The 138,911-nt window shown below is 37.4% G+C and overlaps 2 protein-coding genes across 2 annotated transcripts; one reads left to right on the top strand and one right to left on the bottom strand.

Moving 5' to 3' along the window:
• Nucleotides 1–3,930: 3,930 nt before the first annotated feature.
• Nucleotides 3,931–43,310, bottom strand: LOC136849461 (GTPase activating protein homolog 4-like). Its single transcript, XM_067122811.1, has 3 exons — nt 43,265–43,310; nt 42,099–42,467; nt 3,931–4,130 (listed from the first exon to the last, which is right to left on the bottom strand). Exons 1-3 carry the CDS (start codon nt 43,308–43,310, stop codon nt 3,931–3,933), a joined length of 615 nt encoding a protein of 204 aa, XP_066978912.1.
• Nucleotides 43,311–69,190: 25,880 nt separating this feature from the next.
• Nucleotides 69,191–132,975, top strand: LOC136849460 (axoneme-associated protein mst101(2)-like). Its single transcript, XM_067122810.1, has 10 exons — nt 69,191–73,367; nt 78,778–78,821; nt 92,298–92,390; nt 94,588–94,714; nt 95,175–95,380; nt 102,085–102,264; nt 105,560–105,595; nt 124,882–125,076; nt 129,723–129,758; nt 131,561–132,975. The coding sequence occupies exons 1-10, from the start codon at nt 69,191–69,193 to the stop codon at nt 131,615–131,617; spliced, it is 5,151 nt and encodes a 1,716-aa protein (XP_066978911.1). The 3' UTR covers nt 131,618–132,975.
• The last annotated feature ends 5,936 nt before the right edge of the window (nt 132,976–138,911 follow it).

Genomic DNA, 138,911 nt, shown 5'->3' with positions numbered 1-138,911 from the left:
AGCACAGTGCCGCCCGCTCGATTTCCTTCCTTGCTGACGGGGTTCGAGTCTTTTGGGGGAAGGGTCAGTTGAACTTTGGGAGGAGGGGTTCCATGGGAACAAGGAAGAAGACGTTTTCAAGCACTGATCATCTGGCAAGCACAATCTGATATTGAGCTTTTTTCTTTTGCTTCTTCTTCCCAAGCAATAAATTAACTGTCATGTCTGATGTGCGTAGAGTTTGGGAGGAAAAAAATTAAAATCTTGAATGTCTTGAGTGAGTGGACGCTTTAATAATCTGGTGGTGGTGAGGGATTGCGTGCGTGCGTGCGCGCGTGTGTAAGTGATGACTCGTTTTTGGGAAGGGGGATATATTTGGAAGGGGAAGGGGAGCATTATGCTCCTTCGCTCCTGCAACACTACTACTACTGCTGCCCCCCCCTCCCCTCCCCCCCTCCCCCCTCTCTCTCTCTCTCTCTCTCTCTCTCTCTCTCTCTCTCTCTCTCTCTCTCTCTCACCGCTAACGGCTTCCATGCTTTAGAAACCGCTAGATAGACCCCCTTTGAGCAGCCGTTATCCATTGCAGGTTGCCAATGCAATGACGATTTTTTCCTCTCGTGACGTTCTTCTTTTGTTTTTATAATTTAAAAAGCGTTCGTTCTTTTATCATGTCACGGTGCCTATGAAGGAGGAACTGTCTTTCTCTCTATGGCTCTCTCACTCCCTGTCTCTCTCTCCTCTCTCTCTCTCGCTCTCTTTTTCTCTCTCTCCCTCTCTCTCTCTCTTTCTGTCATGCCGGTGGCAATGGGAAACCACTTCAGCCTATCCTGTGGTGTTGCCACTTGCCTTTTTGTCATGTTTCTCATCGCGCTCCGCGCCTCGTTTGTTTCTCCCTTGTTGAGTTTACCCCGAAGGCGGCCACTCGACGTCTCCTCTCTCTGCCGTGGCGAAAAAGCCCCTGCTCGAATGGGGAGTGGACGGAAATGAACGGCGAAATGAGGCGAATTGGTGTTGGACGGCAGCGATTATTTGGGTGTCGGCAACGATGGGCGCCCTCCCGCATTCCTGCTGCAGAGGGACGGGTGCCTCCGCCGCGAACGAAACACCCACTGCCCACCCACACATACAAACACACTCACACATCCCCTCCTCTCTTGTCACGGAAATCCCACCTTTTTTTTTTTCTTCCTCGGGCCGTTTTTGGAAACCCACACCCCACCCATGAATAATTCACCCCCACAGTCGTCGTGTGCACCCATTAACCCATAATCCCATGTGAATAGAGATTAAGAGGCTGGCACCCAGACTTCGCTACATAAAAAAGAAAAAAAAAAGCAAGAAGGGGAAGGAGACGGGCGGAGATTCAACAGCAGTGACCCAGCAGTGCTAGACGCATCGGTAGCTACTTAAGAGTGTGCTGGGTGTTGGTCAATTCAGTGTGTGTTGTGGATTGTGAGGGTGTGGTCGGTGCCGCTCCCGAGAACAGTGGTGAGAGTGCTTTAGGAATCCCCTCCCCTTCTCCTTAGTATACTGTTAACTTCTCCATTTTTTCATATATTGCAATTTTTACCCAAGACTTTATAAGAACTGACTGGGTTCAAGAGTTACATTTTTTCCAAAAAAAATTTTTATTCAATCAGTTGATACCAAATCCCTCTTTATTTTTGTCACGGAGCAGGTAAAAATAATTTTTGACCTTCAGAAGAGGTAGGAGGACTTTTATGTCGAAAGGAACCATTGTCATCATTTTGAAATCTTTTTCGAATTTTCTTAAGGATCTCTCTCTCTCTCTCTCTCTCTCTCTCTCTCTCTCTCTCTCTCTCTCTCTCTCTCTCTCTCTCTCTCTCTCTCTACTTTGTCATGGAGTTGCAGCTCCATGACAATATGAATAATGATTTATTATGAGTTTTCGCAGTATGATGAGAGATCGATTCGTTTCTGCAGTACTGGGAAATCTCAGTAGTTTGAACGATTTTATTTGTGTCAGGGTATTTTCAGGATTATATCCGTGTGGTGTGTACGTGTGTGTGTGTGTTTGTACGTATATGTGTGTGTATGTTAGTTTGTGTTAAATATTTGTAGAAAGGTCTGGTATGCTGGAGTTTGATCCGCATTCAACTGTTATCACCATTTTGTTAAATAATTTTCTGTTGAAATGTCTAGTGTACTTGTCTTGATCAAAGACCCTTATCATCATTACCATCCATTTCCATTCTTTATTTTCAAAACTTCCTCATTTCAGACAGTTTTATCAATCGGATAGCCTGTTACTGCAATGAATTCATTCCTTGTATGGTATTTTCTTTTTCATAAAAGATTTTGAAAACTACTGCAGTGAATTAATTTCTTACTTTGTATTATATTTTTATAAAAGCTATTGGAGACTTGACAGCCATGGCATTTGTACATAAAATACCCGACGGTTCTCCAGGGGGCAGACAACGTCCAGTCTATGAATTTTCGTACGTTTTTTAGATGACCTTTCGAGAGTTGCCCTGCCTGAGGGGGGAGGGGGGGAGAGGGGGCGTTAAATCAGCCGGTCGCGACACGATTGGTAGAACTCCAGTGGAACATTCTGGAATCGTGCCATTGATCATGATGTCTTCTTGTTCACTTTAGATTCCCTCTCTCTCTCTCTCTCTCTCTCTCTCTCTCTCTCTCTCTCTCTCTCTCTCTCTCTCTCTCTCTCGTGAAGCTTTCGTAAATTCCTGATACGTGGACTTTGATGTGATGGGGGCGGTACTTAGTAATACTTTGGTGCAGTGCGGGAACGAGGAATAAGGCAAAGATTATTTAGGGGTTGCGTTCTGTTGAAGTGAGGTCTCGCCTTAGAAGTTGTTTTGAATCTTGTGTGAAGATAATTATGATCTCGAATAAACAGAAGATTCGCATAGAAGCATTTTTTACTATCTTCTTCTTCTTCTTCTTCCGCGTGAAATACTTGAACGTACTTCAAGTGAAACGTTTCTCTATAAACATGTTTGCGTGTATACTCTTGGTTATATGCATATGTGTTTGTGTGGGATCGTACATGTAGAATCTTCAGTACTCTAGGACATACATCAAGTGACTGTCATCGTGTAGGCAGTTACAATTAACACCCCTTTCAGTTACTCATTTTTTAATATAAGAGCTAATACTTTAACACCCTCTCTCTCTCTTTCTCTCTCTCACACACACTTTTCTGGACGTCATTCTGTGGTCAGGATTGAGGAATCTGCCGTAATTCCTCTCTCTCTCTCTCTCCATCTTTTGTTCTCTCTGAGGAATCTGGACGTCATCTTTCTCTTCTCTCTCTCTCTCTCTCTCTCTCTCTCTCTCTCTCTCTCTCTCTCTCTCTCTCTCATTCTTCAATTGATCAATCCTCCATATACTGAGCCGGTTGCTAATCTTGAACCCGCAGTTATCGCCGCTACAAGCCGATTCGCTCGACTCCCATTTTTTGGTGGTTTAACATTTACGAATATTTCCTTTTCTTTCTTTTCCTCCTGAATGCAAGGTTTTTTCTTCTTTTATTCGCCAGTCGAATGAGAACGTTTCTCTCTCTCTCTCTCTCTCTCTCTCTCTCTCTCTCTCTCTCTCTCTCTCTCTCTCTCTCTCCCCCGCTTCATGCATAGGCGATATATGCCGGTGAATGGAAGGAAAATAAAAGCGCCTGGCCTTCTAATAGGTGTTCCTGGCTGGAGAAAACAGAGAATTGCAGCTGGCATAATAGCTGAGGAAGGAGCTGATTTTGTCTCTGTCTTTTCTCTGTTATGTTATATATATATATATATATATATATATATATATATATATATATATATATATATATATATATATATATATATATATATATATATATATATATATATTAGATGGAATTTTTAGGAAATGCATCCACCCTCGACCGAAAGCCTCACCGTGCAAGACAGCATTCAGACGAAGAAAGGGGAATTATTTCTTATTCATTCACGAAACCGAATCAATTCTGAAGTTGCCGTCGTCGCCCCGCAATCGATAAAGTGGGAATGAATCATCGAAACTACCGCTGGCTCTGTTCGCCCCTTCTCTGCCGCATTCCTCTTTGTACGGCACGTTGCCGACGTCTTCTTCTTCTTCTTCTTCTTCTTCTTCTTCTTCTTCTTCTTCTTCTTCTTCTTCTTCTTCTCCTTTTTCAAGAATTTCACAGTTTTAGCTTCTTTGATAAACTTGTTTAAATTTTTTTTTTTATTTTGGTAGGGTGGTTTGCCAGTGGTCGCTTTTCTTATTGCTTCTTAGGAAAGGGAAATGATTGAAGTTTTTTTTACTGGTTCAGTGTTGTGTGCTGTTATGGTGATGAAGTAGAATCTACAATTATTTTAGTTTCTGGAAGCAATTTTTATTATTGCTATTAGTATTATACTTACTTAAAACACATATTTATTCCTAAGGTACCGGCCGCAAATTTTAATGGTTATTTGAATTCGTCTCATCTAAAAACAAGCAATATGAAATTCATTTGTGTGTTGTTGGGGAATGTGGTCGAATTGAAGGAGAAAAGTCTGCTCCACCCTCCCCTCCCTACCCCCCACTATCCTCCCCCATCCTCCCCTCATTTTCTGCAGTGACCCCTACATTAAAAGAGTGCGCTTTGCTTCTGTCTTTTGTCGCGGTGTAACGCACCCAACACGGCGCCTCGTAGTGCTTTTGTTTTATTTTTTCCTCAGAGGAATCTTATTTTGTAATGAAGAGATTTCCCTTCCTCACTTCAGACTGCGATACGAGGGGGGGAAAAGGATTTACTCGTATCCAAGGTTGTATCCCTAGGTAGTCGTATGGTAAGGAGGCGCAGAGGTATTCGTTTTCTGTCTGGAATCCCTGTTATAGTAGGATGTGCTCTTTGGTGCATATTCTGTATCCCGTTTATTGTGTATATTCGTATTTGTATGGGCTGGTTGTTTGCTTCGCCATTTTGGAGACCTGGTTTTTTTTTTTTTTTACCCCGAAGAACTGAGATGTATAAGTTGTCGTTGAATTCGCTGGAATTCAGCATATTTTTTTATATAAATCGTGAGCGTTTTTATTTTGTAATTTTTTTTTTTACACTTTTTCAGTACTATTTGGCGACAAGATCTGCCGAATTTTATCATTTTTTTTTTTTTTTTTTTCAGGATTACTCTCTACACAACTAATTCTTCATACTGAGACTGAAAACACACAGTCTTGTTCTTTCTCTCTCTAAAGTAAAACAGCAGCCTGTGTATAATTATTGCCTCTTTCGAGTCTGAAAGTTACTCTTCAGTTTTACCCGTTTTTTCTCTCTCTTTGGAGCGATGGGACACAAAGGTTGATGAATTGCAGCTAAGTTTCCCTGGAAATAGGAATTGCCCGAAGTATATTACAAAGGAGAAACGTGTTTCATGCGTTTCACAAAGGAGAAACGTGTTTCATGCGTTTTTATTGCATCTGTTTTTCATGTGTTCTTTTAATAAAGCTGCTTTGAATTTTTCGATTTTTTTTTTTTTTTTGTGAGTTCTTCCTATGCGCTTTCATGATGCAGCTTCTTGTATAATGATCTTTTTCAGAGACTTTTTCCTGTATTCTCATGTATTTTTCGTGAGACTTCTCTTGTTAGGGTATTCTGATATGCGCATTCTTTTTGCAACTTTATTCCTGTGTGGTCCCTGAGCAACTTGTTCTAAAGCGTTCTAATTTTTGCAACTTTCCCCATGCCTTGACTTCATTACATTCTTCTACTTTTAATTCCTCAATTATGAAATTTTCGCTCGACATCAATGTAATTTAGATTTGAGCATGTCTGATATATTTGTAGGCTAGTATTAAAATTTTCTCTTTATCTTTGAAAAGCCTCCTGGAGTTTTCAGGTGGACATCTCATCCCAAGACTGCTGCCTAGCTGTGTGTGTTAAGTAGTTCTAAGATTATTTCCGCTTGTTTGAAGATGAAGTAAGTGTTTGATTAATACATTATAGTTCATGTTTCATATTCCTTTTAAACTAACTAAAGAAAATGTGAGTGCTTTATTGTTTTGGTATTTTTCCAAAGACCATGAAAATGCCTCTAGTATTTTGGACTTTGAAAATATTGCGAAGACTTTATTTTTGAAATCTTTTTGAAAGTGAAAATACTGCGAAGACATTCTTGTTTTTGAAATCTTTTTGAAAGAAAATAATAATCCCTGATTTATTTTGATCTTTAAGAAGGAACTAATGCCTCTTATTTTAGACTTCACGAGATTGCGATGGCTTTTTTTCCCATTTTGGAATTCTTCAAGGAAAGTTTACGACACACCCAGTCTAGAAACAACGACCTCGTGTTTTAGGAATCAATAAGAAAGTGATTCCATTCCGATGAAGACCGCATAAAGAGAACGCGCAAAGTTAGTGCCCAAATTTCCCTCGCCCTTAATTCGTCTGAATTCCTGAAATACCAACCTAACCTCCCCCCCCCCAACCCTCCCCCTTTCGCCAATCATTCTGAATGCCCCAAATAACACTTCCCCTTCCTCCCCCCCACTCCCCAGTTCAGTGGAATCCCTAAAACGACAACAATTCCACATCATCGGGCTTAAACTTCACGAATCGAAGGCAGTTTCCAAGCAACAGAGACGGATTCTTCTTCCTTTTTAGTGTATAATAAACCGATCCGCGTTTATCAGCATACATTTGGGACCCCCGGCTCATATTTTATTCAGAGGATTTTTTTGTGCCAGCTTTCTTTCTTCTTTTCTTTAGTATTTTCGTGTTTTTGTCTTGCATTTTTCCCATTAAAACTTTTCGGGCTTTCTTGGGCAGTTGTGTGCAGTTATTATCACGCTGTGCCTTTGTGAGTTTGTGGTTGAGTGTGTGTTCAACATTTTTTTATCTTCTTTTCATAGGCTTTTCCTATGATTATTATCAAGTTCCTCTATATTTCTCTTCACTGCAAATGCTTTTCTATTATAACTCTGAAGTTCCGTCATACTTATTCCCGTCTCGCCTATTCTTTAATTCTTAGTAACTCAGTATATGTGCCACAAAGAACATGAAACGACAGGTCCATTTTGGGAATTAACGTCCGTTATAAACTTTAAATAAGATCTGGTTGCCAACGGCACGTTACGGTCGTTCGTCGGTCCGCATAGTGGTCGTTCTTTTAGGCTTTATTTTGGGGGGTTTCCTGATAAAGTTCGGTTACACGTTTTTATTACATTCCGTTCCGCACTGATGATGGAGAAAGGCTTTGTTCATAACAGTGGGAGTACTCGATACTTTTTATATATTTATTCTTTATATTTATTTTTTGATAACTTTTGGTTATTATAACATCTTTAGTGGATAAGGTAAAAGCTACTGAGGTCAGTTGTCACGTGATAGTTCAGTTGCTGCGAAGCTTATGCGAATTTGATCATTTCTAACATTTTTAAATGAAGGCTTTGGAAACTTATCATATGATTATTTTTTCTTGTGAAGATCCCTCTAAACAAGCTTGGTCCTGTAAGAGTAGTGGGAATTAAGGGAAACAAATGAAATAAAAAAAATGTCACTTTCTGAAAGTGAATTTTGTGAGGGACTGACCAAAATCGGCTTGACTTTGCAAATAGGTATTCATTATTTCCACGTCATACGGATTTCAGTTTGCGATAGTTTTGAGAAGAGCACATTGGTAATTAAAATTATTCAGTTGTTTTACATATTAAATAATGTAGTTAAGTTGTTTAATGAGTAAAAGTCGAGAAATCGGATTATTACATAAATTTTAAGCTCACACTGTTGCTTTCATAGGCCTGATGCGACCTAAGTCTTCACGGTAGACACCTAAGGCCTTTTGTAAGTTTCATCAACACTTTGATACAGGAGCGTTTACCTTTTATTTATTCTCTCCCTCCCCCCCTCTTTTATCCGGTCAGGCTAAAGGAACATGGAGAGGAAGTTTTGAACTATATCTATTGAAGAAAGATGCTTGATTGGACTTCGAGATATGATTTCACTCAGTATCTGTTATTTATTTATATATTTATTTATTCATTTACATATTTGTTTTATTAACACCCTTCAAGCAAAGATCTCTAGTGACTGACGACCTCCAATGGTGGTTCTGATTTTGATTATCTTTTATCGAAGAAAACAAAGTTTTTCTTAATGCGGACATGACAGTAGTGTATATTTTGGGGGTTTAAAACACAATCTATATAATATATTTGCCAATACAGTGGCTTACACCTTCGAATGTCCCTTACTAAAGGTTAAAATTCCATAGAATGTCTTCTAGTAGAAAGCGAAGGATTTTTTTTTTTCTTGTTCATTTTTTAAAATTGAAATTCCTTTTAAATCACGACGTCTAACCAAAAAGAAAAATGAAAACAAAAACGCCATCATCATCATCATGTACAGAAAGGGGCGTCCTTCAGGAGAGGGGCTGTGAGTGGAGAGAGATAAGGATTGTTTGTCAACTCTCGACTCGGTTGAAGTAAATAGGACGAATTCACTTTCCCCGTCGAGGAAAGTTTTGAGGCACTTTCGCTGTCTCCGAGTCCCGTAGAAAATGATGCGAGAAAATGACGTTAGTCACGTTGATGGTATAACCCATCTACTTTATTTTAGATAGAGAAAGACGAATTTATACTCTGTATTTTTGCTATAAGGAATATTACTTCTTGAAATGTAAGACCTCTATTCGGTAAAACAATAAAGCGTTTTGAGAAAATTACGTTATTTAACTTGTTTGTATATCTGCTTTATTTTAGTTAAGGAAAGACGACCTTATCATCTATACTAATGTAAAACTTCCTTTCAATAAAACAATCAATTGAAAGAACTGTAAAAGCGGACGCGACGAATGATCAAATTGTCAAACTGGAAGAAAACGAACGATTTCAGATCCTTTATCGCCTCCAAATCTTACTTATCACCATGATTGATAGTTCCGGCCTTGGGCTCTTCTTCTTCTTCTTCTTTTACTCCTTTTTTTAAGGTCATAAGAGAAATGAAATATAAGAATGGGCGAAGGAGGAGGAGAAGAGAATCTCTCCGGTGAATGGAATCCCACTCCCTCGGTGTCCTTTTCCGGAGGAGAGCCTCTCTTTTCATCATTTCTAATCGAGAGACCGAGGATTCGACTGGAATCGTGGGGTTAACGATCTCCCATTGTGTACGCCGAAGGACTTCTCGGAATGGCTCCCGATACCTCCTCCCCCTCCTCCTCCTCCTATCTCTCTGTCCAGTGACCTCCCACCTTTCGGTTAATTCCGTGTCGGGGAGCTGCCTCGTAATTACGATTCCGTCCTACGTAATGTTGTTATTGCTCATATGGTTGTTCTTATTCGTCATATTTATTTTCTTATCTCTTCTAATAGCTATGAAATCGGTGTCCTGTCGGAGATGTGCTTCGTAATTATGATTCCGTCCTATGTAATGTTGCTATTGCTCTTATTATTCTTATTCATCATATCTGTTCTCTTATTTCCTTGCATAAGTTTGAAATTACTGTCATTTCGACCCCTTTCTGCTCCCTAATGACAAAAGAGGTTGACTGGTCCATGAAAAAAAACTAAATAAAAATCTTTGAAACGTCTGTATCAATATCAATGGTGTCGAGTCCTCAGTAGTCAAGATGTGGACATGGGGCTGATTTTTCCGTAGAGTAGGTGTCGGCACACCAGTAATGTTTGTCGAGGTATCATTGTTGCTGTAATGAGTCTGAAAAGCTCTGTAGTTATGGTTCTATTTACCACAAGTATTAATCATTTTACGTTCAGAAAAATTGTCTGCATTTTTCCAATATTTACAGAATATTTAGTCACATTTGTATGGCCCTCTCTTAATTTCCCGGGTTAGCTGACAGCCAGCCCCACGCCAGTATTGGGAACATTCCGTTTACGTATGGGAATATGGATACACCCGAATATTCGCCTAGAATTTACTTTGAAAATCATGACAGAAAATCATTGGGGGTCGCAGAGCTGAAATGTTTTGAGTTTGTGAGGCCTGGAGAATAATCCTTTCAGTTTTGAAGATTGCAAAATCTTAAGACAATTGAATTCCTCAAGTTTGATTTGATATGGAGTAGCTGTAATATTTATGAGGTCAGTTTCTTTCAGCAGTATTTTCATTTCGAAAAAAGAAAGGCGAAATTTTGCGTTGTATTAAACTTAATTAGTCGATTGGTTGACTGAGTAAATAATCTAGCTCAGTTAAACTTAAGTAACTGACTGATTGACTAAGTGGGTGATTAGCACATTGTTGCCTAAGATCATATATACCGGCTTTGGGGTCGACACAATTTGTCGTGCCTGATAAGATTTCCACTCTCAAGTTAGAGGCGATTTTTCCTCAAAAGGAAGTATCCTTTCTTTTGTGATCTTAAACACGTTCTAATGAATGGTCATGCGAGGGTGGTTAATATCTTGCAGTTGAATGTTTTAAGATTTTTGCCTGTTTAGATTATATTAATTAATTTCCATTTTTAACGTGAAGATCCTATTGCTAACTAGGAATTTAACCTGTCAGTGTTGTACAGTATTAGGTTCTTATTCGATTAAAAATGCTATTTGTCACAACGCCTTCAATAAGAGAGGTTTTTTGCCAGATTGACAGACAGACTTCATATAGTTTTTATACAGTTACTGTTCAGTTTTTCAAGTATACATAAGATAAAAAAAAATTGAAAGTTCGAAAATTTGTATCATTAAGATTTGATGTAATCTCTCTCTCTCTCTCTCTCTCTCTCTCTCTCTCTCTCTCTCTCTCTCTCTCTCTCTCTCTCTCTCTCTCTCTCGCTCTCTCTCTCTCTCTCTCACGAAACGTGTTCGTGAATTGCTTTTCGAAATTGCTAATCGGATTCTGTCGCTTATTATAATTTCCCCGGGTCATTATATCTTTATTACCACGAACTGTGGTCTTAATTAGGGTCTGGAAAAACAGCGCTCCAACGATTTCTATCTAAAAAGAAATATCCTTTTGTCTTTTATTGCAGAGATTAATTTCGTGGTCCCTGCATAACTGGAGGAGGAGGAGGAGCATGGGGAGGAGGAGGAGGAGGAGGAGGAGAAGGAGGAGGACATCAATTATTGAGTGTTGTTAAAATTATCAAATCTCAAAACTCAAACCGACATTACTTGATTCATTCACATTCTCGTTTTCCCAAATTCTTTTCATTATATTTATATTTTGCAGTGCTCTCCTCTCTGATACTTAGACTTCCAATTCTTTCATAAATGTTCTTGTATTATATTATATTTATATTCTGCAGTGCTCTTCTGCCCAATATATCTATTTCTAGTTCTTTCACAAATGTCATTTCATTCCTGCGATAGCCAAGTTGGAAGCTTTTTCATCTAGACAATTTTATAGATGTAATTCTTCTATTTAAATATTTAGTTTCTTGCTGGGTCGCCAACATTAAGTTACCTAATATATAAACTCCAAATTCAGAGTTTCACTGATTATTACTAGATGATGGTAAGAAAAAAAGAGCAAAAAAGTTTTAACTAGAATTATGAATATACAGATAGGGGCCTTTACAATCTCTCTCTCTCTCTCTCTCTCTCTCTCTCTCTCTCTCTCTCTCTCTCTCTCTCTCTCTCTCTCTCTCTCTCTCTCTCTCATATTCCGCAGAGGAGTGCAAAATGAAGATATCTTTATCCAGCAGCACGTCTAAACAGGGAGATTATGTCCAATATACTAACGTCCGGCCCTCTCTTATAATACCGTCATTTTTGAGGGTAAAGATACATTTAGCTATAATGAGGAAACGCTGTCACAACTACTACTACTAATAATAATAATAATAATAAATATAATATTAATAATAATCAGTAGCTATCATTACTAGTAATAATAATGATAATCATCATCACTATCAGCTATCACTACTACTACTACTACTAATAATAATAATAATAATAATAATAATCAACAGCTATCATTACTTGTAATATAACAATAATAATAATAATAATAATAATAATAATATAATAATAATAATACCAACAGCATCTACAACGGTCATTGTTGCTTTGAGGCGAAGCCAAGCGCTTCCCCCCTAAAAGTCGGCACCTTTCATCTCATTTTGAAAGATTGCTCTTGTTCCCGTCACGTCTTGCTGTTGTTGCTGCTCCCCGGATATTGGAGTCAAAGGGAGAATATTGCAACGGTGGCCGAATTGCTGCTCGGTTGGGTCCCCCTGCCCTTTCTCTCTCTCTCTCTCTCTCTCTCTCTCTCTCTCTCTCTCTCTTGTTCTTCATTGCAGGTGTTACTCATTTTTCTTTTTTTTTTTACTCTTGTTAATCGTTGCAGTTGTCTGTTGACATTATGTATTGCAGTAGATTTTTTTATTGTGAATCATGGTTTTTGCCGATTTGTTTTTTGCTTTTTTTTGTTGTTCATTTCAGTTGTTACTTTGCTGTTATTGCGTAGGACAGTTGTTATTTTTATGCGTTATTTATTGCAGTTGTTATTTTCTTGTCATTGTTGCAGATTCTCCATTCCGCTATTGTTAATTGCAGTTGTTCGTGTTTTGCCATTGTTGCCTATTGCGGTTGTTTATTTTAGTTTTACCAGATAATATTAATGCCCATTTCTGTTTTAGGCATATTCCCTGAAGTTTAGACCTTCCTGCTAATACCCAGCCCAGACGTTATTTCTGATTTGACGGTTCCGGGCAAGATCTGGGCATGGATCGTCAGTCTTAGTGGCACCTGCGTGTAAAACCTACCTAAAGTCAATGGAATCGGCTGACGCATAAAACATTACAGCAACTTATACGTGCATGTGTACAGTATCCCTTTATTTTATTGTTTTCCTTTTTTTTTCTTTCTTCCTTGCGTTTAACGTGCGGTAGTTAAGAAGCGCTATCCACAGGTAATAATAAGTCAGGTCGAGGTCACTGCAGAGGGTCCCACTTTAAGCCAAGGTCGTAGTCAGAGTCATCATCCGCTTGGTAACATAAACCTCGATCCTCGGTTAAATGTAAAGTTTGCGACGCGCAGTTCAAGTGAAAGTGTCAAGGGATTTTACTTGTTCGTGTTCTGTAAAGTTCAATTTTTTCTTTGCTCCAGAATGAACAGGATATATTTTTTCGCTTTTTTTTATGGTTAAATACATCGCTTTCGATGTGAAGAGGGTGTCAGGTCACTTATCATATTAAATCGAAAAAGTTATTGCTTGTGAAAATAGTTGTCGATTTTACCTTGGCAAAATAATTTTACAAAATGACAATTGGTAGGACTTCAAAATTGCAGGATGCTTTCCGGTACAAACAAGTTGCTCCAAAATTGAATGGCCCTAATCTTGAGAGTATATCTGTCAGTACAAAATCCACTATACAAAGGATATTTTGAATTTTGGTGTGAATCACCAAAATAAAAAATATTCATTGTATAGTGGTTTTTGTACTTTTAAAGTAACATCAGAAATGCTTTAAGATCAGTGCCATCCCATTTCAAAGCAACCGTATGGACTGGCAAGCACCATCGTGCTAATTAATGTCAATTTCCTCCTTTTTAAATTTTTTGTGAACGCAAACCCGAGAACTGTTTTTGACTATTTTTAGACCAGCAAGAACCGTATACGGCATCGCCTGTGAAAATCATGGAAGAAGAAGAAGAAGAAGAAGAAGAAGAAGCCGGTTTCTGCTGATAACAAACCGAGGAAAAACAAAGGGGGATGGAAATATTGCCATGACAGCTGAATGGGGGACGATTCTGTGCTTTCACGATAGATAAAGGCTCCTTTCCACGAAAGTGAAAATAGACTGAAGACTCGCCTTGTTCCACCGGTGCCGTTGATGAACCCCTCTCTCTCTCTCTCTCTCTCTCTCTCTCTCTCTCTCTCTCTCTCTCTCTCTCTCTCTCTCTCTCTCTCATTATTCAGGGCTGCTCATCCTGACGTTTCTTAGGCCTCTCCAGATATCCTCTTTTTATCGTTATTATTATTAGCACCAACGCGAGATTAATTCTCTCCCTTCTTCGGGAGAAAAAAATGAGATATTGGACTAACCGGCAACTCGTAATGCGGCAGTAGCTTAGAAACGCCGGCTGGGTTCGTGCGTATATGTGTTCACGTGGATGGATGTATATATGAGTGTGTGTTCGTGTGCGTTTTATATATCCGTGTGCAGTCGTGTGTCACGGAAGTCTTAGGAGGCGGGGAAGGGGGAGGAGGAGGGGATAGGTAGGGGAACGAGATGGACTGGGGTAGGGGAGGGGAAGGGGTTGGGTGGACGTAGACACGCGATAGCCGTTTCGCATTCAAGAAATACAATCGTAAAATGTCCTTTCATGTCACACCCAGAAGGAATTGGAACGCCGCTGCTGCTGCTGTTGGTGGCTCAGGTGGCTGTGATACGAGTCTGTGAAGATTGCACACACATACATATATTTATATATATACATATACATATACTGTATATATTATAAGTATTTATAGACTGTAAAACACTTGTATTTACAGTTCTATAGTCTTATGCACTATCAAATGTATAAAAAAAAATAATTGAACATCTGCTTAAGTTTAAATCCTGTTTCGAAGGATAAAATGCTTCCAGTGGGGCGAAAATGATCCAGGTTATATAAGAAATTGAAAAAAACATTTCCAGTAATATTTTACAAGTAACTCGTTAAATCCAGAAGAGGGATTGATGTTTAAGATACGTATGAGAACTCTCGTGCAAGACTGTCAACACTTTTAAAACACAACAGAATCTTGTATCTTTTTTTTCATAATCTCTTGAAACAGGGATTCTAAGCATTTTCCCGTTAAGTCTCCTATGAAATTAACCTTTTGATTTTAGAAGCACCTCTCTGGTTTAATCACGCTGCCCCTGAATCAGCCAAGGTTCTTCTTGAGTTAACCAAGTTCCCCATGATACCTCTGAATCAGCCAAGGTTCCCCTTGAGTTAACCAAGTACCCCATGATACCCCTGAATCAGCCAAGGTTTCCCTTGAATTAACCAAGTACCCCATGATACCCCTGAGTTAATCAAATACCCACTGAGTTTTATCATCAACTCATGCACCATACCCCGTTAATCTAATGTTAACCGTACAATGTTTACATATTAAGGACATTATAAAATGGTTCTAGAATTTGTTTTTTAACTTGTGAGAATTGTAATAACTCTCTCATGAAGAAAATAACATTATAACCAAATGTGAACATTTTAATAACTCTTGCATGAAGAAAATAACATAATAGTCAAATGTAATCTACAACACGACGTTTGAATGAAACTGTAGTCACTTTCTGATGTAACTATCGAAAACGTTTTTTCTTCTTGATAATTTAATCTCGGAAACGTTTTTTCTTCTTTAGAATGTGATCTCGGGAACGTTTTTTCTTCTTGATAATGTAATCTCGAAAACTTTTTTTTTCTTCTTGATAGTGTAATCTCGAAAACTATTTCCTCTTGATATTGTAATCTCGAAAACGTTTTTTCTTCTTGATAATGTAGTCTCGAAAACTTTTCCCTCTTGATATTGTAATCTCGAAAACGTTTTTTCTCCTTGATAATGTAATCTCGAAAACGTTTTTTCTTCTTGATAATGTGAATGCTCATGTGCTTGCTAGTGTCTTCAGTCGTCACGTGTCTTTTGAGAGGTATTGATTCATTCTCTTAAATCTGTAAGCGGAAGTTGTCATATCATTTTTCGACTATATTCCCAAAGAATTTTGTTGAGTATTACGAAACGCTCTTTTCATGGTTACCTTTAATAAGATCTGAAAATCCGATTGGCCACGCTCAACTGCCCTTTTTGAGAAGCTTGCTGACATTTCGTTATTTTAAAACTTCCTTTTCTTCCAACGCGTCGCTTCCTGGGCTAATGTATATATGTAAAGGATTTTCTCCTTCCTTTGCCACAAGCGTAATTGCTATAAATGTTGACCTAACATTTTACTGTTTTTTTTACTGTTTTACTTCCAACTAATTTTTTTAAGTGGTCATTTTTTTTTACTTCCAACTAATTTTTATGTTGTCTTTTTTTTTTACTTCCAACTAATTTTTTTAAGTGTTCTTTTTTTTTTACTCCCAACTAATTTTTTTTAAGTGGTCTTTTTTTTTTTTACTCCCAACTAATTTTTTAAGTGGTCTTTTTTCTACTTCCAACTAATGTTTTAAGTGGTCTTTTTTTTTTTTTTTTTTTCCAACTAATATTTTTCCCCCCCTCCTCCTCTCTCCTGCCGATTGTAAGACTAAATAAACCTGAAAGGTCGAGTCTCTTACTCAGACTTGCAGCAAACTTCAGAAGCCTGGTGTGAGAGGCATGCAGCTGGTCTTCATAACATCCAGAAACTAAAGAGGAAAAAAATCTATAACTGTTCAACGAAGGGAAAAAATTAAACTTTGAAGTCCGTTTTCAAAGGCCTTTCCAATAAAACGCCGAACATTACTGCAACTTCTAACAGACAGCAGTAGACGTCTGGAATGAGTCACAGTGGGTCACAGTGACTCCCGAAATCCATTCGCTCATGGTCGAGAAGTTTGAGGGTCTGGGCGAGGGCAAAAAAAGACAGAGAAAAAAAAAAGAGACAGACAGATAATACTTTAAAACAGAAGAAAATTGTTATACATATACAGACACTTAAAAAATGGCACAAAGTAGTGTTTATTAATACACAAATTTGAGAGAGAGAGAGAGAGAGAGAGAGAGAGATAATGTTTCAAAACAGCAAAAAATTATGTTAATTTATACATATACAGACACTTGAAAAATGGCACAAAGTAGTGTTTATAAATACAAAAATTTGAGAGAGAGAGAGAGAATACTTTAAAATGGCAGAACATGATGCTGATTTATACGTACATGTTTCTCAAAAAATGGAACAATCCAGTGGTTATAGAAACATGCACAACCGAGAGAGAGAGAGAGAGAGAGAGAGAGAGAGAGAGAGAGAGAGAGAGAGAGAGCCCATCGAACCAGAGCTGAGTAGAGGCAATAAGAGACATCACTCGAGTTCCACCAAACACGAAACACGGCTGTTCCTCAGTTTCTTTGAAGAGTCTCCTAATCGGAAGGGCTACGAGGGTTAGGCTAGGGCCACGGTTGTTATAGGCTAACGCTCCCTTTTCTTTTGTGTAAACGCTGTGTCCTCCACAGTGTGGGGAAAGCACGCAATGCGGCTTCTGCTGTGGTCTTGTGGGTGTGGGTGTGTGTGTGAGGCTTGTGGAAAATTAAGCGTTTTAATTCTTTGTCCCCTTTTGAATAGATATGGTGGGTGCATGATGTTTCCTTTGTTATGATTTTATGCCAGTTTATATTTATTTATAACTGGTTTCATTTTTATTTTAAAGAAAAATAAATGATAAAACAGTTATTAGTATGTTGATGAACCGCGCATATATATACACATATACCGTGTATATATATGTATGTATATGTATATATATATATATATATATATATATATATATATATATATATATATATATATATATATATATATATATATATATGTATATAACAAATATATGTATATATATAAATATATGTATACACATATGTGTGTGTATGTACGTATATTAGCACAATTTTAAGTCTAGAGAAATTTTAGAAACCAGCAGCAAATAAATGTTTTTCAGAACGATAAACTAACGAATGATAATAATGTCCCAGCTATTATTTTGTGGTGAGGTTGCCAACTCCATCCTCCCTCAACCTTCGCTTCGACCCACCAAAGTTGATTACATATCAGGTCAACAGAGACTCGTTGGATTTTTTTAGGGAATGGGCCTAAATCGTTTTCATCCGCTGTGATCCATCCCAGGCCTCCTGCTGTTGAAACCAGACTGGTAACCACTTTACCACGGAAGCATTATTATTATTATTATTATTATTATTATTATTATTATTATTATTATTATTACATTACCGGTTGGTAAATCCCCAACATTTATTGGTATTATTATTGTGAATTTCAAGTTTGCTAATATGGTCTGACTTTTCTTCTTCTTTCGACCTTTTAGTCCCACTGTATAGCAGGGTCGGCCGCTCCAGTCAATTTTCTCCATCTTTTTCTATTCTTGCATCTTCTTCCCCCAGTCCCACCTCACCCATATCCCTCCCCACCACATCCATCCAACTGATCTGCTGACACCCCACACTCCTCCTCCTCCTCCTCCCCATCACTGGCATGTTCTTAGCTCTCTTGATTGGCTCCACTTCCTCTCTTCTTATTACATGGCCATAGTATCTCAAACGAGCTTCCCTAGTCTTCTTTAAATTACATACACCACACATTCTTCCTGTATCTTGACTCTCCCTCCTTTCCAGTAGTGATATTCCAGCAGTCCATCTCACCATCCTCATCTCGGATGGTGAGATGATCTGACATTTATCATTAAAAGCTGATATGACACACAAGAATTTCGAACCGTACAATTTATCGTGTGTGCACACCGCGATATTTTTGTGATAACGTTATTTAAACTTGAGCGTGGCTGAAGTTTTCTGATAAAAAAAAATAAACTAGCGATAGGTCTTGATAAAAAAAAAAAAAGAAGAGACGAGCGAGAGGTCTTGATTAAACTTTCAAAAAGTCAAAATCAAGGAAGAAGAGGGATAAAAAAACTTTCTGGGGGGCTGATGACCTAAATAAGAAAAGATCCAGTTTTATTTCGAGGCAGCTGGAAAAGAAATAAACTTGGGGTGATGACGAAAAGATATTAGAAATAAAAGATAGATAAAAAAAAAATAGTGAGTGTAAATGGAAGGAAGAAAATGATGTATAGATTCAGCAAAAAGATCACAACAACAACAACAACAACAACAATAATAATAATAATAATAATAATAATAATAATAATAATAATAATAATAATAATATCTTGTTAAAAAAGTATGGCTATATCGGGCGAATGTATCTGATATTGAATCCTCTCAATTTTCCTTATGAACCAATATAAGATTAATTCGTTCGATATAGCCACCCTTTTTAACATTCTACTTCCTTCTAATAATAATAATAATAATAATAATAATAATAATAATAACAATAATAATAATAATAATAATAATAATTCGACTCTTTCCGTCGAAGTTTCTTGTAGTGGAAGAATCTGATTTTTGTTATGATTTTATTTGATAAGAAAAACAATCGTAGAGAATCCACTGTGAGTCTTCCTTTTTCTTTAAGTTATCCTGTTTTCATCATTAAGTATTCCGTAGTGGTTTTCAACCAGGAACCACTGTAGCCACGGTACCCATTCCGATTTTCAACCCTCCCATGTAATACCACCGTTGAATACTAAGCTGGCCTCTTTATTCTCATAACCAGTGAAGCACTTGTGTTTGGTCAAATGTTTCACCTTTAAATTAACTTATTTATTTTATGTTTGCGTATTTAATTCTTTTTTCTTACCTTACTGCCTCTGTTTCCTTAGGGGCTGTTATTTTGCATTCTTTGGGGTTAAGCAAGTAAGCAGTAGTTTGTTTAGTGTAGTTGTGGAATCATCTGACTTCCAAATTTTTAAGCGAGGAGCAAGTTCGTAACTGCTTTCTGCAGTTTTCTAGTCTCCGGAATTCGGTTGCATGGGCTTCATTTGTGTCCGAGGTCAAATTGCTCTCTCTCTCTCTCTCTCTCTCTCTCTCTCTCTCTCTCTCTCTCTCTCTCTCTCTCTCTCTCTCTCCAGGCTGGTTTCCCTTTGCAGCCCTCTTGGGTTTATATAGTTTGATGACTATCCACAGGGGCTTTCAGCTGAAGACTTAAAGACAGAGAGAAAATACTTCTTCACCCATCCTTGTCTAGTTAATGGCACTGGATTGTCTAGTGTGAAAGACCACCAATTTATATATATATATATATATATATATATATATATATATATATATATATATATATATATATATATATATATATATAGATATATATATATATATATATATACTGTATATATATGTATATATGGATTTGTTTTAAATGTTTAATATTACTTATTTTAGTTTCGTTTTTGATGTGGAAATTACCCTGTACACGGTATATAATGTGAGGAAGAACCTCCCCTTCCTTTTCTTATTACGGAAACTTTTCCCCTCTAATTCCCCACAGGGGCCCTTCCCTACTCCTCCCTACCCCCTCCTCCTTCTTCCCTCCCCCTCCCCTTTCCTCCTCCCCCTCCCCTCGCAATTTCCTTTCATCAGTGCCTGCGCAAACTTCTCTTTCAAGGAGTCGCTTCCGCGGATCAAATGTAGTTTCCTTTTCTAATCTTTGAATTGCTTCCAAGATTTCATCAATGACATTTCCTTTGGGTTTGCGTCTTGAGAAAGAAGTGGGATACGCTCTCTCTCTCTCTCTCTCTCTCTCTCTCTCTCTCTCTCTCTCTCTCTCTCTCTCTCTCTCTCTCTCTCTCTCTCTTGTTGGTTTGTTGATAAGAAAATAAACAGGTCTCTCTGTTGTTTCTGAGATAGGAATAATTGCTCTCTCTCTCTCTCTCTCTCTCTCTCTCTCTCTCTCTCTCTCTCTCTCTCTCTCTCTCTCTCTCTCTCTCTCTCTCTCTCTCTCTCTCTCGTTCGTGACTAAGGAAAGAAATGGCCTTTCTGTCTCTCTCTAGTTTGTGTCCGAGGTGAAATTGCTCTCTCTCTCTCTCTCTCTCTCTCTCTCTCTCTCTCTCTCTCTCTCTCTCTCTCTCTCTCTGAGTGATGTAAGAGACTCGAAATTTATTTTGCTCGCTTGTGTATGGTTACAGAGCGTAAAAGGTCTTCTATTTTATTGTAATAAAAGCCTCAAAAGGTCTCGCAGAAAAGCGAAAGGAAGGGGAAATTGGGCTTTACTTCAAAGGACTCCCTTCGACGTCGCTCTATCCAGTGTCTTTTGCGCCTATGCCTGAGTTGCTAGGGGGGAGGGGGAGGGGTGTCCCCGGAACGGGACGGGAAACAGCTTGTCCTGTCCTACGCTCTGTGCAAGATTACGTAATCATGCCATCTGGGATGGGAGGCGGGGTGGGGGAGAGATCCGTGGTACCCTTTAAAATTATCGATTACGTCTAACCGCCATGGTGACGCCCGTCCCAGCCATTTCTGCAATTGCTTGTTCACTTTCTGAGGTTTCTTGTTGCAGGAGTACCCGTTAAAGGCGATGTCCGTACATTTGCGCAGCGTGTCTTCGGCAAACGCTTTGAAGGGCCGGGCTGTTTTTCGGCTCGTTCATTTTGATGGAGGGTTATAAAGCTTCCAAGTTGAATGACTAGAACGCCTGTTATGTTGGTCATAGTTCGCTTCTTTGAAATCTGATGTTCAGTTGTTTCTAATAATTGCATAGAAATAGTTTGTTCAAATGACCTTTTAATGCCTGTGGATGACCTTTTCATTTCTCTGGGGTCACCAAGCCATTCTGAGAGCACTACCAGATTCGATATGCGACAAGCAATAAAGACCGAATGAACTCAAGAGCAAGGCACCTGATATTTTTGTCCATAAGATTTTCTATGTCAGAATTGGACCTCTTCTTCATAACATTAACAGAAGACATGAGGGAACTGCATTCTCTTGCGTACCTGGTAGACAGTGTAACTAGATGCTGCTTGAGAAAATAAGTCACCTTTGACACTTTGCTGTTTCATATTGCACTTTTAAGAACGACCGTTTTGTGATTTTTATCTAGTTTCTAGTTGCAGAAGAGCTCGCCTTGTTAAACGCCATAGCGTTTCTTCAAAAGTACGTAGCTCATCTCTCCGAGCCGGGATGATGATGGTAGTTATCCTTTTTCCTTTTGATATTAGAGAGGACGTTGTTAGTTCTAGTGGACTCTTGGTAAAGAAGCTAAGTGCCCTTTTCACATTTTCGTTTGGTTTCCTTATTTGGTTTGTATTGTAGGTCATATTATTATTTTAAAGGATTCTTTATTGTTTTCTAGATATTTAGTATGTATTTATATGTGTATATATATAGTGTGTTTGTGTATGCGTAATTTTATGTATGCTTGTGCGTATATATATATTTTTTAATATCTTACTCATACATATGTGGTTGTGCATTAAGGGATTTTTTCCATCAAACTGATAGACGTTTTAGTAACTAGTCAAGATGTTTGTGTGTGAATATATCTTTGCGAACGTCTTGTTAGTGAATATATGGTTGTTGGCTAAGAGATATTATCTGTCAAATCCAATACACATTTTAGTAAATAATCACATTAATCAAGAACTAGACCCCTTGTATTCCAAAACAACTACGCTGCTTCTATACGGAAAATTCTAGAAGTGTCTGTATTTTGTCGCAGACATGTTGCAAACATGCACCGGCAGCGGTCGCCAGACTCGAAATCTGGGTGCGTTTTTTTTTTTAGCCCTTCTGGCTTTAAATTCGGTCGGATACAACAGGATCAGCTTTTATGGGCCATTTTTATACGGGAGGTATGAGAGAATGTGCCCAGTGTTCATGCTATTTTTTGTGTATCTGTTCATTCCGTAGTTTCTTTGTGGTGTGTTTTGTTTTCAATGTTTTGTGATATTCTTTGGCTGCCGAGTCTTTGCTGTGTGTTTTTATTCGTTTTTCAGTCTGTTGGGTTTTAAGTCGATATGAGATATAGAGAAGATAGAGAGAAAGAGGAAAAAAAAAGATGATAATTGTACATGGAGACAAAGACAGCCTTCATCCTTTCACTTTATTATTTTTTTATTGTCTTTTACTCTCATTTCCCCCTTTCTTACCAACTGAACTTATTCCATGTTCTCATTTATATTACTAAAGGAAACTGCGATAAATTCTCTATTGATCAGGTGCTTTTCCAGTCAAAGGTACTCGAATTAGCAAATCTGCTTAAAATTCGTAGCTTTGCTGAGAGGAATTATAACAAGAGAAATAAATCCTTTCGATGGTTCAAAGTAAAGTTAAACCATCTACTTTATATTCCCTCCGCTGTTAAGTAACAGTGGAAATCTTTTAAACCAATCTTAAGGACGAAATAAGACACCTACCTAGGGCTTTCTTTCATGAAGTTATACTTCCATTTACCTGTCCTCTTTACCTACTTCTTGATAAATGTGCCTTTCGGTCAGAGAACGTGAAAGATCGTAGAATCACACGCGCACCTTGATTGTTCCCTATATTTATGTCATTTTCGTCGGCTCCTACTATTCTTTATTCCTTTGGGTCTCTGTCTTTTCGTGGGAGCTTGCTTAGTAATGGAGGATTTGTCGTGCACTCCAAGGCCAAGAGAAAGAGAAGGTGTCAGCTCACTTCCCCCCAAATCCCCCATGTAGGCGGAGCTTTGTCTACCTCCTTACTGCGTCAGCAGATGAACTGTCGTAATGAGCAGGTACCTCTAAGATACGTCATCGCCTACGTAGTTATCCCAGGTGGGAGGCGACTCCACCCAGTTGGGTAGGCCTTGTCTCTGTTGGCCTTGGTGTACTCTGTAAGATCCTTGACAGTACGAATAATTATGATAAATAACTCAGTGATATTGGCAATAGATGGTTCAGTCGATGAATGGAACCAGAATTTCTGGTGTCTTTGCTCGTAGCTCCTCAACAGGAACATGTATTTACTGAATCGTGTGGGTGGCTCTTTATGTGCAGTAATTACACTCATTAATCACCTTGCATGCAAGAATTAAACTGAATTATAAAGTTTAGGCTGTAAAGCCAAGCAATGGGACACTTTCTGCCGTTCAGTGCTTGAAAATATGTTGGGTAATCTGTACAAGATAAAATCCAAACTGGGCTAAAAAATCACACCATTCATTAACTTTTATAGCTAAAACTGACCTTAGGTGTTACAGTTACTGTAGAGTACTTCATTCATAGACCTTCCTTGCAATGAGGTAGGATTTTTCTGTTGATTAGAAAGAAGAAATCTAGGTAAAATATTTTCCATCGGTAGATCTGCTTGATAGGAGTTATAATCTGAGACCTGCCTCACAGACAGAAATGCATGCATATATATATGTGTGTGCAGAATTGCGTAAATATATCACAGGTACACACTCACATAAACACGCACACACAAACATTATATATATGTGTGTGTATGTATATATATATGGGTGTGTGTTCTTGTATAATGTTTATTTACATAATAACATTTCATAATTATGTTTCCCAGGCTACCTCCAACTAGTCACCGCACCGCTAAAAAAGAAAAAAAACTGTCGAACAAAAACAAGTCTTCAAGTTTTGCCCTGTTTACAAGTGTCGATTAGAGTCGATCAAAGCTCGACGCGGGTCTGAATTCAGCGAGAGAGAATTACGGACGGTGCCCCGAATAAAAATCCGAACGTAATGTCCCTTTAGCGAAATAACCCATTCCGGTATGAAAATGATGGCCCGGCCTGGTCCATAAATTGCCGAAAAGCGTTCATGACCTCCAGTGCCGGGTGGGACGCTTTTGTTTGCAGTGGAAGACAATTGGTTGGCCCACCTTCTCTTTTTGTATTTGCCTTTTGTTTATGCTTTTATTTTGGTGTCTGGTTCTCTCTCTCTCTCTCTCTCTCTCTCTCTCTCTCTCTCTGTGTCAGATGCGACCCAATTTTTGTTCTTATTTTGGTGACCCAATTTTCTGTTCTTATCTCTTCTCTCTGGTTCTCTCTCTCTCTCTCTCTCTCTCTCTCTCTCTCTCTTCAGATGCGACCTTGCCTCTGCTCTTATTTTGGTGTCTGGTTTAATCTCTCTCTCTCTGTCTCTCTCTCTCTACGGTGATGTGGCCTGTGGCGTGCCAGCTAATTGCTGTGCTTCTTACAAGCAAATGAATTACATACTTTCGTTCGTTGTATATTTGTGTATATGAGATAATTTATGAGATAATGTATGAATACACGTTTGCAGGTCAGGTCAGCATCACTTGGCCACCATGGTCATGTTTAGATAGATAGACATACAGATAGACAGGTAGAAAGATAGATAGATAGATATAGTTGCACGTTCCGTTCAGTACCATTACGCCTCAAATGACTGAAGCAGTGTGAATCAGGTACCAGTTAGTTAGTCGACTGTGGAGAGACTGCAACCGTGTTGGAGGTAGTGCATGAGTCAAGGAACATTTCCCCCTAAGGGCTGAGTGAACTGTACCCTTCTGGAGCCACCCCTAAGGGTTATATATATATATATATATATATATATATATATATGTATATATATACTTATGCATATACATATATATATTGGGGCTTACAGCGTTTACATTAAGGCTTCCTGCGTGAAGCCTTGTGCACTGATATGGCATCAATGATAAGCGCAAGCACTAAAAAAAGCGCGTTTATTACACATGCAATCTGGCTTCTAAGCCTTCGACCTTGAGCACGTGAGTGTATTCGATGATACGACGCAATAAATAAATCGGGTGCAGAAGATCAGCTGATTTATTTCGAATAAATTTGTTTCTTTTATTAGATTTTTTTATTAGAGAAGAAGTCATTCAATACTAGATGTCTAGTTGGTTGAAATAAACTTTATTTGATGTTCATCTGAATAGCAACAACAAATTATTATTATTATTATTATTATTATTATTATTATTATTATTATTATTATTATTATTATTATTATTATTATTCAGAAGTGAACCCTATTCAAATGGACCTAACCCACAGGGGTCATTGACTCGAAATTCAAGCTTCCAAAGAATATGGTATTCATTAGAAAACTGAAAAAAATTTGTATTTATTATAACAAAAGCATTTTTCTACACATTACAGTTTTCTTTCATGAATCCTTTTCATCATCTTTATATATTTAACTTCTTATTCTGAAAACATACATGAGCACGCGGCACATACTGAGAATTCCGAATTCCAATAAGGTTTCGACTCTTGCTCTAACCAGGTTACAGAATACATAAGCCTCAGTGTTGGCTGCAGGAACCGTTGGCCAAAACGAGTGAGGGGATATGCCGGCATTAACCAACTTTGCCTTAGATATCGGGTTTTTTTTCCTCTCTCTCTCTCTCTCTCCGCCTCTCCCCTCTCTCTCTCTCCCCTCCTCCGTTATGGCTTCGTTGCGCATAAAATCCGCCTCTGCGGTGTTTATCCAATGGAGCGAGGTTTTCTGCAAGCCAGGTTTTTATTAGCTTGTGTTCTGCTTTTCACATTTTCTTTTTTTTTGTGATAACTTTGTTTCTTTTAGTTGCCCAGACCCGGAGGATGGAAGGAAGAGAAAGTACGTGTTTTTGTTGTATTTTTTTATTTTCTTATTTTTATGAGTAACCTTTTTTCCTTTAATAGCTCAGACCTGGGGAAGGAAGGGAAAGAATGTTATATTCCATTTTTATGCTTCTCCCATGTTGTCCTCATTTCATCTTTCTTTATATCTTGTTCGTTTTTCTTTTTAATTTCCCCAATTTTTTCTTCCCATTTTCTTTCCTCTTTAAATCTTCATTTTTTTTATATTCCCAGTTTTTTCTTCCTACTTTCTCTCCTTTGTCTTAAGTCTTGCTAGCCTTCCTTTGTCCCTCTTCTAATCCTGTTCTGTCTCTTCTCTTCCTCTCCTGTCTCCAACTTTCTCTTCTTATCTTTTCCTACTCAGTCACAATTCTCAATGGCCTCGCCATCCCTTCGCCTGGCATGAATCCTCACCCTCCCCCCCCTCTCTTCCCCTATCTTCCCACTATCCCCCTCTCTTTCCTCTTCCCCCCTTCTCTTTCCTCTTCCCCTCTTCGTTAACTACCGTCCTTGTTCGCCCTCCCCTCATTTAATCGTGATAATTATCCGCAGTAACCCTGAATCTCAGGTTTAAACTCTAATGGAGACTTTGGTTGTATTTTGTGTGAATGTCCCTTCCCCCCCCCGCCCAACCCCACCCCAATCTCCTCCCCTTCTAACATTTCCCCTCTCCCCTCCCATTCCCTAGCTGGGCTCCTCCTCCTCCTCCTCCTCCTCCTCCTCCTCCTCCTCCTCCTCCTCCCCAAAATTCCTCATTTCCCTTGGCCACCGTCATAGTTAAAAGATACAGGTCAATTTAGGTCCATCTAATTAAAAACTAAATTGCTTTTGCACCTTTTCGTGGTGGGTGTCTGCGCATGCGTGTGTGATTGTGATTGTGATAAATTTTTCGGCATAATATTCCTTCTCCGTCACTTTATTTGGAATTCAGAACTGTTGCAGTTACAACACTATATATACATATATATATATATATATATATATATATATATATATATATATATATATATATATATATATATATATATATAAACTAGATATTTATATAATGTATATATATTCTATTATTTAGAGAATTTGATAATGAAAAGTGTTGAGTAAACAAATCCACCGTCATGTATAAAGTTATATAGCTCTCATTTTTACAGATTGCCGCTTCATTTAAAGAGGGATAACGTTTTAATACGAGTGATGCCGTAATATACAAACAATTAAAACAAATCATGTGTATTTGAGGGCGATAAGCATGGCATTTATAAGGCCATTTTGTAATAATCAGTTTTCAGTTGTTTTACGATTAGATATTTGGTCCTGACGTTCCCTGAGTTGGTGACTACAGTGCTCCATTGCGTGAGCGTTGTATGGTAGGACACTTGGGGTTATTTTCCGTGTATGAACGTGAGAAGGGTCGGGGCTTATAGACATGCAATAGACCTTAATAAGGCAGACACATTGGATGGAGATTGGTTATGTTTTGGCTGACGGGCCCCCGTGGTGGTAGGGGTCCATTGCCATGTGTTCTCCTGGTGGAACACTGTAGGGTTATTTTCCGTGTAAGTTCTTTGCAGAGTCCCTCCAGCCCCTAGCTGCAACCCTTTTCATTCCTTTTACTATTCCTCCGTTCATATTTTCTTTCATCCATCTGACTTTCCACCGTCTCCTAACAATTGTTTGAGGTTTTCTTCCCGTTACACCTTTCAAACCTTTACTCTCAGTTTGTCTTTCAGCGGTGAATGACCTCATAGGTCCCAACCCCTGGTCTTTGGCCTGAATCTTATATTCCAGTTACAATCCAAATTTTTTTCATCCATTGGTTTATATCTATATAACAATTGTTTAGGTTTTCTTATATATATATATATCAAACCTTTACTATCAGTTTGTCTTTCATATATATGTGTATATATAAAATAGTGGTAATGACTGCTACTTGATTTTCCTCTACAGCTATTTCACGTCAGAGTTAATATCTTAATGGCAAAACATATATGTATATCCTATAGTATTATGTAGTCCTGAATATACGAATCTAAAATATGCCTGCTTATGAATCCCAACTCCCCAACAAATGGTAAAAGAAAAAAAAAGATTCAAAATTCAAAACAACTCGTTAAAATATCTGGCATTTTAACGACCATAACTTCGTTGTACGTCGGGGGGAATAAACTGCCCTTCACCCCTGACGTCCGCCTCGCTCGAAATTTGCGAATGTTGCAAATGGGCCGGGCATAAATTTGCTGCAAATGATTTTGGCGAAACGGGGCCGCTTCGGGGATCAGGAAGATTAATAATGGAACGTTTACGTCGAGCAGTTATAATATCGGAGATGTTGCCTACTCATATTATCTGGTCGATGGCGGGGAAAAATTCGCGAATTTCGACGTGACGAATGCCAGGCCGCAATTTGTTTGTTTATGGATTCTGGACTGTTGGGTTTTATTTGGTTCTGGACCGGCCTGCTGAAATCCAAGCGGATATACATGTGTGTGTGCATATATATATATATATATATATATATATATATATATATATATATATATATATATATATATATATATATATATATAAATATATATATATATATATATATATATATATATATATATATATATATATATGTATATGTATATATAGATAGATAGATAGATAGATAGATAAAAGACTTCACATTTTTAAGTGCGTCTTTCTTTATTTCAATCATTTATATGTTCGAAAGGAAAGTATAAAATAATGCTTCATTATCTATAGTTTTAGAGGACTGTATTAAAAATTATTTCTTATCCGTTCATCTAATTCTTCATAAACTCCTATATGAAAACAAGACTTTGGAATCGAAAGTTATTGTAATTTGAAAACTGATGTAACGATTTCATATCATACTCGGAAATAATTCAGTCGGCTGTTGATCGAGATAATTCGGTCTTTTAAAAGTGAATTCTTCATGGAATCTACTTTAAAAGTTAATTTTAAAAGTTAAATCAGTCATCCTTATAGCCTGTTGCCACTAGCCCTCAGCACCTAAGGCTTGTTGCTAGTTTCTGCAACGCCTACAAAAGCACCTTCTCCTGTCACCCGGGCTTTGGACCAGCCTGAGTGTATTAAGACGAATTTTAAAGAAGATGCCTGCTGTGGACATGAAGGCAGGCGTGCCTGTATGCAAGCAATCATGTCAGTTTTATGCATCGGGAAATTTTTAAGACGAATTATAGTAAATAAATTTGGAGAAAACATGATGGCAGTTTTGCTTGTTTGCAAGCAATCATGCGAATTTTAAGACAAATTTTAACGAATAAATCTGCAGGAGGCATGAAAGCAGTTATGCCTGTTTGGAAGCAGTCATGTGAATTTAATGTTTATGGATATTTTTCCTGATTTAATTATGAAATTGCCGATCTCGACTGTTTTATTGAAGAGCTGGAACGTCTGATTCCCGAGAGGAAGGCTTCGGAAGAGTGCCCTTGGAAACATTTAGCGAATAACATATTTCCTCCGGTCCCCGTAGGGGGATAGTGCCGTCAGTGCACCTCATGCTGTGTACTGTAGGCATTACTAAAGGTTCTTTGCAGCGTCCCTTCGGCCCCTAGCCGCAACCTCTTTCATTCCTTTTACTGTACCTCCATTCGTGGTATCTTTCTTCCATCTTACTTTCCACCCTCTCCTAACAAATATTTCATGGTGCAACTTGGAGGTTTTTCCTACAGTTACACCTTGCAGACCTACCTACTCTCAGTTTCCTCTCCAGCGCTGGTTGACCTCATAGATCCCAGTGCTTGGCCTTTGGCCTAAACTCTATATTCAATTCAGTTCAACTCCGGTAGCAGGCAGATTTGCGTTGCTGATTTTCTGTTATTGAACCTGGGAGTTTTCATGCGTCTGGTTGTCAGGAAGATTCAAATGCCAAGCGCGCGCGTGAACGCATGTATGTGTGAGAGAGAGAGAGAGAGAGAGAGAGAATAGTATATACTAACTTCAGATATGGAGCTTCTCTATTTACAAATGTGCAGGTTGGTTTTTCTAACGAAAATAACTTCTCTCTCTCTCTCTCTCTCTCTCTCTCTCTCTCTCTCTCTCTCTCTCTCTCTCTCTCTCTCTCTCTCCGTCGATTATAATTTATGTACAACGTATTAAGGTTTCTTAATGAGAATAATTATCCATATCCTTTTGTTGTGATATATTTACAATATTTTAGATGTGTAATCATCTCTCTCTCTCTCTCTCTCTCTCTCTCTCTCTCTCTCTATGTTCATTATGTGAATAGTGTTCTATAGTAAAATTCCATTCTTATTTTCCTACTTTTGATTAAGCCTATTGGATTTTCTTCTTGAAAAAAAAAATAGGACGAGAGGGGAAGAGAGGTATGGTATAAGCATTAAGTCGTGTAATCCATATTAGAGCGAGAAATTTTTTCCATACTGAAGTTCCGTGAGTCACGCAAAGCTCTCTCTCTCTCTCTCTCTCTCTCTCTCTCTCTCTCTCTCTCTCTCTCTCTCTCTCTCTGAGGTAAATCTTCTTTGTCATGCGTTACTCGTTTTCTTACTGTTTTTTTTTTTTTGCGTACAGTTTTATCATTATCCCCAAAGATTCTCTCTCTCTCTCTCTCTCTCTCTCAGATGCGACCTTGCTTCTGCCCTTGTTTTGTTATCTGGTCTCTCTCTCTCTCTCTCTCTCTCTCTCTCTCTCTCTCTCTCTCTCTCTCTCTCTCTCTCAGGTGCGACCTTGCTTCCGCTCTTGTTTTGTTATCTGGGTTCATTTCTCTCTCTCTCTCTCTCTCTCTCTCTCTCTCTCTCTCTCTCTCTCTCTCTCTCTCTCTCTCTCAACTTAAAACACGAAGCACGAGGATGTAGACCATTTCGATACATTCAGCATAGGCTCCAAAAGTCCTCATCACGTGAATCTTAATAAGCCCAGTAACAAGAAAATAATTAACTTATTCGCTGTTCGTTGCATAAAAAGAAGTGAAGAGTCTCTGCTGCTCCGCGTCTGAAGAGTAATTTGCATCTTATTGATTCTATCAATCATTTATCCGGCATGCTACATACCACAAGTTAAATTCCTGGCGAGAACCGCGACGAAGCGCAGTTTATCGAGGGAAAAATGTTAAACTCTTATAATTATTATTCTTTGTTCAATATGGCGGATTTAAGGTTTTCTGTGATTGTTGTGTGTGTGTTTGTGTGTCCGTAACCGCTTGATCTGCCTGTCATTATATTCATCTTAAGGGTGAGAGGGCAAGGTGTTGGTTTTTTTGAGAGAATGGGAGGTGTTTTCGCTCATCTGAGTTTCTACTTACTTGGGCAGTGAATTAGATACCTGGCAGTTACTCGACTTTTGGTGAATGGTGAGTCATACCTAGTTTGAGGAAGAGCATTGTTGAAACGTTAGGGTATCATTATATATGTATACAGTATATATATTATATGCAATATATATATATATATAATATATATATATATATATATATATATATATATATATATATATATATATATATATATGTGTGTGTGTGTGTGTGTGTGTATATATACCTAAGGAATTCCGTCCCGCTCAGGAATCGAAACAGGGACCTTCAACTGATGAGGCAGACGCCTTAAAGTGAATTCATAGAGCGTGCATCTGTTTGTAAAGGTTCGTGACTGGGTGTACATTAATGGAAATTTTCTACAAATATTCCCAAAATAATGAATGCAAGTTCTCGGCTGGCACCAGCCCCTGGCGCCAGTCCGTTGCTCTTCCGAGAAAACTAAATTAGGTTAAACATCGTTTGGAAAAACCATTCTTGCAAGATGTCACGTGTTCAGAAAGTATGCCTGGATCGTCGTGTGTAGATCGTGCTTGTGATAGGGTCAGATGTCTTGTGTAGATATCTTCTGGATGAACATTCCTACGTACCACCAGATTACAATAAAAACAGCAAAATTATTCGCTTTTGTTATATTTTCATTATAATCTGGTTGTATGTAGGACTGTTTACTGTTCATCCAACAAATACCTACACAATGTATTAACGAATTTCTTTGAAATTTTGTCGAGAGTCGGGTTACTGGCCTAGAACGAGTTGATTAGATTCTGAGGTGAATCCTGATCCTGGTGTAGATCCAATTTTGGTTTCTCTGAAATATTTTTCCAGCTTTAGGAAGTCATTCCAAGCCTCAAATCATCTCCTGATCCTGGTGATGATCCGTGATTCGTTTATTTAAAATATTTTTTAGCTCTATGAGTTACACCAAACGCCAGATCATCTCTTTGTTTATCACTTCTTCTTCTGTACTGAACTGTGACCTCAACCTTGTTGGTGCAATACACAGCTAACAAGGAATCAACTTGAGCAGTGAATAACGTTTCTGACAGAATTGATATATGACTCATACTCGAGATATAAATTACATATTAAGGCCATAGTAAAAAATAAATTATACCTTTTTCTAAATAAAATTGTGCCTAAACCACACTTTACTCTTATTAATACTTAACTTTCTAAACGATTCCCTACCATTGTTAGCTAGCTAATTGCCCTCATTCTTCTTCCACCCATCTTACCTATCAGCTAAAAAAAAAATTACATAAACTCCCCGCTTTTACAAACAACCGACAGACCACCTCTTCCCACATTCTCTCAGGAAATCAGCACCGTGCTCTCCAGTCACTGCCAAAGTTTTTGTCCCTCTGATGCCAAGGTTTTGGAATTCACTTCCTTCCTAGGTTTTCCCCGACTCATAATCCTCGTTTCCTTGAGAGGCAGGTCTCTTACTCACTTAATTCCTCATTCCTTTCTCGCACTGTTCCATTGACAAATACATAAACAAAACCGGGATTACTGGAAGCATCGGCCTAGAATTTTTTGAAAATCAGAAGACAGTCTTCGTCAGATAATTACTGAGCGGTTGCCTTGATTACTGACGAACTAATGATCACTGACCAACTCTCCTCATTAATGACTGACATTACAGATCACCCACGCTTTGATCTTTATGAAGTAAATTACCTTACGAAAAATTTCTTATGTAATTCTGCAGTGGTTCACAAACCTACACAATAGACGAATGTCTTGAATAATATTTTTGCAGATTCGGAACGTAGATTGGAGTTGCTCGTTGTCATCGGAGGCAGGGAATGTAGGATAGAGGAAGATTGGTGTCTGCATGCAACCGAGAGATTTCATTGTAATCCCCGAGTCTCGTAGTCTAACATTATCTCTCTCTCTCTCTCTCTCTCTCTCTCTCTCTCTCTCTCTCTCTCTCTCTCTCTCTCTCTCTCTCTCTCTCTCGGGCCAGTCGTTCTTTGTCATGCGTTACTCGCTTTCGTGCTGTTTGTTTTTCATTTAGTGTTATCACTGTCTCCAAAGATTCTCTCTCTCTCTCTCTCTCTCTCTCTCTCTCTCCAGTCTCTCTCTCGTTTTCTTCTGATTTTGTTCATGAGTTACTTGTTTTCTTACTTCTTTTGTTCATACTCTCTCTCTCTCTCTCTCTCTCTCTCTCTCTCTCTCTCTCTCTCTCTCTCTCTCTCTCTCTCTCTCTCTCTCTCTCTGGGGCAAATGGTTTTCCTTGTGCTTTGAGTTGCTTCTTATCTTCATTCGTGAGGCAAATGGTTTCTCTCTCTCTCTCTCTCTCTCTCTCTCTCTCTCTCTCTCTCTCTCTCTCTCTCTCTCTCTCTCTCTCTCTCAGTTCTGCGTCTTGTCTTGCCTGTGGGTGACAGCAATAGCCTTCCGGGAAAACCTGCCAAACTTTTGTTCGTGATTGAATGGAAATGAATCTCCAACTCACGTCAGTCAGTAGGCAGGACATCATATCATGGTTCGTGAATTGCGATTCACGAGTTCCGTTGAATTTGCAATCCTTGCCGTTGGAAAAAATGGAGATAATGTTTTATGTGTTCCGTACATTTATAAACAAGGTTTTTAATTTTTTATTTTTTAGGAAATTGTTTTACTTTTCTCGCAAGTCTGCGAATCAAAGATAAATTCTGTTTCATAATGTTTTGGAGTGGACTTACTTAAAATGTCTTGTATTTCCTCTAACATTTATAAGTAAGGCTTTCATTTTAGGAAAATGTTCTTCCTTTTCCTTGCAGTGTACGAATATAAGCTAAATTATGATTTTATAATGCGTTGGGACCACCCTCTGTTATGGGACAAACACACACGCATTATATATATATATATATATATATATATATATATATATATATATATATATATATATATATATATATATACATACATATACATATACATATATATATATACTTATACATATACATACATACATATAAATACATACACTTCGTTTTTCACTGGTCACAGGGACCTTTTCTATCGAGGAATGTATGTGTTTGTGTTCAGTATCCGGTCGAGAGCTGATAGGTCTCTCTCTCTCTCTCTCTCTCTCTCTCTCTCTCTCTCTCTCTCAGGTCGATGCCTTGTAAGATGTATTTAACCTTATTTTGCCGTTTACGATCAATATGGGTGTTGGCTGTGAATACTAACCTTATTGACTGGTTATGGTGGTCGAGGGAATCATTTTTCGTCTGTACAGTTTCTGTTGACTTCCTGTTTTCCAAAATTGTGTTGTTATTATGTTTTGATTATTCTGCGAACATTTAATGTTGCTTTTTGGAGTTTCAGGCAAAGTGTTTATTTCTTTTAATAATTCTCTCAATATAATAAAATAGACTTCATTATACCAGAATGTATCTGTCACTAGTTAGAAAGATATCGAAGCCGAGGTCTTTCTCCAACCTCATCTGTATTAGGTCCTCTCTCTCTCTCTCTCTCTCTCTCTCTCTCTCTAAATAATAGGATTTATTATATGAGGATTAATGTCAATAGATAGAAAGGTATTCGTGATCTCTCTCTCTCTCTCTCTCTCTCTCTCTCTCTCTCTCTCTCTCTCTCTCTCTCTCTAATCATCTAAATAATAGGATTTATTATATAAGGATTAATGTCAATAGATAGAAAGGTATTGAAACCGTGATCTCTCTCTCTCCCTCTCTCTCTCTCTCTCTCTCTCTCTCTCTCTCTCTCTCTCTCTCTCTCTCTCTCTCTCTCTCTCTCTCTCTCTCTCTCTCTCTCTTAAAAATAATAAATAGGCCTCATTATATTAGAATATATCGGTCACTGAGTAGAAAGACAATTAAAACTAGATCTCTCTCTCTCTCTCTCTCTCTCTCTCTCTCTCTCTCTCTCTCTCTCTCTCTCTCTCTCTCTCTCTCTCTCTCTCTCTCTCTCTCTCTCCCGTGCTTCCAGATTTTATCTCGAACTTTACGAAAATCTAAAACCAAGTTGTGTCTGGAGTTGGGAAAGTTAGCCCAGATATTTTATAGTCACGGTCGTTTGAATGAATCTGTGACCCAGTTTAGCAGAGGATAAAACCTATTGAAAGAAGAAGAGAGAAAAGTTTTCTCTCTCTCTCTCTCTCTCTCTCTCTCTCTCTCTCTCTCTCTCTCTCTCTCTCTCTCTCTCTCTCTCTCTCTCTCTCTCTGAAAAATTTTTTATCTTTTGCTCTCTCTGGAAACACTTCCCCCATCCCTCTCTCTGAAAAACTTTTATCTCTTGCTCTCTCTGGAAACACTCCCCCTTCTCTCTCTCTCTCTCTCTCTCTCTCTCTGGAACTCTCTCTCTCTCTATCTCTGGAAACTCTCTCTCTCTCTCTCTCTCTCTCTCTCTCTCTCTCTCTCTCTCTCTCTCTCTCTCTCTCTCTCTCTCTCTCTCTCCGAAAAACTTTTTATCTCTTGCTGTCTGGAAACACTCCCCTTCTCTCTCTCTCTCTCTCTCTCTCTCTCTCTCTCTCTCTCTCTCTCTCTCTCTCTCTCGGGAACCAGAATGAATTTATCTAGTCGTTCCAGATCTAAACTCCACATACCTACTGGATGCCAAACCAGGTCCCTCTCGCTTTCGTGCCGTATTTAAATGACGGAAGGGCGAATCCATCACGGGATGCCAATAGCAATAACAATATTATTGGGAGGGTTTTCGCCCATTGCTGACGGCCTCTCGTGATGGGGTGATGGACTGGACTTGGGCTGTTGGACTCCTGGGACAGATATCGTGCGGGACGAACGAGAGGGCGACTCGAGATGGCTTTGGCTATGAGAACATTTCTTATGTGTGTGTGTTTATATATTATATATAATATATATATATATATATATATATATATATATATATATGTATGTATGTATGTATGTATGTATCCAGTATATATATATATATATATATATATATATATATATATATATATATATATATATATATATAAGACATTATATACATATATTTACATATACATACATATATTTATATAGATATTTATATAGACACATATATATAAATATATGTATATATATATATATATATATAAGTGGATATAGATAGAGATAGATATATATATAGATATATAGATATATATATATATATAGATAGAGAGAGAGAGGAGAGAGAGAGAGAGAGAAGAATTTCAACAAATTACGAGTATATTGGGATGTGGTCGCTAGTCGTCCTTCTCTTAACTTGACTGCGACCTCCCACAGTCAGTTAATAGCCAGGTAAATAACTGATTGCCTAAGTCTACAGGCGAATGCTGGGGTATGACGTAGCAAGGCTTCAGTGCTTTTCCCATCCTGGGATTTGAACCCGTGCCATTTTTGACCAAGGATTTTCCGATAGATTTGACCCTTTCTTCACAGTTCTTAAATCCTATCGATATCAAATCTGGAAGATCATCAGAGATGTCATAAGTAACTTATGGATAAGAAGAGATATTCTCTTGTATTCAGTATTAAACGAAGCAGTTTTTTAAAATTTCATTTTATCATTATTATTATTGAGAAATTTATACATAAATGTATAGGTTATATCCTTGAAATCGTTCACTCACTTAAAACCATTCATAAATAAGTTGACAAGAAATACCCCTTATCCACTCCATCTTACTCCCTGTCCTTTTTTTATTTCTTTCTATTCCTACTCCTCCAGTCCTCGAGTTCCCCCATCCAGGAGGACGTTACCCGGCGTTGCATTCCCGAGAATGGAAAGGCGATGTCTGGGATATATTTTATGTGGATATTTCAGGATATCACCAACAGAGGCAACAGTCGAGTATGCGACTTCACATTCTTGACGTCACGGCTTCCGGGGTCTCTGTCTCTCTCTCCGTCCCCGTAAAAGTATCAGGAATGATGTCGGGAATTCCAGGGAAATAGGGAAAGCATCAGGAGTGATGTCGGGAATTTCCGGGAAAGTTTCAGGATTGATGTCGGGGATTCCCGGGAAATTGCGAAAGTATCAGGAGTGATGTCGGGGATTCCCGGGAAATTGGGAAAGTATCAGGAATGATGTCGGGGATTCCCGAGAAATTGGGAAGGCATCAGGAGTGATGTCGGGAAATTGGGAAAGTTTCAGGAGTGATGTTAGGAATTTCAGGGAAATCGGGAAAGTGACAACATGATGTTTGGAATCCCAGGGAAATTTGGAAAGTTTCAGGAATGATGTAGAGAATTCCCGTGAAATTGGGAAAGTATCAGGAATGATGTCGGGAATTCCCTGGAAATTGGGAAAATATCAGGAATGATGTCGGGGATTCCCTGAGAAATTGGGAAAATATCAGGAATGATGTCGGAAATTTTCTGGAAATTGGGAAAGTATCAGGGATGATGTCGGGAATTCCCTGGAAATTGGGAAAATATCAGGATTGATGTCGGGAATTCCCTGGAAATCGGGAAAGTATCAGGAATGATGTCGGGCAATTGGGAAAGTTTCAGGAATGATGTCGGGAATTCCCGGAAAATTGGGAAAGTATCAGGAATGTTGTCAGGAATTCCTGGGAAATCGGAAAGGCTCACTTTCTTCAGACTCGAGACCTTTCGGGGGGAAGATTTTGAGTCGTTCGAGGGGCCTTAGTTGATAGATTATCGAATTATCAGTGTTTCATAAATTTCTTTTCAAACAATTTTAAGAAAATTTTAAGATTAATAATAAAAACAGCAATAATCATAAGATTGTCGTAAAATCTGCTGTGACACTTTGAAAGCAAATCCTCCTGCGTTGTTTCATAAATTTCTTTTCAAAAATTTTAAGAGAATTTAAAAAACAATAAAAACATCAGTGGCCGTTAAATTGCCGCATTCCCTAATCTGACACTGAAAGCAAATCCTCTTGCGACCGGTTTCCAAATCCTAGAGGATTTTGAAAACCCAGGAGTGAAACCTTCCTCCTCCTCCTCCTCCTCCTCCTCCTCCTCCTCCTCCTCCTCCTCCTCCTCCCTTTTTCTTTTCTGACAGTTTGAAAGCAAATCTTCATGCGACCGGTTTCCAAATCCCAGAGGATTTTGAAAACCCAGGAGTGAAACCTTCCTCCTCCTCCTCCTCCTCCTCCTCCTCCTCCTCCTCCTCCTCCTCCTCCTCCTCCTCCTTTGTCCTCCTCCTCCTCCTCCTCTTTGTTTTTCATCCGACTGAGATGATGATGCTGAGAAAGCTGAACCAGACACGAGACCACAATGGCGTGAATTTCTCTCGGACTGACGTGTTGTTTTTCGTTGTTTTTTGTGTTCCTCGCTCAGGAAGTTGCTGCGTTGTTTTCACCTCGGTTTGTTTTCTTTGTGCTGGTTTCTCCAGTGCCAGAATCACGCGGATGTTGTTTAGAATGTTTAATAAAAGACGTGTGTCTTTATACACATATGTATATAGATGATGTCTTTATACATATGTATGTATATATATATATATATATCTGTATATATATATGTTATACACACACACACACACACACACACACACACACACACACACACACATATATATATATATATATATATATATATATATATATATATATATATATATATATATATATATATATATGCCTGTGCCTGGAAAGAATTTATCGCATTTTCAGTCACAAAAACTCCCAAGATTAATTTCTATTTTCCTGAACAAAAACTTCCTTCATCTTTCCAGATACGAAAGATTTCATCAATTCCAAAATAAAACATCCAAATTTTCTAGATTTTAAGTCGTTCCTTTCTTCAGGAGTTAAACGTTTCTCCATTTATTCGTCATATGTCGTTCCACCCTCACCAGATTCGGTTTAAAATTCCATCGAGTAATCTTTTATTTCCTTGAGCGATTGCATAAAATATGTATCACTTAAATAAAGACTTGGTGGACTTTTTTTGTCAGTCTTTTCTTAAAGTCTCGGTTTCCCTTGTCGTTATGCAATGATTTTTTTGTTTGTTGTTGTCATTATGTTAATATTACATTTTCTTCTTGTTATTTGTATTCCATTTCCTTCTTGTTATTTATTTACCACCTGATTTATTTTCGAGTGTCATGCACCTCAAGGAAATATTTCGAACCCCGTAGTTTTGTCTTATTATTATTATTATTATTATTATTATTATTATTATTATTATTATTATTATTATTTTTATTATTATTATGCAACCGCCAACATGGACAAACATTTGCTAAATTCAGTGCTTGTATGTAATAATTATGAAAGCAAATCTTATTCAGGAAATGAAAATCTGTACAAAGCGAATGAAAATGTTGTTAATTTTTATTCCTTTATTTTAAGCAGATAAAGAATAAGCAAGTAAAAAATGCGCCGAAGTTTCTTCGGCACAATCGAGTTTTCTGTACAGCCGCTACAGCCTATAATCAAGGCCACCGACAATAGATCTATGTTTCGCTGGTCTTGATATAATGCTGTATGAGCCGCGGCCCATGAATCTTTAACCACGGCCTGTTGGTGGCCTATCCTATATCGTTAACAAAAGCACGATTATGGCTAACTTTAACCTTAAATATAATCAAAACTACTGAGCCTAGAAGGCTGCAATTTGGTATGTTTGATGATTGGAGGGTGGTTGATCAACATACCAGTTTGCAGTCCTCTAACCTCAGTAGTTTTTAAGGTCTGAGAGCGGACAGAAAAGTGCGGACGGACAGACAAAGCCGGCACAACAGTTTTCTTTTACAGAATACTAAAAGTAAGGCTTTCTGTTGAGTAATCACGTAGATAACTACTCTTATGGAAAATCTGCACAAAGCGAATAATAATATCATCATTCACTTACATCCCTTTTTCCTTCTAAGCAGATTAAAAAAAAAAACAAAAATAAGGCTTTCTGTAGACACTGAAACCGACGCATTCAGCTGAAGAATGGTCGAGAGGAGATCAAGATTGATGAGCCTTTTGTTTATTTTCTCTCCCAATCCCGATGTAGATTTATGACTTGGGAGGAAGAGGGATTGGGCAGATTAACGGAAGTGAGATTCTAATGCCCTTTTAGGGAAAAGATTGTCTGGGCGAGATACGGCCAGATGGGTGTTCTTGGGGGAGGAGTTTTGCGTCCTAAATCATTTGTTTTTTTTACAGTATTTTATGTTATTGTTTTATTTCTGTTTATTATTAATTATAGTATTTTATGTTATATTTTCATAAAGTGGTAAAGAATTGTATTTAAATGATTTAGCTTCATGGGGGAGGAGTTTTACTTTCTAAATGATTTTTTTTCCCTCAGTATTTTATGTTATTTGTTAATTATTATTTTTTATGTTATTGTACTTTCATTGAAGTCGTAAAGAATTGTTTTTAAATGATTTAGCTTCATGGGTGAGGAGTTTTACTTTCTAAATTATTTTTTTCCCTCAGTATTTTATGTTATTTGTTAATTATAGTTTTTTATGTTATTGTACTTTCATTGAAGTCGTAAAGAATTGTTTTTAAATGATTTAGCTTCTTGGGGGAGGAGTTTTACTTCCTAAGTGATTTTTTTTCTCACAGTATTGTATGTTATTGTTTTATTCCTGTTAATTATAGTATTTTATGTTGTCCTATTTCCATTAAAGTGGTAAAGAATTGTATTTAAATGGTTTACCTTAAGTTGTTAGTTTTATTAACTTCTCCTGCTACTTCTGAAACTACTACTGCTGAACAGCGCTGCCTTCACCCCCTAGCTGCAACCCCTTCGTTCCTTGTACTGTACCTCCTTTCATATTCTCTTTCTTCTATCTTACTTTCCATCCTCTCCTAACAATTGATTCATAGTGCAACTGCGAGGTTTTCCTCTTGTTACACCTTTCAGACCTTTCACTGTCAATTTCCATTTCAGCGCTGAATGACCTCATAGGTCCCAGTGCTTGGCCTTTGGCTCAGATGTCTCTCAAGTGAACAGCGCTGCTGTAATTTTTTTTTTTCATTAAAGTGGTAACGTATTATGTTTAAGCGATTAACTTCTAGATGTTGTCATTAACTGCTCCTGCTATTCTGGAACTGTTACTGTTAAGCAGTACTGCTTATGCTTATCTCAGATTTATCCTTGATTTTTGGTAGGTCTGATCTCGAGAGCATATCTCTAAGTTGAGATCTTCACATACTGCAAAGGACAGTTACTATTATTTTTTACCTTCCAGTTTTATCATCATATTTTTAATAATAATGTAACCCAATGTGTCTTCAATCATTGCTTTTACCGGTGCAAATTCCTCACAGATAAATAAATATATAAATATATTGCTTCTAACTTTGATGGTAGACATCAGTTTAGATAAGTCAAGAAATAGAATGATTCCTTTGGACTTACTTGGGAGAAGTCACAGTTTAAACTGCCAGTTCTCTTTCCAGGGAATTAAGCATTTCTTGTTAATATGGCAAATTCTTATTTATTCCGTTTTCCGTAGCTTTATATATATATATATATATATATATATATATATATATATATATATATATATATATATACACACACTTTTTTGTTACTACTTTTCCCCGTAACAACAAATAAGTATCCCCATATAAATACATTGTGAACTTCGTGGGAAGAAAAGCTCAGATGTTGTGAGACTTAAATCGTAAACATTTTGAGATTTGCCAGAGATTGCGTCATCGTCTTACGAGAATGTTTTGTTAATTAATTCACAAAATCAGAAACTGCTTTAGTAAGTTTGTTAGATTAAATAGCCCATAATTAATTTGGTTTTAAGGTATGCTAGTGGTACAAGAAGTTAACAAGAAAAAAAAGAAAGGAGAGGGGGAGGAATTTAAGCATGTGGGCAATTCCACTCGATTGGGGGAACCTTGATTGGTCAGGGTAAATGGAATGGAAAAGCTTATTGGAGAGGGGAGGTGGGAAAGAGGTTGGTCTGATTGAGGGAAGGGGGAGGAGGAGGTGGAGGAGAAGGAAAAGAGGTTGAGGGAAGGATGAGGGGAAAGAGGTTGGTTTGCTTGAGGGAAGGTTGAGGAGGAGGAGGAGAAGGAAAAGAAGTTGAGGGAAGGAGGAGGGGAAAGAGGTTGGTCTGATTGAGGGAAGGTTGAGGAGGAGGAGGAGAAGGAAAAGAAGTTGAGGGAAGGAGGAGGGGAAAGAGGTTGGTTTGCTAGAGGGAAGGTTGAGGAGGAGGAGGAGAAGGAAAAGAAGTTGAGGGAAGGAGGAGGGGAAAGAGGTTGGTCTGATTGAGGGAAGGGGGAAGGGAGGGGGAGGTTGTGGAAGAGTAGACGCATTCTTCGCCGGTTGCCGTCGTTCCTCCTTCGTCATCGGAGTGTCTGTCACACGCACACACACACACACACACACAGCAACTCTGTGGTGACATCACCGCCTCATGACTAACACTTTCTGATCAATATCTCACTCTCGCAGCCTCAACAACTTCACTGGGCTGTCTATATTGTTAGCGAAACCGTCGACAGGTACACCAGTCGTGTGTCTATATACATATGTATATATATCTTGGAAGGGACATATTGATTCACTGAGATCCTGCCTTTTTGTTCATGGTGGTAAAGTCATTAGGACATTGAAATTGAGGCTGGTTGATTAAACTGTGAGAGTGAAAGATATATATATATATATATATATATATATATATATATATATATATATATATATATATATATATATATATATATATATATATATATATATCCTATGCACAGTAACATTCTTGAAATTCACAAATATTAAGCCACAGATATTGTTAAATATCCAGTTCACTATACTTCTGATATTAAACAGTATTTGTTATATATATAATATACATACACAAACACACATATATACATTGATATATATATTCAAGTGGTCGTCTTTACGTAGACATGTGTACATTGCCCCCGGTAAATGAATTATGCATGGCATAACTCCACAGAGAGAGTGTGTGTGTGTGTGTGTGTGTGTGTGTGTCTGGCAGCAGTGTGCTTAATATAACAACTCGAGTCACACACATTTCGCCGAGGCTGCACATACCTGATTTGTACAAGCCGCGGCGAAGGGCTGCCTCGAGTGACGTCATCGGTGACATTTTCCCGAGCGAAGTGAAGCTTTGTCCGATACGAACAAGTCTCCTTCGGGTTATTGTGTCCAGAAGTGTTTATGGTTAGGTAGGAGGGTTGGTGAGAGAGAGAGAGAGAGAGAGAGAGAGAAAAGCGTCATCTCCTATGCACAAGGTTTCATACTGACGTTCATTGGATCGAACAGCACTCGGAGAATCGTCTTTTAATTGATTGAGTGGTTATTCAAAATTGGCGTAACAGCTTCCCAGGCTGTCGAAGACGAAATTAAATCATTTGTTAATATATTAAAGCAAATCTCTGTACGATTTGCGCTTAATACTGTTTATGCAATTCTTTAATACCTATCAATTCTCTCTAAGTTTGTTTATAAAGTTCGAAAATTATATGTTAATTGCTTGGGGCAGCGAAGGTTAGGCATTTGTAATTACTCGCTTTCTAAATGCTTTCTAATTGTATCTGTCTCGGCAGAGATCATATACGTGTCTCGTGGACCATTCTGTACCAAAGGAGAGATTCTGTCGATCGTAACCCTTTGCAAATTTGAACAGTATCGAGCTCGGCCCTGCGGAAGTCAGTAACACCCGGATTGCTTAGTCTAGGGACTGCTCTTTTTTGTTGTAGAACTGCCTATCTTTAGATTTCTCCTTTTACTTCCGTGTTCCCTAGCTCATTTTTATTCTGTCCTCTTTGGGGCAGTCTGTTTGCTTACTTTAGGCCTAGGACCCTCTGTTACATTCCTAAATCATTGTCTTGTCTCCTCCGGCCCAGGGCTAGCCTCGAGCATTAGGTTCCCGGCCTAAAAGAAATAGAATGGTAAAACAGTTTTTTCGACCCATTTTTTTTTAAGATAACCCTTTTAATATATTTTTAATGCAGTGTCATATGTAAATTACAAATGACTGCATACGTGACGGACAGGGCAGAATTTAACATATTAATGCTTTCCTTAATGCTTCGTAGCATCATCCAAAAATTATCATATTCAAAGAGTCTCCGTTATGCTGGTGCACGTAAGTAGAACGATCGCCTTCTTAGAACAGAAGGAAAATGCCTGATGAGTGATTTCGAGCGAACAGATACTGTCGTGTACGACGAAGCCTTAGGAAGGAAACCTGACTGCGGCAGGAACCGTTTCTATGGCTTATCTGAGAAGAAATTTCCCTTTGAAGTTGTTCTGCCTTAGCGATGGAACGCCTGACGTGAGTCAGACTGAATGTGAATGACATTTAATGTTTCTTAAACGGTGGGATAAGAGGCGAGGCACTATTCTGAAAATTCTTGATTTTTTAATAATTTTTAAGCCCTCTGTGCTTGGGTATTGTCATGGTGTAGGTCAGTGATATCTCTCTCTCTCTCTCTCTCTCTCTCTCTCTCTCTCTCTCTCTCTCTCTCTCTCTCTCTCTCTCTCTGTAATAAAATAACAGATTTCTCTCTCTCTCTCTCTCTCTGATAAAATAATAGAATTCTCTCTCTCTCTCTCTCTCTCTCTCTCTCTCTCTCTCTGTGTGTGTGTGTGTGTGTATATATGCAGATGTTTCATTTCTGAAATCAGAATGATGTAGATTCGTATTGCACGAGTGAATATATGAACATTTGAAATATTCTAGCGATACTCAAATAATGATTACCCACGGTCAGTTTTGCCTCACGGTGGATATAACCGAGTCGCCTTCGAAATCTCCCTCTGTCATCTGTCAGACGTCAAAATCTCGTTTTAAAAAAGAAATGTCAGGAAGCACAGTTTTACCCACATCGCTCTTCATTTTCTCGTCATTTTCTCTTCATTTCGCGGAAATTCACCTCTCACTTCTCACTGACATCCAACATATAATATCTGTTTCGCTTTTCCTTGACATCCAACGTCGCGACGTCAATTTCAGCTTCATTAACATCCGTAATTTTGACTGCTCTTCATTTTCACATTATCATGGATTTTCAGCTGTTTCGCTTTCATTGGCTATTCCCCTTCACTTTCACTTGGCGCTGTTTCATCATTTTTACTTCTTTTTATAGCTATGGTTTTGGTGTTGTGGAATAAATAGAACGTCCTTGCTGGCACGAGAAATTCCTTGATTAGGAACTAGGTAATTTAGATCCCTCAGGCTAAGTTATTTGATATTGATTGGGATCCCGGGTATAGAAAAGGGCTTATATTTCACGCGAAAGCTCGACGTGATGCGCAGTGGGTGAGGTTGCGTCACACAGCGGAACCTTCTGTAAAATAACAAAGCTCCTGATATATTTCATGACATTTGATTAATAATTTTTATGCCGTTATATATTTTGTAGGTTTAATCCTTGCAGTGATTTTCATGCAATGAATTTTTCCAATTTTTCTCCTGTTTTCTGTCGCCTCAGTAAACAGAATTGGACGGAGTTCTGTGTCTACCCAAGAGAATGTGTTTGTCCTCCGGTTTCTTCAAAATATGTAGAGAAAAAGTAGTGAATTTTAATAGATGTTCCTTTTGGAGCGTCGATTGAAAAGCGGATGAGATTCTGATGAGTTTTATGGGTGTTGGTGGAGGTGCGTCTTGTCAGAATTTGTACTTTATTTTCTTTTCCTTCTACCCTTTTGAAGTAGGATTTTTCCTTCTACCCTTCTGAAGTAGGATCTTTTCAAAGTCTAGGATCTTGTCAGCGAAAGCTTTAGTTAGCTATTTAATTATTTTTTTATTTCTAAATAAGAGAAACTAAACTTGCCAATGTGAATGGTATTAAGAGGGCAACATCTTAGTCCTGGACTATTAGCTATGTATAGAAGGTAATATATAATGAACTAATTTTGTTCCACTATCATCCCTCGGTGGTCAGAGCAACAAGGGAATAATGATTTGACTGAACCCAAACAAATTGGCGTCATTATCCTTTTTTCCTAAAAATTACGCATCCTTCCTTTTCCTAACTATCCATCCTCCTATTCCTGTAATCCCTTCCCTGTTCATTTATGCCCTTTATAAATATCCTTATCCTCGCCACCTTTTTTTTAAATATTGTATATGAATTCATATTCGAAAAAATTATTATTATTATTATTATTATTATTATTATTATTATTATTATTATTATTATTATTATTTTACCCCCCTTACAAGGTATCCTTTCCTGCCTCTACCTTTTTGTTATTATTATTATTATTATTATTATTATTATTATTATTATTTTTACCCGTTCTTATCTTTTCCTCCCTTACCTTATTATTATTATTATTATTATTATTATTATTATTATTATTATTATTATTATTATTATTATTATTATTATTACACCCCCTTCCAAGGTATCCTTTCCTCCCTCTACCTTTTTTTTTTTTTTTAATAAGTATCCTTCCTCCTACCCCTAATGCCCTCAGTGAGAATCCTTCCGTTACTCCTCCATTTCCCTTTCGTCATCTTTGGTGCTGTCCTTGAAGTCCCAGAAGGAATGTGGATATAATTTGATGTAGGCCACATCGATACTCCGAAGGTTCACTTGTCATATGCCAACCTATTATTAAAGTATATCGACTGTCAGAGCAGACGTTCGGTACCTGCTTTGTGTATTTTTACGTTATATGTATGTGTGTATATATATATGTATATATATATATATATATATATATATATATATATATATATATATATATATATATATATATATATATATATATATATATATATATTGTAACATTAGATCTTGTACACAAACAGGTGGCTGCAGAGAAAAATCAGTTGAACAGTCACTGTCACATTCAACTCTTTTTCAGCTGCTGAGTCGTTGAAGAAGTCCCTGTTCAGAAAACTTCGACATCTGAAGGCGATTCATACACTCAGACAGGAGGCTCATCAGCATCACGTCGAATTCTCTACAGATACTGCATCCTTCACCTCTATCTTACACCCATTCTCGTGCTTCCAAGATATTAAGTTCCATTTTTCCAGTGCTTCTTCGTGTTAACTCTCTAGCTTTTTTTATAGGTTTAATCTCTCCTCTCCCTAAAAATGTTCCAAATTATACACTCTTTTTACCAGCCTATCATCTTCGATTCTTTCCACATGGCCAGACCATCTCAAAAAGCTCTGGTCCATCCTTTTGTTTACATTAATCTTTTTACCACTTCTGTGTGTCTCTATATTTCTCAGCTTTTCAATTATTGATCATCTTAAAGTTTTTCATTTCATGCACATTCAACATCCACACTTTGTTTCCGGTTCTCAGGGAGTATCTTATGATGAGGCTGCTAGCTAGCCACGTGGCCTTCTCTACCCAGGCGACGACCCATTACAGCCTGTTAAGAAATAATCCAGGAAACGAGCTCAGTGAACCATAAATCCAGTTGAATTCCTTTCAATGATCAATTGCTTTCACTCTCTTTTGTCGCTCTTGTAATCATCATCGTAGCCTCCAGCGCCACGTGATGCATGAGGACTCTGTGAAATTCAGCCATTCATTTTTGCCCTGTTCTTTAGCTTCCACAAATCTCCACTTGTTTCGAGTCTCTCTTCTCATAGTTCTCATCCAAGTGGGTGTGGGTCTACCAATTTTATTGATCTGCTTTCTTGAATAACAGGATCTTGTAGATATAGGGTCATTGTCATACCATGATTCATGACCGTATTTCATGGGCTTGTGCTGAGTCGTAGTTTGCTCTTGGCCAGGATTTCCTAACTTTTATTGAGTGAAAGTCTAATGTTCTTGACAAAAAATCACGAGGAGCCAAGCCTGGCTTGATGGTGGTGGTCCTCTATTGGAAAAAGTCGTTGTCTGTTGACTAACACTGGTTCTGAACCCAGGGCTTGCGAGCTTTCTGAGGTTCACAAGATTTCACTACTTAATGAAGTCATTACAGATTAAATCGACTGATTATCTTCTTTGTAGTACCATTTCCGTATTAGTACCATATTAGTCTTCGCTTAGGGTATGATAATTCTCTATTAATACTAGATTAATTAGGGGCCAAGTGGAAAGTCTGATGATGAATCCAGGTGTCCCTTGGAAAATGAATAGAGTAGAATATAGAATTTAGGTCGAGAGCCAAACGCTAGGACCCATCAGGTCATTCAGCGCTGAAACGGAAATCAATAGTAAAAAGCTTCACTGTGAATCAATTGTCAGGAGAAGGTGGAAAGTAAGGTGGAAGAAAGAGAATAGGAACGGAGGTACAGTAACAGGAATGGAAGGGGTTGCAGCTAAGGACCGAAGGGACGCTGCAGAGAACCTTTAAGTAACGCCTGCTGTGGGGTTGGGAAGAGAGGGTTGTGGAAAACCCCCTGGGTTAGTGCATAGACTGCGGACTTTGCTCTGTCTCGCCGGCATTCCTGACTGAGTAGGTTGGCCTGAATAGATTCCAGCCCAGTCTACTTTTCTCATTGATTTTATTGGCATTTCATTGTCGTGACAGTCGTGTGCTCCATTTTTGAGTCTCTCTCTCTCTCTCTCTCTCTCTCTCTCTCTCTCTCTCTCTCTCTCTCTCTCTCAGTGGCTTCTCGGGGTTCACTGTGACCTCTTGTCCCTCTTATTAGACTCCTAATGTCTGATGTATGTATGTATGTGTGTTTGGTTGCCAATTGTGCATTTCCTCAGTATTGTTTTGGGGAAAGGTTTATTGTTAGTACTTTATATTAGTGTTAGTTTTTGTATGCTTCTGTTTTGAATGCTTCAGTTATATTAACAACTGGGTTCCTCATCTAATTCCTTTTTTCATTTTTTTTTTATTTGTATATTTCTGTTTCTCTCTCTCTATTGTGTGTATGAGCGTATTCAAAAACTCGGTACTTCTATGTTAATCTTAGTTCCTTTAGCACAAAAATGATCGCTGCAGATCAAAGCGGCCGTTTCTCCTACTGCCGAAGTCGCGTAAATATGGAACATCAACCTTTTTTACGTGAAAGGTGACGTGAATTCTGGAACATCACACTTATTTTACTTGAAAGGAGTCGTAAATTTTGGAACATCAGCCTTTTTTACATAAAAGGAGTCTCGTAAATCTTGAACATCGGCCTTTTTTACATGAAAAGAGTCGTAAATTGTGGAACCTCAGCCTTTTTCAACATGAAAGGAATCGCGTAAATCAGGAACATCGGACTTTTTCACATGAAATGAGTCGTGTAAATTCTGAAACATGTCTTTTTTACTGATGAGAGTCTTAAATTCTGGAACATCAGCCTTTTTTACAGGAAAGAAGTCACGTAAATCTTGAACATCAGCCTCTTTTACATGAAAGGAGTCGTGGAGAGTACTTCTGCAGTGTATTTTCTCAAATGGCCTAATTTTCTCTCTCGGAAGGAGATCCCGGATTTCTCTCGTCTTCGCTTTGCATGAAGGTCGTTCGTATCCTTTGGTCCTTAGTGGCACGAGATGCCTTGACCTAAATTGACCTTTTCTGGTGTTATTTGTATTCTTGTAGCCTTCGGTATGAAGAGGAATATCCACTGAATTCAGTACGGCGTCTGAAACCCAATTCTCCATCTTTATTCATTCTCTTCATTTTGGGTTTCATTTCGGGTATTGGGTTTGTTAAACGAAGGTTTTGGAATGCCAAACCATCCTTCTAGATTCACAGGTGTTTTCCAGAGCATTGGTCTGGTTGCAGTCGACAGGACCTTTCCATCACTGGCTCTAGACTCTAGGCTCTAGAGAGCCCCGACTGTTTGCCTGCCCACTCTTCTACCTATCGATTAACCTCCTTCCCGACCCCGGCTGTGCCCTCCCAGCTCTTGAATTACACCCCCCCACCCCCACCCCTGTCACACCCACCCACCCCCACCGTCACCCTCCTACCTCCACCCCAGTTCTCTCTCTCTCTCTCTCTCTCTCTCGTAAATGTCAGAAGGCTATATCACGTGATATTATTGGATCCCACGTGGTAATCTGTCTCGTACGTAATGGAAAGGTACTGCCAATTTAGGTCACACCGGGGCTACAATTTCTGTAAATTCTGCATATTTTATGATGACGTTGGGCTTATGCAGTTGATGTACGTCCGTTGAAAGCCGGACTATATTCACTAACATACTCTTTGTTTGTTTGTATGTGTCTGTCAGTTATTACGATGTGTGTTAAAGGTATTGGAAGAATTCGATATAACTTTTTTTTTGAAGCAGGTTTTGGGCCAAGGAAGAATTGATTATACCAGAAGCGAAGTCTTATAGAGACGATTTTTTTTTCATTTATTTTTTCCTTCTCTTAGCGGTAGTCGACGCATGCGCTCACTGAAACATTTTCTGGTTCTACTTTTAGTTAATTAATGAAAGGTAGAACCTCTGAGGTAGAGAGTCAAAGTGAACTGTGATGTTGGTGAAGAGACAGAGAAGGTTCTAGGAATAGAATCGTGTAAGTGGGGCAGAATTTGCGCGCATACCACGAGCAGCAACGCTGGACGATTGCTGGCTACCAGGCTTGTAGCAGTGGTATTATTATTATTACTCAGAAGATGAACCCTGTCCATATGGAACAAGCCCACAAAAGGGGGTCCACTGACGTGAAATTCAAACTTCCAAAAAATATGGTGTTCATTCGAAAGAAGTAACAGAAGGTCATGGGAAATACAGAAAGAGAAGATGAATTATTAGGAAAACAAAAAGTCGACAAATGAATAGATAAGTAAATAAAAATGGTAGTCGTAGATCGTAGTGTTTTCGTGGTCTCCTGATTCGAAATTGTGTAAACAAACCACTAAGACCTGCCTAGAGCACTTCTTAGTCTTCCCATTTCCTCAAGCCGGAGTTCTGTGGCTTCTGTGAAAGTCTTGTTGTATCTTAAAGATGTTTATTCTAATGAGCTGCTTTGCATATAGGAGATGAGAGTCGATGATAATTGATATTTTTTATGGATGCGTATGTTTGTTTGTTAAAGTCACTTTATCTTATATTTATTATTTTCTTTGATGCTTGATTTTTTCACCGATAACATTATGTTCCACGGAAGCTATAAGTGAATGCTGCTGACCATTAGAATGTTAAATGTTTGTAATATTAGTAATAATATTAAGTCAGTGATGAGCCAAGTGAAATATTTTTCATTTTCTTTTCTTTCTTAGAGGTGTTCACTGTACCCAATAACATTTACAAGCAGTGTCTTTACTTAAGAGATGTTTAACCTAGAGTGTTCCAGTTTTTATTTCTTGTCCGTGATGTGATTGTTACTGGAAGCAATTTATTCGGTGATTTAAATTCCTTTATTTGGTATTGCAAGGTTCTTCATCTTTTTATATTCTTAGCTGAAGGAGAATTATCAGAAATTGATTTATTCTTAAAGCGTCGTGTAATAACGAATCACTTTCCGATTATTTAATAAGGACAGTTCAGCTTATTATTATTATTATTATTATTATTATTATTATTATTATTATTATTATTATTATTATTATTATTATTATTATTATTATTCAGAGGATGAACCCTATTCATATGGAACAAGCCCACTAAAGGGGTCGTTGACTTGAAATTCAAGCTTCCAAAGAATATGGTGTTCATTCGAAAGAAGTAACATAAGGTAATGGGAAATACAGAAAACAGAAAATGGAGATCAGATATTAGAAAAACAGATAAATTAACAAGTAAATAAATAAATAAAAATGTAAATAAAACATTAAAATTCGAGTTAAAATGTATTAGGGTTGTAATGCGTTTCTTGACAAAAATGGGAGTATCCCTGATAGATGATTTTTCTTAAAGCGAGAAGTAACACATTTTTTTTTTAAGATCTCACCTTTACTATTTCATTTATAGCTCTCTCTCTCTCTCTCTCTCTCTCTCTCTCTCTCTCTCTCTCTCTCTCTCTCTCTCTCTCTCTCTCTATTGGATTCCTCCGTGGGTGACGGGGCTGCGATGCTTGCTCTCCATCCTGTGATTAGAAGGGAGGAAATTTTTTCCGCTCTTTCCAAACTTGATCATCTTGGCTTTCCATCCTCCTCTCTTCCTCCTCCTCCTCTTCCTCCTCCTCCTCCTCCTCCTCCTCCTCCTCTGTCATCTCCCGTCATTTCCGTCATTGCCTTTGGGAAAGACATCGATCTCTTATTGGCTTGGAAAGGTCTAGGTAGGTACGTCCCCTGAGAGGGTATCTAGCCAGGTTTCACCACCCGACACCTAGCCATCCTCACCTTGCCTTAATATCTCTCTCTCTCTCTCTCTCTCTCTCTCTCTCTCTCTCTCTCTCTCTCTCTCTCTCTCTCTCTCTCTCTCTCTCTGTAAAGTAGGTCATTCCTGTTGTTTTCCAATCCCTAATGGAATCAAAGGCTGTCTGACTTTTTTTTCCCCAATCGGCGAACAGGAGAGTTTTCCTACCTGCGTGACAGTTTTGTTTTTCCTGGCTTTTTCTGTGCTTGTAGAAGCGGAATTGTTTCTACCTGCGTGACGTAAGTTTTTTTTTTCCTCTCTGACATTTATACCGGAGAGTTTTGTCCAGCCTGCGTGGCAATTTTTTTTTTTTATTTAGAGTGTGGAAGGAAAGTCATATAGCATAAAGGTGGGATTGGTTGTATTAGTGATTTTAGTAAAGTTAATATATATTTCACCCCGAATTGGTGTAGTGCTATTAGCGCACCTCACGTGGTACACTGTAGGCATTACTTAAGGTTCTTCGCAGCGTCCCTTCTGCCCCTAGCTGCAACCTCTTTCACTCCTTTTACTGTGCTTCCGTTCATATTCTCTTTCTTCCATCTGACTTCCCACCATCTCCAACAATTGTCCATTTCGCTTTCAGCGCTGAATGACCTCATAGGTCCAAGCGCTTGGCCCTTGGCCTAAATTCTGTATTACAATCCAGTCCAATATACAGTCCACTACGGCCAGTGAATGTTTGTACATTAATAAGTGATACTAAATTTCAACAGGGTTATAGAACGGTATCCAAATTATTTATTTGTTGTGAATCAGATACAGTATTTATGTACCTTCATATCCACATTTATTTCGTCTGATTGTGAAACCTTGATCAAAAATGTATTATTATTGTTGTTGTTATTATTATTATTACTATTATTGTGTAATAAAAATCCACAATTATATAGTAAACTATATTACTATGTAAAATAAAAAAAAAAAGTAAAGTGTTAACGTTAAAATGTAAAGCGAGAGAGAGGGTCGTTTTCTTATGAAGAGCTTTATTATTATTATTATTATTATTATTATTATTATTATTATTATTATTATTATTATTATTATTCCTACTTTACTGTTCAGTCATCAATGCCCTCAGAGTGACGTTGCAAAACCCTTAAAAGAATTTTCCAAGTTTCCACCTGATTTGGAAAAAAATAAACATCGTATGTTCTGACAAAGCTGAAAATTAATTTTGGATGGTTTAGGACACATCGTCGGCCGCAAATGATAATTGGAATGAAGCCGTTTAGGGAAAATGGAACGTTACGCTTTATATAATATTTTTGAACGGTTGACAACCGTCGTTTTAGTATGACAGGTGTGCGTTCTCTTTTAGGATGACAGGTGTGTATTCTGTTTTAGGGTGACAGTGTGTGTGTGTGTGTACTCGTAAGAGCTTCAGCTGAAGTTAATTAATTATGAAATTATGATCAAATTTTACATATATTTTTTTGGATATGACGTTTTACTAGCCAACTCCTGGCCACCTTTTCAAAGAATTTGGAATGAAGGGCCTCATGCGGTCATTACTGACACGGAAGAGTTCCGAATGATTTATTGGTATAAGTTTTCTTTCATTTACGACATCTCTGCCGATAATTTAGGTTTAATATTTTTTTCATCTTAGTAAAAGGTCAAAATGGATTTAATGATTTTTTTTTTCATTTGATCAGGCAGTCTGTTTAGAGCGAATATTTGATGTCGTTTTTAGTAAATAGGTTTCTCTGGTAATGTTTTAACAACGTTCATTATGTATTTTTATTTTTTCTCATCGATAGAAAGCAGGAACGAGGGTTTATTTACTTATTAATTATTAGCTTTAAGTGTTTCCTTCATATTTTTGTTGGTCATCCATCATTCGATTAAATATTCTTGCTATAGAATAGAAAAAATATCAGCTCACTTACAAAACATCAATTGTTTCAAATTTCACTTCTCCAGATTTTTTTTGGGATGCTTTTTCCATATTGAACACAAGCATTCTGTATGAAGTAAATGACCCAAAAACAAGGGTTAAAGAAACTGAATGAAGTTTGAGAAACCCTTAAGAACTGGACAGACGTCAAAACTTCATCAAAGATTTGAACCTCTGAAGTCTTCGTCAACAAGTTCACTTGATTGAGGACCCCAAAGTCTTTACACCCCACTGGCTTTGAAAGACCTCCCAGAAGACACGAACATCGCACTGACAAATTGCGGGATGCTGTAGAGCAAGAGCCTGTGCCAGCACTGACTCGAAACTCTCCAAAGACACACACTGCTTAAAGTCCACGTGGGACTTGATGCTTAGTTATCGTGACAACTTCCAAAGTCTTTTGAAGTCCCTCGAAATATGAAGAAAAACTCTAATTCAGAAGACTGTTCGTCAGTGTCGAAAGAACGTAGATATTACTTCATCTTTATGCAGATCTCTCTCTCTCTCTCTCTCTCTCTCTCTCTCTCTCTCTCTCTCTCTCTCTCTCTCTCTCTCTGTGCCTTTCCCAGTTTGTCTTGACCTCCAGAGAAGAGTTGTAATAACGGTCATGCAGTTGTTGTTATTATCTGTTAATATTTTCTCAATTTTCTTCCCTACAGAAAGGAAGGCTTTTACGGCTTATGAATTTTTTTCGTCTATATTGTATGTTTACTCAAAAAGTTTATTATCAAGTGGATACTTCTTTTCTCCGAAGATGTTTATTTTGGGAACTTAATATTTTCCTTATTTACAGAGATTCCTGTGAGTTCAGTGTTCTGTATATTGAAATAATTGACCTGTTTACTTCAAGATTTATGCTATTTTAATTACCGGTAGTCATTTAAAACTTATCGAGATCATGTGAACTAAACAGTATTCAGTGGATGGATCCTTTGAAAATCATCTACTAAGTGAAAGAGGCAATGAAATTGCTTCTTCTTCTTCTTCTTCTCTTCTTCTTCTTCTTCTTCTTCTTCTTCTTCTTCTTCTTCTTCTTCTCGCTTAAATAAGAGCGAGTCCGCCCATCTGTGCATTATGGCGACTTCTTGCAAGAAGAAGAAGACAGACGGTTGCCTGGTTACTCTTTTGTTGACTTATTGGGATGTGTCCCGAAGTGGACCCCTCCCTTCCTTCCTCTCCCTCAACCCTTCCATACCAACCCTCCTCCTATTTTTTTCTCTTCCTGGAAAGATCTCCAGGAAGCCCTCATCCCGCCGTCTCCTCTCCCGAAGAAGGAGGATTCTGTAAAAGGTCTGGAGAAAAGATTCCAGGTCAACTGATTTTTGTTGGGGGTCTCCTGGCAACATGTGGCATCTTCCCATGTTTCTTGGCCGAGTTTTGTGGTGTCCGCTTTGGCGGGGCAGACTGTGTAAACTCGCTCGTGTGTGTGTGTGTATGTATGTATTTGTATGTGTGTGTATGTATGTATATGTATGTATGTATGTATGTATGTATGTATGTATGTATATAAATAAAAATAAATCCTTCGGGCCAGCCTTTTGAGAGCTGGTGTGGTAAAACTATTGATGATGATAATAATAATAATTATTATTATTATTATTATTATTATTGTTGTTGTTGTTGTTGTTATTGTTATTATTATTATTATAATAGTTATATAATAATAATAATAATAATAATAATAATAATAATAATAATGTATGTATGTGGTATTTATGCGTGCGTGTATTTTTACATGGTTACTAATCTATGACAGTCTCATTCGCACCTTAGCCACATAAGCAAGTTTTATAACTGTGCTGTATTCTGCATTTTGAAGACTACTATAACCAACTGTTTTTTTTATTATTGGATATTTGGAAATGTTTGCCGCGTTCTTCGACTCGCTTCGATAACCAGCTATCGGAAATAAGACGCTGCAAGAGGACTGTTTGCTGTGGACTCCAACGGGTCCTTATGGCTGAAGTTTGACGCGACCCGAGGAAATTAAGACAGTTTTCGAAGACTCGGTTACAGCCTTATTGACCGTTCTGTAAATTGCTTACGAAACTTGTACAGTTTGTTCGTTACTCGAGTTTAGTTCGATTTAACGTATTATTGTTTAACTCTGAATGAAATTACAGTTTTGAGTTTGATTTGATTTCGCGTGTTATGGTTTGACGCGAATGCAATTACAGTTTTGAGTCTGATTTGATTTAACGTGTTATGGTTTAACCGTGAATTAAATTATCGTAATTCCTCTTGACAAAAAGGTGAATAAAATTCATTAGTTTATTTAAACCTCATTTCCGTCGCAGTAACAAAGGTCAGTGACTGATGGGAAACACTAGAGAAAGTCTCAAAAAAAAATTTTTTTTTCTGAAACGCCCCACCCATAAAGCAACATTCAGATAAATGGCACAAGAAAATAATTACCGAACACATTTTTTTAATAATTTAGACATGGTGAGAAAGTAGTCAAACGTTCAGAATTACAGTCAGATCACGTGTGTACACATGACATCCATTCCAGTGAGTCTGTCAATAGATACAAATGCGCCTACGGATCCAGGACCCATGTTGGGTGTTTAATAGGATTCCAGGCCAAGTCTCTACATGTTATCAGGAATCACGAATGATCAAATGTGTGCCTTGGGATTTACGTGTTTAAAAAGGTTTAATTTGGAACTTACCTGGGAAATGTATGTGTTTTGATTTAGGTGTTCAGTAGATTACCTGGGAGTGTTGTTTAAGAAAGGCTTCCCCGTAGGGAGGTAGTGCCGTCAGTGCACCTCATGCGGTGCACTGTAGGCATTACGTAGGGTTCTTTGGAGGGTCGCTTCGGACCCTAGCTGAAACCTCTTTTATTCCTTTTACTGTACCTCCGTTCATATTGTCTTTCTTTTATCTTAATTTCCACCCTCTTCTAACATTGATTCACAGTGCAACACCCGTTACATATTTTTAAATTTTCCTTTTGAATGACCTCATAGGTCCTAGCACTTGTCCTTTGGCCTAAATTTTATATTGCATTCCATTTGAGAAAGGTTTAAACTTAACTGGTAATTAAGCTTATCGAAAGCAGTGATTTTCTTACAGAAGCAGTACAGATCAATGAAGTTTTGGATGAAGTTTTTGATGCTCTGGGAGAAAAAGACCTAACCTAACTTGCAAGTTATACCTTCTGCGCATGCGTGTGTTGCCTCCGAGTTTGGCGAGTTTATTTTGAAACCGATGAGATATCTCCTAGTTGATAAAAAAAAAATATTTGAAATACAAATAGGCGTGGCTGATCGAGTTGGAAGCGAGATATTAAACCTCCATCACCATGATTGCAAATTGTCTGGTGGGTGGGTGGGTGGTCGGAGAGAGTCTAGACGCAGCACCCGCAGGTGAGCGAGCCAGGTGAGAAGGGCGTGGCACCTCGTTTGAAGCTTGTCGTAATTGGCTGGTTGATGGTTCGTGTCCGCCGCCGCCGCTCGAATATTCCGCCGGGCTGTTCTTTATTGTAGCTTCCAGACAAGGTTACCGCTTTTAAAGATTTTCTCTCTCTCTCTCTTTTTTTTTACTTTTACATACGTGAGAGTTTCTCTTTTTTTTATTTTTACTATTCTGTACGTGCGTCTGCAGCATTGCCAACGGTATTGCATTTGCTGCAGTGAGGTTTATTTGCATTTTAACGAAATGAGTTTTGGGGGCTTTTAAGAAATTGGCCTCTCTCGGCTTGTGAGGCCTCTTTGTGATTTACAGTCTCTCGCATCAGATTCCTTATGTTTGTTGCAAGGTTGTGAGCAGTTATTCAGAAGAATAATAGGTATGGAAATAACAGGACAAAGAGTCATAGGATGGCCAAGGAAATCATTTGAAAGGAACATAGAAAACATTTTTAATGAAGGTGGGGATGTTGCAAGTTGGTGAGCAATTATTTTTGGGATGGCACTGCTAAACCCATTCCCATGCTTTGTTGCTTATTTCCAGAGTCTTGTGCTTTCATAGGCAGTCATGCCAGTTACAAGAAAAACTGTAAAAGACTTGTATCCATAACTCATTTTTTTACCAAATTCACACACGACCAAACCCAGTAATGCTCAAGCTCATTAATAGTGAACCCTGATGAAATATGCATATTATTGCCTGACATTAATTGGTGTTCTCCGGTCACCCATCCACTTTTTTACCAAAACCAACGTTGCCCAATATCAGAGGGGCACACACGTGCAGGAGTTCTTGCACACCGGCTGCTTTGGCAACAAGACCCCCTAAAAATATTCAAGGTTTTCAAGCAGATTATCCATATGTCATTGTCAATGACATAAGCTTATTTGAACCATTCTCAGACTTAAAAATAACTTACAGAGGCCGTAAATACGTTTACAAATGTCGTCATGTCGTGCCTTTTAGTCGTGGAGGGGAGGTCGTGCAGTACCTTATCAGAGCCCCCCCCCCCTCCTCGTGCGGAAAGTATTCTGCGCACGCGTGACTGATATCTTTAGTGCCAGTTTGCGTGACATTTAGCATCTTATCCGCCCACTAGATCGACTGTTAGCTGGCTGTAACATATTTTCGCTATTTTTTTTTTTTTTTGTCTATTTATTTTTCCCCTCAATGTGATGCGCCTTTTATTTTTGTCTTTGTAACAGTAATCAGGTTTTTTTCAGAGTTTTAGGATGCGCAGAGAAATTCATAATGACTGATTCTCTCTCTCTCTCTCTCTCTCTCTCTCTCTCTCTCTCTAATTTATATATATATATATATATATATATATATATATATATATATATATATATATATATATATATATATATATATATATATATATATATATATATATATATATATATATATATATATATATATATATATTATGTATGTAAAATCCTACTTCCATAAATATTATTCACCTGACTTTTGATTAGTGATATTTTTTGAACCCAGAAAAGTCTCTCTCTCTCTCTCTCTCTCTCTCTCTCTCTCTCTCTCTCTCTCTCTCTCTCTCTCTCTCTCTCTGGGAATAACCTGCTATCACGAATTGGCCGTGTTAATGTTTTATATTGAAATGCCAGGGAATTGTTGTGCCGTATATTAATTAAACCCAGATGTCCCAGGAAAGCAATTGCTACCTTTGTTCATTTATTGTAATGTACATTTTTGCACAGTTCCCGCGATAACTGCTGTATATTTTAGTGTTTATTAAATACTGCGCGTACGATGCTTGTAATACAACGTTTAAAATGCCCTTGTAATGTGTATATCTATCTGAATAATTTGCGAGAGAGAGAGAGAGAGAGAGAGAGACTCGTGTTTACAGAATTTCAAGTCAAAGCAAAACCTCACTAGAGTCATTCTTGGGAGGTCAGGGAATGAGAGAGAGAGAGAGAGAGAGAGAGAGAGAGAGAGAGAGAGAGACTCGTGTTTACAGAATTTCAAGTCAAAGCAAAACCTCACTAGAGTCATTCTTGGGAGGTCAGGGAATGAGAGAGAGAGAGAGAGAGAGAGAGAGAGAGAGAGAGAGAGAGAGAGAGAGAGAGAGAGACCTTGCTTCTGATTGGAAAACCTTTTGATATTTTTCCAACTGCAATAACGAGGGGACATATTTACGTTGTCTGAAACTGTTTCCAACACGTGCTTCGTATTCACATGGAGGGCATAGGGCATGAAATTTTACTCTGTGAATATTACCTTTTGGGGAAGAGTTAATAAGTAAATGGATTATAATAATTTTTACATTGTTTTCTTACTATTTTGGAAATGTAATATTTGGCGAGATGAATATTAGTTGATGTGATAACACAGTGATGATAATTTTTTTTTTTTTTTTTTTTTTTTTCATTTTTACTTTCTTTCCTGTATTGGGGTTTTGGGCATGTTATTGTTATATTTGGGACAAGGCTGTGTTTCAGTTTGTTTACTTGTGCCTCTATGTCTGTCTGTGACATATTTATTCATTTCTTTATATATTAAGTTATTTATTTTGCTGGTGGTGGCGAAAGTGTACATAAAAAAATAATTTCCTTTTCATTCACGCGTCTCACTTTCCAATAGATCTATTCCAGTTACGTCATCTTTCCTTGATGTGGTTGCCATGGTGACCCTGTTCCTTTCACTCTCCTCTGAAAAACCTCGGCCACTAGAGCCCACTCCAAACATTCATGACCCTTCTTCGGCCACTAGTGCCCCCGTCCCAGGACCACTCTCCATTGACCTTCCTCCATTCTTCTGTATTGCCCTCAAATCCCCTCCGCATTGTCGTGTCTTTAGGGGAAGATCCTTCAGATTCTCTCTCTCTCTCTCTCTCTCTCTCTCTCTCTCTCTCTCTCTCTCTCTCTCTCTAGTTGACTTCTTTCTTGCTCTCTTGAACTGTCTGTTGTTTGGTCATTCGCTTGTCATTGCAATTCGGTTTTCTGTCCTGATAACTCTTCGCGCGTGCGCGCTGTTTCTGTCAAGTTTTCCCTGTCGAGTTTTGTTTGACAGCAAAAACTGTTTATTTTTTTATGATTCTGACGGCTTCATTTTCCTGCCCTTTGTGTCCACAATTAACTTATCCCCCCTTTCTTATCTTTCTTCATTTCCTCTTTCGCTTCTTTTCAATCTTTCGTTTCGTGCCAATTGTCAACTCCGAATTCTATCACGAACGGTATTGTTTCTCATTTTTTTTTACCAATCTTGTCACACGCCTTTATCTGATGTTATTTTATAGGGTCGTGCTTTTTTCTCTGTCTTTTGATCGTCACTTTGATAATGTGAATCAGTGGTGTTCTTGAGCGTAATCCTCTTACTGGAAAAGAAAGAGTGGAATAGATGATAAACGTCTAGTTTAACGAAATAGATATGGCCCTAGTTAATGGCCTCTGTACGATATTGTTTTTGTGTTGCAGGTTGGAAGAAAGGGTTCCTTCCTATCATGGCGTCCGTATGACCGGATAAAAGAGGAGGGTTTAGATTTGGAACGTGCAACAAACTTTGGTTGTCTGTTGCATTAAGACGGAGAGAGAGAGAGAGAGAGAGAGAGAGAGAGAGAGAGAGAGAGAGAGAGAGAGAGAGAGAGAGAGAGAGACCAAAACAAAGCAGAGGAATACAAAAGGGGGGTAAAATATCTGATGAAAAGTTACTTTTGGTTGAGAGAGAGAGAGAGAGAGAGAGAGACTAGAAAGCTGATAGTAGTATTTTATCAAGTCCATCTATATAGCAGCTTTACACAGTTGAATGATTGTAACTTTTTTTTCTTTTTTTCCTCATTTCGGAGAACTGAGACTGGCAAATAATTTCGCTGCACCCTGACTGACTCTGTGGTCTGCTTCCGTCTGTTCGCCGGGTGTGTTGTAACACTTGAATTCTTGATTATATGAAGGCCAGAGTTTGGGTTTCCGAGAAGACACTGTTGATTATTGCTGATTGTTCGTGCAAAGGTATCTTTTCAGTGACGTGATCGCTCTCTCTCTCTCTCTCTCTCTCTCTCTCTCTCTCTCTCTCTCTCTCTCTCTGTGTCAGATGCGACCTTGCCCCTGCTCTTATTTTGGTGGTCACATCTCTCTCTCTCTCTCTCTCTCTCTCTCTCTCTCTCTCTCTCTCTCTCTCTCTCTCTCTCTGCAAAGACAGTCTGCTGCAGGGGAAATTGTCGAGGAACGAAAATCATTTTGAATAATTATATCAAATATATCCATAATGAACAAAGCAATATTGCTAATTTGAATTATTTATATTTCCTCTGTTAATGGTGGATTTGATACTGACATCAAGTTGATATTACATCCTTCGGGGAAACATTTTGGAAGTGAAAGTATAGCCGATAACAACAGTGTATTGTAATCTAATCAGGTGTATTGTCAGTATAAACAAAAAAAAAACCTACCAGTCTCATATATCACCCTTTGTGGTCGTGAAATGCGAAAGATCTTATGAATGTTATTTTACAGGCATAAATAATAATCCCCTTGCATTTCAATATATTTTTATCTGTTAGTTAATTTATTACTTATTATTTTTTTCTTTTTAATAAGTGAGTGGGATCTCTTCTTTCTGTATGTCTCTTTATCTCCTTTTACTCCTTCCTAATGAACACCATATTCTTTGGAAGCTTGAATTTCGAGTCAGTGGCCCCTGTGGTGGGCTTGTTCCATATGAATAGGTTTCATCCTCTGAATCTTCTTCTTAATAATAATAATAATAATAATAGTTCAAGTCACTCCACAACTTTATTCACTTCCCGAAGGATAGCAAATATCCTTGAAATAATTCCCTCCTTTACTGCTCCCTTTGGGAGCTAGAACCCGAACCAATCCTTTAATAATAAGACCATGCTTTTGGTTACGTCTGAGGAATCTCTCTCTCTCTCTCTCTCTCTCTCTCCTTATTACGGGAATCAAGATTCGGATTCATGTGAGCAGGATTCTTCTCAGAAGCAGTCATTAAAGAGACAGGCCTTCCTCCCCCCCCTCCCCCTCCATCGTTATTGGTCCCTCCCTCCTCCCCCCTCTCGTAATTAAGTCGGATGTCTAGTCCGAAGTGGAAAGCGGTAAACCAATTATGTCTTCGGGAAATGGAAGGCTGCAGATTTGGAGTGTAGTGTCTTATGATTTTCGTGGATGGTGGTATGGTTGTAATAGCAGTAGTAGTAGTAGTGGTGGTAATAGCAGTATTAGTAGTAATGGTGTTGACGGTATGCACTTATAGTATTCTAAATTAATTTGATGTTATCAAGTCTCATTTAAAGAAGTTAAAAGGTAAAAGAGAGAAAGCAATGCAATTATAATCTGAATGGACGTTACTTAGTGCCTTCTGCAGCCACACATTATATATATATATATATATATATATATATATATATATATATATATATATATATATATATATATATATATATATATATATATATATATATATATATATATATATTTATATATATATATATATATATATATATATATATATACTGTATATATGTGTAATATATATATATATATATATATATATATATATAATAATGTGTGTGTGTGTAAATAATAATAATAATAATAATAATAATAATGCTAAGAAATTCACAATCTCGTAAACTGTATTATTTTAAAAACAATCTGTCTAATAAAAATCACAGGTATATCAGTAAATTGTATTATTTTACAAATTAATATAGTTCACTACATAATTGTAGATTTTTATTACACAATAATAATAATAATAATAATAATAATAATAATAATAATAATAATAATAAAACGTATTGATCATATTGCCCAAACGTCTTTGTAGCGTGCTGGTTATCACACCGCCTTTCCCATCCCCCTATTTTTGCTGACATTTAATCGCCCGGGTTAATTATGCTTTTAGTCGACCGAGGTGAATTTTATTCCCTCTTGTCATTAATTGGATATTAATATTTTTATATTTAACATTTTTCGACCTGGGGATGACTTTCCCTCACAGGGATTCGGGAAGTTTAACCTTCATTACTTTTTTGCGTCTTTTCCTCTGTGCTTTAAATCATTTATTTTTATTTTAGTGGTATTATTTTTTTTCGATTTTTTGCGCATTTGTGACCCGTTACTGCTTGCATCAGACTGCTAAGGTTTGGGGAATGTTTATATGGAGTTATTTATTTTGACAGGTGTGGCTTTATGCCAGCGCTAAGCCCGTCTTCACGATCCGGGCGCGGAAATGACATTAATGTTTTTTACTACAGATTAATTTGATGAATTCTGTAGAGCATTTTTCTATGCAATTTTGTAGTATTCAGTCAGTCGCGTTTTTATTCAGTTTAAATACGATGCTTTGTGGCGTTTAAAATAAATTCCTTTGCATTTCCTAATTTCGCTGACTCACTGTCCTTCAGCAGGAGGAATGTTTCTTGTTAATGTGTACAGTAGTCTTCTAACTAAAAAAAAAAAGGGGGGGGGATATTTGGTGAGTTTGTAGTTGCGTATGACAAATGTTCATTAATAATCATTTGATTGTTCCGGACGGTGTAACCCCATCTTTTCTTATAGAACATGTTTCAAACAATTTGCTGCACGTTTGTACGGCGGTAATCCCAAGAATGTTACGTGAAGTGAAAAACACGATTTCTTTTGTTCAAGTGGATGAAAGCAAGAAAGTTTTATTATTTGAAAATATATTACGTAAGAAAAGACTTAGAATTTTTGGCCAAAAGTTTTGTAATAAAATTTAAGAATCTCATTTAAAACCTTCATATCTTATTATTGATATCAAAGCGCATAGTATATTTGAAAATATATTATGTAAGAAAAGACTTAGAATTTTTGGCCAAAAGTTTTGTACTAAAATTTAAGAATCTCATTAAAACCTTCATATCTTATTGATATCAAAGCACACAATCATTGATGTAAAAAAAAAAAAAGCTAAATGTTCAATAAGAAAGAATAGAATTTAAAAAATGAAAATAAACGAATCTCAAAAAAGCAAATTTTGTAACCATGGCATTTTTCTTTATGGTCAATATGTATTTTATATACGAATATCATTTAATGAGTTTAGAGACACCGAACTATGAACTGAGACCCTGTGGACCACTGCATCTTCAGGCATGACTTTAATGAGTCCCAGAGGGTTGGCTCATTATTCTCCTTCATAGCATGGAAGTGGGAAGGGATTATCGCAAGATTTTACTGGTGTCTGTGCTCTGTGCGTCTGTTAACGAAGGTATTTTTAGTATAGTTGTGTATGTTAGTGGCAGGTAACGAAACCAGGGATTTCAAGAACTGCCTGAAATTTCAGGCAGATAGCGAAATACACTTAGGGACATTTGATCCCACAGGGGTTAGTACCAAACACAGCGAAATACATTTGATCCCCTCAGGGTCCAGTACTACACGGCGAAACAGTGTCGCTGTTTCGCCGTGTTTAATACTAGCCCCCGTGGGAATCAAATGTCCCTAAGTGCATTTCGCTATCTGCCTGATATTTCAGGCAGTTCGCGAAATGCCAGGTTTCGCTATCTGCCTGTAACATATATATCTGGACCATCTTTCGATGATTGGTATTTGGGGCTATGTAGATATAACTAATGGTTGTCCAGTGTTAGCGAATGATGGCGGAATGGCTAATCCAATGCCCTTACTGGGAAGTTTTATATTTTTTTTTATTCCATATGGTACTTAACAGTGCATTCTTTCTCTAAACAAAAGACAAAACTGCATTTCAGTAGATGCTGTGACTGCTTAACTTCTCGAATTCTTCAATTTCTTTGTCTTTTTTTTTTTATTCGTTTCCACTGCAAGCCTTGTCTCCGAAGGAGAGATACAAGAAGACGTCCTTCCTCGCCCAGGAGGAGATTCGAACCCACTTACGGTCGAAAATAGTGAGCCACGAAGAGAAGAATCTTTACCTTTTTTTTCGTACCGAAGATCCTTTCCCGTGCTCTTTTATTTCCGGCCAGTTAAACGATCAGACTTTCTTTGGCCGGATGATGCCATTTTCCGGACGAATCTCGCAAGTTGCAAACAGTTATTGGATTTCTCAACGGCTTTTTTTATGGGACATTGTTTTGCCCCCCTCCCATGAGAGCGCCTTTCTTCACCGCTTTTCGTACGGGAACGTGATCGATTATTTCCTTCGGGACAAAGGCAATCCTTCCCTCGTGAGGATTCCTTACCTTTTCTTCCCCTTACCCCTTTCTTCTCCTGCATTCCATTATCTCGTTCGTCCGCCGCAAGCAAGCCTATTCAAAACCTTGGCCCAGCGTCGGTGATTTATCTGCGTTCTCTCTCTCTCTCTCTCTCTCTCTCTGGCCCAAGCACGTTCCCTTCTCATCTCTTGTCTTCCTCCTCCTCCTCCTCCTCCTCCCTTTTTCTCTCCTTCTCCTCATCTTCCTCCTCTTCTCTCCTCCTCCTCCTCCTTCCTTTTTCTCTCCTCCTCCTCCTCCTCCTCCTCCTGCAGACGCAAGGCAAGGCGCCTGTCGACCGCGAACCATCGGCAGGCACATTTCATAGCTGCCTTGTCTTTCGTCTTATAACACCCAATCATTTCCTTCCCTGCCTTTCATATTTTATAGAAAGCATCGATCCCAAGTAGGGTGCGCTCTCTCTCTCTCTCTCTCTCTCTCTCTCTCTTCTCTTTAGAATATTTTTAAATATAAACACTGCATTGTGCCGTTTTGTGTGCATAAGTATAAGTTAACATAATTTTCTGGTAATTTAAAGTATTCTCTCTCTCTCTCTCTCTCTCTCTCTCTCTAAACAAACACTTCCCCCCGCCCCACCTTCTTACTGTAAGTATCGAAATGAACTCGATTCCTACTCTTGTAGGCAGCAAGGAAACAGATATAGACAAAGAAACCAAATAAGCCTTTTCGGACAAAATTAAACGAGGTTGCCTCAGTAAATGGTGACATTTGATAACCAAAAGCTCAATAAAGTTATGTTGTACATTCTTACCTAACCTAACACAGCCCGTAACCAGGTGTCTAGACTGCCCTAAAATAGAAAACTGCAGTGTCTGCAAAACTTTCGAAAGTGAGATATGCCACCTATTGGGCTCTGAAACACTGATACACATTTACTGCAGTTTCAGAGTGATTCTTCAATGCTTTATTTAAGGGGTCCGTTTTGCAGTATCTGCAAAATCAGTAGTAAGGCAAGGTAGTGTCTACCATTTTTCTCAGTTTTGTATTTTTGCAGGTTCTGCGGTCTTCCATTTTAGGGCAGCAGATCCCACTAGCAGTGATTTTCCCGTCCTCAAATTTAGAGTGGGGCAGGTTATAGAATAGTTCAAGTTTCAGTTCTGCGTGATGGTTAAACATTCATGATGGGACTCATTAGCAGTACTGACAATGATGGTGATGATAATGATAATTAGGAAAATGATGATAGCGATCAAAGAAGGTGAGATTAACACCTCAAAGAGGGAACGCATAATATTGCCTATTGTATGAGAATAGCGTAAAAATATTTTTAATTCTTTTGAGAGAGAGAGAGAGAGAGAGAGAGAGCGAGATAGTACAGTGAGTTGTGGAAATGCTTATATACCGATGCAATGTTCCTCTGTGACATATCCTCCTCCACCATATCCCCGAAAATCGTTTAGTAATCCAGTTATGTTCTTTCCTAATGAATGTGAGGCTTGTGAATAAGACAGGATTCCAAGACCAAACGTTCTCTCATTATGAAAATATAATTTAAATGACGATTTTTACAATTTTACCAAGTGCTCCAGTAGTATGAAGGGCATTTTTTAGTGAATTGTTGAAACTGATTCAAGCCTAATTTAACTGTAAATTTAGTTTTTTTTTTTTTGCGTCTTGTATGTGATTAGCTAGAGATCTTTTTAACATTAGACTATTGCCAGATAAAATTCAAGAGTAGTTTTCATGTTTTTTTTCTGATTTTTTTATGAGCATGGTGAGTCTTCCATTTCTCATAGTCACCCACCAATTTTTGTAGGTTGTTCATCTGCATATTACTTTTATTATCATTCCTGGCTCCTTGAGGTTAAATTCCCACATGGAAGTAGTATTTTTGTGAACGTTTTTAATCACGTGCAGGTAACGTGTGATCCTCCATGTGCCCGCTTCTGAAGGCAGCGTCACACGAACGCGTTTTCCGGCATCTCTGAGTATCTTGTTACTCCATTCAGGGATATCTAAGGGTTTGGTTAGGGACAGTAGAGTTAGTTCAGGAATGTCAGTTTGCACAGACAGGATCATTTTACAGAGAACGGGGTTTCCCCTCGATAAGTTTATTAGAGAATCTTAAAAGGGGACTGCAACCGTAGGCCAATTGTTCACAGTACATTTCAAAGCTGAATTAGTTCAAAAATGATCCATCGTATACTGTGCAGAGGAGAATCAAATTATTGAAAATCCCTAAACAGTCTGATTGCCCAGGTGCTCTACCTCATTTCAGTGTAAAAAGAACTACAGGCAGTCCCCGGTTTACAGCAGGGTTCTGTCCCCAGCAGCGCACCGTAATCCAAAAATTGCCATAACCTGAAGCATCATAATTATAATGGGAACAAATAGAACTTACAGCACCGTAAACGCCATGACGGTGCCATAAGCACCGTAAGTCCGGGTAACGGTGCTGTAAATCCACTTACGGCGCCGAAAAATTAGGGTCAACAGCCCCGTGAGGCAAGCGCCGTAAGTCCGGAACGGTGTAACCTGAACCCAACGAAACCTGGGGACTGCCTGTGGCTAGATATTTTTGTATTTGCTAAGATAAAGAATTTTTTTCTATCTAACCATGCCCGAATATCATAAGAATTGATTGATTCAACTGAGATAAGTAAACACCTTTAGAATTTGGTAGTTAGTTGGTGTATGACCTGAATGGCATGGAGTACATTACTTAGACTGATACTTATAGAAGTAACTTTTTTGGGAGAAGACTCGAAACTATGGAAGAAACTTTTATGCGACAATGTACCTGTCTCAATGAAAAAATACCCTAGATGCCGAAAACAGTCGTCCGTGTGACACCACCTTGAGCGAGTTTGTTTGCATGGTAGAGCGAAGAAAGAGAAAGAGAGAGAGAGAGAGAGAGAATGAATGATGACCTGTTTTTATAATACCCACAGACGACTGCTGGTGGGACACAGCCCACACTCTGAAGAGCGACTGATAAACCATCACTCTCCCAGCCAGCATCTTTGAGGTAAGGTTCTGTCGTGACATACGAGAACAGGAAACGTAAACAAAATCAGAGAAATTCCTTCCTTGCTGTACTTTTTGTCTTTTCCCCTCTTATGGTGCCCTTATAAATGACCCCCCTTCACCTCCCAAATATTCTTCTTGCGCTATACAGCTCGTCGTAAATGGATTTCTCGATGCAGGTGTGGTTGGTGAGATAGCAGCATCAGCAGAGGCGCACAGCAGCAGCGTTGATTTAGGTGTCTGACAAACACTGCCGACCCTCTTGACCAGCATAAAATCCCCCTCCCCGGGCTTTAAACACTCACTATGGACGGCAGGAGTCCCAGCGCCTCGGGCAATGGCGTGGCCCACGATGACAACGACGACGTGGTGATGAAGGCAACTGACTCCCAGAAAATGGCATTCAACGGGTCTCCCAATGGTCATGATCGCCCTCTCTCCGGGAAGATTGATCACAGTGAAAAACCCGTCGGTGTCTTTGTCATGCCACCAACGATAGAGAAACCTCCTCCAGCAAAGGCTGACACCCCCAGCAAAGCGGGTGAGAGCGTGGATGGCAAGAACCACAAAGATGTCAGCGTTGACAACGGGGACTCCAAAGATGACAAAAAAGGCGCATCGAACGGTGACAAAAATGGGAAATCCAGTGGCGACAAAAACGGCACTTCTAACGGTGATAAGAACGGCACCTCCGATGGTGACAACGCCTCCGTTAAAAGTCAAGCAAGCCACGACAGCAGCCCAGAGGCAAAAGACCAGCAGTCTGCTGCTGACCAACACACAGCTCAAGGAGGTTCTGTCAGTAACGGGCCTTCCAAGAAGGAGGAAAATGGAGACGATCATAGCACAAAGTCTGACGAGAGTAAGGGCAAGGATGACAGTGCCGTTCAGGATGACAAGTCATCATCCAAAGGGGACGATGGTGATGCCGACGCGGAGTCCAGTAAAGGTAAAGATGACGGTAGTAAATCTGAAGAGAAGTCGACGGCAGAAAAACCGCCACAGCAAGAAAAGCCAGGGGAGGAGAAACCTTCTTCGTCAGGGGATCAGGAAGGGGCAGATGCATCATCAGCAGTTGGGTCTCAAGGGCAAGGTAATAAGGGAAGTGAAAAGCATGATGATGGGAAAGTAGGGAATGGGGATGAGTCAAGTGATGGTGATAAAAGCACAAGCAAAGGTGTTGATGAGCGTGAAGACCATGTCAGTAGTGATAAGGAAAAAGCGGACAAAGAGGAAAAGGAAAAAGACGAGGGAAAAGATGACTCGGATGCCAAGAGTGATAAGGGTGACGCAGAATCTGTTAAATCTTTAGGTGACAAAAGTGTGAAAACATCGGACAAGAGCCAGTCAGAGGCTGAAGAAAAGACAAAATCAGAAGCAGCAGATAAAAGTAAGTCAGAGGCTGAGGAAAAGACAAAATCAGAAGCAGCAGATAAAAGTAAGTCAGTGGCTGAAGAAAAGAGCAAATCTGTGACTGAGGACAAGAGTAAATTGAGCGACGAAAAGAGCAAGCCAGAAGGTGCTGCAAAGGATGAACCTGGAAAAGAGAAAAGTACATCAGAAACGCAAGAGAAGAGCAAAGCCGAGGAAGAGAGCAAATCAAAGTTGGACGAAAAGACTAAAACTGATAAATCTGCCACAGAAGACAAATCGAAACAGGACGAAAAGGGGAAATCGGAAACTGAGGATAAGTCCAAGGGTAAGCCGATAGAATCTGAAGGCAAGGGTAAAGATGTTGATGACAAGTCTGTTTCAGAAGCAGAGGAGAAGAGTAAATCTGAAGCCGAGAGAAGCAGAACTGAGGCCGATGTTAAGTCTATCTCTGAAGACGAAAGAAGTATAACATCAGACATAGAAGAAAAGAGCTTGAAGTCAGAGCCAGAAGACAAAAGTAAGTCAGAAGCAATGAAGAGTAAGTCAGAAGCTGAGGATAAATCAGACGTAAAAGATAAGAGCAAACCTGAAACCAGCGATAAGAGTGTGTCAGAAGCCAAGAGTAAATCTGAAGCTGAAGAGAAAAGTAAAGGAGAAAAGGATGAACATGAACCAGAAGAGAAGAGTAAGTCAGAAGTGGACAAGAGCAAATCAGAAGAAGAAAAGAGCAAAGCTGAAGCATCTGAAAAGAGTAAATCAGATGAGTCAGTGAAAAGTAAACCTGAAGGCGATAAAACTAAATCTGAGGATGAAAAGAGTAAAGCTGAGCCTGAGGAAAAGAGTAAGTCTGAAGCCGAGGAAAAAAGCAAATCTGAAGCAGAAGACAAGAGTAAATCCGTGGTTGAAGAAAAGAGCAAATCTGAGACTGAAGACAAGGCTAAAGTGGAGGCTGAAGAAAAGAGCAAATCTGAAGCTGAAGAAAAGAGCAAATCTGAAGCTGAAAAGAGCAAATCTGAAGCTGAAGAAAAGAGCAAATCTGAAGCTGAAAAGAGCAAATCTGAAGCTGAAAAGAGCAAATCTGAAGCTGAAGAAAAGAGCAAATCTGAAGCAGAAGAAAAAGCTAAATCTGAGGCAGAAGAAAAGGGAAAATCTGAAGATGAAAAAAGTGAAGCTGATGACAAGACTAAATCCTTAGCTGATGACAAGAGTAAATCTGAAGCTGAAGAGAAAAGTAAATCTGAAGCTCAAGAGAAGAGTAAATCAGAAGCAGAGGATAAAAGTAAATCAGATGATGAAAAATCTAAACCAGATGAAAAGAAGGCAGAAGAGGAAGAAAAAAGTAAGGCTGAATCTGAAGGAAAAAGTGAAGGAGAAGAAAAGAGTAAGTCAGAAGCAGAGGAAAAGAGTAAATCAGAGGCAGAAGAAAAGAGTAAATCAGAGGCCAAAGAAATTTGTAAATCGGTAGCAGATAAAGGTGCAGTAGTGGCTGACGTTAAGGATCAGGAAGAAGCTGAAGAGAAAAGTGAAGCAGAACAGAAAAGTAAATCAGAGGCAGAAGAAAAAAGTAAATCTGAAGCTGAAGAAAAGAGTAAATCTGAAGCCGAAGAAAAGAGTAAATCAGAGGCAGAAGATAAGGGTAAGCCAGAGGCAGAAGAAAAGAGTAAATCCGAAGCTGAAGAAAAAAGTAAATCTGAAGCTGAAGAAAAAAGTAAATCTGAAGCTGAAGAAAAGAGTAAATCTGAAGCTGAAGAAAAGAGTAAGTCAGAGGCAGAAGAAAAAAGTAAATCTGAAGCTGAGGAAAAGAGTAAATCTGAAGCTGAAGAAAAGAGTAAGCCAGAGGCCGAAGAAAAAAGTAAATCTGAAGCTGAAGAAAAGAGTAAGTCTGAAGCTGAAGAAAAGAGCAAATCAGAGGCAGAAGAAAAGAGTAAATCTGAAGCTGAAGAAAAAAGTAAATCTGAAGCTGAAGAAAAGAGTAAATCAGAGGCAGAAGATAAGGGTAAGCCAGAGGCAGAAGAAAAAAGTAAATCTGAAGCTGAAGAAAAGAGTAAGTCTGAAGCTGAAGAAAAAGTTAAGTCTGAAGTTGAGGAAAAAGGTAAACCCGACGCTGAAGACAAGAGTAAGCCTGAAGCTGAAGACAAGAGCAAATTAGAAGCCGCAGACAAGGGTAAAGAAGAGCCTGAGGAGAAAAGTGAAGCGGAGGATAAAAGTAAATCAGAGGCAGAGGAAAAGAGCAAGTCTGAGGCCGAAGAAAAGAGTAAATCTGAGGCTGAGGAAAAGAGTAAATCTGAGGCTGAAGAAAAAAGCAAGGCTGAAGCTGAAGAAAAGAGTAAATCTGAAGCAGAGGAAAAGAGTAAATCTGAGGCTGAAGAAAAGAGTAAATCTGAGGCTGAAGAAAAGAGTAAATCAGAGGCTGAAGAAAAGAGCAAGGCTGAAGCTGAGGAAAAGAGTAAACCTGAAGCAGAGGAAAAGAGTAAACCCGAAGCAGAGGAAAAGAGTAAACCAGAAAAAGAGGCAGATGCGAAACCAGAGAAGGATGAGCCTGAGGCCAAAGAGGAGGAAGTGGCTGTCAGCAAAGCTCCTGATCTGAAAGCAGAAAAGGAAGAAGAAACCAAAGCCGAAGTCGAAGAAGAGAAAGAAGGTGAGAAGGAAGAGGCTAAAGCCGAAGAAGCCGAAGATAAGGGCGAAGAAAAAGAAGCCGATGAGAAGGATGCGGAGGTTTCACAAGAGCCAGAAGAAAAAGGAGTGGTAGAAAAGGAAGAAGAAGACAAAGAAGCAAAGGAAAAAGAGGAAGAGGAAGAAGAAGAAGGAGAAGAAGCAGCAGCAGCAGAAGACAAAGAGGAGGAAGAGGAAGAAGAGGAAGAAGAGGCAAAAGAAGACAAAGAATCTGATAAGGAGGAAGAGAAAGAAGAAGATGAGGAAAAGGGAGAAAAGGAAGCCGAAGACAAAGAAGAGGAAAAGGCTGATGAGAAAGAGAAGGGGGAGGAGGAACCCAAAACACCAAGAAAGGCAGGGAAGGAGAAAGAAGAGCCAAAGGCTGAGGGTGCAAGGACTCCGAAAAAGACATTGTCGTCTAAGAGGCCCCGCAGATCTGCCCGACGAAGACGAGCAGGTGCGGAAGAAGTGGCAGGAGGAGGAGGAGTAGGAGGACTCAAGGGCCCCTTCACTATCTCTTTAAATAAGTCAGGGGAGCCTCTGGTTTCACAAAGCAAAGACGCGTTCTGTCGACTCTCACGGGAAGTAGTAGATTGCAGGGCCAGGTTTTATGGCCGAGTTTGACTGATGTGGTGTTTTCATTGTCCTAATGATTTGGTTTCAGTTCAAAATTTGTATAAACCTGTTACGTAACACAATCATGTTCCAAAGTATGCCTCAAGAAAGGACAAGAAAGCTTTTATGATGAAAAAAAGTTGATTGTTATTGTAACTAATTGGTAATCTAAACATGTTTAGTCAGAAAACAAGGTGAACTGTCGACAGAAGGGATTTGCTTGGTGAAAATACCCTTGTTGTGACCAGGATAGTGGCTGATCAGTTGTCAGTAGAATGATGTTATTCAAAGAAATATTTGACAGAATCAGAAGGAGCATCTACTGAGAAGTTTGTTAAATATCATTAGGTTAAGGAGGAAGACTTATCATACCATGTTTAAGAGAACATCGAACTAGGAAGTAATGTCTCTTTTTAGTTATAATGTAGCTCATAATTGTAATGTTTGTTTTTGTTAGTTATTTATTTTAATCTGAGACTCTTCAGAACAGTTCATTATTGTCACTCAATCTCCTTTAGTAGAAGCTCCATTCCGGTAGAACATCATGACAGCCACCATTCAGGTCAGTCACAGAGGCTGAGTCTTTATGGGGTGTGCGAGGGGAAGGTCCATCACAACCTGAGGTCAGGTCAGGTCAGGTCAGATTGGCGTGGCACTGCGACGCCGCGACGCCAAGCTTAAGCCCTCTCGCGCAGCTTTGTTACATATGATTTTGTTTTTACGTTTTTTTGTTTTTTTACATGTTTCCTGAGGACACTACAGGCATTCTAGCAGTTGGGCCAGGAGAGGCACTTAAGGGAAAAGTACTTCAAAAGATGTACAGTGTAGTTCAGGGTTGCATACTTTTGACCAATTACATTCATTTCAAGTAATGGCATAAGGCTTTTAACATTTGTAGATGACTTTTTTAGCAAAGATTTTTAAATACAGCATTATCTAGGTAGATTTCAAAACGGTTCATATCAGTAGAAAGAGGGGGGAACATACTTAAATGTACTGACAAAGACCAGACGTCCTCTCTGTCAGTTTTTGGCCGTCTATCTAAGGTACTGTTTTCAGCTAACGTTACTGATCCTATTTTAGCTAAGGGTTAGTTAATATAGGATAGTCCATTGTACTAAAAGGATGAAGATAAAAGGTAAGATACACAGTTTAAAAAGTTAGCTCCTAATTCTAGTTGATGGTAACCATTTTTGCTTGAAGTGTACAAGTGAAGTACTTACACACCTCATAACTTTTGTAAAGTCTGTAGAACAGAATTAAGTCAGTTAGATAACCTTCAAAGTCATTTCAGTGTGCAAGAAGCATGACTTAATTTTCAGTGCAGGGATTAAAGTATTTCACCTAAATGATAATAGCACATGGAGTGTGTTTACTTATTTACAAATGTGACAGCATTGTCGATCATAATGATAGATCACAGGTTCAGATCATCCAATAAAAACTTGGTTGCATGAATACCCAAGAAACCTCTTAGCTAATGATGCGTAGCATTGACAAGAGTTTAGTGTTGGAAGTACTCCAAATACCTTAGTGCCCACCTGAACCTTGCCTGTGTCCTGCTTGATGCTCCTGAGCACTTTGTCCAAAGTAATGTGACGTTAACCTCTGATGTACGTTCGTGGCAATTGTCAAGCAAGTTCCCCTTTTTTCGTTTTTCCCTATAAAGCTGCTGATGGTAATCATTTTGTTTGACCTGAATTACTGTTGTAACTTTGCTCATAAATATCTTGTCGTAACACCTGCCTTATGATTATTTGCAAGAGAACAAATTGCTCAAATATAATAGCTGCTGATCTGTGACTGAATTTGTTTGGAAAGCTGATTCATAACCAAATGCAAAGGGGAAAGATGAGCGGGCGATAATGCCTTACATCGTTATGGGTACCCTTTATAAAAATGGAAGCAATTAGACCACAACAAGATATTTAAGAGTGGCCTGCCAAAGAGGAAACATGTTTGTCACATCTGAGGAGCCGTTGCCTTGCTCAGTAACATCTCTCTGAAGCTGCTCTTGTGCATACTTTCCTTTGGAATGGATCTTGTTCCCTGTAGATTGGGCACCATTTTTGAAGAGTTAGTAAAAAAATGTATAGAAAGCACGAAATTTGCCAATTCCACAACCTTCTTCGCAATTGTCCACTGTAGACGATCTCATTGTAGCTGAGCCTTCCTGTGTTTATTTACTTGTCACTTCACTGCATTGTTTCTTCTTAATGAGCATATACCCACACTTGTGTCAGAGTTAGTCCTTGGACAGTTAAGTTACTGTACCAGTAGATACTCTTAACATTCAGTAGGGTGTCACTAAATTTTGTAGGACATGATAATTTACTCAAAGTTTTCTAGTTCAATTCTTTACACGGATTTCCATGTATGGTGAGACTGGTGGTTGTTGTGTGTCTGTTATGTTGTATTGCCTTTCAAAGACTGAGTATGCTATTCTTCGAACACTGTACACAACAGAGCATAATAGTAATTGATTGACATTATTCCTTTTGCATTCAGAACTCCCAACTTTCTTTGTAGCGTAGTAGTAGTAGAATATTTCATTATCTTTGTTGAAGTGATATTAATCTTTTCAACTTATAAATGTTGGCTGCTCCTTAAGAAGTCATGATGGCAAGGAAAAGATGCTGTCAGGACTTGACAGCGGTAACTTCTCTTTGTTTGGAACTGCAGAAAATATCACCTCACCAAGATATCCTTCCTGTAGTATACCCGCATGTCTGGGCTTTCACCCGATTGAGATTCCAAACTGACACTCTTGATGCGACTGTTTGGGGCAGGCTTAGGCTCCAGTCAGGTCCACCTTAGGCTTCATCACATAATGACACTTTCACTCACAAACAGTGGTTGTTATGACGCGCACAGTTCTGTCCTCTCTCTCCTTACTGTCTTCCACCACACACACCAGCTTCCTCACACAAGTCAGGCTTCGTGATGAGTTGCAGAGCTTGGCACGACGATGAATCTGCTCCTGCTCCAGATGCTGTTGCTGTTGCTGCGACTGCTGTGCATGCTGCTGGCTGAAGCTGTTAAACTTTATTTATTTTTTCACTTTTTGCTGTCTTTTACCTGTCTCTCAGTCTGTCCACTCCCAGTGCATTGATCTCTCTCCCATCTCTGACTTTCTCTCTCTCTCTCTCTCTGTGCCTCTTTCTGTCTCGTTCTCAGGCCAAACTCTTGTGTTGCCAGCAGCACTGCAATGCCTGTGATGGGGCCGCCGCTCCAACTGCACGCGAGGGAGAACTTTTGTTTTGCTTTTTGAGCAACCCAAACATTTACTTCCCCTGAAAGAAAGAAAGATAAGAAAAATATAACCAAGTATACACCGCTTACACCTTTAGAAAGGAAGATAACGGTGCTATCTGATCTGGCCCAACCTACTGTCTGTTTGTTTATTTATTTGTTTATATGGTTGTTTCTTTGTTTACAAACTTTCCTGTGCCTTCTTACCACCTCCCCCCCACATCCCTGCCCCAACCCCTTACTCTCACGCCTGCCATGACCATCATCATCATCATCAAATCCATCCTCATGTATGAAGTGCTGCTGTTCTTGCTGCCTCCCTGTTTCCCCCCTAAATCAAAACTAATGGACACACCTCTCCACGCTCTGGAAGCCCTTGAGAGTCACTGCATGAGAACCCAAAAATAATATTGATATAAAAAAAAAGATAATTGAAAAAATATACATAATTTTTTTTTCCACCCTAAAGGCCAAGCTTTTGTGAGTCTCGGCATCCAACACCATCCGGTACGACCAATGGAAAGCCTTTAAAAGATGATGCTGCTTCTATACACAACTGGATAAACTCTCGCAGCCTTCAAGAAAAAGGGGCTGCCTAGACCTATATGACCACAGAGTCTTTATTTTTGCAGTAGAAAACAGATTCTCATCATCATGTTCACAGTGATGTTCTAGATGATGCTAAACCTCACCGTCACATTGGAGACTTTTATTTTGACCTTAGGAATATATTAGAGTTACACATTCCACATATATATGTTTTATATATTTATATTATATACGAGGTCTATTTGTACGCATCTCTTCTTTTAGTGTTTAATGTATAAGCCATTTGTTAATTATTTAAGTTATATAGTTTAGATTTAGAGTATCCTAGAGAAACTACAAATACCTGTTAAAACTGCTGCTGTTTTAGAATTAGATGAGCATATTTTTGTACATTTTGATTCTCTTGTATCCAATGTCATGTGGGTTGCTTTTTTTTTTTACCGTCTCCTTTTTTGCCATGATGCTGAAGCATAAAGGTAATGTCTCTCCTAGTTATTTCAAGAAAGTGTTACTGGCTGTTTACCCTGTGTTGACAAACTGCTGTTTGCCTAATGCCCCCTAGTTTCCCCTTTCTTTCTTTTTTAGAGTACGCCCCTCTCCCACCACTGTACCCCACCCCCCTACCCAAAATGCTAAGTGGTCACAGTGCCCCTTCCAGTCACCACCTACTGTTCCCCCCCTTCCCGACCCTCCAGTTCCCAATCCCTGGTACACTGTTTGTTGGTTTCTTTGCAACAGTGGGACACAATGTCTTTGGAAACACTTTGAGATCCCAAACGCATGAGCTTACAATGCATCGCACACTGAAGGAAAGAATTTGTTTGTCACTGAATTATGTAGCCAGTCTCTCTGTCCCTCTCTCTCTCTCCCAGCCTCCTACTGTAAGCAGATCTGTAGGCCTGTGCTGATACAAATGTTGGCTCATGTGTTCAAGAAGTTAAATGCAGTTTAAAACGTCTTTATTTTTATACATGCTAATTATAAGTTCACTGCTGGTTGAAGGGAAAGGTAAGGTACATCCAGCCACATTGAATTTTTCTGTGAAATCCAGATTTGACATCTTTCTCTTTTCTTTGCATTGTTCAAAAAAAGTTTCGTTTTAATGTAGTTCCTAAGTTAACGAGCTTTCTTTGTATCTTGTTTTTCTTCGTTTATGTTTACTGTGAGTACCACTTGTAATCGATCTCTTGGAGTAATTGTCAATTCAAGTATTAAAGTTTCAAAAGCCGCATGTAGAGCTTCAGATGCAGTTCATATTACGAGTAACTTTCAACAGAGGAGCACAGCTTCGTCTGATCTTTTCATTACTACTAAACTCTTTGTTAGCATTCTGCTTATTCTTGGTTTTAATACTAAATCTTAACTGAAGTTATTCTTAGGACTAATTAACCATTTCGAAACTGGTTTGTGGAGGTTTTAACGCGTTGCTTTTTTCCCTTTTCTTCTTCCAGAGGAGGGCCATGACAGTGGAGTCGACGAATCGACACAGGCTAAGGTAAGCTGTCATCAAACCCTGATGACAGAGTTTGATTTATACTTAATCATGAATATAGTCACTATTATTATTATTATTATTATTATTATTATTATTATTATTCAAAAAATGAACCCTGTTCATATGGAACAAGCCCACCAAAGGGGCCATTGACTTGAGATTCAAGTTTCCAAAGAACAAGAAGTTCATTCGAAAGAAGTAACAGAAGACAAAGGGAAATAGAGAAATAGGAGATCATTTATTAGATAAACAGATAAATCACAAAATAATGAATAAATAAATAAAAAAGTAAGTATATTATTAAAATGCCGGAGAATTGCATTAAGGCAGTAATGCATTGTATCTTTGCTTGAACTTCCGAAGTTCCAGTTGCCCGACATCCTCAGCGAGGCTGTTCCACAGTACAATAATGAGATGAATAAAGGACCTCTGGAACTGAGAAGTTCGACAGTGAGGCACATTTACTGCATTTAAGTGTTGATGTCCAGCAAATCTGGCTGCTCTCGGCTGGAAAATGGAATGACGAATAGGACTATTCCTTGAAGAAGAATCCTAGTTACCATTTCTTTCTATTACCGCTGTATCACACTCCGCATTGACGTCATCTTCAGTGTTGAACTTCTCCCTGATGATGCTCCTTATTAAGTGTGTGAAACGTCTGTGATATAGTAAATATATGTTCCTGTTATCTACTCACTTGAAGTGTCCTCTCCTGACGCAAGTGTTCAGGTTGATCCAGAGGCATATCATGAGTAAATATATAAAGAGCTACAAGGAAAACGCTGCCTTTGTTAGTGGTAACTTTAGTTAAACTTTATCCATGAAGTGGATGTTATGTTTACTGTTTAGGAAGGAAGAGCTACGGGCAGTTGCTGCTTTGTTAACTTTGTTAAATGACGGATATTGTCCCCGTCCCAAGTACTTACCACCCGACCAACCAATACTAGGGATATCAGTCAGGTGTATATTATTCCATTTGTATTTGTTCTTGGTAGGGAAAACTACCATGAAGACGTGAGGCGTTGTTCCTCATGCCGGCCATAAGCCCAGAGTATAGAAGAGGGCTGAGTATTGTGTCAGCCCTGTAGGGGGGGGGGCCATTGCCATCAGTGCACTTCCTGCGTTGCACTATAGGCATTACTTAAGGTTCTTTGCAGCCTTCCTTCGGCCCCTAGCTGCATTTCATTCTTTTTACCGTACCTCCATTTATATTTTCCTTCTTCCATCTCACTTTCCACCCTCTCCTGACAACTGATTCATGGTGCAACTGGGAGGTTTTCCTCCCGTTACACCTCTGAAACCTTTTTAGCGTCAATTTCCCTTTCAGCGCTGAATGACCTCATAGGTCCCAGCGCCCTAGCCTTGTCAGAATGTGCAGACTTGTAACAGACATGAGGAGTCTTGAGTAACAGGAGACCCCGTGAGCCAAAAGGAGTGAGTAAGCATTCAGTATTTATGGGATACTTATCAAATATTTGACAAATCTCATCTTTCCAGCTTGTTTTCCTCTTTTTTTGCGACTGCGCACTAGCGACAAAACAAGGTTGGAAGAAAGAGGGTCGGCCCAGTCGCGAGGTGTCTTGAAAATCATCCTAAATTCACAAAAGAACCAGGAACACGAGAGGTCCAGGAAAAGTAAAAATAAGCGGAGAGGCGAATCCACTGAATTTGCAGTCAAAACTCCCTCCCGGGTCGTGAGCGAAATTTTGAGCCAAAGAATATCTCGTGTAAGAGAGACAAGAAGAAGAAGAAGAAAAAAAAATCCTGAAACATTCACTCGAGAGAGCGAAAGAAGATGCGCGCGGAAAGAGGAGAGAGAGAGAGAGAGAGAGAGAGAGAGAGAGAGAGAGAGAGAAAGTGGTGCATGACGATCAATACCGAAGCTTTAACCTGGCCAATTTAGCCATTCTTAAGGAACTGTCGCATTTATCGCCGATCGTTTTATTGCGCTTCGTTGGAACGTGGTCTTCGGAGGTGATGTCGGCGAGAATAATAAACAGGAAGATGCAAATAAAACTTACCGGAGACAGACGTCATGCTCTGGCTTCTGTCTGCCCTCGGGGGTTGGAGGGGGAGGGGGGGAAAGTCTACCAGGACTCCCAACAGCCGCGAGTTCAGACTCGTTGGGTGAAAATAATGAAATTGTTGGTGATCCTGAAATAGGATGAAAAGGATTATTGTGTAAATGACTGGCCGAGTGGATTTCGAAGTAACTTTTCGTTTTAATCAGTTTGCTTGAGAGACAGATAGAGAGAGAGAGAGAAGAGGAGGGTTTCCAGAGAGAGAGAGGAATGTTACCAGAGAGAGAAAGAGAGAAAGGGGGTTTCCACAGAGAGAGAGAAGGAGGATTTCCAGAGAGAGAGAGGCGGGGGGGAATGTTACCAGAGAGAAAGGGGGTTTCCAGAGAGAGATAGAGAGAAAAGGAGGGTTTCCAGAGAGAGAGAGATAGAGAGAAAAGGACGATTTCCAGAGAGAGAGAGAGAAAGATAGAGAGAAAAAGAGGATTTCCAGAGAGAGAGAGAGAAATGTTTCCCGAGGGAGAGTGAGAGAGAGAGAGAGAGAGGATGGTTTCCAAGAAAAAGAAAGAGATAAAGAGGGGAAAGGGAGGAGAGAGCTTCCAGAAAAAGAGAGAGAGAGAGAGAGAGAGAACCAGGATTTCCAGGAACAGCCCCATCCAAACACTTATTCTTCCGCCGACTAATTTTCATCGTATTGTTATTGCTTACATCTAAGCGAGGCATTGCATTGTTTCCTTAAGCCCTCTTGGACTGCTCCTCTGTACGTTTTGGGAAAAAACTCATCGCGAAAAATACCTTGATACCTCGCAGAACGGTTGTATCTGTCTTTTTTTGTTTCGACAGTAAGCACTTGACGTCATTATGAAAAATAAAATCATTTCATATTGATGTGATTTGAGTCGAAATTAGGATTTAAAGTTCCATGTAAAGCCACGGAATCGTGATAAAGAAGCAGTTAGGTTCATCATTTTAGGTTTATCATTTTCAGAGTATTGAGTGTATATGCGATTATATATATATATTATACGATATATGCCATATATATATATATATATATATATATATATATATATATATATATATATATATATATATAATATATATTATATGTGTATATATATATGTATATATATAATATAAACAAGAAATTGTTAAATAGGATAAGCTTTTCAATCCTTTTTTTCTAGCCCATGGCTGGAAAATCATGAAAAATAAGTATTCAGTTTTTCACAGTGAGTAAGAAAACATTTGTGCACTCTTCAAGTACAGTCATTCTTGAGAATTATTTCCATGTGGAAAGTCATGCTGTTGATGTTTGTAAAAGATCCATAGTTAACCTAGCATAATATTATTGACCTTTGTAAACATCAGTATACCTTTATTTAAGATTTAAACTTTATCTTCCAACTTCGGGGAAGCTCCTTGCTGATGTTTAAAAAAGGTCCATAGCTCACCCACCTAGTAGTTTTTACCTTAGTAAACATCAGTTTACTTATATTTAAGAAATGAAATTGGTCAGTAAACACCAATTTACCTATATTTAAGATATGAAATTTGGGAGTAAACGTCAAATTACCTATATTTAAGATATGAAATTTGGGAGTAAACACCAGTCTATCTGTATTTAAGATATGAAATTTGTGAGTATTTCAACAACTTAAGATATCAAATTTGGGAGTAAACATCAAATGACCTGCATCTAAGAAATGAAATTTGGGAGTAAACACCAGTCTATCTATATTTAAAGATAATGAGATTTGGGAGTAAACATCAATTTACTTGTATTCAAGATAATGAAATTTATCCTCCAACTTCTGGAGCAAGCTCCCAAACGCGACATCATCAGTATTTGTTGAAAATCACCTCCTCCTTGCCTCAGAGAATTCTGGACGAAGGAAAGTCTGCCATTACGCTACAGTCTCCCAAGTTTTAATGGAATGCTAACAGTTACCTGAGGATCGTCATTTTCCACGATTTTTACGGAATTTCAGTGTCCTTTTTTCAAGGGGGTGGGGTGGCCTCGCTCCCATTACCTTGCCATAATTTCTTTTAATTAAATTTCTGCTGCTGGTGCCCACATATTGCTCCGACTCGACTTAGTGTTTTTAAGGGATGGTGGAGCTTTAAGTTCATTCTATTTGGAATTGAGTTTCTCTTGCAATTTATTGCTTTAGTTTTTGCCAGACGAACAAACTTTCTTAGGACCAGGCATAAGAGGCAATCTTACAGTCATAGAATGTCCACAAATAAACGACGGAAAGAACATATAATGAATAATTAAACAAGCCAGTCGAGGAAGATATATATTTAGTTATTTATATTTATATTCACTTGAACAGTACTTGAGAAATGTCACGGAAGGTCTCACTTGCACAGGTGTATAGCCAAAACACTACCATCTTTTTTTTCCCCTTTATTGGAAACGGGGTGGTTGATTGTCCAGCCTCTCATAAAATGAGCAGCAATGCTTGTGACACCACATAACTGAGTGTGTCTCCAGAGTTATTTTGATGCCTTCTGTCTGGACGTAGCCACCCCTCTGATACTGCCTGATTCCATACTCCAGCTTTAATATCCACTGACTGATCGCCCTTGTCTGCTTCTGGGTAGTTTTCCTCTCCCCCTTGTGATCAGGACACTTTTCTTTGTGAGACGGATGGTTATCCTTTCCAAGTGGATCCGCGTCCCCTCCGCAAGAGTAGGCGGTTTCCTTTCAGAGCCTTGGAAGTTTTCCTTAGCAAATCAGGGGGATTCTTAAACGTGGTGTATATCCTCTGATGAGCCGAATAAAATTCCCTTCATTTGTTGTGACATTTAGTCATTCTTGCTTCACCCTCGTGTAATAGCAGTAGTCTTATGATTTAGTTGGTAATTGAGATTGTGGGAGAAAGGTTCCCAACGTTGTTCCCCAAAAGTTCTGAGATTAATTCGATGTAAAATTATAGTGTACTTCGTTATGAAATGACACTGTAATATTAATCGGCTGGTTGAAGTTGTAATTATAAGTTGATTACGCAATTGATCATCAACGTAATCAGTGTACGTAGGCATACTGGTGAAACTTTCTTAAGTACCACTTGGAAACCTTCTGCGAACCCTAATGTAGATTTTAAATTACTATATTACCGGGAAGTATAAGTATTTATCTCTCAATTTTTATTCTATATTTAGCTTACAGTTTCTCATTTCTGTGAGAATGCAAGTAGGTTCCGCAATCATTGGCCATCGATCCCACAGTCTAATTGAAGTTTTATTTCGGTACAAAGAGCTGAAATGTACATGGAGAACGTAATGATAAGGAATTAGATGTACGAATGTGGAGACAAAGCATAATTATGGTAGGGACTGGTGCACAATAAAAGCATTACCGTTGATGCCAAGCAGTTGTAACAGTGGAATCAGACTTAATTATTCTGGAATTCTAGTCTCATTAATGGAATTAGGAATCGTAGATCTCACGCCTTTTAATTTCCTTCTTAATATCTTCTTTTTTTTCTGTGATTGTGGAAAGGAAAAGTTGGTAATCAGCAGCCGGAAAGGAGGCAATAACGTAGTTGAGAATGCAATTATGTAACTATAAAAAAAGTTAAGTTTCAGAACAGATGAACTCCTTAGGTGGGTAGTGTCGTCAGTGCACCGCACGTTGCACTGTAGGCATTACTTAAGGTTCTTTGCAGCGTCCCTTCGACCCCTTGCTGCAACCCCTTTCGTTCCTTTTACTGTACCTCCATTCATATTCTCTTTCTTCCATCTTACTTTCCACCCTCTCTAACAATTGATTCATAGTGCAACTGCGAGGTTTTCCTCCTGTTACACCTTTCAGACCTTTTTACTGCCAATTTCCATTTCATTGCTGAATGACCTCATAGGTCCCTTCGCTTGGGCTTTTGGCCAAAATTCTGTGTTCCTCCTCCAGAAGAGATGAATGTGAAAAGCTTCAACAGATAGTAAATTCTCTCATTTGTAAATGTGTTATTTCAGCTTTAAGGTACAATTACGGAAAATAAGAACGAACGGACAACGTACAATGTGTTAAGATGCCACTGATATCGTTGTTATGAAAGAAAAAGAGGTGGTCCAGTTTCGTTGAGAAATGAGTGGAAATAAAGTAATAATAATTCAAAAATCAAAGCGGATTTGCACACGCTCTTGTGATCGAGAAAAAATTAAATTTCTGGACATCGGATAATTCTTGAGTAATCGACATCTGTACCTCCTATGGTGTGAGTAACTTTTCTCGAATGGTTGCGTAAATGTCAGCCTTAGAGGTGATCAATGAGTATTGATTTCATCCAAGCTAATGGGAAACGTGCTCTCTCTCTCTCTCTCTCTCTCTCTCTCTCTCTCTCTCTCTCTCTCTCTCTCTCTCTCTCTCTCTCTGCATATATATATGTTTATTATATATATACAGTATATATATATTAAAAAGTTAAAGACCTCCTGGGCCTCTGTAGGCTCATAGGGCAGGCGCTGATCTGTTTCTTAGGCCGACAGCCAATTGGGGGATAGGTCACAATATATATGTACAGTATATATATAAACATATACTCGTATATGTGCAGATATATATTTATATATTATATGTGTGTATGTGTATATATGTATATACTGTATGTGTATGTATATTTGCATAGGCATGTAATATAAGCGTGTGTCCCGAGCACATGTAAATACTTCATACATATATGTAATTACTTTATTACATGTATTTCGTGAAAATTCCAAGTCTTGCATCTAACTTACACTCGAATTAGTTTCGTCAGAATGTTCAGAAATGTAGATAATTCATCTCTCGATGCGTTCGTTCTGCTTTTAGTCTTGGAGGCGGCCTCGATCAAATGTCATCTATTTTTATGTGATGGTAGAGCCTCTGTTAGCAGAGAGAGAGAGAGAGAGAGAGAGAGAGAGAGAGAGAGAGGAATGGAGGGAGTGAGAAACATGCAGAAGGAGAAAGAGAGAGAGAGGAATGGAAGGAATAAGAGACATGAAGAAGAAGAAGGAGAAAAAGAGAGAGAGAGAGAGAGGAATGGAGGGAATGAGAATCATAAAAAAGGAGAGGGAGAGAGAGAGAGAGAGTGAGAGGAATGAAGGGAATGAGAAACATGAAAAGGGAGAGAGAGAGAGAGAAAAAAAAAAGACGGTGGAACCACTCAGATGAATAATACGTATTTCCCTTTCGTTATTCATCCCTTATCCACTCTCTCGAAATCTCCCAGACTCGGTTGAATGTGAAATACCTCTTCAAGCGTTGGATAATATTCGTCGTCTGGCGTAGGACTTCATACCTGACGAATTAAAAAAGGACCTCTGATTTAAAATACGGTGTTTTCGTTAATTGGGATTCCGAGTATTGGCTCCCCAGGTAACTTGGAACTTGGCTGGGCTGCGGCCGATGCGGCCCTGACCCATATAGTAATTTGGTGTTTGGATTCCTTAATAGGGAGAACAATTTCATTTTATTCACACACACACACATATATACACACACACACAAACAAGCAATAGTTCGAGTTCTGGCCGGCGCGAGAGCACTTATAAACCTTATAAATAATAATTCCCCTTGGGTGTTATTCCTAGGGTATAGGGAATGTAGTATCAAACATTTGTTGTGGTTTCATGGTTGTGAATATGAAAAAGTCATGCGTGTGTAAGTGACAAAAATTCATGTGAATATATATCTGTATATCTACATATATACACACACACATATATATATGTATGTGTGTATGTATTTATGTATATGGTTGTGTGTGTGTGTGTGTGAGTGTTTGTGTAGGTGTGTATAATGTGAAAAGATACGAATATGGGACATTTAACATAAATGTGATATTGCGTTTAATTATATAAAATTATGATAAGCGCATTAAAAACAAAATGCAAGCATTTAATGATATAAAATCGTGAAAAGCACATGCAAAAACAAAGAGCAGTATTTTGTTACAGTAAAATTCTGATGAAAAAATAAAATACTCCGACTGCATCCATCATTTGCGTCCTCGTGCCTGAAAATCTTATTCTCATGCAGTCCTAATTTTTTTTCCCCTTTTTTTTATTTTATTCATTTTTATTCCTCAAACCCATAACGAAATGCATGACCTGATTTCGAGTAAATAACAGTGGGCCTGATTCCACTGAAAAGGTTAGAGACACAAGTAGTTGAATTTTAAAAATTCTATAAAAATTTCAAATATTTTTTTTTTGGGGGGGCCATCATTGTTATCGAGATGGAGCAAGAAGAAGAGTGCATGGTGGCTTAGACCCATCTATTCTCTTTAATAGTTTCATCTCCCTGAGAGAGAGAGAGAGAGAGAGAGAGAGAGAGAGAGAGAGAGAGAGAGAGAGAGAGAGAGAGAGAACTGTTGGAGGGGAGATGAAGTGTTCTTTAAAGGTTCTGTCAATTTTGTCACTGTGGTTGACCTAAATCTGTGAGCTGGTATTTTCTTATTTTTTTTAATTTATTGAAGAACCTCATGTCGTTGGTTCCCTGACCTATTAAAATTCTGTTTTCCTTTGAATTACTTCTCTTCGGGTCAATTTTGGTGGGTCCTCTTATCAGGCCTCAAGTAACCCATGAGAATGGTACCTTATTTATTTGCGTGGTAGAAATTATGTTTCCTGTGTTATTATTATTATTATTATTATTATTATTATTATTATTATTATTATTATTATTATTATTATTATTATTTCAGTTAGATGAAACCTATTCACAGACCAAGCACACAGGGGCCATTGACTTGAAATTCAAGCTTCCAAAGAATGTTGGTTTCAACCTCCCACCGCTGTCCCACACTGCAGTAGTAACTGATCATGATAGCCAGTGATTTTTCGTCGCCCTGGGAGAAACGCGAACCCGCGACATCTGAGCGACATTCCACGACAACTAACCACTATACCAGCAGACCAGTTGCCGTCTGTGTCGTAACTCTTTTTGACATATCGACAGTGTCATAATTGTGTCGAATCAACGCGGATGATTTTTTATTAGTGCGTTACAAAGATCAGTCACGTTCAGGCGATCCTAGGCAATTATTTTTTCGGAAGGTTAAGAGCGAGTTGTTCAGTTCCTGTGAAGGATTAAGTCTAGGTTCGTTTTGCTCTTGAAGTTGAAGAGTTCATGCCGAGTTCCTCGTCGAAGTTGAATATTAGTGTGAGGCTTTCTTTAGAAGATTCAAAGGGCGCGTGCGCTCTTCGAAAAATCAAAGAGCAACTTGGCTTTTGAACGAATATCGATACTTTGAAGGTAAAGTTAGCCTATAATTATCTTCTAAATGGTGACATATCAGTCTGCGATGATATTTAAAAGAGTAATGTGTATATTATGAAATTTTAGGTGCGTCGTCAATCTGCCAAAAGAATTGTTTTTAAATGCTTATTCCATAACTCAACGAATTGTTGGTGTAGAGAAGTTAGGATCAGATATTTTTGAAGATATACTCAGATAACGACTAGGTACAGGTTCATTTTAACGTAAATCCTCATAGGATATATATCCTTATGACTTGAAGTTACGAAACGGTCTCATGGCCAAATAATTGCCTGATGCAAAAAAAATGTTTCCGGTAATGCTGTTATCAATTGATTTTTTTTCTTGTCCTGTGACTTAGTATAATATATACCAAGAATAATCTCCTTCCTTCTCTTTCTGCCTGCGCGCGCTGTTAAGATATTTCCGTCGTAAAATAAATCGTACTCTCTCTCTCTCTCTCTCTCTCTCTCTCTCTCTCTCTCTCTCTCTCTCTCTCTCTCTCTCTCTCTCTCTCTCTATCGCTTGCTCGCTCGCTCGCGCACGTTCGGTGCTTTAACTTTGGAAAGAATTACCACTTTCATTCTCTTAGGAACAATGTTGAAGATTACTTATAAAAGTGTATCTGCCAGATGAGGAAGTGAGGTCGTTTGTTGCTTGCTTTCAAAGAGGAAAAACTCTCAGCTGTTTTCAGTTTATTCACAAAATAAAAAAAAAAATTCTTTCGTGGAACCTTGCTTTTTAAGTAAATGACCGTTATGCTCGTGCACGTGAATGTTTGCGGGTTTTGAATAATAAATATAATAATAAGAAGAAGAAAAAGAAAAAGCATAATAACAAACGTATCATGCAAATGAGTGCAGTTTGATTGCACTAAGAGGAAGCAGTTTATTCACAAAAGAAAATTCTGAAGGTGGAACCTTGTTCTGCAAGTAAATGGGCTTTTATGCCCTTTTATATGAATGTTTGCGGGTTCTCAATATTAAAAACAATATTGAGAAAAAAGAAGAAGAAGAAGAAGAAGAAGGATAATAACAAACGTATCATGTAAACGAGTGCAGTTTGATTGTACTAAAAGGAACCGATAACGTTTAGGAACAACGTTTCCAACGTACATTACGTGGAGTTGAATTCAGACTCGTGCGCTCTACTAGACGATACTTCGTCTTTGTATTGCGGTCCTCCTGCTGGGCCTAATTTAACAGTCAGTCCCTCCGCTTTAAGCATAGCTCCGAATGCAAAACTCCGCCTTCTGGGCCTTACGTGACGGCTAAACCCAGACCCCTTTTCAGCCCGGTATTATTGCTTAGTTGCTTGCAAATCTTACACTGCAGGTTCTCAGAATGAGGTTCGAAAACCCCCTTGGGTTCACTGGCAGATTTAGAAACATTACGTGGTTGGATTTCGACAATGCAGCAAAAGGGAGATTGATTGTGATGTTTGATAATCAGTTGCATCTTAAAATCAATGCAGTTTAAGCCAGTGTGTTGTATCTGTTGAAGTTTAGCACATTTGATTGTATCTAATGCTGTACTAAATCATTTCTCTTGGCTTACAATCGTCATGGATTTAGAATCAGATTAATTTGTGTATGGGTGCAGTCTTACAAATCAGAGAAAAGGATTAAAGGACTGGGGCCTCTGCTCTAGTGCATCTCCTTTGAGAATAGAGGCAGAATTGAGTTGCCAAGAACACTGAATATACATAGTTATTCCAAGTTACTTAAAGTTGCTGTTCATATATTTTTTGACTTAAAGTTGCTGTTCATTCTTTTTTTAGGGGAGAGGGAAGGGGTTGTGTTAGTTTTCTGTAAAGGTTAGGGATAAGCTTCGATTATCAATCGGCCCTCTAACCTTTGGGCTCTGTATCAGCGTATAAGCAACGGCTGCGTTGAATCAAATCCTGTTATTGCGAATGTGTCAGGTCACAAAGATGTATATTTATCGCTGCTTCTACATTTTACCGATAATTAGAAAAAGTAAAAGAAAGGTTTTTGTTATTTGGCCTTTAAAAACATTTATGAGGAACGCGCTGACTACAGATCTTGAGACTCGTCAGTCCGAGAGAGAGAGAGAGAGAGAATTTTTACATGACCCTTTGAACTGTCCTCACTGTTTTCCAGGGTGAAAGGGAGGGTGGTTAGGGAAATCTAAAATTGAACCAGCTGAAGTACTAGGAATGGTGACGAATGGGGCGAGGGCGAACGGATGTGGCTTTAGGGGAATACATGGGGACTTTAGGGGAAACAGGTGGGGTCTTTGAGGGAACAGAGAGGGGGCTTTAGGGGAACAGACGGGGCCTTGAAGGGGAACACGTCGTGACTTTAGGGGAAACAGATGGGGACTTAAGGGGGAAAATATGGGGCTTTAGGAGGAGCAAATGAGGACTTTATGGGCAACTGATGGTGACTTTAGGGGAACAGAAGGGTACTTTAGGGGAACAGATCTGGTCTTTAGGGAAAGTAGATGGGGACTTGAGGTGAACAAATGTGGTCTTTAGGGAAAATAGATGGGGACTTTAGGGAAACATATGGGGACTTTAGGGGAACAGATGAGGCCTTTGGGGGACCAGACGGGGACTTTAAGGGGAACAGATGGGGAATTGCCCTTTACTAGTCCAGGCCTGAAGGAAAATAAAATCAAAGGAAGAAGAGATGGACTTAACCGTGAGGATGGTGTCGGGAAAATCAAAAGTCTAACCCTGGAAAGGTTAATTGATTGATTGATTTAATATCAAACTATCTGGTGTCTCAACAACAAAAGTCGTCGACAAACGTTATATAAAAACGCTCATGATGAATGACAATAAATGCAAGAGTGAAGGGACACTTGTCACAAAATCACCTGGTGTCATCACAGGGATTGGAAGATGTAGAAGCCATTATAAACAAGTAAAAATTGCGCCGAATTTTCTTTGGAGCAATCAAGTTTTCTGTTCAGCGTATAATCAAGGCCACCGAAAATAGATCTATCTTTCGGGGGTCTTGGTATAATGCTGTATGAGGCGCGGCCCATGAAACTTTAACCACGGGCCGGTGGTGGCCTGTCCTATATCGTTGCCAGACGTACGATTATGGGTAACTTTAACCTTAAATAAAATCAACACTACTCAGGCTAGAGGGCTGCAATTTGGTATGTTTGATGATTGGAGGGTGGACGTTCAACATACCAATTTGCAGCCCTCTAGCCTCGGTGGTTTTTAAGATCTGGGGACGGACAGAAAAAGTGCGGACTGACAGACAAAGCCGGCACAATAGTTTTCTTTTACAGAAAACTAAAAACTGTCAAAACTTAAGTGCAGCAGGGATATAGATCTTTCTAAATACGCTGTCTTCTTTCTGATCTATAAAATTGATTATAAAGTTTAATATTAAGTTTGTAAAAGGAAATTTCCAAAGTACCTCAAGAATTCATGTGTCAAGAGAATCTTTGCTGAATTTCATTAATTTAGCATTGGTGTTGTTGTATATTATCCTTTAAGTGGTCTTGTTCCATGCTCCAGTTCATTATTCATGTCATGTCAAGAAAATGGATCACTATTGCACATTGAATTGTTTTAAAATAATATGAATTTTATACCTTACAGTAAATTGTTGTAGAATTGTTATGTGCCATATATATAATACGTCAGTAGCTTTTTAAAATGACATTTCTGTCTGTGAAAGAGTAAAAAAATTGTAGAAAAACAAATTGTATTAATGTAGGTTTACAAGACAGGGTTAAAACTTTATATACTATTTAACAAATTGTTCTTATAATGGTTTACAGAACAGGGTTAAACCTCTTTAGACTAAGAAACATTTTTTTTATTGATTTATAGGGCAGGAGTAAACCATTTTATACTAAGTAACAAATTGCTTTTATATTGGTTTATAGGACAGTGGTAAACTTTTTTATACCAAGTAACAAGTTGTTTTTATAATGGTTTGCATGACAGGGATTAAACCTTTCTATACTAAGTAGATTATGATTTATGTCATTCAGAGGTGATAGATTAGTACAGCTTAAGCCAAGCGACCGTGGTGTGTCCTTATGTCACACCACCTCCCATAAATTTCAGCCATTGCCACGAATAAATGTGTATGTCATTTTTTGTATTGAGGCCACAACCTCGCATCTCTGTCGATTAACTGATGTTGCAAATTCTCTTGAGAACGAGCCTCTAGTCATGTCTTTTCCCCTCGTTTTTGGTGTTTCCCCTCCCCCGGTGTAGGCTGAGGTCACGAGCATGGCTATTTCTTCCACTCCAACTACCCTCACCCTTGCGTTGGATGTTGAACTGACCCCGGATGATCAGGCGAAGCAGGTAACCCCGAAAACCCCACCCCCACTATAACCCCCACCGCGACTAGATCCCTACCGGCAAGCGGGCTTGGTCTTGTGGTCTTGTGTTTACACTCTTTCAAAAATCTCGATCGCCACTGCTCCCCCTCTCTCCCCATACTCCCCCGTGTTTGGATAGCATTCACCTCCCCCCTCCCCGTACACTGCCCCCAGAGTAGCTTTGCTTTCAGATTTCCACGTCTTATTGTTCTTTTATTGTTGCGTTGCACTTCGGTAGCTCTCTTTCGCAGTAGATCAGGAGTGAATGTTGTTTTGTGTCTCGTAGAAGGCTTCTGGTCGTGTTCCCTTTACTTTTCAACTGAATTACTTTGCTTTTAATCTGGATCACTTTCCTGTTAATCTGAATGACTTTACTCTTAAACTGAATTACTTTAGGAAGCCACCGAGCATTGATAAATTACTCATAAAATTTCTCGTATCATTTACGTTTCTTGGCATGATGTTTTTCATTATATTCCTATTTTCTCATTTCTTAATAATCATTTTTTTTTAAATTTAAACTCTGATATAAAATTTTTAAACCTTTAAAAATTTTTAAACCTTTACGATTTATGGAAGAGATGCAAATTTTATATTCAAAATACCAGTTCTAACAAGATTTTACTTCTAAAAAGCATGTGGGATTTCTAGAACGGATACACTTTTTATTGAATCTTTGAAACTTCATTCAAATTAAATCTAAGTCATCAGATGTTCTGTAGGATGTTACATCATGTATTGGCAGAACTTCTTTTCAGATTCAAAACATCATTTTGAAACAAATTTAAATGCTGCGATTAATCCAAATTTTTGTCTAAATATGAAGGGATTTTTGGTATGTGGGTACTCTTGCTAAAGTAATGTTTTTAATATCACTTTTAATATTACTCTCTTAACATAGCTTTTTACTGGACATTATGAGTATTTATTATTGTTATTCTCTGTTAGATGCATAATTAAATGTAAATTTATTTGAGGTATTTGTTTGGCACAAGTTCAGAGCACTAGAGTATTTTCAGTCCTGTCATTAAACTGCAACCCTTTGCGCCAGGTAAATTTAGCTGCTGATAAATTTGGTATCTTGAAGCACCTTGTCATTTTATTAGATAAATATTGAGGAATATTGATGCTATGTTAGATTTGCCTGAAGCAGAACTGATTTGGTAAAATATTACCTTTAAATTACTGTAGGTAGGTAGTGGTATGTTGTTGTTTGTGTTGGTGATTCACTTCATCGCCGATAGATGGCGTGGTGTTAGTGAATGTTGAAGTTTTCACTCGATAATTATTCCCATTTTGCCCCGTTCCAGCGAACCTATGATAATGAGATCAGTTACATTGCGTTCTGGTAATTCCAGTACTGAAATGAAAGGAAAATCAACATCTCGGTTTGGCGTCAGTAATGAGGATCGAATCGGTTCATTATCAAGAGCAATAAGTCTCGCCTGTTAATTGCATTTCAGCCGTAACGAATTTCCCTTTAATTCAAGTCAGATTGATATTTATCGGAGCCTTTAATATTCTCCCATCTAGGTGTCCGTTTTCTAAATATGTCGCTGTCCAGAAATGTTCGTGGAAGCGAAAGTTTGATACGTGGCTGCCAGCGAGGTAAAGTGATTGACAGAAAAAGTCTGAATATATTTTGAGGCATGTGTTATATTCCTAAAATAAAATTAAATCTGGTTTTCGTATAACAACTTATGAAAATACTGGATAGTAGTCGTATTATTTTAAACTAGAAGCTGTAAAAAAATATCACAGTCTGTAAATGTCCAGCTTTATGTTAAATAATTTATCGAAGCTTTGAGGAAAATTACTTGAATCTTCACAAAGACTTTTAATACTTCAAGCTTTCATTGCATTTCATTACGGCCAATGTTAATGTGTTTATTACACAAAATAAACCTTCATGAACCTTCACAGAAGTAAACCTTCTCGTTATCAGAGGCTCGTTGATCGTTCGGAAAAAGATAGTCACTCCTATTTTAGGATGTCCGTTTTCTTTCATTGTCTTACGATATTCGTTTTCTTTCACTCGTATCTTACGACATCCATTTTCTCTCTCTTTCACGCACCCCTCTTAATAGCCTTATCTTTATTATTCATCATGGCAGAAGAGGAAGGACCTGTCTCTCTCTCTCTCCCTACGGAAACCTGAGGCTTTGTTTTATCGTTGACAGGAAAATGGCCAGAGCAGATCGCCTTCTAAGGGCAGGGGTTCCCCAAGAAAGAGAATGCCCCGGTCCACTGAACCATCCCCCATGAAGCGCACGCCTACCTCGACGGCATCCTCTGCCGAGCGAAAATGTAAGTTATCTATTTATTTATTTACGAGTTACTGCAGTAGTGGCTATTCAAGTTTATTATTAAGTCATTTTTGTGCAAAATATTTTATACAGGGAACAAAATGAATGATATATGGCCCTTTAGTTAATTTCTTTCAAGATATTTTGACACAAAAATTGTTTTGGATGTTATTCTTCATCTCATTATTATTATTATTATTATTATTATTATTATTGTGGTTATTATTATTATTATTATTATTATGGTGGTTGTTATTATTATTATTATTATTATTATTATTATTATTATTATTATTATTATTATTATTAGAAGGAATAATTCTTTAAGCCTTAAGATTGCTAAGCAGACTTGCGAAAAAAAAAAAATACCCAAAATGTGAAGCACAAAAGAAAACAACGAATTCCACAATTTACCCACGACAAAGAACCAAATCAAGACTTGAATCTTTTGCCCTTTGCAGTGCCCATGAACAAGATTGAAGTGGGCAAGTCGGCCTCCCCCAACCTCAAAGCGGTCAAGTCCAAAATCGGTTCGATGGACAACGCCGCCTACAAGCCCGGGGGCGGAAAGGTCAAGATCGAATCCAAGAAGTTGGACTTCTCCAAAGCATCGAGCAAGATCAGCGCCAAGAACGAAGCCTACACTCCAGGAGGCGGTGACAAGAAGGTAGATCGTGTTTCGCTTTGATGCTTCTTCACCTTTTGTGGAGTGGGCATTGAGAGGTAGAACTTGTTTTGACCTCTTATGAAGAGGGGATTGAGAGGTAACTTCTTGGTCCCTTATGAAGTGGGGATGAAGAGGTAACTTCTTGACCCCTTATTAAGTGGGGATGAAGAGGTAACTTCTTGACGTCTTATCAAGTGGGGATGAAGAGGTAACTTCTTGACATCTTATCAAGTGGGGATGAAGAGGTAACTTGTTGACCTTTTATTAAGAGGGATGAAGAGGTAGCTTTTTGACCCCTTATGAAGTGGTGATGAAGAGTTAACTTCTTGATCTTTTATTAAGTGGGATGAAGAGGTAAATTCTTGACCTTTTATTAAGTGGAGGAAGATGATTTGTATTGACCTCTTATGAAGTGGGAATGAAAAAATAATTTGTTGGCCTCTATTGAAGTGGGGATGGAGAGATAACTTGTTGACCTTTTTATTAAGTGGAATGGAGAGGTAACTCACTGACCTTTCATGAAGTGTGAATGAAGAGGCAACTTGTCGACCTTTTATTAAGTGGGATGAAGAGGTAACTCTTTGACCTTTTATGAAGTAGGAATGAAGAGGTAACTAGTTGACATTTTATAAAGTGGGAATGAAGAGGTAACTTGATCTTTTATGAAGTAGGAATGAAGAGGTAACTAGTTGACATTTTATGAAGTGGGAATGAGGAGGTAACTTGTTGACATTTTATTAAGTGGGATGAAGAGGGAACTTGTTGACGTATTATGAAGTGGGGATGAATAGATAACTTATTGACCTTTTGTGAAGTATGAATGGAGAGGCAACTAGTTGACCTTTATTAAGTGGGATGAAGAGGTAACTCATTGACCTTTTATGAAATGGGAATGAAGAAGCAACTTGTTGGCCTTTTATTAAGTGGGGTGAAGAGGTAACTCGTTGTCCTTTTATGAAGTGGGGATGGAATAGATAATTTGTTGACCTTTTGCGAAGTGTGAGTGAAGATGTAGCTTGATCTTTTATGAAGTGGGAATGAAGAGGTAACTCATTGACCTTTCATGAAATAGGAATGAAGAGGTAACTTGTTGACCTTTTATGAAGTGGGAATGAGGAGCTAACTTATGGACCGCATAATTGACCTTTTATTAGTAGGGATGGGGATGGGGAAGAGGTAACCTCTTATTAAGTGGGGATGAAGAGGTAACTCAAGAGGAACTTGCTGCAGCGTTCATATTGTTTCAGGTTCTCTTCTTGATGATTTCATTTTGATGAAGTGTATAATTCGAGATTCATAACTTTTCCGAACTGTAGAAGTTGCATTTTTAAGATTACAAATTCATCGAAGTGCAGTCATTTCTTCAAAGAATAAGTTGTTTTCTACTACTGAGTAATTTTTAAATTAATTAATTACTTTTTGAAAATCTTACCCTTCGATGAGGATAGCATTTTTTTTACTCCAATCTGCACTGTCGTTTCAGTCAAATGCTGATTTTTATTCCCTCTTTGGGGAACATTTCTAGAAACCTCATCATAAACGTGCTTGATTTACCATATTGCTTGCATTCCATAATAATCTAGTATGGGTTTAATTCTTTTTAAAGGCTGTTGCTTCAGTTTTTTTTTTTTCTTCTTTTTTAAGCATTAGACATTAGTGGTCTCTGGTGTGGATTTTGGAGCTGTAGATAAGAAGTTGGTCAAACAGTATTTTGGATAAGATGTTCGCTTAGATTTTTTTCCTAGTTTGCATAAATTGCATACAAAAACACCTGTCACTCTTGCGGCCTTATCAGAAGATCATCATCACATCCCAGTCTGCAAAGTTGCTTGTATAGTTCGTGTATTTTCTTCGTTTTGTTTGGGTTCGTTTGCTACTCCTAAGTGAGCACACATTACTTCGATTTCATTTATAAATAAACTAACTGTAATACACAATGCTAACAATTTAGGTAATGTGTGCATCATGGAATAGTAAAGACTGTACCATGTAGGTTATCCGTTTCCTTGATATGAATAATAATATTTTAGGTATCAATCGGTATTTTGATTACCTTGAAATCCAACGATACCTCCGCCAAAGTATTAAAAAAAAATATCCCCCTTTGGATTCATCTCAAATTCCAATCAGTTCTTCCATGGCCCCTTGGCCACTTCTCCACAAAACCTCATAGAAATCCATCAATAAAATTTTGAGATATCTTTCAGACAGACAGACAAACAAAAACATAAACTCAGTCTAACACCGTTAGTGGAGGTAATCTTATTACTTCTGTGTAGCTAAACTTTTAAATGAGATTGCACTGACGAGAAAAAAAATCGCTGATACTCAGGAGAAATATAAATAGGCACTCTGTTTACCTCAATACACAATCTCTGCTTTGAGCATAAATTACAAGAAGGCCATTTTTTTAAACTTAGATTCTTGCTTTATGAAGGCCAGTCATTAGGGTAGAATGCCTTTGACATCTTGGTGGCTTGAAAATTCATATGGTTATCATTTGGCTTAATTACATAATATCTGTTTGGCTAAGGATTATACATCTACCAAGTTTCAGCTTATTAGTAATCATGTATCCAGTGAACATTTTTCTTCTTGGCTTTCTGCCCGAATGTTTGGCCCGGTAGTTCATTTATTTATTTATTCATTTATTTATTTATTTATTTTTGTGTGTAGTATGCGGTATCCATGAAAGGTTAATGTTTTTTAAGATGACCCATGGCTTCCCTTTTAAAGCACACACTACACCCATCATTTAAAAAAATAACTTTGGTGTCAATTAAAGTTATTCCCTTGCTATTTTGAATAAAGTAGTAAAATGCAGAAATGACCAAAAAGTAGTGGCCACATGTTACTGTGCTTTAGACCAGTTTCGGTAGTTTTTTTTTTTTCATGGCTTTTTGAAAATATGGTTGCCCTAATAACGAAAAGGTACCAGGACAGTTCCCAACGCATGCTGGAAAACTTTCAGGATAACTCAATCCATCAGCCTGACGTTTTCCTTCTCGGTAATTGGAGAACGGTGGAAGTACATCCACTCATAAAATGAAACATTATACTGTATTGTGCATTGTCTGAAATATGGAATGCATCGAGTTTTATTCATTTTGCCTTGGTCAGTCCAATACAACAGTGTAGTTTTCAGATTGCCACAAGGGAGCAGAGGTGATCCTTTCCACGGTCCATCCGTAACTCTGAATAGCCTTGGTAAAATTATGCCAGTGGGTCTGTATTCAGAGGCTCGTGGGATTGACAACCAAGTGCCCTTGTCTAGCCCAGGCCTGAATAAATGACAAGTAAAAGAAACTGAAAGGGAAAAAATTGAGAGGCTTAACCCATAAAAAGTGACAAATCTGACCAGTAAAGATAGATGACCGTCAGAGTCGTGGAAAGAGAAGCTGCTACATTTGCACTGAGTGAGCTTGCTTGCAGTGATCCCATACTCTTTGGTCCACAGCAAAGTAGTATGAATTCCGTTCTGTTCCCTTGTGCCTTTCAGAGCTACAATACTCTTGCCATATGAGAGATACTTGGTTGATTTGGTTTTGTGAACACTTGCATGGTTAATTTCTATAGAAAGAGGAATTACTGGCAGTGAAAAAGGAAATTCTTTCAGTGATAACAATATACATAGACACTAAAGTCCTCTTTCTATCAATTTTGGGCCACATCTTTAAGCTACAGCTGTCAGCTAGCCTATAAAGATAAATTTCCTGGTGTTTATCACTGTAACAAAATGTTTTAAGCTTGCTGTTTTGTTTCAGATTGCCAAACAAGGGCATTTTAACATTTTGCATTGTCACAGGCTCAGTATGCTCCTTCTCTCAATATTACCCCTTTCTTTCCAAATATGAGTCGTAATGGTAAGATGAAACTCTGTTCTAAGTAATGTTGCATTTTGAATTTAACAGTATTGTAAAAGAGAGTGTTTTGAGAGCTCTCGAAATGATTATTGGTTAATATGACTACCTAAGAGTTTTGCATCCCTCCCCCAGGTAATGTCATTCCTGTTGACTGGGCCTAACTTGATATTTTCATTCCTAAAGACTTGATTACTGCTGTTACTGTTACATTATGGTGTCACAGGACAGCCTAGCCACTGTAATGTGCTCGAATGGTTACTAACAATGTATGTTCTTTTTCCTCTTAGCTGGACAAGGTAGGAATGAGCTTATGTTTGTATCTTGGATAATAACCCAAAAAAGGTTTTGTCTGGCAGTTGTTAACTTAAGGTTATTAACACACAGGTTACGTTACATTACATCGTGAATATTTTTATACAGACCTCTCAGATTGTTTTCAAGTTTTTTCTAACTCAGAATCAGAATACTTGTTTGCACAAAATCAAGGTATCATATCACGTAACATATTTTTGTCAAGTCGCTTCCTGACTTTTGAGAGAGCCTCTGGTAGAAATGTTGACGATGCTATGATGAACTTCTTGTGTGGTATGGCCTTTTTGAGTCTGGGTAATTGCATGACACAAGAGAAGGGACAAGACCTAACAAGCAGACACACATCTCGCTCTCTCTCCTTGCCTGGGATGCACCCAGTCGAGGCCACAGTAGATCATTTGACACGTGAGCCCTTGTTCAATCTGAGTTCTCGCCATGGTTTGCCTTTATCACAGCCAAATTCTCCTGAAGGGTACATTGCTGATTTTAGAAAGCTTTATTTTGTGTGGAGTGGGAGTTTCCTTTGAAAATTGTCAGCCAGAAGAGGAGGAGGAGGAGGAGGAGGAGGGGGTCTGTAAGTGAAAGTTACGAGGAATGTTTGCTGATGACTCTTAATATAGCCTACACGATTTAACTTGACACGAATGGTTTCAGAAATTCATCAGTTACTTTACAATGTTGATTTCACTTATCACCTATCCTGGTTAGGTTATTCTTCTTTTGGAATGAATTGTAAGTTGAATGATGCTCAGTTGTAGATATTGATCAGTTGATAGAGTTGTTTGTAACTTACGCTGTGCTATGCTTTAATCTTATATTCATTTTCTTAATTTAGACGGTGCTTCTGTTCCTTTTAGTTAAGCTGCAAGGAGCTACTGACCTGTTTTAAGTTACAAGAGTAGATATCTCCTCGATTCATTAATAGGTTATTACTGGCTTGGTTGTGCAAACTCTGATTCATATTCTCAAATAAAGTGAGTACTGTAATGTTAGCAGTTTTGATGTGATCTGTCTTATTAGGATCTTACCAATAAAATTGTGCAAGTGAGAAAGTAAAATAAAATGTTTTATATAGTTGTAGTCCTTGAGACATACTCCTGCTCAAATTACCCCCTAAGGATGTATCCATACTACAGTAAAGCTTGTCACAAACATGCCAGCAACTTATTGCATAAGTATTGTAAGCAGGTTAAAAACAAGTCAGCAACCTTAAGTGGAGGACGAACCTTTGGCAAATGCAGGATAATTGTACGAACCACTGTTGGGACTTCTAACAAGTCGTTTACTTGTATTCAACCTGTTTCTGATATGCGCACAGTAAGTTGGCGACATGCATTTGTGACTTGTTTTTATTGCAGTGTGAACGCACCCTGAGAAAGACTGTAGTCATCGGTGTCCCTCTGTTTTTTGTTTAGTATTTTGTATGAAAATCTTGGATTGTTGTTTTTGAAAATATAAAAAAGTCAGATCTAATTTCTTGCATCTATTCCTTCAGGACCAAACCTTGATATCATGTATAATGAAGCCTGAGAAATAGATATGGTAGTTTTTTCAGTATATGACCTAAGTCAGTGAGGAAAGAATTTTTTACCCTTCGTATTCAACCAGAGCTGCTTCTTCTTTTTTTTTTTTTAGATGTTTTAGGTTGAGCTATAGTAGATGAAGGTTTTAGTAATGCATTTGGTACTGTTGAACATCTTGCATTCAGAAGAGTCTAAAAACTAAAAGTTCAATGTTTGGTGTCCATTTCAAATTACAAAATTATTTGCTGTTCGCAAGTTTGATTTCATCTCTGTGACAGATCAATCTTCAAAATGGATGTTAATTATCCAATAGCATTCACTAAAATTCTCATGAATGTAATCTGCTGACCTTGCCTCTGTATACTACTGTATAGCCTTCAGTTGTACAGTTGCATTTATGTTAGTACGTAATGTTCTGAATCGTATTTTGTTCCCTTAGCTTTGCTTATAAATGCTTGTTGTTCCACATATTTTGTCTGTAACTAAGTTGCAGTTTGTGCCAGTAGACATTTAAGGAAGACTCGGCATTCTGGATGCAAATTGTGCTTGCTGTCTTTGGTGAGGGAACTGTGTAAAGCCTCGAGTCATTCATTCTGCTGGTAAAGTCATCATTACTGCGGTTTTCCCCTCCTTTATGGCACATTTTCTTTATATGCACATAAAGTCAGGCTAGAACAAATGCGAAACAAAACTGCCAAAGTGTTTAGGTTTGTGTATACTGCATTTATATATTGTAAGACATCTGATTCCGATCAGATGTTCATGTACTGTGTAATATCGTCATGATGAACACCTTTGATTTGCAACCTGCTCTTTTTAGCTATGGATCTTCTTTCAAGTGTGAATGTCATGCATGTCATGTGAATTATTATGTAGTTTTGAGTTGTGCAAAAACCATTCATATATTCTAGTCATTTTTCAACATAATGTACATTGATTAGTTTCGTATATTCCCATATGTAGTACTTTCAGAATGAAATAGCACATTCCATCTCTGTATTGACAGATCGAATCCAAAAAACTGACTTGGACTGCACAAAGTAAAATTGGATCGCTGGACAACAAGGACCACAAACCAGGTGGCGGCGACAAGAAGATCGAGAGTCAGAAGCTCACCTTCAAAGTGGGCTCAAAAGTAGGCTCCAAGGATAACATTAAGCATAAGGCTGGTGGAGGCGACGTGAAGGTAAGACTTCTGGCATCACTTTGAGAATGTGTTGAAAAAGACTCAAGTTCAACTTTCAGAAACCAAGATTAGTTGTTGATATAAATCAATTTCCCCTAACTAAATTTAATACAGTGGTATTTCATGGTCATTGTACAGTTTCTGTTTATGAGTATACAGTTAAATATGTTTATAGATATGACCAAAAATATTATTTAAAAAAGTCTTGGGAAATAGAATTAAATGGTTTGATAGCTTTCCTGCTGTCCGGTTGGAAAACCAAGTGTCATCACAGCTCCATCACAGATCTGTCCTGTAGCCCACAGCATTTTGAAAATGTGGCCCTTTGCATCTGCTGATGTAATTGAATTGAGGAATTAATGGTCATTTGTGAGGATTAATAGGATATGATATATGATGCTATATATATGTCCCTTATATTCCATTCTTTACTGTGATACATATTGATGTCCCTTTTTGTGCAACTTTATCATTCTTTTGATATTAAAAGCAGAAGCATCACTTGATTGCCTCAGTATTCCCAGGGAATCAGTGACCATCTTCATTGTCAAGAGTGAAACCTGTATTCAGCAAGTATCAGTCAAAAAAACTTTTTTATTCCTGTTTATTGAATACCTGTTTGTATTGAAATCATGGTCAAGTTTACTATGCATCAAGCACAGTATGATACATGATTGGTAGTATCTTGGCCATAGCTGTTTTTATACTTGTGTACGTAAAACCTAAGATGATCCATGAAGAAAAGACCTCCCCACAGTATTTGCAGAAGTATGTGAACTGACATCTTAAATGTGCTCCCAGAAAGTGAAAAACGGGTCATTTTTTATTTCTGTTGATGTTAAAAGGTCAACCATTTATCTGACAAGTGCCCATGAGTGAAAACTGCTAGATTAAGCATCTCAACAAAAACGTATCTGTTGCTTTTTATGAAATGTAATTGAAAAATTCCATTGACCACCAGATTTACTGCTCCCTAATACTGTATTATATTTCCATTGGCTCTTGATGGGTCTTTAGGATAGACTCCAACAATTATGAGCAGTAGAAAATAAAAATACTGTACAGTACAGTAAATGAATAGTCCATTCATATTTCAAAATACATGAGTTTAAGTCAAATTAATTACACAAAAAGTGAAATTTGGACATGGTAAGAGGGTTGCTTTCTGATGTAGGTATCTTGGGCGGGAACAATCAACCTGCAAAGATAATCTTATAATGGGAGTGGTTATGTGAGAATAGAGGTAAAGAATTAATAAATATAGAATTGCAGTGTACAAATGTACAGACTGATATGATAAATCATACAACTGTCTTTAAATAAATTTTTAGGAAAAAATTTGGTTTTAATTTTATTTAAAATAAGTGAGAAATATGAAGATAAACAAAAATAAAATTGGTAGTCCCTGAGCAACAGAAAGTATATCATGAGATAGCAATGTTAGTAGAATTTGGTACTGAACTTTTAATACTTTAAGGGAATGGGAAATTATAAGTCTGCAGTGAAGATCAGGAGGAGGAGAAAAGATTGCTTGGTTAGAGGTGTCCACACAAATCAGAAAATAGCAGAATGTAGTGGTACATAACATTGTGCATTATGGCACTTCACCGACAAAAATTCTGCCTTAGCCTACTGCTTTGAGAAATTATAACAAGACAAAGCAGCCCTGAGGTAATCTTGTAAACAAAGTGCTGTACTGTACATGAAAAATTTGACTCACACCTCTCAAGATCAAAAGTTGGGTACAGTATTTAGAAAAAAGGGTTTTTGTGATAAGGTCTGTGACTGAGCAACGATGGCATTTGCTTTAATAACTGGATGGAAAAGAATTGCTTTCAATTTCATTTCTGAATCATGAGAAGTTTCTTTCAGACTGAGATTATTGAATGAAGAAATATAATATCTTGCATTGTTTTTCAGGTGATTATGTTGCAATATTTTAACATAATGAATTATTTGTAGTGTAGTATTACTAATTATTTATGTTATGTTTGTCATTTTGTATTTAGACTTCTCCTTATCATTTGCTGGTTTTTGTATATGCAGATTTGCCTTTGAGGATTTGATTCATGCTGCCATTTTTAACCTCTTTAGTTGTAATTATACTACAAACATGAATACTTACTCTTACTCTTTTGAAGTACAATATAGAAAAACCACAGGGTAATAATCTAGAGTATCACTAATAACTGCCCCAGAGACAGAATTAGTATTTACTCAGTTAGTTTATTTAGATTAGTTTGGAAGAGACTTTGTAAGGCAAGGAACTCTGTTTCAAATATTTGTAGGGTATAATCATTTTAGCACAATGTAATTCATATACCAAACCAGTGATAGTTGTTCTAAAACATTTTTACAAATCAGAATAGAAAAGATTGTTTATGATTGTGCAATTTATCAATTCCTGTAGATTTCAGTTCATAGTAAATATGGTAGTTCAGTTATATCTTACTTCATTTGTAGTTTGAATATTCCATGGAAAATCAAGGAAATAGGACATAGTCTCTTAATTTGTAATGCATGATACAGTATGTTTTAGTATTTTCTTCAGAGAGTACTACTTATGTGAAAAATTTAAAAAAATACGTATAGTTTTAGATTTTATAAATTTAATTTTGCCTAGGTTCCTTACTGCACATCTCAATGATGTGTACTTTGCCCTTCAGTAACTTGTATGATACCTGATCATCATTTAATCAAAATGATAGTTTCTTATTAAGAATCTAACTACAGTACTGCATACTAAAGCATATTTCATTTATGTCTTGCGAACTCTTCTGTGCCCTTTTTAAATATGGCGGTATTTTGATTAACTGATGATTCATACACAAAATTTGAGCCATGATCACAGAACAACTATTGCTGTTTTCAAGATACTGTATGATATTGTACTTTTATCACCTTTAGTTTTGTGGTAAATTTGAACATGGACGGGCTTGGAAATTATAAATAATTCTTAGTGGATGCCCCTTGTGAGTACATAGGCTCTTGCAAAAGTGGCTGTGTTCTCATTTACTTCAAGATATTGATGAAGTTAGAACTGCTGAGGACACAAAAGCAAAATTCATTTTGTTTCAGCCCGGAAACTTTTCCTTTTGTAGACCACAAAACTGTAGGAGGATATAGGACAATCCATCAAATTCTTAAAGTAATTATTCAGTTGTCCAATATTAACACACTATACATTACTTGAAAATAATCTGTAAATGTGGCTCTTACTGCAAGCAGCAAAGTAAACACCACTGAGTCGTGTATTCTTATAATAAAACGTTTTGCCACCATATTTCTTTGGCAGCAAAAGAAGAGTGAAAAGGCAAAGTCAGTGGAGAAAGTAAGTTTTTCTTTGGAAAATGACAAATTAAATGTGTTCTGCCATTTGCACTGCTTTCATATAGTACAGTACAGTAGATGGTTTAAATTGACAGCTTTACTAGGCAAGTCAACTTTGGTGCCAAGAATTACTGTACAAAAAGCTATTCATATTATTCATGGTGAGTAAAATCAGTGGGGGAGTTTAGATCTGCATGTGCTCATACTCGCATCAAGGAATCCTTCTCTCTCCTTGAGGTAAAAGGTATTATGAATTAGATGGTATTCGTTAGATTTATAGACGGCTGCTGAAAATTTAGGCGGCTGTACCATCAATTGTATCCTCTTGTGCTGACAATACCAATATGAAAATAAGTGATTTCAGCTTTTAGTGCTTTTAAAAACTGCTTTTGAAAACTACTTTTGTTTGATGGTAGTGGCTCTTCATTAAGAAAATCCAAAGATCATTATAAGCTGTGTATTTCAGTGGCACAAAGCAAGTTAAAGCTACTGGTAACTTCTTAAATAGATACATAAAAGTTATCATTGGGTTGTTTTAGGAAACTTATCAGTGGAAATCTTACATCAAAAATATTTCAACCTAATTTTAAACTATTAAACAGAAAACTTTCTAGATAAGATGATTGAAGTATTATGGACAAGGTAACTATTCTTCCATGTTGACTTTGATGTCGTACAATCCTGTAAGCAGTTTACTATATGTTTCCCAACTTCTTTTGGGTCTACTAATAAGAAATAGGGTAAGACTTGTTATATAGCTTCCAGAATCACTCATGAACATTTGATAATTTCTTAGGTAAACACATGTGCAACTAGTAATTAGTTATTTTTGTTACTGGTATGAATGTTGTGAATGATGAAGATGTTCAGGGTGCTGTATTGTAATCTTGTTTACTGCATTATTAGAGTGCTAACCAAATATATACTTGATTGGGGTTTTGGACTCATTTGATTCCATGACAGGGCCATTAATTAGGTAACAGTACCATTTAACTTTATAATACAGTATGATTTATAAACTATGACCTATGATTTATAATGTGACATAAAAGGAGGATTTTCTAATATATACATTCTCCCAGTAGTTGCTAGGTAAATAGTCATTCGTAAAAATGTTAGTGTATTCCTCATTCAGTGTGTGCATGTGAGAGAGAGAGAGAGAGAGAGAGAGAGAGAGAGAGAGAGAGAGAGAGAGAGAGAGAGAGAGAGAGAGAGAGAGAGAGGTGTCCATTTTCAGAATGCCACAAACTTCCCTTCAACAGAACAAACAATAATTCATCTTTGGAGACGATTAATTTTCTCCAATTCCTTATGGAATAGAATTTGAAACTAGAATTATGACGTTCGCTCTGAGTTTTTTTATAATAATAGTACAGTATAACTTGGTTGAAGGGTAAGAAAGTTAGCAATTGATGTCTTATGTTATTGGATTCTCAGTATGTAGATAAAATTCTCTCATAGAGAAATGTTTCCATCTTTTTAACACAATAGTTAAGCAAGAGCTTGCCAACAATGAAAAGTGAACAATTTTAAGAGAAGACTGAACACTATAGTATCTTTTACTGTTTTAAAAAATACTCTTTGTTTGTTATATTGGGTACAACCTCCATAGTACTTTGTTAAAAGGTAATGAAGTGCCATTTTACAAAGTACAGTTGCACTCGTCTTAATGGATATATTAATAACCATCAGGTTAGTTTTATATTTTCAAGTTTTTTTGAGTATGCAACTGATTTTTCTGAGTCATGTACATTAAATAAGTGGGATGATTTGCATTTAATTTGGTAAAAGTACATCCCTTTCTAGTTTTGTGATTTTTTCATTCCTTCCAACTTTTGCTTCCCATTACACTCTCTTATAATCTATTCAACTTTTTGCAGAGAATACTACCTTCCTTGCCTCTTCTGTTGTATGGTTCAGCTCTTCTTTCATCCTAATGTTATCCATCTGATTTACTCATTAATCCCTGAGCAAATCAACTGCTCTACATTCATTCTTCTGCCATCCATACAAACATTCACTGCTTAGTCTTCCTGGTTGCTGGTTACCCTCACATCTTTACATTCAATTTGAACTCAATTTTACAAATACCCTCAAACTCTTTCACCATTCACTGCAACTAATTTAAACTATCAACAGTTAGTAGTACCATCTTCATATGAAACGCCTCCTTTTGAAGGCGGGGTTATAGATATGGCTGGAATGTTAGCTTCTGACGAGGTGCTGAGTGATCCTGAGTCAGCTAAATCGCGAGGCCACAGTTTCCAGATCTTACGATCGGTTTTATGGCCCTGGGCACAATACACTCGCTCACTGTTTTGAGTTCGTGCAAGGCGGTTTACGTATTCAGCACTTCTAGTCTCTCGATGCATAACAACCAAGGCTTAATTGTTGTTCTTTCTCTATTCTCTCTCTTTATTCTTTTCTCTCTCTGTCTCTTTATGCTTTCCTATCTAATTTTTCCCACACCACTACACATACATCAGACACTCCACCATCTATTCCTGGTCCCTTTTCTTGTGGTAGAACTTTTAACCTGTATCTTCTGACCCTTATATCATTTTCCTCAACTAAAACTATCTTGCCCTTCCTTGCTCAGTTATTGTTATTCATCCTACTTTCTTAATTAGGAACCTACTATATATCTGTACCACGTTATGCTGAGAAAGATTAGCTTCTGTAACTCTTACTCTTACTTTCATTTCCCTCATATAGAAAGGAACAGTGATTTTTCATTCCCATTCCTTTAGAACCTCTCCCTCTTGCAAACATACCTTTCACACTCTAATCAGCCACATAACTACAATATCACCACCATACCACAGCATATCACTTGTAATCACATCAACTCCTGCACCTTTCCATTTTTCAGCTGTATTTGCCATCCTTACATCAATAATCACTTCTGCAAGTGTTTTAAAATTTACATTAACTTGCATCTCAAAGATGCTTCTCTTACTCTGTCTCACACATTCGACAACTTGTCAAAATACGTTCCCTAACACTCAACTGAACGTTGCTTTTTTGAAGAGCATCATTCATTGTGTATCTTAATTGTAAGTTTTTTGCTCGTCAGCTTTTTTTCTGCATTTCCTTCTCTCCAGTGTAAGTTCTTTCTTCCCCTGAAAGACTTTGTAGGGGCTAACCCTAAAATTGCCAGTAAACCATACCTTTTTTCGCATATTTTTTCCTTGACTACCTTATTGCTTTTATGTATACTATTGTTATCAGTGTCTCCTTCAGTAAACTTCTAATTTCATTATGCTACCACTTACAGTACATCTTTTATTCTTTCTTCCTTCATGCCTTTCTATGTACAGTACTGACATATGACTCCGTCCTTGAAGTTTTGCAAACTGCTCATGAACTATACTTCCAGTTCATATCTTTAACCTTAACTGGTTTTTCATCCATTCTATGGATGTTACTGTGTGCTTGTTAGACCAGAGGTTTTCTGATCAGCAAAATTAAGAAATATTTGGAATGGACAATCTGTGGATGAGTGGCTGCAACTTAACACTTTAGATACTTGGTATTTAACCCTAAAGTTCTTTGTAGAAAGAGCAGCAGTGCAGCTGCTAACCTCATCTCTTCTCTATGTTGTTAAGGAATGAAATGTTGACACCTTTTGGACCTACTTGCTTTGAAGGAAGGTGTATACTGTAGCTAAGAAAATTCACAGATATAGATACGTGTACATACTTAGTTGTGTGCCAATTTTGATGCATAATCATTTTGCAAAATCAACTACAGGGCATATCTGTTTCCGCAGTTTTCTGTGAGGTTGTGGCTGATTACTAGCCTCCATCTGCATATAAACAAAGAGAACCCAGCTGTCTTCCCTTGACCTGCCTGGGTGGAGATTTTTTGCAAAGCTCATATTCTTGATTTATGCAGTTTCTTCACTTGTGACTTATGTTTTGTGCTAATATGACTTGTGCAGAATATACATCTCATGGTAATATCATGTCCATTTTAGTGTCACTAGTGTTCTTTTAAGAAAGAAGATATTTACTGTAGTTGAAAAAATGTATAATATGTACATTTATACAGTTTGTACCAGATTTGATGCCCAGTCATTTTGCAAAATCAGGTATATCCATTTTCCCATAATTTTCTGTAAGGTTGTGGCTAATCACTAGCTTTCATCTGTCCTTCCTTCACCTTTGTATAAGCAGAGAACTTGTCTCTGTCTGCCCTTGGCTGGCATGGGCAGAGATTTTTTGCAGAGGTCTTATTCTTGATTTATGCATTGTTGTGTTGCACTTGGGCCTTACATTTTGTGCTAATGCTATCACTAGTACAACATGTACAGAAAGTACATCCCATAGTAATAACGTACCATTTTTAGTGTGATAAATTTGGTTTATTAACCAGAGAAATACATATTCAAACCATGTAAAGCTATGCCTGTAGACATAGACATGAGTTTGGACCCTCCAGAAAGATTTCTCTGTGTCACCAAATTTTGAGTGTTTTAAAGATGCAGTTGCCTCTAGACCCAGCCTTTAGAGACAAAAGGCTGAAGAGTAAGAATCCATGCGATAGCTGTACTGTACAACAGCACCATTACGAGAGCCTTTGATACAAAAAGGTGAAGGCCCCCAGCAGTCCTCATTAACAAATGCTCAGCACTAGGAAAGTTTCCCTTGCAGAAAATTATAAGGACAGGACCTTGAGACGTGGAGGAGGGCGATATAAAGTGATAAGGCCGCTCCTTATGGAAATAAAAGCCCTGGGAGGAAAAGTGCAGTCAGATTTGAATGGCAATTACTAAGTGAGCAGCACTTGATCAAGACATCAGTTCGCACATTACAGTGGGGTGTGGAAATCTTTCGGTTAGTTACTTTTACAAGGAATGCAAGTTAACAAAGGAATTTGGTAAAACCACGGGAAACGGTTCTGAGATGCCATTTGGGAAGAGTGGTGCAAGCATCCTCCGACAAGGCGACGCTGTAACAATTCTGCATAACTCACCAAAGACTGGCATGATGACTATGTTACAAAGAACATACAGAACAGGAGTGGTAACTCTAAGGATCTGTCCTGATTGAAAACGTGATTAATAATAAAAGCCTAAGTGTGAAGTTGGAAACAGACATCCGCGCTATACGGGCATCTGTGGACCCCGACTGCTCTAAGAAACTTCAGGCTCAATCTTCAAGAATTTAAAGGAAGCCATCAATTGCAAAGGTAGCTCTACTATGTACTAGCCCATGTATTGGTGAGTGTTATACTAAATTTCTTGTTTTATTGATTAGTGTATTGTAATTATTATGACAAGATTATATGTGCTCAATCAGAATTTTTTTTTGTGTGGCATCTTTGTTCCATTCTGCTTGTATATTTTGTGTATGTGCCACTATTTAGGATATATACAAGTTGTAGGAACAACTAATGAATTTATTATAAATACTCTACAAATAGATCTGGTCTTGTTGGGATTTAAGCCCATAATTTTGTCTTCCTTGGGCAGTACCCTGTCCTTGCAACAGCCAGAGCTGAAAAACAGTTTAGATGCCATGATGGAAATCATATTCGTTTCATATATCATCCATGAGTTCTGAATCCTGGATGTTGATATGTAACAAATATATTGTTTGAACTGGTTTTGTCATGCTCTTTCTTTGCCCATCAACTTTGCTCTTGATAGTTTTTTGACTGGGCATCTTAAATTATCCAAGTTCATGGCCACCCATTTCTCTTGGACTTTTCCATTCCACTTGATATGATGACAGTGAAATCCAACTTATGCCCTCTACTGCGCTGACATTGTAGAAGTTCATATTGCTACAGGTAACTGTGAGAGGTCTCACTCATATTACTGAATGGCTTTTTAAGACTCAGGTGATCTGTTTCAGTTACATATTTTTCCTATTTATCTAAGCATGATGGTGAATATGTAGTTGTGTTAGGAATATTGTACTCATATATAGGGCATTGGTCTCTTGTTTTTAGCATTGTTGACCTCATAAGTTAAAAAACCAGTTAATGTCATATCAGTCAATCTTTTTTTTCCTTCATGGCACAGTTGGATTAAAGGAAGTTTGTCTAATCAACAACCATCATGCCCCTCTTGAATTTGTCTCTAGCAGTAAGGTATCTTTGAAGTCCTTATTTTGACCAGTATTCCAGTAAGCCGAAGGAGAATCCCTCTTCCTTGGAACCCTTATAGCATCCCCTGCCGGTTGGGGAGCTTATCTCCCACTGTTGTCATGGTTTGAAATTTTGTCCTCTTCTGTTTTTCCACGTTTCTATAACTTGTACTCTTTCAAGAGGTTAGGCCATCATTCCTTTAGGATTACATTCCCCTGTTTTCTTTTGTTTGTCATTGTCAAGAATCTGGGTAATGGCATTCAGTTGTCTATCCTGTAAAACGTAGCATAAAAGAATTTGAACTAAATTAAATTGAAATAGTCGGCTATCACTACTTATCAGAGGTAGAGCGAACACTTGCAGCAGTTGGATTTTGTTAAGAATCGATTACTCAGAGAGGTCAGTCTTCACTGGAAATTGCAAGTTCTTAGTGTTCTAACCTTTATGCTCTTGAGATCATGTCTTTCCTTTTATAAAGAAAACATTGAAAGTATGGAACCCCATATGGCTCAGTTTCTTTATGGAAATGGAAAACTTGACAGTGATAGATCAGTGGTACTTTCTTTTCCATTTCCATTGTTTTTGTGCTCAGGTGCTACAGGATGAGCAAGTGTATTGTCACTCACTGCACCTACTTTCCATCCCAGTCGCATTCCTTCAGTCCCAGTCTCACTCTGCCATATGAGTTCATGGTGTTCTGGATTGCCTCCTGTAAACCTTTTGTGGTACGGGTATCTTGGCTTTTTTCTTGGAATCCATTTTCTAGCCCAATTAGGGCATGGCATCAAGTATTCTCATTCATCCTGAGACTGGCCTGTAATTCTGGAAATGCTGTGGGCCTTAGTCAGAAAGCTGGAAATAGATGTGGGTTGACAGAGTTTATTGGTGATGTGATACATACAGGGATCCAAAACCCAGAGAATAGAAAAACAAAGTCCGGTGGACAGCAGATGGTTCTTCTAATTTTGCAGCACTCTTCTTAAGCTGTTATTTTGTTGGTAACAAAAGATTTTATAAAGATGGGTGTGTATTATGTTATGAGAGAACTTCCACAGTATGAAGTGCCCAATGAAATTTCTTTAGCACTATCTGGATTGTTGGAGCTAAGGATGAAATATTTTCTGACAAAAACATAAAGACACACAATAGGATATTGAACCTTTCTTTTTCTCCGTAGAATTTTTCTGCATTGATGTAGAAGTCACAGGAGAAGCCTCATTTTCCCATGTTTTACAGTAGGGAATAATTGGAAGCTTGTTGAAAAATCTTAGCAAAGTTTAAGGACTTCTTTATAAATATTGATTAGATGCATTAAAAGAACATTGTTTCATTGGATTTGTCATTATGGCTGAAATTTGCAATTCATTTTGATTAAAATCAGGACACTAGACTATAACCTTTTTAAAACTCTCAAGTTAATTTTTTCACATTGATTATTTAAACACAACACAGATTTCCAAGAATATATTTTTATTGTTTTTACTGCTTGTAGCATGTACCATTATCTTGTTAGAATGGAGCATTATCATCCCATAGGCTTGCCAGAGGTTCATTTACAAAAGAAAAGACATTTTTCTGAAACTTTTTATTCAGGTTTTAAGATATTCACAAAAATTTTCAGGTAACATTTATCCCTAAAAGAAATAGCATTTTTACATACTGCACATGAGATCAATAACATTCTTGATTGTAGAATGTTTTCTGTCTGTATAGCATTCAATTAGCTCTCTTGACTGTGCAGTACAGCTTGTAAAACAAATTTATTTTGTCTTGAAGCAGTATTTTAAGGGTAGCTTTGCTTTAGTTAGTTTATATTGGCATTCTGATAATGGTCTGGATATCAACGGATATTTTCTACTGAAGTCAGTGCATGGCCAGGCCCAGTGAGCTTTTGGATTGACTTATCATTTTTTTTATACGCTTTGAAGTTGCAGTAGCAGCAGTATTTAGTAGCACAGCTCAGCTTGTACATTGAACAGGGAGTGTCACAACCACTATTGTGTTTTTTATCGTATGAACAAATGTCATAGAAAAAGTGTATTGAGTGATCGTGAAGATGCAGTATGCTTTCACATACTGGAATTGGATCATTGTTATGTATTTTGAAAGTATCGTACCATGCTATCTTTGATAACTGAAAGTTGTATTATTTTGCATAATACATTAAACAATATCTGAAGTGAATGAAAATTAAGCAAATTTTGGAAGACAAGTAGGGTATCAAAATTTTAAGAAGCCAGACTTTTTAAATTAGAAAGCATTTTTATGGCTAAATATTTTTTGTCCCTCTTCCTGACTTGCCAGTCTAAATCACACTCAGTATTTTTTTTTTTTTTTTTGAGTCCTGTTATAAATAAGTCCAAATTCACGATAGTTTAGCATTCTTTTCTTTTAGAATAAAGATTATGGAATTTTGTGTTTAGTCCCAAAACCAAGCAATGGGCTGATGAGGTTATTTTTTCATGGTAGGAAAAAAATATCAAGAAAAATGTAAAAAGTTTGTAAGGAGTATGTTCAAAACAGAAAATGAGGATTTGAAAAGCTAGTAGCATTCAGCTTACTTACTTCACTGGAAAATTCTGCACTGGAATCCTTAGAAAAAAAGTACTGTAGATCTAATAAAACTTTAAAAGAGGTCCACAATCCTTACAGAATTCTAGAAGGAAATCAAGAGATGCATCATCATCATCAAGAAGCGGTGGGAAGGACAAGTGTAAGCATAATAAACTTACATTTATTGTCATCACTAAAACTTGGCTGTGTAATGTTTTGTAATTATTTAGATTAATTGTGATATTACAAATTGGTGTCACACTTGCAGTGGTTATTGATGCCAATATCACTGCATTAACGTGTTTGCACTAGATGTAAAAATAGAAAATTGTGATGATTTATTTTATCACCCATATTTTGATTCTTTACAAGTAAGAGCCAAAATAAAATACTAAGTTTATTATAGAATTTTAATGAAAACTTGCAAAAATAGGTTTTGTCCTTGACAAATTTGGCTCAACTCAAAAACGTTATCCCCTCTTGAGAACTCTGGAAAGAATATAGTTACCATTCTCATCCCAGTACTGTACTCAGAGAGGAAACGCTGTCAGAATCCCAAGACGGACACATGACCAGCAACTGCTGTACAATCAAGGAAAAAGCATTTTTATTATCATTTCACAGGACTGGGACGATCAGTCTTTCCAGCTATGTTAACAGCACAAGTTCACACAATGATTAATGATTGTGATGCAAAATTGCACTTCACCGTTTACAAAGGATTCTGTCACTGATATCTCAAGATTTCTGGAACATGTTTGAACATTACATCCAAAGTTGTAGCAGTTACACCTTTCCCTTATGCAAATGGATTGTTTCTGCAACCTTTTTTCAAGAGCATGGTCAGAAGAAATTTTGCTGTTAGATATATTTCATTCCATGCTGTAGAAGGATAGTTTTTTGAGATAACCAAATTCACGTAGAAAGAGTCTAAGTTTTCCTTTGTGATTTTTAAAATGTTTACAATAGGCAAGTTTATTGGTAGATATTCGTTGCTATATTTTTACATATGGGCATTGTCTCCTATTGAGACTTGGTAGTCAATCATTGACCACCTTATAAGGAACAGTAATGATTACAATTTATAATCAAAAAGTAATTGTAAGTGATTTGAAAAGTTGTTGCTGCTGATGAAATTGTTATGTAGGCTTTAAAGTACGTATAGAATGAGTATTTAGGTAGCAAAGTCTTGATAGTTACCTGAAAGAATATTTGTGTATTATCAAAATTATGTAATTGATCCTGTGTTCAGAAATGTAACATTATAGAGCTTTAAGATGAATATTATGATAAAAGGAAGATGGCAATGGCTTAGACAAGTCTTACACACCAGCCCAGGAAAAATATGTGATAGTGGGTTCAGGTGGGCTCTTATGAGCACCAGAAGAATGGAAAGACCCAGTAGGTCTGGGTCTTTCAATTCTTCTAGATAAGAACCATGAGGCTGGAGATTTGTGGAAGTGGAATTACAGGAAAGACACAAGTGTTTGTTGGAATTTTATAGACAACTTTTGTGTCCTATGGTGTTGGAGGCAGTGATGATGATGAAAAGAAACATTGCTATCAATGGCTTAGTGATAATTTTCCCTTGCTGTTCCATTTCTAGCCCTCAGCTAAAGACAGTGAGCACAAAATTTTCCAAGAGCAAAAATGAAGAACAGTAGATATCGTCTGTTATTGATGTTAAGTTATATGAAAAGATAGATAAGAAGAATATATCGTTAGTTGTTTTTCCAGAATAAAAAGATTTATAAGAGCTTGTAAATGACTGCAATAGCAGTTCAGAAAATTCACTTTATTTACAGCGACAGCTCTTTGTCTCAGTCACCTCTTGACAGTCACCTGGAGAAGATATCTAAAACATTTTGCTTAATCCAGGATTGTATGTTCATACCTGATTTGGTATCTTGACAGTAGGCAGGACCATTAGTGTGATCCCTAGTTACTGTTTGGAGATTTTAAGTGTTGGCTGTAATTTTTAGTGGTACCAATAGGAGGATGAATGTAATCAATATGCTGTACATCAAAATACAGTGTATATTTCTTAATAACATTCCCAGAGGAGGAAGATTAGTCATTTTATACCCCAAACCTCTCTTTTAGTTAGTAGGAATTCCTTTTGTTTTATCTGATTTGAACCAGAGTCCAATTATCTTCTTTATGAACTGTTTTCTTTAGGATGCTCTTTATGTTGCAATGAACTGTTTGTGAGTTTATTGTTATAAAAGCTTTTTCTTCAGCTACTTGTACTGTACTTCTAAACACTGAAGTGAAGTGGAAATTTTAGCTTCACAGTGGAAAATCTTGTATTTTTTTCTATAAGAGGCAGAAACTCGTTATTAAGCTTTCGCTTGATTGCGATATCTTCGGGTGCTCATTCAACACTGATCAAGTATTTCTTCGGTCGGGTATTAAGATATTTAGTTGAAAAGGGGGAGGGCTTATCAACCAATTTGTAGTTTCCCAATAAAGGTACCTTGGAAACATCTTGGCTTGTTTCTGAAGGATTACTTTGCGGCAGACAAATTCACCAGTTGCTTTGATCTCTGACATGAAGAGGTGATCCATGTTTTATTTTTGATGTATGTACTGTATATGAATCTCCAAGAGTCAAGCATTCAGTTTGTCAAACTTAAAAGTGTTGATCAAACTTTCAAAACCTGAAAAAGTAGTTGAAGTAATCAAAGTTATAAATTTTACCATGTTCACATTGTAGCACACTTTTATTTCCTTGCTAAGTCATATAACAAGCAAGTGATCTTGCTTACTGTATAAAAACTGCTAAACATATCAGTTGGTTCCTTGATCTAACCTTCAATATTTCACAGATTCATAGAAAATGGTTGACATCAACTTTTGTTGGATGTGTTTAGAGTAGACTCTCATTTGGTAGGATGAAATCTTTTCCTAACTTTTTCACACAAGAATGCCCATATGGCAACAAGTATAGGCAAAGCAAAACATTCCGTATAAAGCACTACCAACGTGGCAAAGGTAAAACTAGATTTCATCCTTCACATGTAAAATTTGGAGTGTACAACAGTAGTGCTAGTTTATGTCTGTAAAGTACATGTGTCACTGTAAAGTATCTCCCTCCCTTCCTCCCTACCTACCTACGTACCTCCATCCTTCTCTACACAACTGCTACTCAAGTTACCATAAATACAGTCCAGTTGTTATGTTATGTTAACATAAGTCTCCCTTAAACTGAAGGGTAATGTTAATTCTCGGTATATATCAAAATAAAATACAAATTGGTTATCCTTATGAAAATAGGAAGGAAATAATGTTTTAAGAACATTTTTACTTGAAAATTATGTACAGTATGAGTGTAGTTGAAAGTAACCTGCAACTTGAAAAAATTATAAGTATTATACAGTATATATATATATATATATATATATATATATATATATATATATATATATATATATATATATATATATATATATATATATATATATAATAATTAATGTAATTAAGTTGGGCAAGCATAAACTACGATAAAAATTTCATGGTCTAATCTAGACAAAGAGGATTTGAGAAGTTTTCGACAAAAATACAGACATAAGTTATTATCATATAAATAGTAAAAAAAAAACATTCAGCACATTTCATTTATACAGTATTCAGTTAGAGGGTGTCTGTGCTGCAGGAAGAGTAGGCTAGCATACAAGTTAGACAGTCAGAAGGGGAATTTGCAAATTGGATGACTTACTTCACGTATCAAGGTACTGTACTAAAATGATAATTATCAGAATTGGAAAGATTGCAAGTAATTAATATATCAGGACAATTATTTCACAAATTAAAGTACTTGACTGATGTTTTAAGCCTTCTTCCACATGTAAAGAACTAAGGTTTGTATGTTAGGAAAAATACAAATTACTTAAAAATTTCTCATTTTAAATCATTTTGGTTGAAAATACATCATGTTGAGCAGTTTGGTGGAAACAGTTAACATTTTGTTTTGCATATGTTATATACATATTAAGAAGTGGATTTGGATGTCTGCTAGGCTGTTTCTCTCTCATTCTTCAAATCCCCATGAATGGAAATCAACTGGTACTGTTTTACATTTTATTAAAGGCGATGGTCTGTGGTGTTGACTGATTTCAACCTTTAAATTTAAAGGTATCTCTTTAATACTAGTTTAATGTACTGTGATTCTGGATTTGATTGTCCCAGTTCCCTAATTTTTCTCTGCACTTTTCTATTGTTATGAACCCATGGATTCCATTTGAAATAATCTATTCATTAAGTAAAATTCCTACACTTTTTAATATACATAAGTTAACTGGATTCAAGAGATTATTCCTATAAACATCACTTCAGTGATCCAATAATGGAAGTAATTGTCCTGATTTAACAGTTTTGTGACCAAACTGCAGAAGAAATGCACTGAACCTTCTTATTATCTATTTTCGTTTCTTTATACAGTACATGATAATAGCTTCTTACTTTAGTTTCATGGCAAACTATTCACAAATGATACTTCCTCAACTATATCTGTATTGTTTAGCTACAATAGCATATGCTATACCTCGTCACGTAGCCTAGGTTAGCTTAGATTCACTAGATACGGTTAAAGACAGTGTGATTGACTCGTTGGGTTAACAGTAAAGTATCTGGTGCGACTAGAGGTACCGCAGTGAATGAAAAAGCAGAGAAGAGAATTATTACTGTATGTATAATTTCTTAAACATTAAGCTGTGTCCCCTAACGAAAGGTAACTCCCAAGAATAAACATATCTGTCCCTACTACATTCATGCATTAATTTCTGAATCATTAGCCACTTTATACAACTACTCAAAATGATCATCACCAGCACATTGAACTCCCATGCACACACTGTAACATTCACTTGTATCTGTCAAGGCCTTTCCTCTCCATGACCTTCTTTAATCTGTCTGTGTGGTTCTTTATATATCTTCCTCTCCCCACCTTCCTAACACTTGGACTTACACAATTTTCACCAACCTATCATACTTCAATTGCTTCACCAATGCCTTATGTTCACATTTCTCACTCTTACAGTTTTTATGCCATTTTAACGACTTGAAGCCTTGTCTTTATCAATCAATCATCTTCCATGCTTGAGTTCCAAAAAATACTGTTATTTCTTACAGTTCCATATTGGCCTTCATTGACACTCCAAGTCTCTTCCCTTATTCAGTGAATCTCCTCTCCTCTCATCTTATTGTCATCTGCTATATTTACCCCAAATACCCATATGATTCAACCAGGTCCATTTGTCTACAATCCATATTAAATTCAATGCTGCATCTGCCTGGTTTTTTTTTATCGTTATGAACACCTTGTTCACATTTACTCTTAGCTTTCTCCTCTTGCAAACACTTACAAACTCTTTTATTGCACTAGCTTTTGCAGTTTACCTTCACTATCCCCAGTACGTTCTGTATTATAAGTAAAGCTCAAATTTTCTACACTTCATTTACAACTCATTTTTTACACCCCACAGTCTTGCTCCTAATATGCTCCCTTCCATGACATTATGTCTCTTTCCTCCCTTAGAGATATTCAGTAGCCATGGAGATGTAACACATCCTTTTGTCTCAGACTCATTTACACACAAAACTAGTCACTATTCTAACACACATTTTGTTTCTGTACATACTCAGCACCTCAATATTGCCTCTCTCGATGCAAACGTCTTAATTTACAACCTTATGTGTCAAATAGAACTTCTTACATAACTGTGTCCTGGCAAACGTTTGATCCTCACACCTCTTCCTTGTCTAAACCCACTTCATTCATCCCTTGTCAGTCTTTATCATCTGTCTAAATTGAGTGATGTTGTACCATTCTTCACATCAGATCCTGGTGTCTTACTATTCTTCAACAACTTCACTGCCTTCCTTGCATGCTCAGCAGGCACCTTCACAAAAAAATGTTCAAACTTACTCCATCATCTCAGGACTCCAGTCACTAAAGACAGCTCACGTCTAGCATCTTTATTCCTGAGATCTATTTGTTCATTAACTTTCTCCTTATCATTTGCTCCCAGTAAAATAACTTATTCTCCCTAAAATTCTTATTTCTATACCTCACCTTCTTCTTGACTCCCTATGCACCCTCCTGCATATGTGTACATGAATTTCTGCTCTGTCATGCAATTTCTTCTGAAGTGAGATCCTTTTTCATTCCATAAATCCTTCATTTCTTCACTTATATTTTTTCCTTCATCCTACCTCGTTTAAGACACATACTCCCCAGCCCCCATTGTTGTCAGATCCCACTATGGAATTTTATGAATATATTATCTTCTTCCACCTCTTTATTCTACCATATTCCATAAATTGAACCATTTTCCCCTATTTGCTCTTGTCAGTTGCATCACATCAAACTCGTCTCAGTTACATGTGCACCCACATATTCACCCATTCTTTTAGGAGAGTCAGAATTTGTTTGGGTGAGTTAACATGAAAGGATGGTTGCATTGTATGATGTGAATTGAAAGAGAGGTGACAGAAAGAGATGTGTCGTTGGTTGTATGTACTGTAGGTATGGAGTTCTTGAGAATTTAATGAGTCATATGGAAATGTGTTTGCAAAGAAACTTGGTTACAGAAATACATATTGGTAGTTTCCACAGAAGAATATTATCCTTTATGCTTGGGAAAAATGGGAAGGAAAAGTTGATAGATTACGTGTTCATATAAAGTAGATGGAAGAGCAGGTTGACTGGTGTAATATCAAGAAGAGGAGTCGCTGGAGATACACATCTGATCATTATTTGGTAGAAGCAAAAGTTAAGAAAGATGAATTGTAGAAGAAGGGGAAGAAATTGTGATTGCCAACTGGATAAGAAAGAAATAGAAGAGTTTATAAAGAGAAAATTGATAAATTGTAGGTTAGGGTTAAAGATGCAGAGAGTGAAGAAGTAGAGTAGGAATAAGTAAATTGTTGAGGGTGAGGCCATATGGATAGCTATGTGTATTTGTGTGTATAAGAGGGTAAGGACTCAAAAGTAAAATCAGTGATTTGTGAGTGGAAAATAGGTCCAGTGAAGGAAGAGAAAGCTTTGAGATGCAATTTCCTGACAGAAAAGATCATGAGCTGACATACACGAGTATGGACAGAGTAGTCAGTATGCAAATGTTAGAGAAAAAGGAAGCATTACCAATAGACAGAAAAAGGTAAACAAGAACTTGAAGGTGAATACAAGTTTGTTCTACAAGGAAGTAAACGGATCTCATAACAGAAGATGGAGTTGAGAGGTGTTTGAAGTGGTATAGCACTCAGTTGATGAAGTGAGTATTTTGTAGATTTGTTAAACATATAGAATAGAAGAGAGGCAGAGCTGAATGGCACAAGAATGAAATTCTTGTGGAAGTGGCCATTAGAGGTTGAAGAATGGGAAAACACCAAGAGTTGATGGGGTTACAGGTAAGATGCTGCAATATGGTGGGAATAAAGTGATTTAAGTGGCTGACCAGAGTTTAAAAGGTATTTCTGGATGAGGCAAAGGTTGTGGGTGAGAGGAAAAGTTGTTCCATTGTATAAAGGTAAAGGTAATAGAGGCAACTGTAATATTATAAAGCCATAACATTACAGACTTAGCATATCAGGGAAGGTGTACAGAAGAGTTTTGATTGATGAGGTAAAACAGATGACAGAAGGATTGGTAGGAGATAAACTGTGTGGGTTTATACAAGGAAGTTGGAGCGTGGATCAGATTTTTGCTAAGAAACAGCTATATTAGGAGTTTGAAAGTACAGAAAAACTGTGGCAAAGCATACATGAACCTAGAAACACCCAATGATAGAACTGATTGAGGGGCAATGTGGGGGACATTGTCAGTGTAGGATATAGAGGGAGTAATGTGGAGGACACTGACAGTGTATGGTATAGAAGGAGTAATGTAGAGGGCATTGGGAATATATGGTACAGTATAGAAAATAGGTACTAAGCACATTGCAAAGTTTTCTATACGTAATGGCAATGAAGTTTGTGTTAGAATATGTACAGTAGGCAGGAAATTGACTGGTTTGGTATAAAAGTGGGCTTGAGGCAGGGGTTTTAATGTAACCACAGCTGCACAATATCTTAATTGATGGAGTTATGCAAGTAGTCAGAGAACTATAGGTCAGAGGGCTATATGTGTGGGGTAACAAAATAAGTCATGACTGGAGTGTGGAAAGATTGATGTTTACAAAGGATACAGTGCTGATAGGTTAGTGAAGGAATGCATAAATTAGTATAAGTTTAAAAGAAGGTAAAGTTGAGAGCAAATGTGACTCAGAACAATGTTGAGGGTTTGTAGAAACCAGGAAGATAGAGCGCTGGATGTCAATAGGAACAGGAGAAGAATGGAAGTGATTCATATAAGTAGGGTGCTTTAAAAGAATGGCCTTAATATCCAGGAAGTGAGAAAATTTCTGCAAGGCAGGGGTGAATGGCAGAATGAGTGCACCGCTAATGAGCCTTCTGTGTATTGTATGAAACAGCTATTATGGCAGTTTTAATGCACAAGGGGTTCATCCAGTTTCAAAAGTCAAAGTATGAATGAGGCAGTGACCTTTGTCTAGATTTTTATCTTGGGCCACCCCAGTTAGGGAAAACAGCTAGTTGTTGAAAACTTGACAATTATACATACTGCATTATATATATATATATATATATATATATATATATATATATATATATATATATATATATATATATATATATATATATATATACGGGGTTCCGTTATGCGCTTTGTCGTAACCCGAAAATCGTAAGCCGAACATCGTCGAAAATCGTCAAAAATCATAAGAAAACCTTACTTTTAATGCTCTGGGTGCATTGAAAACGATGTAAACTGCATTATTATTGAGTTTTACATCAAAACCCTTCAAATTATGATTATTCTGCCATTTTGGGGCCATATTTCTTCCGTCGGATACGCGTAACCCCGAACATGCGTCGTAAGCCAGGAAATAATTTCTGATGAATATATTTGAAAAGCGTCGTAACCTCGAACGTCGTGCTTCGAACCGTCGTAAACCGGGGACTGCCTGTATATATATATATAAATGTAATGGAATATACTTGTAAAATAAAAGTACAGTATGTTCACTGGTGCCCTTGAAGATTGGATATTGATAAAGAATTTATGTACTTTGTAGGTCACGTACAGTGTATGGTCTTTTTTAAGCAATTACACTGGTTTTTAATACTGTCAGGGAATAATTCTTTCATCAAACCATTTCACAGTTGTCCTGAACTAATCAATCACATTATTCTTAATAGTATTCTTGTGGATGTACTTTGGGAAACCGTAAAGTATTTTGCTTAATATAGGACTGTAGCAACACTTATCTACTGAATTGTTTTTTTTATTCTAGGCTACTTGGGGCTAACGTTTATGGCAGTGTAGGGCTTTAGGAAGTAATGAGTGCTAATATTTCACAAAAGCAATTATTTCTTCATCATGTGAAATGTATACAAGAAACTTTAAAGTGCTTTAATTATTTTGCTTTGGGTGGAATTGGAAGAGTAGCAAGAAGTCACAAGTAAATTAATGCATTACAGAACAGTGAAAAGAGGGGAGGAGAATAGTAGTGTATTTCATGTGACTTTCACCCTTCTTGTCACTCTTTTATTAGAGAAAGTATCTCTTCATGTTTACACTTACAGTAGGGAAAGTATTAGAATGAAATTATAGCCAAGAAACTTACCTGTTGTAGTGTTAGCTCACTGTGGTTATAAAAGCATTCATTTTGAGGTTACCTGATGAGCAAAAAAAAAAAAAAAAAGATGCACGCATACATGCCTCAAGGTCATGGTCATCTTGGAGAGCCACTTGTAAGAAAAGAAAATCTGGATTCTTAAGAAAAAATCTGTATATCACAATGTAGTTTATCTAGCAAATACAGTTCAATTATGATGGGTTAAGGCTCAGTGCTGTTTAGTCATTTCTCCTGTTTTACCGTTGTGGGTGGAATTTTTACATATACTGTACTGTACTTTGGAAATAGCATAAAAGCACAAAATGAAACTGGAATTCGTAAACTTTAAATTCTGATTTGGATGCCAGTATCATGTGTACTCATCGTGAAATGATAGCAGTGTATATCATATATATAACAAATATCTGTAAATATGGTGGTATAAAACCTTACTGCTTTCTACAGAATTGTAACATGAAGTGTAGAATCTATGGCATGAATGTAATTTATTTAAAGCATTTTGAAACACATATGATGCTCTAGTGCTATATTTAGGCTTTGTAGTATCATTCATGTTAGGCATAAATATTTTTTCATTACCAAATGATACCTTGCCCTTATATGTTATCCATAGATATATGTAATTTCGTAGATAAGATTTTGAAATAGCATAAGAGTAGTTTATGGTTTCACTGCACTAAACAAGCATATACAATATTGTTCAGCTTTAGTTCCTCATCCTTCCTTCCATGTTGTTTTTGTATTCTTGGATAAGTTTGTAGAATTGTTTTATCACTTTTATTATTTTTATTTTCAAACAATTATAATTTAAGTTTGCATTTTTATTTTAAGTAACGAATTGTTTCTTAGCATGAAGATGCTTTCCCCAGCTGCAAGTACAGTGCTCTCTCAAGGCTTTTTCTCCACGGCTTCCTCATCGTTTCTTTGCACTACATTACAGATTGAGACAAAAAAGCTGGACTTCAAGGACAAGGCCTCCAGTAAAGTAGGTTCACTAAATAATGTTAAGCACAAAGCCGGCGGTGGCGACAAGAAAATATTTGACGACAAGGATTACCTCAGGCAAATGCAAAGTTCCCCATGTAAAACCCCAACCAGTAAGGCCTCTTCTGAAGCCAATTTGTCACGAACGCAGGTATGGACCTTATTAGCTTGTTGGAGACTCTCCATTGCTAGGTCTTTATTGTAAAACCCTGATTGTCCCCTCTGTTAGGTTACAAGTACTTAGTACTCCATAAATTACCATTCTCTGCATTCAGAAACCACATTTTATCATGAAAGCATTATACCTGCAATGCTTAATTTTATATTGATATGATTTTCAGGATTTTTTTTTTACCTCATTTCTTTATTCCTGCTGCATGTATGGTTTTTATTCCAGTTATGCATTGCATTTCAACCAACCAAACCTAGATATGGATTATTCATCTCATTCCTACATGTTACATAAATAACCCCATACATTGTACACTGATAAACCATTTTCTTATTAAGTACAGTACCTACTCTAATTTTAAGTGACTTTCATGTTGTTAAAATTGTAGGGGGAGTTTCAGTCCAATCAAATCTTAGTACAGGGTTCCTGTTTTATTTTTGAGAGGAGAATGATGGCAAAGTTATAGTTACAGTACTTAGATTTGCTCATGGAGATTCAAAGGATGGTTTGTATAATATATGTGATGTTACAGGTATGCTGATATAATTGGGTATTCTTCAATGTACGTATGCACCATTGAGTTTCACAGCAAGTTAGTTGACTGTTGTAATATCCACATGCAAATTGAATGTTATGTTCTGAGAGTAAATTAAAGTATCTCTGTATTTTAATTTGAGGAATACTGTTAAGCACTTTAATTAATAAGAGCAGGACAGTTAAGACAAACTCCTGGCTTATCACTCAAGTAGAAGTCTATCTTGACTACAGTACTTCAGGCAACTTTAAAATACTATCTTATATTTTATAACTTCTGTTCTGTTTAATCATAAGTAGAAGTCATCAACCACAATGAAGCTCTATAAAATTTCTCAAGTGATCAAAGAATTTTCATCAGATACTGTAACTTGTCCAACTGAAGACGATACTTCAGGATTAACATAAATGGCCAGAGACATGGTTATTGGTTGCTTCAACAAAGGATACATTGCTTTCTGTGGGCATTTGAAAGGTATTACCTGCTCGCATGAGTTTTGTTGGCTCCATCCGTAGGACTTCATAGCCCCCACAGTATTCCCTTTCCCACAAATTCAAGGTGGGGACAATTAATTGAATAACCTATGATGTCTTAGCAAAAAATGTAACCATATTCAGTGAGGACTGCCTCGCTAACTTGGTGATTACTAAAACTGTAACCTCAGAAAACTGACTAATTCAGTTCCTATAAAAACACAAAGTATATGAAGGCACTGAAGGGCCTTGTGGAGCAGCTAAATGTCGTCATGCTGTAGGCATAGAAAAACCAGCAGAACTAAGACTTGCTCTTTTTCAAAAGAATAAAAAAGAAAGCTTGAAATCATTATGGAAGAGGTACAGGTAATCCATGGCCCCCAGAAGCTTTCTAGCTTGCAGTGTTGAGAATTATAGGATGGGACATAGGAGACTGAACAATCCAAGAGACTAGATACTGTAATGACAATACGTACGTATTATAAGTTGTGGACACGTAAGGCAAATAGTACAAAATTTACACTTTACCTCTTGAAACTGAAATAGGGATTTCATGGGTACATGGCAAACTGCCCAGTATAAGGTGGGCAGACCTACTTGAAGGGTTACAGTGATTTTAGCCCTAAAATGAGAAGGTTTTAGGCCAACCAAAAATTATAACAGGATGGAGCTTGCTTGAAGCAGGTTTTATGGTTTGAAGGAAGAAACAGTTCAGCTTAAATTTACTTATTTAGATTGCACAGGTGATCAATGGTATACTCTGAATGGCCTTTGCAAAATATTCTGTCTGGAAACTCTAACAAAAAAACTCAAATCACAAGAAAATTAGATCAAAATTGGTCCCAAAAGTAATATTGGACAAACTTGAAATTACATTTATCACATGTAGTAGTCCCCAGGTTATCCCTGCAAATAGGGCTTAGAGTGTCAGTCAGTTGTTTTAATTGAAGTACCTTGCTAAAGTCCCTTAATGAGACAAGTTGATTACAGCTTGGCTGTCTTTTCAGTCTCTGATTTATTTTTTACCTATTTCCAGATACTCAACCTCTCCTGGTTGACTATCCACGTTACAAATAAGCATTTCCTTCTCATGGAGGCATTTGGTTGCATGAGGGGTTTAATCTTGTCACTTGAATATTTTCCCTACAGTACAGTCATTACAAGAATGAGTGTAAACAGGCTTTTGCCATCTTGTGTTGGGGGGAATACACCCTGTAATAATGCATACAGTACAATTTGGCAGTGTTTACATCCCTTCACTTATCTTTTACTTGTGCGTCAAGGACAACAAGTTTTTGCAAAACTGGAATACAGTGTGCTTCATGTTCAGGCAATGATATTTATAATTTACAGTACATGACAATGGCAGATATTAATACTATGTAGTGGAAGTGTGTCTACCACTGTCACAGAGGTTGTAGCATGTATGCCCTTGTGGAACTTTGGAAATACAGTACAGTACTGTACTCCATTTTCTTGAAGCTGTTATTATGCATCTGTCATTCTTAAGGATATTGGGATTGTAATTTCTTTTCCTGTTCAAAGTTTACTCAAACTTCTCAGTGTGTGTGCCCTTGTGACATGTTGTGTGGGCAGTTGCAAACAGGTCACATAATGGTATAACATAGGAACATAATAGATTGTTTTCCAAGAAATCCAACATACAGGACATAAGTAAATATCTTAATATAATGAAGAATTCATGCCATTATTTATGTGATACATACTGAATTTATTATGGAAACCCAGTGAAGACAAATATGATTAAGTACTCCTTTTTGATACTATACACACGTCAAGAAGTAAATTGAATATAGCTCATTGCCATATCTAAGTGACAGCACTACTAATCTACTAATCATAGGGTATGGTAGTTATTCATAAGGAAAAATACAAGTTTTCAGTCTAAGACTGTTCTAGCTTACGATATTATTTAATTGGCCGCAATTTGAGTCTTGAGGGCCATACTGTTTAAAATCAAGAACTCCTCTAAAAAATCTTTAAAGTGCACCACATTACACTAAAAGATTTGTATGCTTGATTCTTAATAAACACTTTGTCACTGTATATTTAAAAATGATGGCACATTGAAAGAATGCAGCTGTGCAGTACATCATAATATAAATTTTTTATAAGAACTGTGAGAAACTGCATAGCTTAGTTTCAAGCATTTGCTTCATAGGCAGTAAAGAAGAAGTGAACAGGAACTTAAGGTGATCTCCATTGTTATTGATTATTATTTCGTCGGTCACTTGCAGCAGGTGTAGTATATATATTTTGCATGCCTGATCCTCATTTTACAGTTATGCAACTGCCATTGCTTCTAGTAAATACTTTAATAGGTCAACATAGTTCTTGTTTTCCACATGAAATCATTTTTGATATTCACATTACATCTTGGCACAAAACATCAGAGAATAATATGTAGTAGCTTAAGTATTTATTATTCATAAGAAAATTTTATACCTTATGACTTTTGACCTACGGGCAACACTTGCTATACAGTTTGGGTTAGGTTTCTCCATTGTAAGGTGACAGCATTATAACAAAAAAAATTTAAAAATTAATCTTACTTATAATATATAAGTATGTGCATAATCCCATACAAGCATTTTAACAAAGGAAAATTGCACAAAAGAGTACTGACAAGAACACAGTACCAAAATGAAAAGAAACTGAAGAAATTAATGCACTCCTCAACCCCCACCAACCCTGGACTATGTGTATCCTTTTCAGTGTCAATACCTGATCTATATGTAAATTATTCATCAGATTATACATCAGTTTAAAGATGAGAAAACATACAAAATGAGAAGAAACACGAAATGGATGCACAATCCCCCGCCCCACACCAAACTAACACAAGATTAGTTACATATTACACTATTTAGAAAATCATATGGTGAAGTAAAAATTGTTTAAGAATTTTTGAAATATGAAGCAATTTGAGATCATCCGAGTGGTTGAGAAGAGCATAGTGCCTAGATCTGGTACTGTAGTCAGTGAAATGCAGAGATGCCACCTTATAAAATGCAGTTCTTTAGGGGTGTGCGTGAAAAATCTTAAATGCAGTTCAGTTTATTTTAATATAAAAAGGATGCTATAAATTGTTGACAAGCTACCATGAACTGTGTGGATATACAGTACTATATTGTATATTGTAACAGCATATTTGATTGAATTTTGAGCTGCACAATGGTGGAGATCACAAGATGCACCACCTGTCTTACAATTATTCATATTTTGTTTTCTTAGCATTAAATTTAAACTGTATGCCTTGTATTGCAGGCAGCTATAGTACAGAGTAATTTATACAAAAGAATTTGTTGAGATTGTAAGTGGTTGGAGGGGATCCAGATAAAAGATTTTTTATAGAAAAGATTGAATATTTTATAAGTAATAAATTAATTGCATATCAATTGTATAGTGAGTGTTGCTTGTACTGTTTACATTCATATAATTTAAGTCTATAATTAGATTTATGGCTGTTGAACCATATCTCATAATATAAATTAGAGATTACTTTTAATGATATCATCCTTTACAAACAACAGTATAGCACAAAGAGTCAGTTTTAACTTCTCATCAAGTAACAAAACTATACTTCATATTCACAGAGTCCCAGTCCAGCCCTCATGTCTCCAGCTACACAGGTAAAATTGCGCAAAGAAAATCCTCAGGCAGCTCTATGTCCATCTTGCCTCGCAAACACCTATCGCCTGTCTTCGCACGCTTATCTCTGATACTTCCGCAAGTTCTATGTAGTAGCAATGCTTGGTAATATAATGGGTATATGGGTACTTGTGATTACTGAATATTGTTTAAGGAACTAAATCTGAATGTCATTTACTGAGATCTAGCATGGCAGTTTTCGTATGCTTATCAGTTTCTCGTTTGAGGCACAGTATTGGTTTTACAGAAATTTTGGGCTTTCAGTTACTAAACAAAATGATGTAAATGCTATATGATGTTCCTTATCAAATAGTCTGCTACTAGCAGTGCAAATTCTTGAGCCATCTTTTGATTGGTATGTTTCTACTAACACCAAATTGAAACTTCACAGTAGATGATAACAATTAGTAGCAAGGTTAAATGCTGACTTCAGAGATAAGGGTAATGTAACCGCTTGAATTTTGATTGCACAGATTAACCAGTTATAAAATAATACGTTGCTGTTATAGACGTAAGCACTTAACATCTTTCTAGTTTTTTGTATTAGTAGATGCTGTCACCTGCTTTTAACTTAACTCCCCAGTAATTACAGTAATATGTAATAATTAGTTCAAGACTAGTATCTCTTTTCATGCTGCATGTTACTACCTCTATTAATACTTAATAGCTTAGCACAGCTGTTGTGAACATTTACAAGCATATATTGGACTACTGTACATAGAAAGTGCTTCTCTCTTTTCTATGCATTAGAGTAGCTTACTGTTTAGTGCTCATTCCTCTCATAAATCACTTCAAGAAGCACATATGGATGTTTAGAAAATTATGTCAGTATCAGTAAATTTGCATGAGATGTGGTGTTAGGACAGCATGTTGATGCTGCGTTGTTGAATTGGAGTATTTATTTTCATAATGCACTATCAAAGAGGTTACTTGTTTGACAGAAAAGTATACAAAGTCGTACAAATTAATATCAGAATATGCCAAACTGCATGATTCCTTAGAAATGTGTTCTTCCAAACTGCATGATTTCTTTGTATACATATCACTTTTACTGCCTGGTTATTTTATATATTAAGACTTCCTTCTGTTGTTAAGAGTCATTGCCTTATTATCAGTTCAAAGCTATAGTGTATTCACCTTCTTCTTGATTAAATTTATCGAGTTCATTAATTATAGGTTCTGTACTGTATTTATATAAAAAGAAATATGAACATAAACTTTGAAATTGCAGGTGGAAGACCTGTTTTGATTACAAAGGGATATTGATATACAAAGTGTGCTTTTGCTTTTACTATTACTGTTTTCTGTGCATTTTGGAGATGTGGCTAAATTATTTCAAGAGTTTAAAGATATTAAGATTGTAAGAGTTGGAGAACAGCAATATTTAATGGGATTTGGAGATTACTATAATGTTTGCAAAAACCTTGCAGTATTATAGAAAACAGAACCAGGAATTTAAAAATGTTTGCAAATATTTAATAACTTGCAAAAAATACTGTAATGGAAACTGGAAGAAAAGATCCCAATTATGTATGTGGTTTTGAAACAGTGTGTCATTATTTTAATATCCTAGAATTTTCAGTACTTTACAGACTCTGGTATTTAAGTGTCCTAATTGTAATTAAAGTTAAATGAAACTAATTCAGCTGATATAACTTAAAATATGTGTAAGACCAGGGGGTTTAAGAAAAATAACTCGCATACAAGTATCATAACTTCGAGTGACACTTGCTTGGTAATATAAAAGGAAGACAGTATTAACAAATTTATTTCTACACAACAGGATGGAGAGGATGTTGAGCAGACTGGAGTCAGCCAAGAAATTACTCCTGCTGAGTGAGTTAACTGTGAAGGTCATCTTGTGATTCATCTTGACTCTTAGCATTTGGAAGGTCAAGATTAGTTTGCGGAGATTAAATAAAGAACTATGACTGAGAAACTTCTGTTGTTGCATTTATGGCAGTGATTTATAGAGCTGTTTTTGCAACTAATACAGTGTTTTAAATGTGGTTATTTTCAACTTCATATTCTCCCCAAGTACAGATCATTACATCATCTGATTGAGGCTCAGAAATAAAAATAAAAAAAATGAAAGTTATTGTGAAGATATTTCTGTCCACTGCACAGACTGTTTATATGCATTCCATGTCAAGTCCAGATATAAATATTTATATATATACTGTATATGTTACTTTACCTAAAGGGATGCATGTGAGCAAGTGCTAATGCAGCTCTGCTTTTGATACAAGGTAAAGCCTGACTCTAATGTTATTTGTACAGTGAGGTTGATGAATATTATGCTTTCCTTTTTTGTTTTGAGGCATTTATATATATACATATATTACTATCCAGGTAGAACTCTGGCTACTATACAGCTTCAATACTCAGTGTTCGAGGTACTGTTTCTGATATTAAGGAAGAGGTAATGGTGTGTATGTGTGCTGCCACACACAATTAGAAAACCATCCCCCAAATAATCAATTGGCAGTGCTTATTTAGCTTGCTATGCTACAAATTAATCCATACCTTCATGTGGCCCCTCAATTACTGACTATTTTATGTTAGAATATTTCCTCACACCTTTTATCACTTCCTGTAGCACACTTCCCGACTTTCTCAAGAACCAAGCTTAGGCAGTGTTTAATAAAAAAAAATGATAAAAAAATGAGGGATTTTACTCACAGTAATAACTATCATAATCATAGCAATAACAGTGGGAAGTCTAGATGTTGATGAAGCAGTATACCATATATAATGTAGATTACATACGTTGCTTTAAAAGGCCAGACTGTCTTAGCTATATATGCTACTGCAATGTGTTAATGGTTTTGCTCCTCATAAATGACATGTTTAACCACCTCCAGTTATATAGGACTATGCTGGTTTTGATGTAAATTTTATTTAGGGAAATTATAATTTATTATCTGTGCTTCTAACAACTGCAGCTGATGATCTAAGCAAAGGTTCTGTGCAATATTCTTTGAAATTAACTACTTTAGGCTGTTTGACAAAAAAAAAGAATTAGCGATAGGCTTTATTACTCCTTGAATCTTCCATTGATATGCTAATCAAATTCTAGGAAGTGTACCTCTGAGGTATCCAAGTTTTATAACAAAAAAAAGCTTCATTCCCACGTAATGCTCCATCTATGTGTCATGGATGCCAAGGAAAGCACTTTCAATTATTTACTGGTGTGAAGGATTTATTCACATTCAGTAACATCTGGATGAGCTTAACCTCATGACTTATATTCACTGGTGTTTTGACTTGACCTCCATAACACAAAGCTACAATTTATGTCATATTGAAGGATAATATTCATTTATTCCTCAAAACAATGAAGTTTTGATTGAGTTTCCCCCATGAAGGATTAAGTACTTTGTTTATAAACCTTATACATTTTCTATGTGATAGGCAATTTATTCAAAAGTTTTATCAAACAGGTTCCTTCAGTACCTAGTTCTTTCACCACCTTTGTGATTATTGTCTGTTGTTTATATGATGTTCATAGACAAGCGACACAATTCAATAAATTTTAAGTATGTAGGAGACACAGTATATGTAATTCCTAAGATATACATGTATAAGACAAAGGCATTGATCACACTGGTTTGGTACTATGGCTGTAGACACTGAGTATGAATTTTGATGCCTTTATATGAGGACCGTTCCCTTGGAGGTGTCTTTGCAAGTAAGACTAGACTCTTCACAGTACGATGCTTGTTTGAAATTTCATCTCCAGTTTATGTAATACTGTATATAGTATTATGGAAGTACATTTCATTCTCATAACTAAATTGTCACAGATCTCTGTCATTAGGTTGCTGTCACAGGTCAATGTTTGATTGATGAAACAGTGTCTAGTCTTCTTGTAAGGACCGAAATATAATTACTTTTTATCTCACACACACATGCTGTGTTTATCAGCTTTCATGCATTATTATCTACTTTAGCATTTCTTTGGGCCTCATATATTGACTTAGGATTCTACTTCAAGGAGCTGTTGTCACCTCACATTTATTTGTGTTTTGCATCAGACTTCGAGTATTCTGTGTCATTATAAAGAAAGAAAAAAATGTTTGTTTTACTTATCCTTTCCTCTTGAGGAAACCACACAACCAAGCTAAAATTACCTTTCCTCTTGCTTGGTAATACTTTAAATAGTTTTAATATAAAAAACAACAAAGTATTAAGTTTTCAGTACAAATATTTCTCAGTTAACAAGAAAAGGTAAATGCAAAATGTATTTTCACAATCTAATGTAAGTACAAAGGCACCAAAAACTAAAAAAAAAAAAAAATACCAGAAGTCCCATGAAACAAAAAAAAACAAGGTGCATGTGTGCTGCCAAAGTAATGAACGGGAAAAGAAGTGGTCAGTGCAAAAAGTGAACTCACTTACAATAATGAAAAATGGTGAAATTCTGCACAAAACAGACATTACAAACTTGGAATGAATCAAACACTGCAATAAGTGCCCAGTTTTCAATAGGAAGCTGCCATTCCAATTACAAAACCGTACGGGGTAATGCCCACAGTGCACCTCGCTTGATGCACTGTGGACATAACGAGTGTAGGCATACTGTCCCATAGACCCCTGGCTGCATCCACTTTTTAGCCTTTTACTTTCCCTCAACCCCTCATCCTTTCTTTAGTTTTCCTGTCCAACGCCTCAAACTATTACATCTAAGTGCAAATTGTGAGGTTTTCATCTCGTTTATTTTCTGGATCTCTTCATCATGCTGTCCATGCACGCCTTACCAGGCTTTTCACACTCTTGGAGCTGAATGGTCGAAATTGGACCAGTGCTCAGCTTAGCACCCTAAATTTCATAATTCACTCGACTATAGAAGAGCTGGAATAAATCTTGAATAATGGGAAAAGTGAAAAATAGATTACAGGCTCAATAAGCAGTTCTATGATAAAATATTTGTAACTGCTATTAGTAATACATGTTCACAAAAAGAAGAAACATGATTGAGGATCCAGAAGGCGCATGCGTAGTGAGACTATCCTCTTCCGTCAGACAGACATTGAAAGACTAGTTCTGGGAGCATTCATTGCCTGAAGATAAAACAATAATGGAGTTGTGACGAGGAAAAATTTTGCTTTTTTGTACAAACCCAACAATCTACATGAGCCTAACTGTGCTGTCAGTTCTCCAAGAGACAGTATAATGAAGAAGAATACAACAAGAACAACATTGGACCCATTGGACTGCAGGCATCGCAAGGCTAATGCAGTAAATCAACTGAACTTCCTCCCTAGAGGAATAGTGAAACCTCGTTGAAATAGGGTCCCTAATATTTTTGTACGACGTGATGTTCCCCGCTAGCAGAAAGGAAGGAATATAAGCTATATTGCTTGCAGTGTAAAGTAACTCGAGAAATTTACATTCAACAAGTCAGCAGTGCTCATAACAGATAAAAAGAATAAAGGAAACTGAAGATCACATACAGAGGACATGGCAAATGGTTCGATACAAATGTTTATAAAGGTACGCAGAAGTGGCTCAAAGGAGATAAGTATTAATCCCCCACTTAACTAATAGTGCCACAGGAGTCATTCGTCTCTTCTTTTGGGTCAAAGCCTTTCTGGTGTCAATGTGTTTCCATAATGTGCAAAGAAATTAGTTTAGGTCATACTAATACCTATGAATTTGATATTTGAGTCTCTATCTAGGGTTATTCCCCATTCCGTTGCCTGCTACAGCTCATTACGATAATGGTGGTTTGCAGTTTTTTTCTTAAAATAACGAAATTGATTCAAAATAAAATCCTAAATATTGAGAAGATCTAGCCAAAGAAATATTTCATTTTATAATAAATCATGAGAAGTAATGCAATGACCTGCGGACAAAACTGTTTCATGTGCCTTCTGTCTCACTGTACTCTACCTCTCATTTTTCTTCTTAAAGAAAAGCCTATTGGTCTATCTGTCGCTTTTCAATTTTCATTACCTCTGTCTGTGGCAGCTTAACTCTCCGGTATGATTTCTTCTCATCCAAGATATTTGACAAACGCAGACAGACTTGTTTTCGTCATTTTATAAGTAAATAATTTTATGCCGTCAAATTTTCCCTTTAACTGATATTATTATTATTATTATTATTATTATTATTATTATTATTATTATTATTATTATTATTTACTGATGAATATTATGAGTGAAAACAGAGAGTGGGAGGGTTCTGTTGGTGAAGAAGACTCGCAGCGAGGAGGTAACCTTGACTAAAACTAGTTAGGGGGGTTGGGGAACCGGGGACCACTGTCCCTTAAACCATCCCCCGCCCCCCGCTCTTCAGCGAAGACTACAGTATAAGTTAAACTTGCAGTCCTCTTCACGTGTTTGTAGTTGGACTTCGGACTCTGCGTAGTGTGTATGTTTTTGTAGTGGTCATCTGTACTGGGACATACATCAGTAACATAAAGACGTGGAAGGTAGGACGAAGCATATGAAAATTATTAATTGGTTGATTACGTTAATAAAATATGGCTGTACAGAAGTACAAAGGACAGAAAGATTGATGATCTTAATGTATAGTGACAGTGGTTGACCCAAACTTGATTGCTGAGAGCAGATTTGTAGAAATAAGCAGATTAGTTTTTATTGGGGTAAGACTTGTGTGTTGGGGATAGAGAAAGAGAGAGAGAATGTGATACGTCTATCTTTGCTTTGTTTATCATTCTTGACCCGACTTCAAAAATTTTTAAGTTCTTTCTAGATATTCCCTTTTCCTTCCTTTACCAGAATTCCCTTCGTTCCCTTTCTCGATCAGCGATGCTTTTACCTCATGCCAGTCTTTAAAAGCGACGGCAGACAAATGGGAGACAGCCTGGGAACATGCTTAACCCACTGCTGGTAAATGTGTCTCCCGTGACGTCAGAGGTCCGAAACGGATTAGCGGTGATTTCCAAAGCCAATCGTATGCCTCCCGGCTGTTTGTAAATCGTTTGTACGGCTGCGCGTGTTTTTTTTTTTTTTATCATTCAAAAGTGGCTATAGTTGCAAACTTAGTTTTACTGTTTACAGAGTTTTCAACGGATTACCAGATGCAAACAATACCTATGTCTTTAATTAACGTCAACTTAGAAGCTAATTTGCAAAGTTTGAAATCTGTTTTTCAAAACCCCAGATGTACTGAGGTATTTTTAAATAGACACACACCCCAATCTTCTGTGTAAGCAGAAAATAGATGTTCTATTGATTAATACTTATTTAATTGAAAGACCTGGGTTCGATCCTGATGTGAGTCAGAAATATATTTCTATTCCACACGTGATTGTGTGTTGATTACTTATGTATATTATATATATATATATATATATATATATATATATATATATATATATATATATGTGTGTGTGTGTGTGTGTGTGTGTGTGTGTGTGTGTGTGTGTGTGGGGGGGGGCGAAAATTCGTAACAGAGAATTGCTCTGGAGAAAACAAGACATCAGTCACTACCTTACTCATCCGCTTACTGTTGAATCAAGGATGAACATTATTAAAAGAAACCTTCCATGACTGTTTTTGCTGAATTTTACTTCTTAAAAATAATCTCTTTCTTTTCTAAACGTAGGAAGGTATATTTTTATGGAAAACTTAAAATACTCTTCAATCTGCAATTGATTTTGTACTGTCTTTAAAATCTGTCTTACGGTAGATATCGACTTAATTCTATTTTTTGCTTTTAATGCAAATTAGTCAGCTGCCTCAGTTTCTGGAATTATAAGCAATTACGCTCCTGGTGAATCTTGGAGAAGAAATCAACTGGTTCAATCAGTTCCCTGGTTTGTGGTTTCTTTCAGTCCTACCATACCAGAACGCATCAAAGGAAACACATTGATGTTTGGATTTTTAATGTGGACTCATTTTATATCCATGTAGAAGTTAGCTTTAGAGATGATAATAATAATAATAATAATAATAATAATAATAATAATAATAATAATAATGTTCATTGTGTGCATAAGTTAAAATCTATTTCCAAAAAGATGTGGAGAGGTAACTGGTCTCATATGGATCTATCTACCATATCCTGAATATCGGGTATTTGGTCACTATACCCCCTTGTTCTCAGTAGCCAATAAAAATTTCCATTTCATTCATCTGCCAATCTCATTGGCTGAGATTCTGAAGTGAGTATGTTGAGAGTTTATTATTTCTCGAACAGTATTTCTTTAGTGGTGGAAGTGTGAGGACCCACTATGAAGATGAATCCTTAACTGTGAGTGACATAGGTGAGGCAGACAATTCTTTTTTGTAGATTTTATTTTTCGTTATAAAAGTCGCTCGTTCGTAGCCGCCAGCGTTTTATTATTATTATTATTATTATTATTATTATTATTGTTATTATTATTATTATTATTATTATTATTGTTGTTGTTGTTGTTGTTGTTGTTGTTGTTGTTGTTGTTGTTGTTATGTAAAATTGCAATAATAATATTGTCAACTGGGCTGCTTTGAAATTTGGTAGTGTAAGGTGGCTACGTGTGTGTGTGTGTGTACCCTTTTAAGGTCATAATAAAACCAAGCCATATGGAGGCATCAAAGTAAATCCTTCCTTGTGGGCTGCTGTTGGGTAACCTTGCTTCTTATATATACGTAGAGAGAGAGTGTGTGTTTTATTCCGGTGGCGGGATTATCATTATGATATAATGATAATAAATTTAAATGTACAGTAAGCACTCACATACGAACATCATACTTCTTCCCAAGCTAAATGCACACTGATCTGTCTGATGTTACTGATGTATCTTGCCAGATGTTGCTCAATTTTGCTGACATTTTGTATTGTATGTATATATTTATGTATGTATCAGAGCACTAATTCGTTTCATTTTAGTATTCCATTTAATAACAGTTCATGCATTGACTTTTGAAACCTTTATATTTCAAAGGTTAAATGTTCCGGAAGGCTCGTCATTGAGTTGCCAAACCAATTAAAGCAGAAATCCTCAAAGATTACCTATATTACAATAAAATGCGACATTATTTACGAAAATTTTGAAATATTTTAGTTTTATTACACTATCAATATAAAGTTTTAGTCACAAAGTGTTGATAGCTTTTTTAACTAGAACAAAATACAATAATCTTTTCTTTTAAATGACAGCAGACACCTTATAGCAGACG

Source organism: Macrobrachium rosenbergii, chromosome 21 (genome assembly GCF_040412425.1).
Source record: "Macrobrachium rosenbergii isolate ZJJX-2024 chromosome 21, ASM4041242v1, whole genome shotgun sequence".
In the NCBI taxonomy this organism is placed as follows: domain Eukaryota; kingdom Metazoa; phylum Arthropoda; class Malacostraca; order Decapoda; family Palaemonidae; genus Macrobrachium; species Macrobrachium rosenbergii.
This window is presented reverse-complemented; position numbering and strand designations above follow the sequence as displayed.

What these genes read in the sequence shown, in the direction of transcription:
- LOC136849461 (XM_067122811.1), bottom strand. Translation starts at nt 43,310, where the DNA reads ATGACGTCACTCGAGGCAGCCCTTCGCCGCGGCTTGTACAAATCAG. An exon ending in CCGCGGCTTGTACAAATCAG is followed by an intron (nt 42,468 to 43,264) that starts GTATGTGCAGCC and finishes TCCCTCAATCAG; the next exon opens with ACCAACCTCTTTCCCCTCCT. An exon ending in ATTTACCCTGACCAATCAAG is followed by an intron (nt 4,131 to 42,098) that starts GTTCCCCCAATC and finishes TTCTTGAAAAAG; the next exon opens with GAGAAGAAGAAGAAGAAGAA.
- LOC136849460 (XM_067122810.1), top strand. Translation starts at nt 69,191, where the DNA reads ATGGACGGCAGGAGTCCCAGCGCCTCGGGCAATGGCGTGGCCCACGAT. An exon ending in TGCCCGACGAAGACGAGCAG is followed by an intron (nt 73,368 to 78,777) that starts GTGCGGAAGAAG and finishes TTCTTCTTCCAG; the next exon opens with AGGAGGGCCATGACAGTGGA. An exon ending in AGGCAAAGTCAGTGGAGAAA is followed by an intron (nt 105,596 to 124,881) that starts GTAAGTTTTTCT and finishes ACTACATTACAG; the next exon opens with ATTGAGACAAAAAAGCTGGA.